Source organism: Pipra filicauda, unplaced genomic scaffold (assembly GCF_003945595.2).
Source record: "Pipra filicauda isolate LSUMZ 115617 unplaced genomic scaffold, ASM394559v2 scaffold35_size7292922_pilon, whole genome shotgun sequence".
NCBI classification, from domain to species: Eukaryota; Metazoa; Chordata; class Aves; order Passeriformes; family Pipridae; genus Pipra; species Pipra filicauda.
Genome location: NW_024104487.1, coordinates 3,343,729 through 3,487,907, shown reverse-complemented (window position 1 = coordinate 3,487,907; position 144,179 = coordinate 3,343,729). Strand labels below are relative to the sequence as shown.

Sequence of the window (144,179 nt, the reverse complement as noted above, 5' to 3'; positions counted from 1 at the left end):
AGTCATAGGAGGAAAAGAGGTCCCAAGGAGGGCTGAGGCTTACATTTGTACCCCAAAAACTTCTCCCATTGCTGCGGCAGGAGACAGAATTTAGGTCCGCCAGCCTGATCCCACTAGAAGATCCTTGCACCCTAATGCATTCCCATGTCTCTGTGCATCAAGGCTTATTACATCTGGGTCTCAGGTGAGCTGCTAGAAGTTTTCTTTATTTGGTTCCAAGACAAGTACCTCACATGGATCCTCATAATCCTTTTAGGGCACAGAAACATATTAGTCATTGATTTGTGAACAGAGCATTGAGCAAAGGGGAGCAAATCTCTCACCCCAGGACATGAAAGCACTCTGCAGTCTTTCTTGGAATTGAGCACTGGTATTGTTATTTAAGTGCCTCATTTTTCAAACCATTTAACTAGAAGGCTATTCTCTAGCTAGGTTGGATGCAGGGAAATACATCAATCCCCAGTACAGGGTGTTAGATACATGAGAAACAGGAAGGGATATGCTGTAAATGCCAACACCACATGATCATATTATGTGTGCTCAAAGCCATGTACTCTGACACACAGCCAGTCAGTCATGTCTACTGGCAGCTAACAACATTCTGGAGGAAATCCTCACCAACTTGAGATGCTGAGTCATGGCACATTTTCTCTAATGGAAAATGCTTCCATCTCCGTTCCTGAACAGAAGGAGTCAGAGCTGCTGCAGATAGTAATCTTCAAAATTATGCTTTCAAGATATTTACATGTGTACAGCCTGGAGCAAAAAAAATCAGTGCTGTGACATGGCAATGATGCACCATTAGCTTCCTCGGAAGAAGTAACAGCTCTGCTGTGCTCACCACAGGTTCACTGGCTGGACACAATCAGATGTGATTCAGGACTGTCTGACTCAGCAGCTGTCAAGACTGCAGGTCATATGCCAGTGCAAAAGTCCTGTCACTCTGCATTCTTACATGGAAATACAGAAGGAATGTGTGTGATCTACATGATAGCTGTAACGCTACACTATTAATCACATGGGTACATAGAGCTCCCAGGATAAGAGTGTGGATATACACATTGTGGTTCAGCAGAAGAATGACTGTTCTCCTTTTTTGGCTTCTCCATTTGTAGTCTTCTGTAATCTGCCATACTTCACTCACCTTATCCCGTAGTAACTGTAAGACCTCAGGCTGCAGAAGAGTGATGCTGTCTGGAAGGGCAGAAGCCCACTTTGCCAGCTGTGTGAACATTTGTGGCACTGATGTTGGATGGATCTTGTCTTGTGGGGACAAGTCCACATCTGATTCCTCTGAGCAAATAGAAAATGCTCACCTTGATCTTCTAGGAGCAGGCATCATTTTGGATGCCTCACTCAAAACTGGGTCATCACATAACTGTCCTATGCAAATTCAGACCTCTGCAACCTATGGAGTTGGGCAACTGGAGGCACCCAAACTCACAAGCCATTTGTTAGATTTTATACTAGTGCCGACTCATTTGCTCCTGCAGTATCTGCATCAAGACAGAAACAAGACATGGGCAGAAGCTCAACCTCTCTCAGACATGTTTCCTAAGCAACCTGCAGAAGACAGTTTTCAGAAGCTTTTACAATTCCAGCAGGCTAGGTTTTATGTGCAGGTACCACTGATGTCTTAATGCCTTCAACTGCTAACAACTTTCCTTGGTATCTCTTAATTTATTTGTTCAATATTAATCTTTAATTTGTACAAATTCTCATCAGTGTCACTACACCGCTGAATCTCTGTAGTCTTTTATTTACCCTGCTTAGATTTCTTTCACACAGAAGATTGGCATAACTCCCAAAAGACACAAAACTAGCAAAGGATTGATTTCCACTGTGACAATTATTTGCCCATTTAAGTTATAAAGCAAGAAAGCCTGGCATGTAGATGACACTGGGTGAGACTGTCTACAGTAAGTGCTTCAGTCTGGAGATTTCATAGTAGAGAAATATACCATCATGTGAATGCAAAACTGTGATAAAAGCAAACAGAATTTATTTTTTGTAACAGTGGGACTTCAATTGCCATATTCTTGCCATCACTGGCTATTCTACCAGCAGTGCAACAACAACTACACAGCTATTTTACCACCCTTATCTCAATTCCTTTTGAATACTATAATACAAGTACTATTTCCTTCTTCCTCCTTTGCAATTATTTCCTCAGATAACATCTTCACTTGAATGTAGGCTCTAAGTAACTCAGTAACTCAAAGACAAAACATCACAGTGATGCTGTAGATAAAGCTAACTACACATTAAAAATGTACAAACCAAATGGTGAGGATGATGTAGTCTTGATTATTGATATCAGAGAACTTGTAACAACCAGATTAAAAATCATCAGAGTCATAAGTTGTCAAATGCAGAATTATTGTCCACTGGAGCATAAACATTAGTTACTACAATGATGACAATATATTTCCAGCGATTTTTGAAGTCTAATTTCATTCAACCATTACAAGCCTTGCAAAAAAATGGCTGGTATTTGGCTGAAATATCAAAAACCAAAATCCCTAAAGCCAAAACCAGAGCTCTGCTGAGCTTTACTACTGCTGCCAAAGCAATGATATCTCATAGTGCAATGGACGCAAGGGAAAAGATGTGGGCACTTCCTGGATGTTCCCATCACCTATTGTGTTCCCAGTTCACCAGTGAATCCCAGGCTGTAAGGCGCAGCTGAGGAATGGGCAATGGTAGAGTTCCTCATCTGCTTTTTGAAGATCAGAAAACTTTCCTCTACCAGTTGCTCCTAGTGGCAGCATGCCAGCAGAGCTGCCAAGCCACGGGCAAAGGCACCCAGCTGCTCAGCAGGAATGCCAGATGGGGAGCAGCCCCAGCCCAGCCAAGCACTGGGACATTGACTGTTTGGCAGGGGGCTGAAGAGGGTAAAGACAAAGGAGCAGGAGCTGATCCTGGCAGGATGCTCCTGACATCAAAACATCTATGACACAAATTGAGGTCATAGTAATAAGACAGTTACTATCTATTTCTGTTTGACTGTCTTATTTTTTAGCAGGGAAAAGCAGGCAATGCATTTTTCTGCTTTAAAAGAAAGACTATAGTCTTCTATTCATCAATAATTAATCCTATTTTTCCCTCTTTATTGGCTGCCAACTGTAAGAAACTACAGTCTCTCGAAGGATGAAGTCAGGATCCACACTAAGAAAGAGGATAACTGTCCTACACAGGACAGTGTTTTTTTTGTTCACCATCTGAAAGCAAACACTGACACATATAATGGCAGTAAATCACACAACTGACATTAGCATACAGTAGTCATCTAATTTGAATAGTGCTGTGAAATAATGCAGCACTATCAGAAACAGAAAGAAATTTCAGTTGTATAGTTCTTGATGCAAACTATACAGATCCTCATCTTCAAAGATAATGTAGAAGGTACACAGTGTAGGCTGTATGTAAGTCCTAGCCCTTGCCTGGCTCCTTAGTCATCATCTCACAATTCCCACAGGGTGACAGTCTCCTTCCAGTATTCACTGAGTCTGGCATGAGGTCCTTCACGGCCTGCAGGTGGATCTCCGCTCCACCATGGACCTCCATGGGCTGCAGGGGCACAGCTGCCTCACCACGGGCTGCAGGGGAATCTCTGCTCCAGTGCCAGGAGTACCTCATCCCCTATCTTCTTCCCTAACCTCTGTGTCTACCAAGTGGTTTCTCTCACATAGTCTCACTCCTCTCTCTGCCTGCAGTTGCACAAGGTTTTCCCATCCCCTCCTTAAATATGTTATCTCAAATGTGCCACCACCATTGCTGATGGGCTCAGCCTTGGCCAGAAGCAGGTCCACCCCAGAACCAACTGGCAGTGACTCTGTTGGATGTGGAAAACACTTCTGGCGTCTTCTCACAGAAGCCATCCCTGTAGTGCCTTCATCCCCCACCCCAAATCGTCACCACATAAACCAAATACACATAAAAAGTGATCATTTCTCAAAGATGCATTCAGACGTACCATGTAAGAGAAAACTGTCTGAAACACTCTCTAGGAGGTGACCAAGGCAGGACTGTACTATGATTTCTATTCCTTCCTGGAACCGGGACTATTAAAACATTATTTGAGAAACCAAAGCAGTGGTATTTTAAGTATACCAGGGAAGCAAGATAAGTCAATGTACCATATAATTTTCTTCAAACCCTAGCTGAAGGGGATAAGCTAAAAGCAACTGTTTGAAATTGTGAAAGAAGACAAAGCAAAACCAGCTAAGCAAGGAAGAACCGCAGGCAACATTGAAAATAGGGCAGAAGTCTTAGTATTTGACAGCATTTAGTTTCAATTAATGTACAGTATTTAATCTCAATTAATGTAGTAATACAAATTATAGGATCTTGGGAATAAAATGTCAAAGAATAAAAGGAGTTCTTGCTGAACAGAGATTTTGTAATAAATACAGTCACATATCTGTAACTTGAGCTTCTGAGTTCTTCCAGTGCTATAAAAAGGTAGTCACTCAATCAGCTTTGGAATTTCAGGTCTGACACATCTGGTTATATCCAATCCCACACAATTCCTCAATTGCTAGGAGCTTAAAAGAGTATTTCAAGATCAACCTGAAGACAACTGTCAGCAACAGCAAGTAATGAAGAAATATTTCAAAATACAGATATTTTGTTAGCAGTAGCAGTTATTTGGATGAGGAAAATACTGCAAGGTCATAGTCACTTAGTTTAGAGTAGTTCATCAATACAGTGTTATCAAATTATCAAAGCAGTGTTTACACTGTGCCTCTATGTGACAGATATGCAGACAGTGTTTCTGTGCAAACTGAGCAGGTAGTAGAAAAACATGAATTTCTAAGTCTCATGGGTGTAGGTATAGGTAACAATTTTCAGAACAGATTACTGAAATAGATTATTAAAGTGCTAATCTTTGTGATTTAAAAAAACATTTTAACAAAATCTGACATCACCATTGTTCTATTTATTAGGGATGTAATCCAGGGAATTAATAGAACAGCATGCTGTGGATCCAGGTCTGGGCTCCCTCATTACAACCTCCTTAGAAATTGGACAAAGGAAAATATTTAATTTGACTAATAAAATGAAACTTTGATATGCTGCATTCAATGCATGTCACAGGAACTTTGGATGGGCAGTTTGGACACTTATGTACACCTTCTGTCTGCCACTGCTCCAAAAATTTACTTTTGTTTTAATCAAATATCTCATGTTCTTAATATCTGGAAATACAGAAATGCTGGAGCTTTATTTCCATGGTACATTCTAGCATCTCTACATTATAACAAGATGAGACGAGAACAGATTCTTGGAGAAAGCTTTTGTAAGTAAAACCAACAATCCTGTTTCAAACTTTTATATGTGATTCAAATGGTAGAAGTAAAGTAGTATTTCTGAACATTTTTTTATCCCCCACTGAAAATAGTTTATTAGTGAGAAAAAAATACTTGATCACAGGTTTAGATCTACGGCTTTGGTTCTATATGATACCCTGGCACAAGACTAACTTTAAATTTGTGAGCAGTCCTCTAAATTAAATTATTCATAACTCTAAATTAGTTATCCCATAAATAATGAGTCCTCTTTATGATTACCAAAGAAATTAAAACAATTGCTGGCAATCAATCCAGTCACTATACAAGTTAGATGTACAGTCTATATCTTTCTTCCACCTTTCCTGCAATTCTAAAAGTTATTCTTAATTTGTGAATAAATTCTAATAGCAATGCATTAAACAGATGTGAAAATGGTGAAAGACAACTGATTATCAAATGCTATCAATTTCCTTTTTCTTTTATTGCCCTAAAATGATATCTTCCCTTAAAAAAAAATCATTCAAACAAAAAAAATTTTACCATAGCTATATTAAGCAGAAATAAAAATCCAAGCATAGAAATTTCTAACTATCTCTGGTTACACTTTGCCACAATAGATGATCTGTGCTCCACAGAGCATGTTCCTCAAAACTCAAGGTTCCATTAAGGTTTTCATTAACCGGGCTATCACAGTAATTTCAAAATTCCCTGTTTCTGAAAGGGGATTATTTTTACACAGAGTTGCATTAGAAATCTTGCATTACAGGTCTTTTATTCTGTGCATTTCAAAAATGCTTCAGGCAGAGGAATATATTTTTCTCATATTCCATATTTTTGTCCTATGCAAAAAAAAAATACAGCCATATGTAAAAACTGACTGTGACTTCAAAATGCTGCATTTAACTGAAAGAACAAGGCTTCAAAGGTCAGTCAGCTACAATATATACTGAAATGGATACAAAACAGTGACACTGTTGGAAAAAGTAATAGAATATTGATCTCCCTACTATTAGTGTATCAAAAAGGTAGAGAAAGTGATAAATTATCACCATCTGTCATTGGAAGGATACTTGGGTCCCAGTAAACAAATGCAGAGTCTTCCTTCTAGATCTCTTCTATTGCTGCTTAGTGCTGATAAAACACTAGTTCTTGGATCAAGCCCCAGGATTGGAGGCAGTACATCAATATACAGAAAGTAGACAAAGAATTTTTAGTCCTAAGGCTAATTCAAGGATTCTTCTTACAGAAATGCTTTGTGATATCCATGCATATGCTCCTGGCTTTTGTATCCTGTGTCTCACTATAAAATTGTAGGAGGAAAGCTAAGATCCATTTCTGACTTTTATATTTATTTATAATTATCTTTATCATCACTGCTTTCTCCATTTTTTTAACTAACTGTAGGCAAGTGTTTATCTATTTAGCTACTAAGCTGACTACCTGATTTTATGAGCCCATAATGCTCTGCCTCACTATCATCACTATTTGTAGGCCAGCTAGGCATGATCCTATGATCCATGCGAATAGACACGTATGCTGCCCCTAACCTGAGTTGCTGGTGGTCAGTGTCGACCACAAGCACATCCCATTCTATTCAATAACTCGTAACTTGCTCTCTCCATAGAGTTGCGGAGCAACTGGGCAACAGTCAGTAAGAGGGAGAAAAGGTGGGAGAAAAAAAAATTACCCGAAAGACCAGCATTTATTATCATTGCTGCTCTTGCCAATGAACTTAATGCACAAATTTAGGTTGCAATAAAACAGAATGCAAATTGAAAAACTAAAACAGTCAGAGAAAGCCACATACGGGAACACGTGCCCCATGATCATTGATTGTTCTTATTTATTCATGAAAATGCTAATCCTTCAGAAGACACACACCTATGCATCACATGGTGCATCAGTTAATGCACCCAAGACTCTACTCCTTCCTTTTAAGGAATAACTAAGCATCTAACAGCATACTCCAACTGTAACACAGTGAAGTCTGCCCACACGTACAATAAGGTGATAAAACAAGGCAACACGCCCCCCAGCAGAACCACAAGAAAAGAAAGACAAGGGGCAAAAAAGCAAGAAAAAAAAAGCAGGAAAAGAAAGGCAAGAAAAAACCCAAGAGATACACCAGATGAGGGCAAATATGCCAAGCTGCACCAGAATAGCAAAGGAAAGGTGATTATGGACTCAGGTCAAGGTGAAAATAAGATAGTGCTGCTTAAGAACAAAGGATAAAGACCCAGTTTGGGCAGATGGGAGAGAGAAGGGTCAGGAAAGTACATAAGGGAAGAAGAGAAAAGTAGGAGCAGGATTTTGTGGCACTGTAGTGTATTGCTACAGTCCCAGCTGCACAGCAAAAATTTCCCTTGTTTTTTTTTTTTGTTTACAGCCTTTGAGACAAGTCGGAATGTTAAAAGCTTGAGATTTTTGTAAAGATTAAGCGTTAAGTCAATAAGTGCCCAGCACTAAGCCCACTAGTATGGTGGTGGGGTGGTCTCCAAGGCCTCTTTCTCTCCTTGCTCAAGTGTGAGACAGTATACAGCACTAAAATGTATGCCAGTGCTTTTCTGTGCTAGATTTGTCAGTACTGCAGTCACTGCGATGCACATTTCCTCTAATCTACAACCAGTATTTATTAGCAATTACTCATGTAAAAACTGGAAAAGGGTAGGTGATGTGTCATGGATTTAATATTGGTCCCACCATGCCTAGAGACTGCAGACCCCTTGCTAGTTTATAAAAGGACTAACAGGTAGAGCCTGAGGTAAGAGCAAATTAGAACAAATAATTTTAGAAGTAAATGTCAAGTTACAAAACCTGTTTGGACTTCTAAACCACAAAGAATTGGAATGTGATCTAAATGTTGCTTTGCTCTAACATATCTTTGCAAATGGAAGATTAGTAATGCAAATCCATGAAATGTGTTGCCTTGTGCCTATTTCTTTTTTCTAAACCAAACATCCAAAAATATTATCATTCTATATTTTCCATTTTATACATAACAAGCCAAATTTTCAAGTGAAATCAAAAGGTCATTTTCAAAAAAATACAGAACAATTACATGGCTAATTTTTGTTCAGTTACCTTGACAGCACCTACATAGCAGGTAATTTTTCTTCCAGATGGGCTATTATGTATCACACAGATACAGAAATGCAACTGATCTTACCCAGATTGTAGTTCTTAGGGATTTGGTGCCTTTCTGATAAGTAGAAACAAAAGGCACAATAAAAACCCATTTCCCTACTCCTTCTTTACTATTGAATTCATGCATGATTTTAACATTTTAAATATTTTCTGAAATCAGGTTTAGCTCTAACAGTTCTTGCAAGACATTAGATTATAATAAGAATTTAATCCAGTAATGTTGAGTTTCTCAGGAACTCTACTGAATTTACTGCCAGGTCTATTGTTCTCATCTATGCACTTCTATGCAGATCTCCCCTTTTTATTTAATTCTCCTTGAAAGAACTTCTGTAGTTTTGCTTGATTCCCATTGATTAGAGTGGTAAAGAATGCTGTGTATCAATCATTGAGCAGTACAGTAACTCCATTAGCCCTGCAGCTGCTGCTGCAGATGCAACATATGCACTCTCACAGCAAGCACAGCTTTCTTAAAAAGCTGTGATGGTGCGTGGCGATGGTATGATTCCTGTTCCCTGCCTGGGGCAGGTAATGATGCTTCAAGATCTAGGTAGCCTCTTTGGTCTCTTGACTTCTCACGAGGCTGCCAATGCCACTGTCTTCATCCTCTCTCAGCACAAGGATTTTACAGGGAGTTTTATGAATCACCTCCTTCTGAGAAATAGCACCTTTCAAGTCATATTTGAAGACATCAGAAGAGTTTTGTTTCTGCCTCAGTTGTTCTCTGTTTGCCCCAGGGACTCTGGAGAAGGCTGCGGAGCCAGCCCTCCATCTTGTGGGTCTGCACCATCTCCAGCCTGCTAGGATAAGGGAAACACAGACTCTCTAGACTGCAAGTGCTTTCTGGGTGCTAATAGCACAGCCTAGATGGAGAGTCCTCTTGTCAAACATATTTACTATTTTTCAGACAAGCAGAATTGGTCTATTTTCTCAGGTGGGTCAGTAAGTCAATTATCCTCCCAAGCAGCTCTTTTACAATTAGTCATTTAAAATAGAAGGGCCAAGATGAGGCAAAGGCTCTCACAGCTTCTGTACCCGACTGTGGAGTCCATGCATGTGTGTCCTTCAAGGGGAGGAGGGCAATGACAGTGTCCCCACTCTGCCTGCCCCACTCCAGTGAAGGTAGGCACTGAAGGACTGGGAGTAAATGCTGGCACAGCCTTTGTCTGGTCTTACGGCAGCTGGCATGGAGCATACTGCAGAAGCAGAAACAAAGCTGGGCTCAAGAATCGGTTCAATTTTGCCCTTCTGGTCGCCCAGAACTCAACTCCAGTTAAATGAAAATGTTTTGCAGAATTTACAGAAATTAAATTCATAAATAATGTCCAACAGTGGATTATCAAAGTGGGTGGCAGACCATAACAAAGATTTGACAAAATCCACTTCTACACTGGTATCACAGGAGCTTAACTAAAAGTATTGGTTCTTGCTACTATATTTTAGAATTACCATAATTTATGGTCCTTGCTTCACAAAGTTGCCACTGTTTCCTGATAGTGAAAGGGAGAAACAATATATATTTTTAAAATGTGTTTTTACTTTTTTATCTAAGAGAACGAAATCTACTCCCAGTCCCTACAGTACCAGCCATTTGGAGGGCTGACAGCTTTCAGGGGCAGAGAAATGCAGAGAAGACAAAACTTAAGAATTAGTAATTGGTATGGATACAACTGGTAAAATATGAGAAAAGTCTAAGTGGCCATCTTACAAAACAGATCAATTCTGCATTTATGCTGCTGACTGCAGAATCATTCCCAATGGTTTTTGACCACTGAGCCCTGGCTGTGGGAAAATGCCCCACCTCTTGCTCTGCAGCCCCAAGTCATCTGGAGCACTGAGTTGCATGGCACTCAAGAGAGAAAGCAGAGACCTGAAAGCAGGGAACTGATTTCTCCTCCTAGATTAAAAAGGAAAAAAAAAAAAAAAAAAGGATTTCTTCATTTGGATGAAAGGCAGACATGTGAGTCAATGCCTGACAGCGTTGTTCTAAAAACCAGGCAGAAGGCTTAAACAGTCACTTTTATGTGTTTTTATGGACTTTGATTTTTTTCCCTGCACTATCAAATTTTTACAGCACCAGGATTTTGCCAACTGTGTGTGATACCAAAGCAGAAAGTTCTGCCAAAGGATTTACTTGAAGGTAGAGGAAGAAAGAAGGCAGTGTTCTTCAATTTTATGTCCAAGATGAGCAGTTTATAATGTCTGCATATTTAATGCACTTTGCATTGTTCTTGCATAATTCCAGCCTTGCTTTGGAAGCAAATACATGACTGATCATCTCAGTTGCGTTCAAAAGGTTCCATTTCTTGACACCAGCTGACATTTTTTTAATTATTTACAGTGAGACATTGAAGCATTCATTACATGTCTCCTCAAAGCTTAACCTTCCAAGGTGAATGTCTAGGTTTCCTGACACTGGAACATCTCATCCAAAGACTGTTTGCAGGAGCCAAACTCACCCTTATGGCCCTTCAAACCAATCGCTGCCGTTTCATCAGCCTGCAGGCTCAGACAATTGAAAATTTGTGAAATCCAAAGAATACATTTTTTTCTTAAGGTAGGAAACTGTCAAGCTCACTGTGAGAACCTCTGAAAGACAAACAGATAGAGGATCTGCTGTGAACATCTTCCTCACTAGATGCAAATCTTCAAAACTGCCATATCAGGGAAGACACAGTTTGGTGCAGCAGACCCAGCTCGGGTCATGCCTGGGTCACTGCATTGATTCGAGACTGTGGATAAGAGCCTTACCTCTCCAAACTATTTTATGCCCTGCAGTGAAATACAAGTATCATACTTGATGCATTGTTTGGAAATGTAATTGATTTTAAAGAGCTCACAGTCTCTTGGATGAAGCCACTAATAGCACGGAAAGCTGTTATCTTCATTCTAAAACTTGCAGAAACAAAATGAATGCTATAAAGAACAAAACTCTACCTAACAATCTAATTAGTGTTTCTTTTTTGTATTTTCCTGTTCAGAAAACCTACATGAAAAAGTATGAATTTATATCATGCTCTGATGAATCAGGTAATGTGTTGAGGGTATACTGGCAGCATAAAGTGCACATTGCCCTATATCAAAACAGAAAAGTGTATGTGTGTGTACATGACTGTTATCTACGGACCTAAACACATGTAAAAGAGAACATGGGTGCAACAAGGTAAATACAACAAGATAAATGCATGTCCAGATTCAGCACAGGTTGGATACTAAACTTTACAAGTGTATGTATGCAAAAAAAAAATATTATTTGTCTTCATCAGTTTCACAAGCTTTGCTCCATATATTCTTCTGGAAGAAAAGCTGAAAGTCTTATGTATAACTTATCAAAATATGCAAACATATAAGGAAAAGAGAAACAGCACTAAAGAACCCCAAGCAATTTGGCCAGTAAAGCATGCTGTGATGTCCTTGACAGCCTTTCAGAGAGCTATGGAACTGGCTTAACTGGTCAGCCATATGCACAAAACTTTAGAAACATTTTCTGCTGTGTAGCATATAATCTGTAGATCAGTTCTTTTCTGATGGAGCACAAGCTGTGACAGTCCCATATTTTATGCCTAGTAAACCACCTGTGTTCCTGTAAATCAATCCATCTGGTATAAATTAGAGTCTCCATGAAGGGAACTATTGGTTCTTGGGGTTTTTTATGCATCACAGAGGAAAATGTAAACATACTCTTTCTCTTTGTTTTTTGGTTTGGTTTTTTTTTCTTAATTTATCACAGAAGGAAACGTAAATATACTCTTTCTCTTTGAAAATGAACATAAAGAAAATATGGCAATGCAGTGAAAGGAAAGGAAAAGCACAGCATTAAAAACATACATGACTATAACATTTTTTCTCTTCTGTCTCACACCAGATACAATGAGAGGTCATTTCACATCCTTATATTATCTCAACAGCACAACTGTATTTTGCATACAAAACCCAAGGGAGAAATTACTAGAGAGAAACTCCAGAGAAATCTATGTCAGTTTACCACATGGCTTTTTTGATCTGCAAAAGGGACTTTCCTCAACATCACACAGTATGAGCCATCAGTTGCAGATTTAATGATCTAAGCCACAGCCATTGCCACTCACAAGATTAGGATTTGGGCTCTGCACATATTACTGTGCAGTCTGAAGGGTGTAGGCAAAGCATCACTCCCATACTAGCTGAGTTAAATAAAGGAGTCTCATGTTTTGGGCAATTCAGTAGAAAAATAAGATTTTCTGACAAATGCAGCTATGCCTTTTTTTTTTCCTTGCAGAATAGATATTGGTAAAGTGCCAAATAATGTTTTCATAATGATGTTAAAGGACAGTTTTAAACCAACTCTTTATCCCACAGGTTTGCTAGGCCTGGAAATAGAAAAAAAAAAAAAAAAAAAGAAAAACCAAACCCAACCCAAACCCAACCATTTTATTTTACTCATAGCTTATGGCCTCAGTCCAGCAGCTCCAGGAGCACCATGTTGATACTGTTGGCTAAGCCTTAGTACTTGAGATATTCTCAGACACTTTACTGATACATACAAACAATAATCCCACAATAATATTGATTTCTAATTCCAATGACAGCATCTCTATTACTAATACAAGCACCAGCATCAGAAAGATGCCGAGCATCTCAAAAAAATAATTCATGCTGACAAAAAATTGCTAGGATTGCCACAGACTGCTAAAGGATATAATTCAGGAGCCTGGAGTTGGCACAAGGGATGGGGACTTTGCTCCCCCAGACTGGCTGCACCAAGAGCTGCCAACACTGCCACAGTGTTTCGCTGAGGAATTAATGACTTTTTCCCATTCAGGCAATGCAATTGACAGATCTCAGGGTCTGTCACCCAAATGGAGAGAATGAAAACCGAACCACACAGAGCAGCCCTCAGACAGGCTGACCTTGATCCAGGGGAGCAAGGCGTGCTGAACACAGTGAAGCTGCAGATTGGGCTCAAGCATTTCACATGCAGCCCTTCATGAAACACATGTGGGGAAAAAGCCCTCTCGTGGGCATGCAGTTTTCTCCATATTGTAAAACATCATCTGTGCCAGAAAACTAACTGTACCCTGAGATGTATCAAAAGAAGGTGATCAGCAGGTCGACGGAGGTGGTTCTGCCTCTCTATTCCACTGTGATGAGAAACCACCCAGAGCATTGCATTCAGTTCTGTGGCCTTCAGCATAAAAGCTTATGGACCTGTTGGAGTGAGTCAAGAGAAGGGCCATGGAGATGATCAGGAGCACATCTCCTGTGAGGACAGGCTGAGAAAGTGGGGATTGCTCAGCCTGGAGGAGAGCAGGCTCTAGGGAGGCATTCGAACAGTCTTCCAGTACCTAAAGGGGGCTACAGAAAAGCTGGAGGGGAACTTTTTACAAGGGCATGCAGTGATTGGACAAGGGGGAATGGCTTCAAACTGAAAGAGAGTAGGTTTAGATTAGATATTAGGAAGAAGTTCTTTACTGTGAGTGTCATGAGACATTGGAAGACACTGTCCGGAGAAGTTTTGATGCCCCATTCTTAGAAATGTTCAAGGTCAGGCTGGCTAGGGCTTTGAGCAACCTGACCTAGTGGAAGGTGTCCCTGCCCATGGTTGGGGGAACAAGAGGATCTTTAAGTTCCCTTCCAACCTAAACCCTTCTATGATTCCATGTAATTATTTCTCTGCAGATTATAAAATCAGGTAGTGTCACTGAGAAGCACAACAGAAGTAAAAAGTGACATTGAAGAATGTCCTTATATCTATGAAAAAATGTCTTTCTGTCCACATGTGTCCCATGGTTTTGATTCCCTTCCCATTGCTTATGGTAATTACAGACACATAACAAGTTCCACAGTGCAAGGCAAGCTGCACTATTAATTCATACCGCTATTGGCTGAGTTTAGTTTGTTTTTTGCAGTTTTTTTGTATCAGTGTCTGACAAACAGTGTTGCAATTGCCAAGGGTTCTGGTGAGAGCAGCACAATTCTTCTGCAATGTCACCCAGTGTGGTCAGGAATGGTTGTAATCTCATAGACAAGCATTTAACTTATGCAGTGCCCTTTAAATCAATGTGCTAGGTACAAACATTAATAATTAATATTGAAAAGCACTATAAAAATATGACAATGCTGCACATTTAATCCAATACAGTTAAATCAAAGCTGAATTTGGTCTGCTGTATTGACTTTTGCAGTTAAAAACAGAAGCACAAATAACCCAGCAAATGAAAGAAAGAAAGAAAACAAATATTTTGCCATGGGGAAAATAAACCAAACAACTGAAAGAATAACTGTATGAAAGGATAGGTTAAAACCCAAAATACAAAACACACATTTCTGTGTACACAAAGCATTTGGAAAGCTTGTGCAGTGCTATGGCAGTATTTCCCTTACAGAATTATGCATGCTGAAGAAGAAAGGCAAAAAACAGCTTGTGGTAAGACGAGTGAATCTCAGCAACAACCATGTTCACTGCAGTGAAGTACACCCAGCTTTTGTTTTAATAAGCTCTCTGAAGCCGGAATTTTCACGAGTGCTTTTAAATTAGCTCTGCACCATCTTTGTTGTATGAGGGCAGGCTGTGTGTGCATCTATTACCCACATAATGAATGTCAGAAAAGCAGAATGCAAATTCAAGCTGTGGCCAATTAAAACTGGACTGGAAGACGTGCCAGGGGACTGCAGAGCAGCCACAGCTCTCTGCTAGTTACTGGCAAACCCATGGTCTGTGCTTTCAACTGTGGACTCATGCACATCCCCACCCCCCAACAAGTGCCAAAGCAAACACACTGTACATTGAGAGTTTTCCCTGCCAGCTTCACCAAGGATTTGGTTTGCCAAGTGCTGCACTTGGAGGGGTTGCAGACCCCAGCACAGCTGAAGTGTGAGATCATTTCTGGACAAGACAGTCCCAGCCTGCAAGTGCTCCCCACTTGCTTGGATGCTCAGTCCTGGGAAAGAAATCCTGGAACAAACCAGTTTGCACTGAGACAAAACCAAATTAAGCAACACAAACCTTATAAAACACTTTACAGTCCATATGATCAGAAATAAACCTTGGGGTGTCTCTATCTTCCTGTACCCTGTAAAACCCTCATCAATCCCCTGCATCACTCATGCTTAATACTTGCAAGCAGGTTCAATTTTGAAATAGTGAATTACTGGGAGGCAGAAAACCTTTCCCCAGTCAAAAAAATCAGATATTCATATTCCTCCACTCTATTATAGTTTACTTGCCTCAAAGTTAATAGCTCCTCCATGTAGGTTACACACAAAAGTTTCCAATGTTCTCTTTCCTTCCCCATCCCCGTGCACCATGCAGTATCTGTAACCTTAAAGAGATAAAATAGTCCAGCTGCTCCAAAATATTCAAAATTAACTCACAAGAGTCACTGTGGTCTTTACATTTACATTACATGCTACAGCTTTTCCCTTAGAGATACTAAAAAGTTCAGAGACATACAAGAGCAGGCTTGCAGAACTGAGCAAGAACAAACATGAACTAGTCATTGAAGACAGTATAGTAAGCAGCAATTTCTTTTAAGACTGGTTTAATTAGAATAAAAGATCTTCTCTGCTCCAGACATAACACTTGATCAAGATGACATGATGCATTTGGATCACTTTAGGTTGGAGGAAAGAACCATTATGGAATAAACATCCCTTTTCCTATGGATTTTTCGTATCAGCATCTCTTCTTTTACATTATATATTGCAGTGGTCCAAGCTGTGTTGCACAGGTGGCTTTTCTGAGGAAGGAAATAGCATTGGACAGACAGTAAGAAGCATCCAGGGGAACCCCAGTACTTAAAATTTCAGGTTTTGTGCCCCTGCTTTACAATTCAATATTTCCCAGGAGAGAGACTAGTGATGCCTTACCCTGTGGCACAGGAGTACTGATGTCTCACAGTCAGTGACAGCTGTGAAAGTAAAATTTGCATCTCTTTCATTAGCAGCAGCCAAGAGGAATTAGGTACAAATGGATAAAGACACCTTTAGCCTTTTAGTGGAGTCTAATATGTCATTGCTGTTTGCCTATATGATCTCCTACCTTTATAAAAGACTATCACAGCCTCACATCTATATATCCAGCTCCAGCAAAAGTTTCTGCACATTTGTAGTGCTGGGTATCGCTCCTCAACAGGTAGTAATAGGAAGTCAAATAAAGAAGTATTGACACCTGGCAACATAAAGAGGCCAGAAGTAGCAGCTGGAGGCTGCTAAGAAGGGATGAGACACTGTCTGGCCCTGCTCTATTCTCACAACTTCTCTACAGTTCAAGGACTCTGCTTCATGGCCTCCAATGTAGTCTCCTGCTGGAACCAGCAGCAGCAGCAGCAGGCCTTAGATAGGAATGGTCTGCTTGGTCTCACCAGGTCCGTCATCAAGGTATGATGCTGTGGCTGGTAGAGGAAGGAGGGTATGAATGGCACAAGGGGCTCATGATTCAGGGATGTTCAATCAGCAGCTGAAGAATGAAGTTAGCACACCACTGTAGAACCAAGGAGAGCATTTTATACATTGGCTGTATGAAAATTGTATCACCATTTTCCCAAACCAAAAGCTGCTTTTATGGCTTGTGCAGCTCCATATTGCCACACAAATAAATGCCTTCATCCTGAGTGTGCTATTTTTGACTGGGATAGAGTTAATTTTCTTCATAGTGGCTAGTATGGGGCTATGTTTTGGTTCTGTGCTGCACACAGGTTGATAATATGCTTTTATTGTTTCTGAGCAATATTAAACCTGCTCAGTAGGCTTTTCTACTTTTCGTGCTGCCACGCTGGCAAGGAAGTTGGTGGTGCATGGGAGTCTGGGAGGAGACACAGCCAGGACAAGAGACCCAAACTGACAAAAGGGATATTCCAGACCATATAGCATCATGCTCAGTGTATAAATTGTAGGGGAGAAGGAGGAAGGGAGGGGGTGACATTTGGAGTGATAGTGTTTGTCTTCCCAAGTAACCGTTAAATATGATGGGCCCTGCACTCCTGGAGATGGCTGAACACCTGCCTGCCCATGAGAAGCAGTGAATTAATTCCTTGCTTTGCTTTGCTTGTGTACATGGCTTTTGCCATGAGCTGTCTTTATCTCAACCCATCGGTTTTCTGCCTTTTACCCTTCCGATTCTCTCCCCAGTCCCACTGGTGGGGAAGTGAGCGAGGAGGCTACATGTGACTTGGTTGCTGGCTGGGGTTAAACCATGATACAGGGCCGACAGGGAGGCCCAGTACCCAGCCTCTTCCAGAGGCCTCCTCCAGTGCCATACCAAGGACCATCAGCCCCTCATTCATTCCACTGCATTTTGGACAAGCTTTCGAGAGCAGGGACACAGGATTGCCACTGCAGACAGGGACGAAGCTTTTCACTGACAAGTTTGCTGTGTTCGGTTATTGTTCCACTGATGCTTTCAAAGATCCGAAGTTACTGTATTTTTGTCCTGTCAAGTGCGATGACCGGCATTAACCTTTTTCATGCAAATCAATCATCTATTTATTTCCCTCTCCATGTGCTGCCTTCAACAACAGATTGATAATGAGGACACAGAGACAGAAAGAAACTGAATGATTAGGTCTTCACCTCAGAGGGTACTGTAATATCTGTCCCAATTTTCTTCCTTTTATCTCTGTTCTTAAGCATTGCCTTTCTCAAGGATAAAGAAAAAGGAAAGGAGAGGCAGGGGAAAAGACTGTCTTCCAGAATTCTGGTCCAGTGCAGACTTTTTATGCTTAGGCTCAGCTGTAGAAATAATTTCTGGTACTCACACACAAAGCTACAGTCAAAGATAATTGCTTGGCCTGGCTACTATATCTTAATGATCTCCCAAGCTATGTGGTACCATGGAACTGTAGTGCCCAGCATCTGTCGGCTGGACATACTTGAGCACACATACTTTGGGGTGTCATATTTTATATAAGCCTTTGTCTTCATAAAAGGGAAAAAAAATTGCCCAACATGGCAACAATGCCTCAGAGATTTTCTGAAGGCAGAAGTGTCAAAGGGCAGAGAGAATGTTAATGAAATTTGTGAGGCAACAAAAGGAATTTTTTATTTTTCTCCAATGATAGCTGAGCTTTTACAGTGGAGCAAGAGAAAAAAAATCAAAATTAATAAAGCATAAGATACAAACATTAAGTCAGAATTATAGTGCTGGAGCAGAATTGTCCGGAGAATGAAATATGCTATAAATTAACCATCTGATTGCTATCAGAGCAGAGCACTGACATGTCACAAAATTTCTCTGTACAGCACTTCTCCTTTCATTTGCAGTTTGCCTAATTCAGCACTTTTAGTATTGGAAAACAGTCTCATTCTCTCATTGTTGATATTTTAATACACAGACTTGCACTCCTCTGGCAAAGGGGTGGGAGCAAAGAAAGCACGTCTATCGCTGCATAATCAGATGTGATGACTTCAACAGGATTGATGGATCGTCCCAATGATCTCTCTTGCTGCTCATGGCTCATGTCTCTAGTAGCATTTATTAATCCCAAGGGCAGGTCATGGTCAGGGAATGACACCTGCGCTAACTGTTCAGGGATGGGACAGTCTGTGCCAGGGTACAGGCGCTGCTGCCTCCCCAGCGTGGGAAATGCAAGATATTGATATTTCTCTCTTGCCACTCATTGCTGGAGTCTCACCATGGACAAACAGAAGCATCTGCATCTCAGAGATTTACTTAAAAATGTAAGGTGAGATCTTATACTTTTTGATACTTTCCTGCTCTTTGGGGGCAAGGAAGATACCTGAAAACTACATTTACACCTCAGTAACACAGAAGAACTGAGAAAAACAAAGCCATGTTTGATGGGAATATATAACACTTTGGCACCTGTGACCAAAACTTTATCATACAAGGAAAAAGGGATGAAGAAGAATATATTAGGGATACTTTCAGTCTGGAAATACGTAAATCATACAGCTAAGTGGTTCACAAATACCACCTTTCTTTAATGTTGTTGACAAGAAGTCCAGTAGTCATCTAAAATTTGTGTTGTTCAGAAATAACTCGCAAAGTAATTTCTGCAAAATATCTTTATTCTCACAAACAACTGTTTGGCATTCAAAATTGTTTTTCTGTGATTCATCTGGCTAATGAGCCCAAATCATTGCTTTGGCTATGGCAAGGTTTGGACTCAGATTGCTGTAGCAAATTCATTCACTAAATAATTTCAAAACCACTGAAGTTTCCCAACATTGTTGCAAACCATTCACATAATCCCTATGTATCTCTGATGCGGAGCCAAACAGTGCTGCTCAAAACCAGCAGTGAGAAGCCACGCCAGATCAGCTAAAAGCCCCTCAGCGTGGCTATGACTGTCCCCCACCTTGGGGACCTCCACTCAATGAAGCGAGTGGGACTGCTGGAGCTGGACAGATGGTGTTGCTAGTGCAACGCCTGAGTGGTTGTGAGTTGCCCTGCTGATTTCCTGAGCAGACACCCCAAAGCTCATCAGACAGTCACAGAATGGGAGGGATAACACACTTCTGCTCCTCGTCACCAAACAGGGAAGTCCCAAGCACATATGCTCAGCTCAGAGGACACTTTGCAGCAACAGAGTGTCTTGAGGCCCCAAGACTGAGAATCAGTGAAACGCTGCTCATATCTACCTGACCCCAGATTATCAGAGGGCCAAATAGAGAGTGTGATCATACACGAGAGACCCCAACCTGCCAATAACACACAGATTCCAATACTTCTGCAGGTGCCTTTGGCAGCAAATTCATTCTCCATGCTTTATATAAGATCATGATGTAATTCCTTGGAAAAAATAACTGAAAACAAGAGATGGGTGATAAGAAAGAACCAAGGAAGGCTGAAAAGAAAGCAGGATAGATTTTCTGCTTCTTAACCCGTATGCTTGTATGAAGAATTACATACTTTTAATTGTGAAACCATTTCTTAAGAATAGTCTAGCCCATGAAACTCACTATGCAGCTTAAGTTTAAAAAGGAGAGTATTTTAATTACAGTGGCCTTCTTTAGAACTGCTTTGAAAGTTACTGGGAAAAGGTATTATCCAGGAGCTACATGTTCCTCCATCATTAAGGTCAGAGCTTTGCAGGATCCAAAACAATAACTGAACTACATTGTGAACTACCATTACAGTAAAACATTTAATTTAAAGAGCCATGAGTTTTGACAATTATATAAGCTTTCATTATTCACAGCACATGCCTATTTCCTATCAAATGGGATTATAAAGAAACTTCTTTTCTGGAAAGGCTAATCTCTGATTGCCCATTTCAGAGCCTTTTCATGTGTGCCTCAAAGATTCTTCAATTATTGCTGAATACCGGATTAGATCCACAACTCATCCACTGTCACAATTTCCAAGATCCTATTACAAACAAGTATAATAAAAAGTATTGCAAAACCAACTTAGATTCTGCTTAAAGGAATTGTTGGGGTTTTTTTACATATTTAACATGCTCACATTAGTAACTATATACCCAGCCAATAAATTCTCTGTCTTTGTCCTAGAAGTTTGTCCACCCCACCATGCAGTTCCTTAACAAGGAGACTATTTTCAAGGCATTAGTCAACACTGAAACATCCATTTCAACTGAAGCTACTTTAGAAGCTTAAGTAGGTAATCAAATGGTAACCCATTTTATTAGCAATGTAGCTTCTACAAGATGCTTGCCTTGGCTATGTGACTGACAGGAGATGTGTGAGAGTATTTACTGTACATCAGTTTCCAGCTACACAGGAATTCGAAAAATGTGCAGTAATAAAAATCCCTCTTTCTTTGATAATTAAAAATTTAATACCAGCAATCCTACTGGTAAAAATGAGTAATGATCAGAGTAGTTCAACAAAAGAGAATGCATTTGTTACCACTCAGATATGCTCAAACTGAATATATGGTCTTCTGTATAAAGCTTTCCTTCATAAACATATCTCAGTGCTTCATTCAATATTTCTACCATACAAAGAATTAACTTGTATCCTTACAGATGTCATATATTTAAAAGACCTTTTAACATCTGAAGAACGTTATTTCTGTACAGGAAAAATTATCATTAAATATTTTTGCTTATGTTTTTTACCACAAGTTAAACATAGCTGCTTTTGAGTTTCACAAAGTAAACCACCCCAAATGTCCATTTTCCATTAATGAAGACATTAATCCAAAACATAAAACTTCTCTTAGTTCTTATTCTTCTTGGCCTGAAGTATTTAGAGCTGAGCTTCTATTGGCAAATGAGTGGTCCCCTGTCTTGGGTGACTGTATCCTATTTCTTTGATTTATTTCTTAGCATGAAAATCTTTACTGACAAGAAATCGATTCTCAGAGAAGAGCTAAATTGCACATGAAAACTGCATATTTGAGATTCTGGCAATTAAGACATTGTACCACTGCTTTCCCACCTGTGATGCTCATAATGGAAGGCTATGCAGAGGAGAAGACTTATATGATGGGTCACTGTAAGTACCAGCGGTTTGTGGATATGGGCACTCAGTCCAAATGACCCAGAGAAAAGGCTGCCAGGCAAGACTGTGAACGCTGCTGCAGCCAGCTGCCTCCAACAGGCTCACAGGCTTTCGGGGACACCTTCCCAGAGGTTGGTGCAAACACTGGCCCAGGGGCAGCAGCCAGAGAGCAGCAGAAAGCTGGAGCCACAGAGGTTCTCTGCATTGCTTCACCATCCTGTTGCACTGCTGGGCTGCAAATACAAATTCAGGGCAGAACAGACAGACTTAAAGTTTGTGCAGAGGTCTCTGGTGAGATTCAGCCAAAGATGGTGCCATGATCACGAGCAGCTAAGGACCTACTTTGTACAGAAATAACATCAATCTAAAAAAACCCCATGACCAAAAATAAACAAAACAAACTAACCAAACAAATAAACAAAAACAAAAACCAAACCTGTATCTGAAAAGTATCTTCCAAATACTTCCTGTCTGTCTAAAATAATCTCCAAGGACTAATTTATATAATTTCACCTTTCAGCATCTCAGGCTAGTTATATGCCATATATTTATCCTGATTTACATACTGTTTGCATTATGCCAGTACAGTCTGGTATGCTAGATGTAGAGAACAGAGTGAGAATGACCTAATGTTAAACATAAGTTCTATTTATGTATTTTCAAGTGATCAAGTTAATCTGTGTGTACATCTCGAGTGTGAGAGTCACTAATCTGCCAGAGCAGTTGAAAACAGTCCCTTAAAAGGAGATATTGTTTCCCAGAAGGTGCAGAGAAGTGATTCTGCACAGATCTATGAAGATAACAATAGCTATCATAAGGCTTTACAGTAACTTCTCAACCACAAGGTACCATGAAAATGGAGCAGATCATAAAAGACATTCCAGCCTAACTTCTAGAAAAGCCTGTGAATGAGTTCTTGCTAAGAAATGTGAAAATGTAGAAGATGATGTCAAAGTAACTCAAGCAGAAAGAGTGAATGATAATGTTATTCATACTCATACTCTTGAAGATAAATTAAGTTTTTTCAAGAGTTACATATAGCTGTACCATATATTTTGTTAATTAAAAATATCCACATATGGCCTGTAATATAGTACACCCTCTTTCAGCAGAGGAGAAAACTGGAGTCTTGGCTCAGGAGTACATAATTGTCTCTATGGGCACAGTTGTCTGAAACTCTGGAAACAAGCAAGCTTTTTTCCTAGCTGTTTACCATTACAGAACTAAAAATAAATAATCCAAGGGTTTTGGGTTTTTTTTTTGTTTTGTTGGTGTTTCTTTGTTTGACACTGGAGTACTGCATTATGAGCTTTCTTATCTGCAAAAAGTGTGCTACAGCCAAACAGCTTGAATCTTGACAATAGATTATCTTTTGCAGATGAGTTTGGTACACAGGATGAAGAAACACTATCCATTTACAGACTAATTGAAAAGTGGGGTGAAATTTACTTCTAGATAATTGTTCCATTTAGATACTAAACCATGCAGCAAAATACACCATAGATAGCAATAATTTGGTCCTAAAGACTATAACAAATTCTGAATCATTTTTATTCATCTGCCAAAACTGTTTCAGAATGTTAAAAAATTCATTTTGTCAAATGTGAACATGCCCGAATACCAAAGCATCCCCTCACAAGACGATTATGCCTACATCATGCTAGTGAAAGGCTAAACATATGTATCAGCTAATATATTTTACTTCTAAATATCTAGTCAACTAGAAAAATCTGACTTCATATGCACTAACACATACAGACAATGCATTCGGTGAAGAAAAAGTTGAAATCCAAAGGCTGCTTCAGCAAACTGCTTTTTCTATAGTCAAGGAACATCTTGGAACATCTTGTAGTCAAGCAGGGAATTGGAAAGTGATTTCACTCTCTTATGTTCAATCTCACACCTGATTGCAGTTTATGAACTGAGTTAGCAATTGAAACAGGCTAATCTTGCTCTATTCTTTCTTATTTTTTGTTTTGCAGAAAAAGATGCTGGCATTTCGATGTCTCAAGCTTGCCAGCAGGCTAGGTAGCATTTGTTTATATCGATAATATTGTTGGCTGAGAAATACAATAGTGTACGCATCTTTTAAGATCCTTGCTCCATTTGTAACCATCAAAGTACCATTTTAAATAGTAATAGGAAAATTACAATGACTGAACTTTCATTTTGAAGACAAGAAAGTATACTTTGTAAGATGTTTTTTGGAACAGATAGCAAGGAGGAATTAAGAATTCACCTTAGAACTGATGACATATAAAATATATGCATTCATCCCACTGCACTCAACATGGGAGGGGTATCTGAACTCTTCTCAATTCCTTTATCACCTGCTGTACTCAGCACCCAGGGCACATGCAGTCTGCATTCAGTTGGTCCACACTAGGAGCACAAAATTCCCTCTCTAAAGTAAAGAGATCAGGCTGTGATCGCTCTCCTTCCCCAAAAAACCACGAGTACCCCTTTTCTGTGGATGGGGAATATGGCCTTTCCTCCGCAAGGCAGACTGCAACCCCACAGACTCCACCAATACTCCCTGAGCTGTGAATTCTTCCCATTTCTCTTCTCCCAGTACACCCTGCTGGGAGGCCTGGGATAGCTGGATATCTGCAAACTGTTGTCTTGGAACATCTCCGTGTCTGTACAGACCTTTATTGCATCAGTTACATTCAGATGGCATGTCCCACTTTCCTCCTAGATCCCGCAGAACAAACACCTTGCTTTGAAATGGAAGATGCTGCGCTAGTTCTACAGTGACAGCAGTTGAAGACACTATACTGGGCAATGACTGGGTTCTAAGAACTGGAACTGGTAGAAAATATTGCCCTGTGTTTACCTGAAAGAGCTCAATAGGCTTTTAATTACAGCTGTAAGCCTGGTTTGTGGGCTTTGGGGTGCTCAGCTGGCACCTCTACTTTTCTGATGAAAGAATCAGTAAAACTGTATCCCCTGCAAACTTTACTTCTTAAGTGTTTTCATAAATTTTGCTTTAAGTGTGATCTTTCCAAATGCATAACTACACTCGTGGTAAAAACCTGTCAGAGGCTTGCAAGACAGCACTTCTCCACACTTCTTCTGGACAGAATGCAAAGCTCTTTCTGAGACAACACTGCTTGTCGCCAGCAGACATAGTTCATTAATTTATGAATTTTATAGACCAGGGGACATTTTCCTATGCAACCCTTATTATGACAGGTTTTTTCCCCCCACCCTTTATGAGATTCCTTCCAGTGGGCCAGCAGTGATGCTCACTGCCATAGCAATCACAGCCACAGTCACTCATCCTTTTTCCCAGACTGAATTTTCAAAACATGTCCCTGAAGGGGATGTCTTTGAATAGCTTAGTCAGAATTGTATTTAGCAACTCACTTTTGACCCTGGAATATGGAGGACTTGAGTCAGCAAGTATACAATAACTATGTTCCTACAGACTTCTTCACTCAAAGAAAAATCATGGACAGTGTGAGGTTTGAGACAGTTGCTTAATCATGGTATTAGAACAACTCCCTGCATTTATCAGCAAACAGTTTGGCAAAGACCACAGCTGATGTAACAGTTGTCTTATTTGCTTTCTCTAAAGCTAAAGTAGAAATTTAGGCCTTCCTTTTCTGCTTTAGGTGCAATGGTATTTTGGAAAAGCTGTTCCTTCCCTGGCAGAAATACAGTATATCAATAGATGGATTTCTTTTCCTCAGAGGTTCCTGTTCACCTAACTGAAAATTGAATTTTTACAGATAAAATATATTTCTGAAGTGAGGGATGGAGGGCCTTTGTTGTTATTCACCACAACTCAGTAATTAGAAGCTTGTAGCTAAATCCAAGTACTACAGCCAAGCACAAGCTGGTTTTGTTGTGTTTTTTTTTGCTGTGGTGCCCCTTGCATTTTGAGCTACGCTACTGCCCAGCACTGCAGTGCATATTCCCACAAAGCACTATCAGCTCCTGAGTCACTGGGAAATTAAAAACAAAGATATGACTCACCAACATGTCAATCATACTGGAAAATTATATAATATGCAACACAGAGTAAACCACAAGTAACTCAAAGCCCAAAGGACAATAAACCTTGAAGAAAATCACTACTTTTCTGATGGAGAACATTCTTCATTAGAATGGTTTCATCCATCACCAGCTGTTACAGCAGTTAAAATAAAACCAGATACAAACACATCAATATCTTAGATGTTTTTTCTTTCCTCTTACATGCACAAGAAACTTAAAAGAGATAACTCTGTTAGTGCTTTATTTTTATAAATAAAGCACAAATTTATTTTACAAATAAAGCTCCTGCCAGCCCAAGATTTCACTCTCTAAAATCTTTATAACATTCAGGCTTCAGTTGAGCTTGGCTTTGGTCAGCCTGTCAGGTACCTTGTGAAATTCCCAAGTTGGAGACTTTAGTTTTTTTCCTGATTTCAAACAGCTTGCACATAACAGAGAGCTTTAACTTTCCCCTTATCTGGTTAACTTAGCAAAGCAGGAGAGACCAAAAACAGAGAGGACTCATGCAGAGTGTGCGGTCTACCCTTTCTCTCGCAGGCTGGGTAAGAAACCTCTGAGCCAATAGTGAGCCTTGGAAGAAGCAAAGTGGAAACATTCACAATTGCGCTGATTCATTTCTGGGGACCCTGAAGAAGCCAAAAGGGTATTCCCAGCAATCAGCTTCTTCCACAGCTTCTTCTTATGAAAAGCAGTACAGACCTCAACCCACACAGCAAAACATGTGAACTTGCTCCCATGCGCTATCTAATTATTCTCAGTGGAGAGAGAACTCAAAATGTCAGCTCCTGCAAGTCCCGTTGACCTATATCAACTAAGAATCTGCCTTCTAAAAGCTCTCAAGAGGATATTAAATGGATTCAAGTGTGACATTCTCTATCACAGCTGCCTGTTCAAGGAGAGCTGTAGTGTAAAGGGTGAACAGGGTAGTTAGTACAAGGTTGCAAACATTAAGTTCTTTAATATCTAAACATTATCTTGTAGGATACGTCTATTTCAGCGATACCCAAGTCAAAAACTGGGCACTCGCTGTGAGACATAGTCACTTCCCACCCAGGTACAGAGCAGTCTGCAACACTGGGCACACAACCCCTGCTTTTGTTTACTTTCTTTTGAGCCATTATATTTTCCTTAGAGTTTTGGGTAATGAACTCAAAGATAAGAGAAACACCCTAGCAAAATAAAGTCAAAAGCATGAGGAAAGCATTTACAGGATTGTTCCTTTATTTTTTTATGAAAGTTTTCAGAATGAGAGTCTCATCTCAGATCTTTTTCATGCTACAGCTTGGTGACACGTAGCTTCCACCAGTCTCCATTTTGTGCTACCAGTGATCATAACCAGATACTCAAACAGACAATAGTTGCTGGAAGCCACAGCTAGTCTCCAGTCCCTGCTACCCAGCTGAGTTTCTTTGGATAACACCTCTTTAGAGTTTGCCAGTCTATCACATTTTGCCTCTGCCCATATGCAGAACAGTCGCGTTCTTTTGGATCATGCTCAGAAGCATTAAAAAAGGACTCTGCTGCTGTTGTTTGCTTACAAAGCATACTCCTTGTCAGAAGCTGGTGCAGGCAACAATATATTTACTACAGCATCTCACACAGTTCCATCTGCCAGACATTGCCAAGAGTTTTTCTGTAGCTTCTCCAAAGGAGAGGTAGCAGGACTGAGCTGTCCCTGCATCTCTCATCTGCCCTGGACAATAGTATTAGGAAAAGGAATAGAAACTTCTCCTCCCTCCCCACGTCTGTAGTAGGCCCTCCTGCCTCAAGCTCAGTAACAGCCAAGTGGCACTCAGCTGCTTCTTGGTGTGCCCACAGCATAACTGTTATTTTACATCCACAGGAGATGGACCTAAGTCAAAAAGTGCAAACCTAAAGCTGAATCTCCCAGAAACCATGGAGCTTACTGGTGTGGGGCTTTCCTCCATGGTGCCACCAAGACCGAAGATGCTCTGCTGCAAGCTTAGGCTACAAAAGTTGACAAGGCCCATCCTGCTTCTGAAATCAGCTAGTTTCTCCTCTTTGACTGGAGAAATGAAGGAAGAACCCCCCAAAAAGGATGCAGTTGTCCAGGGAGTGTATGAGCCTGCAGGGAGTGGCTGCAGGGAGTGTATGAGCCTGGCATTAGTACCGGAAGACAGTGTGAAAGACACCTGCGTACACTGTGAACAGGTAAATGATCTGCTCTGCCTAGTGGCAGAGCTTAAGGAAGAAGTGGAAAGCCTACAGAGTATTACGGAGAGTGAAAGGGAAATAGACCGGTGGAATTAGACCCTTCTGATCCTGAGAGCAACCAGAGATACCTCTCCCCTCTTGCCATCAGGCAGAAGGAGGAGACCTCACATCTGGGGTGGAAGGGAAACGGGTCCCTAACTGAGGAGGTAAAAGAATCCCCTCACAACTCCCATCACCTTCCCAGGTGCCCTTACAGAATAGGTATGAGGACCTGGCTCTAGAAAGTCAGGCAGATTATACTCCAGAAAAAAATCTGTCTGGAGGGTCTCCCAGTTGTGCTCCATCTACCAGATGGATCATGACCTCAGGTATTAGGAAGAAAAGAAGGGTATTTGTAGTAGGTGAGTCCCTTCTGAGGGGAACTAAGGGCCCTATATGCTGACTGGACCCATCCCACAGGGAAGTCTGCTGCCTCCCTGGCCCAGGTAGGGGATATTACCAGGAGATGCCTTCAACTAATTCAGCTCTCTGATTGTTACCCACTGTTGGTTGTCCAGGTTGGCAGTGATGAGGTTGATAAGAGGGGTACCAGGGTAATTAAAAAGAACTTCAAGGCTCTGGGTCAAATCATTAATGGGACAGTAGCACAGGTGGTGCTCTGCTCAATTCCTGCAGCAGCAGGGCTCAATGATGAAAGGCACAGGAAAACCCATATTATCAATAAATGGCTTAAGGCTGGTGTCATCAGTGAAATTTTGGGTTTTTTGGTCATGGGGCAATTTTTATGGCACCAGGCCTGCTAGAGTCAGATGGGCTTCATTTATCTAGTAAGGGCAAAAGGACTCTAGCCTGTGAGTTGGCAGGGCTGATCAAGAGGGCTTTAAAGTGGGTTTGAAGGGGGAAGGGGATGAAACAAGGCTTCCAGAGATGAGCCTAAGGGTGGGAAGCCAGAGTTGGAGGTGAAATCAGCAGCCCAGCTGAAGTGCATGTATACTATTGAATGCAGCATGGGTAACAAACAAGAGGAGCTGGAAGCCATCGTGCAGCAGGAAAGCTATGATGGGGTCGCCATCACAGAAACATGGTGGGATGACTCGCATGACTGGAGTGCTGCCATGGGTGGCTACAAGCTCTTCAGAAGGGACAGGCAAGGTAGGAGAGGTGGAGGGGTGGCTCTATATGTTAGAGAGTTTCTTGCCTCTGTAGAACTTGAGGTTAGTGGCAATGAGTTTGAGTACCTATGTGTAAGAACTGGGAGTAAGGCTAACAAAGCTGACATCCTGGTGGGAGTCTGTTATAGACCACCCAGCCAGGATGAAGATGTGGACGAATTATTCTATAAGCAGCTGGTGGATGTTTCAACATCGTCAGCCCTTGTTCTTGTGGGAGACTTTCACTAGCCAGATGTCTGCTGGGAACTCAACACAGAGGAGAGGAGGCAGTCTAGGAGGTTCTTGGAGTGCATGGAGGATAGATTCTTGTCTCAGTTGTGAGTGAGCCTATCAGGGGTGGGGCCCTGTTAAACCTGCTGTTCACAAACAGAGAAGGGCTGGTGGGAAATGTGGTGGTCAGAGGCCGTCTGGAGTACAGTGACCATGAAATTGTAGAATTTTTAATACTTGGTGAAACAAGGAGGAGCATCAACAAAACCTCTACTCTGGACTTCTGGAGGGCAGACTTTGGCCTATTCAGGAGGATGGTTTGGAGAGTACCTTGGGAAACAGCACTAAAAAGCAAAGGGGTCCAGGAAGGGTGGATATACTTCAAGAAAGAAATCTTGAAAGCACGGGAGCAGGCTGTCCCTGTGTGCTGAAAGATGAGCCAGAGGGGAAGATGACTGGCCTGGCTAGGCAGGTAGCCTTTGCAGGAACTCAGGCTGAAAAAGAAGGTTTATCACTTTTGGAAAAAGGAGCAGGCAACTCAGCAAGTGTTTAAGGATGTTGTTAGGTCATGCAGAAAGAAAATTAGAAAGATGAAAGCACAGTTTGAACTTAATCCAGCCACTTCTGCAAAGGATAATAAAAAGTAGTTTTATAAATACGTTAATAGCAAAAGGAGGGGCAAGGAAAACATCTGTTCTTTATTGGACACAGGGGGAGGAATACAGTTACCAAATATGAGGAAAAGGTTGCAGTAGTTAACACCTTCTTTGCCTCAGTTTTCAACAGTAAGACAGGTCATCCTCACGACAACTGGCCTCCGGAGCTGGTAGACAGGGATGGGGAGTGGAATAGCTCGCCTGTAATCCAGAAGGAAGCAGTTGCTGCTTAGCCACTTGGATCCTCACAAGTCTGTGGGACCAGATGGGATCCATCCAAGGGTTATGAGGGAGCTGGCGGAAGAGGTTGGCAAGCTGCTCTCCATCTTTTATTGCAAGTGCTGGCTCACTGGGAAGGTCTCAGATGACTGGAAGTTCACCAGTGTGATGCCTGTCCAAAAGAAGGGACAGAAGGAGGATCTGGGAAACTACAGGCCTGTCAGCCTCAGTGCCTGGCAAGGTCATGGAGCTGATCATCTTGAGTGCAATCATACGGCACCTATAGGATGGACAGGGAATTAGACACAGCCAGCAGGGATTTAGGAGAGTCAGGTGCTGCCTAACCAACCTGATCTCCACCTGGTGACCTGCCTGGAGAATGAGGAGAAGGCTGTGGATATAGTCTACTTGGACTTTAGCAAAGCCTTTGACACAATTTCCCATGGCATACTCCTGAAAAAACTGCAGCCCAAGGCTTCAACAGGGGCACTCTGTGCTGGGTTAGGAACTGGCTGGAGGGCTGGGCCCAGAGAGTGGTGGTGAACGGTGCTGCATCCAGTTGGCAGCTGCTCACTGATCCCCCAGTTGGGCCGAGTTCTGCTTAATATCTTTATTGATGATCTGGATGAGGAGATTGAATCCACCATTAGCAAATTTGCACATGACACCAAGATGGGGAGGAGTGTCAATCTGCTGGAGGGCAGGAGAGCTCTGCAGAGGGGCCTGGACAGGTGGGATAGATGGGCTGAATCCAATGGCATGAGGTTCAATAAGACCAAGTGCTGGGTCCTGCCCTTTGGCCACAACAACTCCCTGCAGTCCTACAGGCTGGGGACAGAGTGGCTGGAGAGTGACCAGGCAGAAAGGGACCTGGGGATACTGACTGACAGCAGCTGAACATGAGCCAGCAGTGTGCCCAGGTGGCCAAGAAGGCCAATGGCATCCTGGCCTGGATCAGGAACAGTGTGGCCAGCAGGACTAGGGAAGTGATTCTTGCCCTGTAGACAGTGCTGGTGAAGCCACACCTTGACTACTGTGTCCAGTTCTGGGCCCTTCAATTTAGGAAGGACATTGAGGTGCTGGAGTGTGCCCAAAGAATGGCAATGAGGCTGGTGAAGAGATTGGAGCACAAGTCCTATGCGGAGAGGCTGAGGGAGGCGAGGTTGTTTAGCCTGGAGAAGAGGAGGTTCAGGGGAGACCTCATCACTGTCTACAACTCCCTGAAAGGAGGTTGTAGCCAGGTGGGGATTTGGTCTCTTCTCCCAGGCGACAGCAGTAGGATAAGTGGGCACAGCCTTAAGCTGTGTGAGGGGAGGTTAAGGTTAGACATTAGGAAGAAGTTCTTCACAGAAGGAGTGACTGGACATTGGAATGGACTACCCAGTGATGTGATGGAGTCACTGTCCCTGGAGGTGTTTAAGAAAAAACTGGATGTGTCAGTCAGTACCATGGTCTAGTTGACAAGATGGTGTTAGGCTGGACTTGATGATCTCAGAGGTCTTTTCCAGCCTAGTTGATGGCATGATTCTGTGAATTTTTAGAAAGAGAGAGAATGAAGCAACTTCAATCCCCCAGGCAGTAGTGCTAAAGCAGATGGTGAGATCTGCTGTGGAGAAAGATAACTACAAAGATTATAACAGCAAACCACAAGCCCTGACTATTACCAAATAACTACTGAAGTAGAAGGATCCGTCTGAAATCAAGTGATATACTAACTAAGACTGAAATCTATAAAAGCAATGGTTTTTTTGATGCTTCCATTAAAAACCATACACACAGCAACCATCAGAAAAGAAAGGACTTGGCTATGCAGTTTCAGTCGGCTACATTTAAAAGGATTTTTGGTGTCAGGTTCCAACAACCAGTTTAAAAAACTGGAGACCTATTACCTCAACAGCTTGTGGGAAATTAGCCTGGATAACAGCCACTTATGCTAATACATGCACAGTCCCCTTGAGAAATACAGTGTACCCACCCAAAACCACCTGGACACCTGGGTGGGGGAGCAGCAGCAGATGCTTTTCTCCTCAAGACCCAAAGGTTCAGAATATTAACAGTTAAGCTTCACCTGGGCCTCTTTAAAATAAAGAATGAGGGTGATTTTTATGGGAATCGTGCCCTCTGTTGATGCAAGTGAAACACTTCACCGAGATGATACTTCTACCTGAAGCATGGCTGCATCAGTAAGACACGTTCATATTTAGGAAGGGGTTGGTTTCATTTGTTTGGATAGGTTTTTAAAGCTATTTTTCAAATATACCCACAACATCTCCTGACAAGGTTTACACAGAAATGCACTAAGCTAGAGAAGGTTTTACTGGTCACTACCTATGAATTTCCTCTCTGGGATGAGTGTGAGAAGAGCAGGACCATGTGCCCACCTCCCTCTGGTGACTATATCCCTGAGATAAGAACAGCAGTGTCTGAAGCAAACAGTAGCAGACAAGGACATGAGCTGCGATGTTGTGCAAGTTGATCCATTTGCCTAATTTAAGTGTGTAAGTTAAAAAACAGAGTAAGAAGGAAAACAATAACAACAAATTAAGTCAAATTTATAGAATAATTTAAGACTTTCTCTTTTGATCCTTCAGATATTCGTCTTTTCCAAATCATGTTTCTAACAAATATTGTCTCCCAAGAGAAATCAGAGGAGGCAACGAAACTGTACAAAATGTAGTATGTTGTATTTGACATCCAGAATATGCGATATGGCAATACAGAACGCGCATGAATTTTCCTTTAAGAGTGTTTTTTAAGCAAGGCTTAAACAACACTCTAAGCAAGTGTTTTATCTCATTGGTGTGTAAGACTACATCGCATTGGCTGAGGTTAGATGTACCATTAAACCACTGGGGCAGCCCCTCCAAGCACGATTTTTTACCTTCTGCCCTATAAGACTTTTCTAAACAGATCAAGGTGTTATGTTCATTAGGGAGATTTCTAATAGCATTCACCTCAAGCCTTTCTAAAATCTCACTGCCTTGTGCTTTTTTTGAATGCCTTTCTTCTACATACCTTCACACCACTGTATTCTTTTACATGTTTTTCACACTTCCTGTAGCTGTAAGCCACCCTTCCCAGCAATCAACCATAAATGTGTTATTTAATATCCTATGATAAGTGTATTTTCTATTTTTATTTTAAAAAATCATTACAAGCACTGATTTCAGATTTTGGTGCAGTTCTTGGATGCGAATTTCAAACAGATTGGCTGCAGGGTATGTGCACAGACACACATTTGCATAGAGAAAAATCTGAGAAGTTCTGTAAAGACTTGCTATTTCTGTCTCAGGAGTGCATATGTTATCAGAGATCAAGACATAAAACTTGGGAAAAAGCTAGTGTGGTTCAGACTTATAAGCTTAAAGCCAAGGACTGACATCTGCCCAATAACTATATGGGCTGATTCCCTACAGAAAGAGAAAAGTCTCATGAGGATCCACAAAATTTTGTAAATGTCAATTAAATGTTGAAATTTCAGGTGATGCACTTAGCCTGACCCCCTGATTGCATTGTTGCCTCTGCCTAGCAAGGGACACAGCCATCTGTTATGCAGCAGCACTGGCTTCCCCAGGCTTCACCATTTCTCCATAGGTAGGTAATATTTATCGCCTATTGGCCATGTGAAGTGTCCACAAAAGGAGGCTGGCAGGGAAAGCCAACACCTTCACCTTCTTTGTTTCTTACCCACCTCGTCCTGGGGTGGCTAGCATTGCTGCTGCATAGCCTGGAAACAAGTCCTGCTCACCCTGCTCAGGCAAGAAACAACAGGCATGACTAATACGGAGAAAGTTACCAGGGTCAGATCATATTCCTGCAGATTTACCATAGCCTGAAGGGAAAACGAATACTGATTCCTAGCCCTTAGAGACTGCAATACTTACATAGCTATGCTAAAGCACCACATTGGAGAAGAGAAGGCTCTGGGGATACCTTATGGCTTTTCAGTATTTAAAGTAGGCCTGTAAGGAAGATGGGCACAAACTTTTTAGCAGGGGTCTGTTATGACAGGATGAGGCATAATGGTTTTAAACTGAAGGAGGGTTGATTTCGATTAAATATAGGAAATATAAGAAATTTATTACAATGGGGGTGGTAAAACACTGGCATGGGTTGCTCAGAGAGGTGGTAGGTGCTCCATCCATGGAAGTGTTCAAGGTCAGGTTGGATGGGGCTCTGAGCCATCTGCTCTAGTGGAAGGTGTTCCTGCCCATTGCAAGGGGGTTGGAACTACATGGTTTTTAAAGGTCCCTTCCAACCCAAACCATTTTGTGATTTTATGATTACAGATAGAAGTGTACGCTGTGATGAAAGCTTCACTTGCCACAAACAATGAAACGCAAATGCAAAAGGATCCTTAAAGTTCCCCATTGCAATGACACACTGCAATGCCACTGAGAGCCCCATTGGGAAAGGATTATCTCTCTTAAACTAGCTCAAACATCACAGGTGCTTTCAGAGGTGGCACAGAACCACAGAACCACCACAGAGGTAGCAAGGGGATTGCTCATAGAAGACAATAATAGATGCACAATTTCTTGGTTTCTTGCTCAGTTTTTCAAGGTTGTGTATCTTTATTTAAAAACTTATATAATCAAATAATATAGTACTCTTCAATTTTTATTACAGGGCTCACTTTTATTTGTTCAGGATAGATAATTACAATGTATCATGCTATGTTGCGCAACATTAAACATATCTACAGTCACTGTCATCACCTCACAAATATACACACTGTTTTATTTACAAGAGTTTGACATAGGAATAATACAGAAGGAGAGAGTGTGCTACAGAAAGAACAGGCTTCCCTTAAGCCTTTGCCTAAGTTTGATGAAAGAGGCTTTCCCATATTCCGTATTACCTGGCTGATTTCTTTTTAACCCGAAATAGTAAAATAATCTCTGCGAGTCTAAAAATCTCATAGAATAATTCATCATAACCTATCAATTTATCTCATAGATAAATTCATTAGTTTCATAGATTGGAAGAAAGCCCCGGAGGTTTCTAATCCAACAACCTCCTTGAAACAGAGTTGATATCAAAATTAGATGAGGTTTTTCATGGCCTCTCTCAAACAGTTTTTGTGAGGACAGAGACCTCACAGCATCCCTCAACAGCCTGTTTCTGTGTAATGACTGCCATAGTGAGGAACTGTTTCCTAATACCTGCTCAGAATTTTCCTTGGTGTGTCCTTTTACCTTTATATCTTTTACCTTTATATCTCCATGTCCTCTATAACCCTTAGGTACCTAGAAACAGCAATCAGATCCCCACGATTAGATCCCATTTTAGGCTTTTCACCTCCCAGCTGAACTTGGTTTACCTTCCAGGAGTGGCAAATTCGGATGTGTTGTGCCACCTCTGGCCTCTTGCAGAGTGCAGAGCAAGTGAAGTGTTCACGGAGGTGAGAGTAAAGTGCTCACTGAGGTGAGAGGAAACACATTTTATTCTCTTAAACTGGCATTTTCAAGCCTAACTGCTAATTACAGCTGACTATCAGGAAGTTTGTTCTTAAACATCAACTGTTTTTCTCAATAGCCATGATTCCTATTCTGGCTCCACATCAGGAGCAGCAAAACAAGCAGAGCACAAGTCATCATGATCTGTGCTGCTTCCAGCTCAGCCAAACTCAGGAAATAGAGTTTCTCTGGGGACAGGACCACTCCATCAGGCTGCCAGGCCAAGGAGATGTGGTTGTGGATGGAAAAGCAGGAGTCTTCCATGGTCTGCGTTTTTCAGCATCAGTACTGATCTAGTACAATTCTAAACATTCACTGGTCAGATTATGTGACCAATACATCTGTTCTAGAGCAAGCAGCTGTCACAAGTATTGAGGCCATGTTACTGAGAACACACCTGCGCTGGGCAGGGCACGCCTCCAGGATGAAGGACCACCGCCTCCCTAAGATCCTGCTCTATGGTGAACTTGCCACCGGCTGCCGCAAGAGAGGAGCCCCGAAGAGAAGATACAAGGACTCCCTGAAACAACATCTCGGCCTTGGCCATATTGATCAACATAATGGTCTACTCTGACCTCCAATCAGGAGGTCTGGAGACACACCATCTATAACGCTGCTAATGCTTTTGAGAACGCACGCAGGATCACTCTCGAGGGGAAAAGGCAACGCAGAAAGAATCGTGCCTTGCAGAATATACCACCCAAGGAGTCTTTCTGCTGTGCCTTTTGCAACCGGACGTGCCTGTCTCATATTGGCCTTTTTAGCCACCAGTGTGGGTAGAGCCCTTCCCAAATCTTCGTTCACAAAGCCTAGCCATGAGTGAGATGAGTGAGAGTAACTGATCTAGTCCTCCTTTTGTTTGCCTGAGTGGGAAAACACACTGAAGAAAAAAACCTGGGCACTTAATTTATAAGCCTTTTGGAGGAAGGAATACCTTTTTTATACTTTCCATATAGTACCAAGGAAGCTGTCAGATCTTAAAGGGATTTACAAGTAGGTAGTTGTGCTACTAGACACGTAAGAAAACACGACATATATTAAAAACTCCAAAACTTGTCTTGCACTGAGCCACCAGTGGCTCAGCACTACCCTCAAAAGAAATATTGTTGATTTTAACACTGGGTTATGAACACGGGCCTCTTCCCTGTTTAACTTAGAACAGATGAGGCTTCTTTACATCAGCTGTTCATGCTGCTGCCTGTGTTGTAAATGCCAGGGATATCAGATTTCTCTTGCTTTTTTAGATGTTTCCACTGTGATTCCTTAAAATAATAAAAAGTTTAAAAGTTACCTAGCAGTATTACTAGTAGTCATAAATTTTAAAAGGAGATTAAAAAGCTGACTAAATGTCTTTTGGGACAGCTCTGATCCAAAGCCCTTCTGTTTGCATTCTCTGTACTTTTTGCTGACCATGCAAGTGGGCAAGCACATTGAGAATCACTGGGTGCAGGAATCCTCCTCCTCCTGACCCCTGCTTGCATGCTGCTGGCTTCGCACACTCCTGGGAGGTATGAGGAATTGCCACATTCCCCAGTTGCATCTACATCAGGGACTTCCCACCCTCACAGGCCTGAATAATTAGTCATATTTTCCTTTGTCAGGGAAATAATCTCTTAGAATTATGGTAATATACATCTATGCCTTCTTTGACACATGATAGGCATAAGTATCAGCAGACTTTTCAAAATGGGCTTTATTTCACTCTCATCTCCTCTGTAGCTCTTTCTTTTACTTTAGCATCACCTAAAGCACAGAAGAATTTTAATGGTGCCCACCACATGTCAGTGCAGCACAAACAACTCTGTAGGTAACTACAGTGTGCGACCAAGAAGGCCAGTGGTATCCTGGGGTGCATTAGGAAGAGTATTGCCAGGTTGAGGGAGGTAATCCTGCCGCTCTACATAGACGTGGTGATGCCACATCTGGAGGCTTCTCAGGACAAGAGAGACATGGAGCTCCTTGAGCAGGTTCAGCGATGGCTACAAAGGAGATTAAGGGAATGGAGCACCTCACTTATGAGGAAAGTCTGAAAGAATTGGGCCTGTTCAGCCTCAAGAATCATACAATCATAGAATCATAGAATCAGCTGGGTTGGAAGGGACCTCTGATGTCATCAAGTCCAACCCTTGATCCAACACTGCCGTGGTTACTAGACCATGGCACTAAGTGCCACATCCAGTCTCATCTTAAAAACCTCCAGAAGAATCCACCACTTCCCTGGGCAGTCTATTCCAATGCCTGATTACCCTCTCTGTAAAGAATTTCTTCCTAATATCTAACCTAAACCTCCCCTGGCACAGCTTAAGACCATGCCTTCTTGTCTTACTGAGAGCTGCCTGGGAGAAGAGTGACGCCCACCTGGCTACAACCTCCTTTCAGGGAGTTGTAGAGAGTGATGAGGTCTCCCCTGAGCCTCCTCTTCTCCAGGCTGAACAACCCCAGCTCCCTCAGCCTCTCCTCAGAAGACTTGTGCTCCAGTCCCTTCACCAGCCTTGTTGCTCTTCTCTGGACCTGCTCCAGCACCTCAATATCCTTCCTGAACTGAGGGGCCTGGAACTGGGCACTGCCGCGGTCCAAAAAGGGGGAGGGGAATGGGGCCGCGCCACAGCACGGATCCGAGACACAAAGGTGGGGCGCAGGTAGAATGTTTATTTCAGCGCGCACGCGGGGTTTTTATCCAAAGGGAAAGGGCCAGGACATAGGGTGGAGCAGGAGACAGACAGGCGGAGGGACAAACCAGGATTGGACCATGGGCAAAAGGGGGGAGGAGCGCAGGAGGGACCAGGGGAGGAAAGGGGGAGTGGGGGCTGTCTCCTGCCGCAGCTTCTCCAGCCAATCGGCAGAGAAGACAGAGGAGCAGGGAGGTGAGCAGGCAGGGACGTGCCCGGAAGATGCAAATTCGGGGGGAACACACAATGTGTACATGCACAACGACTATAAAGTCCGAATCATAAAGTCTGTTCAATCGCTGTACATATTTTTCCATTTCCGGAATCGTTCCCATTCCGTTTCCTGGTCCTCAACAGGGCACAGTACTCCAGGTGTGGCCTCACCGGTGCTGAGTCCAGGGCAAGAATCACTTCCCTAGTCCTGCTGGCCACACTGTTCCTGATCCAGGCCAGGATGCCATTGGCCTTCTTGGCCACCTGGGCACACTGCTGGTTCATGTTCAGCTTCCTGTCCATCCAAACTCCCAGGTCCTTTTCTGCCTGGCTGCTCTCCAGCCACTCTGTCCCCAGCCTGTAGCGCTGCCTGGGGTTGTTGTGACCAAAGGGCAGGACCTGACACTTGGCCTTGTTGAACCTCATCCCACTGGAATCAGACCATCTCTCCAGTCTGTCCAGGTCACTCTGCAGAGCCCTCGTGCCTTCCAGCTGATCCACACTCCCTCCCAGCTTAGTGTCATCTGCAAATTTGTTAATGGTACGCTCAATCCCTTCATCTAAATCATCGATAAAGATACTAAACAGAACCGAAGAGATGACTGAGAGGGAACCTCATCAATGTATGCAAGTATTTGAAGAGAGGTTGCTCAGAGGATGGAGCCAGGCTCTTTTCAAGTGGACCAAACAATAGGAGAAGAGTCACAGAGCAGAAACTGATGCACAGGAAATTCCACCTGAATATGAGGAAGAACTTCTTTACCGTGCAGATGACCAAGCACTGGAACAGAATATCCAGAGAGGTTGTGGAATCTCTCTGACTGGAAATATTCAAGAACCGTCTTGATGCAATCCTGGTCATGCGCTCTAGGATGACCGTGCTTGAGCAGGGAGGTGGGACCACTTTGGTCACTTTGGACCCTTCCAACCTGACCCATTCTGTGATTTTGTAATTCTGTAACCTTTCAAAAATATTTGCTTTCCTACATCACCATCTACTCATGCTCTGTGGTACAAGCACCCACTCAAGTGACACATAGGTATGTTCACCTGTCAGTATTTTTTCTCAAAGGATGCAGAGATCTTAAGAAAGATCTAAACAAGAATTAGGCCAAATTCTACATACAGGTCACAGAAACCCATAAATTTCTTTTTGGTCACAAATTTCAAAGGTCACTCTGAGATTTGACTTCAGTTTGCATTCAAGATTGGTCTATCACCTAAGTCCTATAACAGCTGAAATTTCTGCTCCTCCAAGTGGCCCTTATTACAGCAATTGGGTCAAACACAGGGACAGATTTCTTGAAAAGGCTGTGAAATATCCACCTATGGAGAGGTCTGGAGCAACCCACAGAGGTGCCCAGAGCAGGGGTTTGACCACAGACTTCTGGTGTTCTGCATTTTGAAGTCTGCTGTAGCTCCAACAACTCCTTTTGGTTCCCCACATTCTGATGAGTCCCAAGCTGTCTTCTGTGGTCTCCTCTGACATGCACTGAAATAAGCACCACTCGTGCTTTGGTGTAATGTTCCTTTGGCATGTGCCCAAGCTCTGCGGTGAAGGCACATCAGCAACATCTGAAGATGGCATCTGGAGATGGCAGGGCTCAGTATCTCTGTTGTCAGCTCTTCAGTCAGCAGGAGGGCTGGTGGGCAGGGGTAAAACAACATGCAGATCTGGGGGGTTTTTGTTTTGTTTTGTTCTTTTTTTAAGTTTGGGAGGGAGTATTTGTTTTTTTAAAAAGTAATGATGTCTTGATGACTGCATTAGGCAGATGCTAGATTTCAAGGAAGAAAAATACCTTCTTCAAGCTGTAACAACCCAGGACCTCAGCTTGGTTCTTGCTTTCGTTGTGGTCAGAGCTCAGCCTGGGACTGAGAGCAGAGAGTTTCCCCATCTCCATGGCTCTCTGTCTTTGCTTCTCCTCCTTTCTCCTTTGTCAAGCTTCAGATGCTCTCATATAGACATTGCTAAATTGTTACAGTTGCCTTAATGGCCTTTTCTTGCTCAACTGTTTCCACCTTTTCCGTTTTCAGACCCTCCATTAATAACCCCCTCCTTCATGACCTTATCGTAGTCCCCATCATCTGAGATACTGCTACAGGCAATGTTTTACTCTACAGAGATCAAAGAGCTCTTCTTTTCAGGTCCACATGCCATTATTTCTCGTTATTCCTATTGGTCTTCATTTCCCACAGCCTCCACTTCCTTTACAATGTTGCCATGACAAGAAGTGCAGATAGCACTTGACATGAAGCTGCGCCCCTCAGTCCTCTTATGGAACTAATGTCTTCTCAAGAGTGATATTCAGGGCGAAAAATATCCCCTTACCATCTCCCTTTGACAACTAAAACTTGTAGAGCAGATGTTTCAGGAATCTACACACAATGATGCTTAGGTCAGAAAACAGTACTTAAGTTCCAGCAGTGTGAAACATGCGTAGCAATTGACTATGACAGGTCTTCATGGCTTGAAGTAACAGGGGCTTATTATGATGCTTGCTTGGTTTTCCTAACTATCAGTCAAGTCCTGGATAAGATGAAAAATCAGATTTCTTTAAAATATCCAGTTCCTTTTCTATGCAGGCTTTAGAGAGCAACCAGCATTAAAATCACTTGCCTTAACTGTGCTTTAAATTAAAAGCACCAAAAAAACCCAACAAGTGACCAACCAACTAAACAAACAAACAAAACCAAACACAAACACACACACGCAAAAAAAGCAAACAAAAAAACCACCTCTCAACAAAACACCAAAATCCAAAACATCACCATTTACAAAGGAAATTTAGTAGCTCCAGAAACGTGTTTTTACTTAATTTAGTGGCAGCAGAAAGACCTGCAATTCCATTTTTTCCTAACGTGTATCAATCACACATTGGTGATTTTATGCTTCTAGCAATTATTCAATTTGCAGGTTTTATTTGAAAAAAGAGTACATTTAGGTAGTCATACTATCAATGAGGCATTCAGAAGTGGCTTGTAAGGGCCAATTATTAGATACGTTTTAAAAAGAAGTGTTAGTTTTCATAGGCCTGCATACTGCTGGTAGCAATCACTTCAGCAACAACCACCTCTAATATGCAAGCTAGGTACTCATAAAATGGCAGTACTGCTTGTTTGGGGATCTTCCAGCAGCAGTGAGCTGCAGTTTCCATATGATTCCACACAAGCTAAACTTAAGGTTCCCTTTGTCTTCTTTGGTTGTCTAACTTCAGAGCCAGAATTTGTCAGACACAGAATGAATTCTAGATTGTTTTATTACCTAAAACCAGTAATGTAGTCCAAGTAAGGTGTGCTGGTTTAAAGGTAAGCCAGCAGGGGAAAATGAACTCAATCCAAAAGAGAGATTATAAGTAAGAATAACAATTTAATAAAATAATACAATAAATACGATTATACAGACAAACAATTGGTTTTAACCCACAAAACCCAAATGTATAACCCAGCATCTTGGGGCATGAACAAAGTGGTGTTCGTTGGGCCCCCTGAGTCCAAAGTAAAGGGAGAGGGGGAAAACCTGTTGGTGAGAGTGCTGTTGCAGTCTGGTCAAAAGTGGTGGTTGCAGTCCAGTCGAGAGTGGTGGTCTGCAGTCTGGTTGAGAGAGGTGATCTGCAGTCTTCCTCTGGATCCCACAAGTGGTTAAAAAAGTCCCAAGACTCCAAGATTATATATCCTCCAGTTCAGGCAGGAATGCCCAGTACCTCCCTCAGGGTGGGGGGTTCCTTAATGGGTGTGAGGACAAGAGCAACTCCTGTCTCGCAGGCCTCTTAACACCTAGTTTATAGCCTGAGGAGTCAGGCTCTATGTGCAGATGGTGTAAATAGTTCATTGATAACAGTGTCTGGGAAATGGCATGGAAGGCTATAGAATACACAGTTTTGGGTTACACCCATACAATGGTGAACTGGTCCCAGCTGTTCTAACTAAGACATAAGGTTCCAGAGCTGCTGAACATGACAGTCCTGTTACATAAAGGGCATGCAAGTGTATCTCAATAGAATCAAAACTTTTAAGATCATCAAGTCTAACTATTAACCCAACACTGCCAAGTCCACCGCTGAACCACGTGCCCGAGTGCCACATCTACATGTCTTTTAAATAACTCCAGGCATAGTGACTCATCCACTTCCTCAGTCACCCTTGATGGGAATGCCATGCATGGGAATGCTTGACAACCCACTCTGTGAAGAAGTTTTTCCTAATGTCCAGTCTAAGCCTTCCCTGGCACAACTTGAGGACATTTCTTCTAGTCGCTTGTTACCTGGGGGAAGAGGCCAATCCGCACCTTGCACCAACCTCCTTTCAGGTGGTTGTAGAGAGCAATAATGTCCCGCCTGAACCTCCTTTTCTCCAGACTAAACAGCCCCAGCTGTTTGTCATGAGATTTGTGTTCCAGATCCTTCACCAGCAAGACCTCTCTGGTCTTGCTCTAGCACCTCAATGTTTCTTGTATTGAGGGGTCCAAAACTGGACACAGTACTCAGGATGTGGCCTTACCAGTGCTGAGTAGAGGGGGATGATCCCTGCCCTGGTCCTGCTGGACACACTACTGTTGATACAAGCCAGGATTCCACTGGTGTCCCTTATCTGGGAATGTATTTTAAAGAGAACATTGGAGACTTAAAGAGGAGTAAGTATTTGGCACAACTAAGTTGTGTTGTTTTTTGGTTTGGTATTTTGGTAGCAATCTGAGCAGAGGTATCTCAGTGAAGAGCTACTGCATTTCACGGTATTGTTTAAGCTAAATGAGAAACGTGAACAGTCTACAAGGGCACTGGTGGGGTGTTGCTTACAAATTCCTTAGCATAACAAGTCCATGTTAGATGGGGCTTTGAGCAACCTGGTCTGGTGGAATGTGTGTGCTTAATTTAATACTTGGCATTTTAGATAAGCCAGGGTTATATCAGCAGGCTACTACTGCCATTCAGTGGGAGTTACTGATATAACACTGGAACAGGATACGGAAAAGGATGTCTACACTGACAAACAGGAAGAGTTCCTGTGAGAGAGGTCCATATCTATTTTGAGATCTTGAAAAAGATTTTAAAAAAACCAAAAATCACTGAAATGTGTGATTAGGTCTGTTGCAAGCTAAAAGAGTCTTACTACCAAGAGGTTTTCTCTCTCTCAAGCTTTCCTTGCCAGAGGGCTGCTCATGGATCCTCATCTATCGCAAGCCATGAGTGCATGGTTCTCATGATACGGCAGCAAGGCCCCACCATAACCAAACAACTTTGTTTAGTCTTTATTTGTCCCAAGAGGATCCCACAGGAAAGTCAAAAACTTTCTGTCAACAACACAAAAGGCTTTCTTTTTCTCTTACCCCAAACAGTGTTGAAGATCAGGCACTATCTATTTCCAAAAGACTACAAATGCCACTTAGAAAATGGTTTATTTTCCAGCATGTAGCAGAAACCCCACCACATGTCACAGGGGTAATAAACAGCTCTTTCAAAATCTATTTGCGAGAAAGAGTTTACAAATCAAAGCTTCAACAAAGCACACAAATTACTGTGCAAGAAGGGTGGGGGAGAGGGTACTTCTGGGTCAGGAAGAGGTACTCCTGCAGTTAATCAATCTGACCCCAAACAATTGTCAAATGTCTGTGACTCTTCCTAGGCTCAGCTTCAGCTGGAGTTAGCGTTAGTGCAGAGCTTTGTGTCAGGGACAAAACTGATCTTACAAGAGCTGTTGTTTTACCAAGACAGTCAAGACAACCGCAGAGGACAAAGGCAAGAAAATGAGAAATGTTTCCTGACGAGCATACGCTATACACCAGTACAGCAAAACACCATAAACTGCAAGTGATGGTACACCATGTTGATGATTAATGCATCTACTCACTTATTCATTTAAGTCCAGCAAGTCCCTGGCCAGGGGTAGCCCTCATTGGTGGGAGTGACAGGGTGGTGAGAGATGGTCCTTGCCTTGCTTTGCCTTGCCTTTCTCTCTTTTATAATGATCTATTATGCTACATGTAGATTAATTCCTGTCAGATTCTCCATGCATGTGACACTGGCAAGATAGGCCTTATCAAAATATGCATTTTTGGCATCAAAATCATCCTAGTTTGAGGTCGATTTATCCTAGTTCCATACTGAAGTTTTCATAGAAACAGCAACTTCCCTTCAACAAGCCACTAACTTTCTTTGAAATCCTGTATGTCAGCAAAAGAATTTCCACACCTTTAAGTACCAGCAAAACAAACACTTAAAAGTTTATGCTGCACACAGAGGCACATGATGAAATTTGTACCTCAGCCTGTGCTAAATGTGAACTTGTGTTAGCCCAAGGAGGTCTAGGGCAGGATGTTAGCAGTGTTATAGCTCTTTCAGCAGCACTTTTAACTGGAGTAGGAATACAAACTGGGAACTAGGCACTGTCCCCTCTTCCCATCCCACTGTCCTGCTCATCAGGCAAAGCCACAGGCAGGCCAAAGGCAGCTTCTGAATGGGTAGTTTCTGCAAATGCCTCATATCTCTCTCCTCCAACTACAAGGAATACTGCTCTGCTCTGCTTTTGCTCCTGTAAAACACATAGCTAGGTGTGCACCTGGAAAAGGCAAAATCCCTAAATCACTTTGGATGGATAATTTTCCCCTGGGAAAGGGAGAAAGACTGACAAACCTTGATCTCACAGGCTAACACGTGCCACTTTGCCTTCATCACTGCAGTGGTATCATGAACATTGCATGGTACTGAGGCCCCCCCTCAGTTAAAAGTCTGAGGCAATGCACTCTTCCAGTAAGTTTGGGAGCCGAAATCCCTGACTTTCAGAGTATAAGAGCTTGCATGCAATTCTGTCTTATATCCACAGGTGTCAGTGAAAGACTGTCACTTCTGAGATTTCTGGGGCAAAAAGTCGATGGCGTTTGATTGAACCACAGAAGTTTAATGTAGCATAACTCCATGGCTGTAGGCTCATCACCTGGAAAGCATGCAGTTTAGAAAAAGAGTTCAAGAGACACGGCTTCCTGGCAAGTTCAGAAAAGATCATTCCTGGAATGAGATAGGTTGAAAAATCATCAGAGCAGTTCACTTCTACACTGGTCTAAGCCTTTCCTTTGTATCATAAAACCCTATCTGTTTTTTAATTCCACAGGCCAGATATCTTCAATTTCCCCATCCCGTGGCTCCTTTCATGTGCTAAATTCCCAGTGTATTTTCCCCTCATTTCCCTGGACTCTGCAGGCCCAAGCTCACCTTCTCTGTCAGCACTGGGTAGCTCTGCCTTATTTGCATTTTTCCACATTAATTACATTGAGCCAGTTAGTACCTTCTGCAGGTACTGCAGGTACTGCAGGTACTGCAGGTGTTAAATCATCCTCCCTTTTCAAAAGAGAGCCACAGATCAAGCAGGAAGACAGCTACATGTCTGCTCTGGTAATTTCACAACACAGCCAAGAGCGATTTTGTCTTCAGCTGAGAGCAGTGCCACTACCAGCTGCTGAGGCTGGCACAGTCTCAGCCAAGCCAAGGCAACTGGGAACTCTTTCCCCTGGTTCTCCTCCTTGGACAGGGGCTCTCAGCAGCAAGTTGAGGGTGAGCTGCTTTGCTCTGGGGCCCCTCCAGACATGCCAGACAGGTGTGCCTGGAAGGGATGACTGGGTGCAGCTCTTTCAGATAACCAGAAGCTAAGACTGCTGTGCCTACAGGACTGTGTACCTTCAGAAGTTTTATCACTGCAGTTCTGGAAAAAGTAAATAAAACACTTGTAAGCATACTCACCCATCCTATGGAAGCTCTCTGTGGTGGGTCTGGCTGAGCCCGAATTTATTTCCCCACAGTAGCTCTGCATTGGTAACTAGAGGAGCGTTGATAACACACCCATGTTTTGGCTACTGCTGAGCACAGCACTGTAACATTCAGTTGAGGGTGAGATCCTGGGAGGTGACACAAGTAGGCCAGCTGACCCAAACTGACCAAGGGGATATTCCGTACCATATGACATCAACCCAGATATAAAAGCTGAGGCAAGGAGCAGGACCGGAGGCACTCACTGTCTCTGACAGCTGCCTGCTGACAACTGTACACGTGCTGGAGCCCTGCGTCTCAGAGAAGTGCCTGACCATCGCTGCTTATGGGAAGTAGAGATTAGCTGCTGGCTTCTGCTTTGTGTGCGTGCACACTGCTTTTGCTTTCTTTTTGCATAAATACAAACTGCCTCATCGCAACCCACGACTTGTGTTGTTTTCTTTTCCCATCCTTACTGTCTCCCCTGTCCGGCTGGGAAGGGGAGGGATAGAGCGGTTGGGTGGGCACCTGGTATTCAGCCAAGGTGAATCCACCACACTCTCACTTCTGTGAGATTTTATTTTCCTTAACTTTCATTGTTCAAGATTTAAAAAGAATGTAGTTCACTAAAATTTGAGAACTAATGACTGTTCATGAATTTTTATGTGAAGTGTAACCCGATGTAGAACTACATTATACATTATCTTTTGAAAATGCCACTTTACTTCCAACTGCTCAAAAATCCTTTTGCTTTGATTGTACCTGGAAAAGCAACAAACCCAACACTACAGCCTGCAAAAACTTACATTTATCTACACTGTTTACTGTCAATTAAGCAGTTTCATGCTTAACAATTTACAAATAATAGTTCTGATTCCTGCAAACCTTTCTAGCTGCCATTCTTTATCATAATCTATAGAGCATCTACACAGTACTGAAGGCAAACGCCTCTGTTTTAAAGGCCACAATTATTCTATTGCATTGCAGAGCTAATTGAGCTCAAATTGAGCTAATTTGAGGTTTGATGATTTATTTTTTTTTTGGACGAAAAAATTTCATTAATGACTCATTAGTTTCAATTGATGACTATCACCAGTCATGTTAGTCTTGCAGACTATTCCTATTGTGTGGTAGGGGATATTTGGTGCTCAGATTTGTGTTAAGACAGTGAAATAAGATCCTTGTAACTTCTCTCTAAGGTTGTTTCTGAGCCCTGCAGCTCTGGTCCTTCATGCTGTTCAAGCTTGCACCTCCAAACAGTGGCCACCTGTGTGCAGGCTTTGAGGTGAGGCATGGATCAAGTGTCTCTGAACCCCTGAGCTGTGCACAGTCCTGTCTCACCACCTGGCTGGCTGAGTCAAGGTTATGCAGCTGTCATATTAATACGTTGTGTTAGTCATACCAGAGTTGCATCCATGGCAGACAGGCAGAAAAATCCTGGGGTGGGAGAAGCGTGCAGGAGAGAGACAGCGAGGCACTATTGCTGAGCTTCTGCCTCTGGAAGGAATAAAAAAAATTTACTAGTGTTTGTGGTGGGCAGGTCGTGTTGAAAAGTACAATTAATACTGTCTCTGCTACAGATTACCCTTGTAGCTGCTGTGTTTTCCTGCATCTCAGCAAGTTGGTTTGAACTAAGTATTGTAGGATTTATATCTAAAATTCTTTTTATTTTTTTTGTTGTTCTAGCAAGCCTTCCTGTACAGCAAATCTTGGAGAGAAAGCAACTCTAGTTTCTGCATGAGCTGGTAAATACTGCACAGCCTTACTTGTTGATAGGATGATAGTGTTGAATTTTATGTTTTACTTATGAGGTTTAATAAAGGTCTTCTGGACTGCACTTAATCACTCAAGGTTTCTTTTGAAGTAAAGAATGAGTTAGGATTTATGGATTTATGTATGTGCAGGAAACAAATAGTAAAGAATCTATCAACTACTGCTTGCTGTCACAATCCACCAGGTTAATATCACCTCAGTGTAGAGAGAGACAGAGAACCATAGAAATTATTTTGTGACAATATGGTGTGATTTATTTTGCATTCATGTTTTGGAAAATTGTTAATACATGTATACCAAATGCATTCTACATATTATATGTGTATACTTTGGGATACAAAAGAAACAGTTCAAGTCACTTTCTGCTGTGCTCAGGTTCTGGTGCTTCTTTTTTTCCAGATATTAGAAGGCAATGATTTTATTGATGTCCATCTGTGGATGTCTGTCAGAAGAGATCACTCACAGTGAGTTTGAACTGAGTTGCCGCCACCAGTACTGATATGCATGCTCAGAGATGAAAATATGGAGGGAAATTTGCTGCAGTAGTGCTGATCAGAGGTTTTTGTCTTAGCAGCCTTCTCTAAATGCAATAATAATTATTACTACCTCCTGGAAATACCCAGATTATCTGGCATATATGTACTAGATGGAGGCTTTTTGTTATTTTTGAAAACAATGGAAGTACATTTCATAGATCTGAAAGCATAATTCTTCATGGTAGTAAAGGGAACAACAAAAATTACTGTTGCTAGCTTGTTCATGGAGATGCTTGTTCATATTAGGCATTCACCAACATGTGAATCTCCCTTTTGCTGAAAACCTCCTCTGGCTATTCACGGTAAGAAAGCCTCATCTTTTGCACTACAGCATAAGTAAACTGTCTCCTACTTGAAATACAACAGAAAGATAAATTATTCAGAAAAAGAGCTGCCTAGTGTGAAGCTCAGGAAAGCTTCAGTAACAGAAGTGATTTAGATTGTTGACACAATTAATTGGAGAACAGGTTCACCTTAAATTTTGCAGGTAAAATACCTCCAAAAAGCCTTTTATGTCTCCTTGCTTTAGAGGCAACATGCTGGGAAGGAAAGAGAAAGATTGACATTATTTCTCTCAGAGACTACATTGTTTTTTTAATTAGAGTATATTATATGTATTTACAAGAGAGAAATCTGTAGTTCAGATTAATCTGTCATATCAGTAGGTGAACTTCATAGGCCTTGTGGAGCCTACATCCTCATTTTATGGAAATCTGTTTATTTAAGGTGTCTTGGGAATATGGGGCAGGGAAGCTAGTCACTGTGGATATGCACTCACTGGTATTTAGTCCCTTTCTATCAAGCCAGATTGATAGCTGTTATTTTTTTTCCATCCTGCTTCTGAAATTAATCAAGAATTTCTTTCTTCTAAGCTTACTCATTTTCAGGCTATTTTGGCTATTTTGAATCCTTTTTTATCTCATGCTTCCATCACAGTAATTTTAATAGTTCTTTTCTTTCTGGCCTTGGTGCTCACTTGTTGATGTGCTTTTAGACAATAACCATATTGCCTCTCAGCTTTCATTTTTGCCAAGTACAACATGTCCAGTACTTTCAGTTCCTCCCTGTACAATGGGCTGTTTTTTCAATTCTTCACTTCATAGTGCTTCTGTCTGCTGCAGGTTCAAAGGATCCTTGACCAGGATAACATAAGCCATGTATAGCATCGTTGCCTTTGAATGTGGATGTTAACACTTCTCCATCCCTAAAGAAGAGATCTTTCTAGTACCAGCCCCATCACCTGTGCTGTTTAAAATCTCCTAAACTTTATACCCTGGAGAATAAAGGTGGCATTTGCTGCCTTTTTCCACTGTGGATATAGAATCCATCAAGGTGGGGTACTAGACCAAGTGGGGTACTAGACCACAAGCATGGTTTCTACCTCCCTTATGAAGCCATCAAGACCAAACTATTCAATCTAACCCTCCCCTGACACAGCTTCATGCCATTCCTTCGCCTTCTGTCACTGGTCACCAGAGAGAAGAGATCAGTACCTGTGCCTCTGCTTTCCCTCATGAGGAAGCTGTAGGCCATGAAGAGATCTCATCATTGGAGAGATCTTGGACCTCCATGATGTTGCAGACCAGGTTGTATTTTAGTACACATACATCAGTCTTTTTGACCAGAAATAGTGTCTACTCTCCCTCTCCATGCCCATGGGATGGCTTAGCCATTGACTTCAAGAGGGACCCCTCCTTTCCTGCAAACCCTTCATAACCACCCTAACAGATGCCTCTTCTGAGTTGGAAAATGCCTGTTAGTCTTCTCTAAGTGAAAGTCTTGTGATCTACAAAGGAGACAGAGTTTGCACATGCATTCTGTGGAGCTTCTGTTCCCATATCATGTGTGTGAGGGGATCTTCAAATCATGACAAGCAATGCCAACACTGTATTCTATATCAGTCTGCAAAGAGAACAGAGATTCTTCCCAGAGGCCTGGAGTTAGTCAGTTTTTGCAATGGGACTGTCAACCTCTGCATGTACCTGTGGGTGGTGAATTTCAGATCCTGTGACTGCAGGAGACATTCCTCCTTGAATCAACAGGGAGCTTTCAGTCTCCTGCATTCCATTTTCCTGTAAAGCAACTACCTATATGTAGATCTCCTTGCTCCTTGCATTAATGAGCAGTGTTGTGCAGGTACTTCTTAACAGTATCAGCAGTCTGGTTTCTGAACTGAGAATTGAAGAGCCCTGGGGCTCTGCTAATGTTTCCAGGTCCACTCACCAGAATGTAGACCTTCATCTCTAACCTCCACCTCTTGGGAGTCTCCTTATTGCTCTGGCCTCTCTTTTTTTTTTTTTTTTTTTTTTTTCTTTTTCTTAAGTATGGCTGACAAATTCTCCCTCAGTCAGGCCTGTTAATTTGTACAGAAGTGTGAAAGTTTTGACAATGCAAGCTTTGTACATGCCACAGGCTGTAGCTCTTTTCCATGTGTTTTCCCAGCCGACCCATATTTGTTCTAACTGCTGCTTATATCACTGTGCTTCCCTCTCCCTTTTTTGAAATTATTTTGCATTTTCTTGTTACATTCCCCTTCCTCATTTTTTTGGCAGACCAAGTATGCTGCAAGTGCAGGAAACCTGCTTCTTTATACACCTGACTTGTGTCAATGATGGACTGTTGAGATTTACTTGGATACTGAATAACCCAGTTAGTTCAAATAAGAGATGGGTAGACCCTTGCCAACAAAATCACATACATGCTCTGCAGTTAAGCAAATACAGATAATTGTAATTTCTGACATCAGATTCACTCTTGAAAATAGTTGTTTAAAAATATTTTAAGGCCTTATAACCTGGGACCATTTGTTAGTTTTGTGTAAAACTCTGTCAAAAGATATTTCTCTAAACTAGAGTAGGACTTTTGCATCTTTCCCACTTAAAATTCTAAAAAGTTACACCTATAACAATTAAGCTATATTAGTATAAAATATTTCACTGTAGAGTTTGGGCAACCTACTGGAATGACGTCAAATAAGAAGAGTTTCTGGAGGTTCAATCTAATTGTGTTACAATATTTAACTATTTGAAAGCAAATAGGAACTCTTGTTTTAATATTAAACCTTCCAGCACAACCAAACAGCTAGCTCTAAACTTTTTGTGCTTTGTTAGAACAAGAACTACCAGCAGCTCCTTCAGAGTTCACTTTTGATCTGTTTTTGACAAAACCAACTAAGTCTTAAAGCCAAGCCAGAATACTTGACTTTGCTCCTGCTGCCCATGGGAAATAGGCATCAGTACCAATAAGATTGTGCTTCAGCACCTTGCTCACTGTAAAACTAAAGATTCAACAAGTGCCCAGGATAGTCCTCACCTTTCCCAGAGAAGGACAGCACTTTTCATAAGGGCAATATCATATATTTGCACACTTATCTGAGTCCTTTTTGGAAGCATCTGTAGAAGGTATATGTCTTGCTTCAACTCCTTGTACATAAAAATATTCTACTTTTAAATCTCATTTTAAAAATCTTAGGACAACCATCCTCTATGGAAATTAAATATATAGGAGGAGCAAAAGGAAAAAAGAAGACTGACACATAAACTTTGAATGGAAAATTATGCTTTTTCACTTTCTTCCTAGGTAAATTTTTTCCCCAGACATTTTACACTGGGGAAAACAGTCATTAAACAATATGATCAGCTAATTACCTATGATAGCACTGTTATCTAACCAGTGATTTTTACTAATTTTTGGTTAGAATTCTGCCAAAATCCTTACATGTGTAGTGGTGGAACTTGAAACTTTCTGTAAGATGAACACTTCAGCTGGCACATCATCTACATTATTGGTGCATGAACAAAAGGGAACTTGTCTCACGTACAGAGGATTGAGGATCCTCGTTCATCAGGGTCAAAGGTATCTGTGTTTGCTAAGCTGTGCTGTAAAATTGCTTCCTACTCAGAAGTTGTATGGATATAACTCTCCTTGAGGCACCACTGTGTGAGGCAAACAGTTGGTAAAGAGTAGAACAGAAATTACCACCTTACATACCCACCCTACTAACTCACATTGCAGTGTTCACCCACGGCTCCAATCCTTATGCTTAGGTAAACAGATACCAAAGCCTTTTTTCTGGTGGACATGGTTTTTGTTAGCTTTTTTTTTTTTTTCATTTTAAAAGCTTTCTATTTCGCCGCACACGAGAAATGATTTTAAGTTTTCCATTTTATTAGTAGTTTTAAAAATATGTTCATGTTTCACCACTCTTGTAAAAATGTGTATGATATCACAAATTTCTTTTTGAGTGGCATAATTCCAAAAACTAATTTGTTGAAGCCTTACATGTTTCAACAGGATACAGGATAAGCAATGACCTTTCCAAGTGAAATGCAAGTTGCCAAACAATCACAATTTTCAAATAATCCAGTGGAACATCCATGAAGTTCATCTTCAATCAGACTTCCTAAGAAGTACTTTTTGTGCGTCTGGACTGCTACCTTTTGACCTTGGTTTGCAGCCAATTCTGCTCAGCAACCTTTCCACCATATTAGCTATTCCCTTTCTGACCTGGTCCTCATTAGAAGCGACTTTCTTCCTGTTTTGTAAGAGGAATAGGAAATCTGCTCATCCAGCCTGATGCAGTCCAATACACTCACTGCCAATAAAACAATCAAGCTGCAAAGTGTTAGAGGAGTTGAAAGAGGCCAAGAACAACATTGCAGGAACTCTGAAGTGATGGAAAATAAGAAAAATAGTGGAACCCCAATAATTAAAGATCATTATGGAGCTATTTCGTCTTATTTTTTTTTCCTTTTCCTTTATATACCTACTGTGTGAGATGTAGTAATTTGGAATCAAATGCTATTTTCAAGGATAACATACCCATAGCCTATTGTCATAGACTTAACTGACCTCTTAGAGAAACCATCAAACTTCTGCAACCTGCAAAAAAAAAGGAAGACCTCCAAAAGGAAAACAAGAGGCAGATATATTTCTTCCCCCAAAAAAGGGGCTTCTATATACCTTCATCTACCGCAGCATCACAAGGACTAACCCCTCATTCTCTGTTACCCCTCCATTCACAGCTCCTGTGCAATGCTGAGCTATCTCTTCTCTGTTCACCTCGCAGTCACACTGCAGGCCTGCTCCCCACAGAGGGGTGGGTTCTGCCTTTGCCATCCTGTGCAGCCAGCAGCTGCTACTGACAGGTCTGACTTGCTCCTCTTTAATTTCTTAGAATTGACAGGGAATTGGATGGGATAGAAAATTAGGTTTTCCTTGGCTAAAGTTTATAATGCAAAGCAGTTCCATTCCCTAAGTGAGGTGTAGCCTACTCACTGGCTTTTGATTCTTCTGAGAGTTTAAATATTTTTTTAGTTTTTGTAACTTCCTCATTAAAGACTTTTTCAAACTATCTCTTTTAAACATTTTCCCCAGTATAGAAAGGGAGTGTATTTAAATTCTTAGATTTTTCCACATAGACAGAATATCATTTCCTGTCCAGGTGTTCCTATAACAATTGACTTAGCCTCTATCACCACAGATATGATGCCATCATGTTCCAGCCATAAATTTGCCACATACAGATCAGTGAGTACAGATCTATATAGAAAAAAAGAAGTAGAAAGTATCAACATACTTGTTTCAGAAATACCATGTGGATTGAGATCTGAAACATCAAAAAACCCAGAAGTAAGAAAAAATATTTTACAAAGTAAAGTATGTTTAACAGATAGGGAAAAAGTAGAAATTATACAGGGAAAAAATATTATTGTAAATTCTGCTGAATCTAGTAGCCTATGGGGAAAAACAAATTGCAGGAAGAGCATTCATCAATTCCTCTGTCACAACTGGGCCACATCTTTAGGCAACCTGAATTTGGTGAAACCAGTGTCTAAAATGACAGTTTTCCATGATCCCCCAGTCCCTGAGAAGCACAAACCTGCACAACTGCTAAGTGGCAGCTCACATTAGTGGGAATCTGCTCCACTTAATGCCTTTTAAGGGAAGTTATCTGTTTGTTGTGCTCATCAGTTGCTTTTTGCAGTTGAATTTTTTGCTGTTTCTGCAGCTTGAACCTTACAACACAGTATAGGGAGGTGTGATCTGCCTGTTCTAATAACCATCAGCCGCAGCTTAAGCAGCTGGGGATAAATCTGTGAGTGGTATTCAGAGCTACCCAGCATAGCTTTGGGGCAGCTTCGTGTCTAGGAAACCTGCTCATAAGAGATGTAATGCCTCTTGCAGCTGCTTCTGGGAGTTCACGGACACCTCTCAGGCCTTCCCTCTGTCCCAGTCTGAGGTGCTGGACTCCTTTATGGACTGCACAGGTCATGCTAGTGCTTCATGTCAGCTTCGTAGGCTCTCTGGCCCTGGGTGTTGGATGGTAACAGCTAGTGCTTAGAGAATTAAATCCTTTGTTGAACCTAGATTGATACCTGTGAGAGACTGATAATCTTTAGTGCTACCTTGACAAGTTAGAGGGAAAAGATATGATACCCCTCTCAGAAAACAGCAGTTATTATCCATGCATGCCCATTTCCCTCCCATGTCAATGTCTGTATGTATGCATGTGTATAGATATGGTTCTGTAAAGTAAGAATACGCAGGTATACCCAGAAACACCAAGGCAGTGGAAAGAATTCAAAGGTTTATTTAGAAGGCCAGAACACGAGGAACTTACAAATACCTCACAGTGCTATTAAGCACCAGGCCTCAGGGAGAAAAGGCAAGTTCTTGCCCTCTCCAGGGCCTTTTTATCCTCTCTGTTTCTCCCCTGCCTTCCTGAGGCTTCTGTACATGTCTGTTAGGGTTATCTCTCTTGGCGTAGCAGAGAGAGAGATTACATAGCTTTCTGCAACCCCCTCTGGACTGCAGAGGGAAAAGAACCCATATAATGCTCTTGAAAAGGCCCCTTGCAGGCTTCCTAACAAAAAGGATTTTCTAGCTTTCCGGTTACAAATTCTTGCAAAAGCACAACTATTCCTACAGTTCTATCATACATACCTCTTGTACTTCCATCTTGGCTCATCCTCAAGGCCTGCTGTAACAGGTCTTTCGGAAAATGAGCCAGCTCACCTCATGGAAAGTTACGTATAGTTAACTGTTGTGACAGCAGCCCACAGCCTGTGTGCCGTGCAGGCACATGGACTAAAACCACACGAAAAATGAACTTGTCACATTTACAGCCAATTTCCAAGCTCTATATGCATCACATGGAGTTGTGCTTTTACCATGGGATGACAAGAATAGAATTCATCTTCTCTGTAGGGAATCCTCATTACAAAAGAACTAAATCACGTTAAAAGTACCAATGCACAACATTCACTTCCATCTGGCTAACAAGGAAACACATTACAGGAGAGATCACTGTGAACCAGGTGGGCTGTAAGCTTCCACACCACAAAGATAAAAAAATTATATTTCATTAGCAAATATGTATGGGCAAGATGCAGACAAACAGACAGAGCAGTTCGTTCTCATCATAAGGATCAGAAAATTAACTTGCATTCAGCAATAGAGAGCATTTTTAGTTCAAATTTCATTATTATTATTCCATAAGAAGTAGCACAGACCACCTGGCACAAAATGCTGAACTCCTTAGACAGACGAAGAGGTTCAGCCCTGTATGTATCAGCACTCTGCTAAAATGTTGAACAACGCAGAGGTTTTACCTGCACAATGTTTCACTGGGTTGTCCTCTCCGTGAAGGGAGAGGACAGTAACTGAGTAATAACAGTAACTGAGTAATAACACACCTGTGCCCATGCCAGGCTCACATGAAGCAGTTCAACTGCTGGAGAAGAATCTGTGCTGCCAGTGTTGCAGTGGTCTGAGCCTCAATTTGCCTTTCCTGGGCAAAAATTGGGATAGCCCAGGAACATATTAAACTTACGTGACTCCAGGCTGGAGTGAGTGCTGCAGCCTTTCTTCCATGTGGTGACAGGGACCAGATCCATCCCGGAAATGCATATTCAGTGTAGGCATCAATGAAACTACTATTTCAGCAAGAAGAGATCTAGAGCCCAAGACTCAAAGGTCTGTTAGCTGTGTCTCGGTGTGATGGGAGGTCAGCAGAGTGTTTTTCATGGCTGATGCAGGTTTTTAAGGGCAGGTGAAACTCTTTCCAAGCAGGCCAGTAGTTTTGCAGTAGCAGCAGGGGTCCTGACCAGAGCTATTATCTGCATCTTGTATCTGTGACAACTGGATTAAGAAAAGCACATTCCTGAAGGGGAATAAGAGTTTATCTCTTTCAGGGACATGCAGGTGAGGAGCACACAGCACTGAGAATCAGGTTGCTGCTGCTATCCAAAATTTTCTACCAACTCCCCTAACTGAACTGCTCTACCTGAAAACCTGTGGCACTGATCTAGAACAAGACATGAGCTCCCAAGGAGAAGCTTTACCAAGCAATTTTCTTTTCTATTCATCCATGATCAGGAAAGACAATGTGTCTCTCAAAATTATTAGCAAATTTTGGGGGGCAGAAGGGAAACAAAGCCATAGAGATAAGCACATAATTAGTACCTGCTTTCCAGCCTGCATCATGTGAAAATGTGAGGAGGAGAAACTTGCCATGGTACAGGCTGCGATCTAGGGTTCAAGACATGTAAGTGGAACATGTATGACAGTTATGTGCATTCAAGGTATCGGGAGATTTGTTGTATTGAAATAGGTCTGTGAATTGCTATTGTGTATAGTGATCCTGACACCAATCTCTGTTGTTCAAATGCCAGAGAATCACAAGAATATTGATGGTCTACGAAGTTATAAGTGAGATCATTTCCTTCTTGTCATAATTCAATAGGGTAAGCATAGTACAGAAATTCACTTGTGAACATAAGCTTCAAGTACACACATCAGAATAAAATAAATAGGTGACTTCTGCTGAAGGAAAATGTGGCTTACACAAAATATGTCCTGTTGGAATTGTCAGAAGGCACTGCAGAGTGGAAAACACCCAATTTACTTTACCTGTTTTATCATATCAGTCACAGATCAACTGGCACTCACTCATAGCCTCACCTGCATATGAAGCAGTGCCATCCTTCCTCAGTGATGTTTAGGTGTCTATAGCCAAGGACTGAGAGAACAGGACTATCACAACTTCGGCAGGGTTTTGCCCTAAAATGAAGACTACCCCAGATCACTCCTTGCCTGAACGCCTTCCTTAGGAAGGGTAGCAGCTGGTCTTGCTGTACTTTCACTTTTATTATGACATAAGACTGACCCACTTTAGAAAAATTCTATCTAATGATAATATTGTTTAATGAGATTTGTTCTCATTGTTGACATTCTGATAGATACTGAAAAGAAACTGTGAGAATGTCATCACAGATCCTTTGAGAACTAAAGATGCAGTAATGATGGTGGGAGCTCAAAAAAATCGTGCCTGATCAGAATGTGTGGCAGCTTGATACCAACTGCTGCTTCCTCATAAGTATTCTGATTTGTTGTAAATGAACATCTGCCACATTTGGATAAACTCGAGGCAGAAAAATAAAGTGCTGGTTGAGCAGATATGCAACATCACATGAGATACCATAAAGTTTCAGTGAGATATAACATGGGATTGTGTACCATTTTGCAGTCACACAGGTACAGCCCAGGACACCAAGTGACAGGAGACCCAGTACTTTGAAGAACCCTGACCAGTCAAAAATCAAAATTGTCTCCTCTAAGTTGATGATATGAAGCTCAGGCATCCTATTGAAAGTGCCTGTGCAGAGTTTTCCTCTCCAGAGCTGCAGGGAAGGTCTACATTAAGAGGAGCTGGAGCTTTCTTCATCTCATCAAACGTGACTTCTGCTTTAAGGATTTGCACACTAGACCCAAGCAGTGTATTAGAAAGTTTTATCGCACTGACTACGGAAGTCCCACAGCTCCCCCAGACTGCAGTAGTAAAATGAAGAGTCCAGAGCAGGTAGGAAGAAACCTTTTTATAGGCAATGGCAGAAAATCTTCGTGATCATTTGTTGCTATCCATATGTAAATCGCCTCACTGAATATCACTCAACAATACCTGCAATGAACTCATTATTTCAGTGAAGATTTGAGACTAAAACTATTTTTCACATTGTTCCCTGTTCTGATTTATTCACTGTGTGCAATGGAGATTTTGCAACAAACCTAGGCAAGGTCTTGTTAATAACTTCATGGCTGAAAATATAATTAGTAATCTTTCAAATAAGGTAGCATCTTTAGACAAGTCAAGTTCTGATTTTGAAGTTTGCTACACCCTGTTGAAAACTAGTGGGTATATGCTCCAATAGGAAATCATTTGGCTAATCCTAAAGACTGTTTTTTGTATTGAAGGTAGCAATATTTAGGCCTCAAATCTGTTGATAGCAAGCATCTCTGAATTTCAAATGTCTAAATTTATTTGGAAAACTGAATATAGCTGTTCCTGCATAAGTTTGAGTATTGACCCTTTTGAAAATCAGTCAACAAAACTTGCTGGAAGAGAGAACAGATAAATGATAAAGGAATCAGAGTACAATTGAACCTGCAGACAAAGAAGATTTCTTATATGCCTTTTTTTCTTTGACATGATGTAATCTTATTTCTTTCATTTTATGTACTAAATTCAGTTACTATAACACATTGCAAGCTAGAAATTATATCCTTTTCCAAAGAACTATTAAAATATCAAGGGAGTTGAATAATGTGGTAAAGGCAGAAGGAGACCAAAATCCAATGAAAGATGAAAATGGATGATTAAGAAAGAAGCATATTTGCTCTTCAAACCTTTAATGAGGAATTATGAACTGCATTTTTGTAGGCTGTTTTTCTTCTAAAGTCAAATAAGCAAAATTTAACAAATGCAGGTCTCATTCATAAACAGCAAAGTGTATAAACCACTGCAAATCATAACATGCAATGAATGAAGCGGTCCAGTATGCACTCTGGAGTTTACAGAAGCAAAGGAATGGTTCAAGAAGTTTCTGCTTCCTTCCTTGAAGTATGTAGAAGGTTACAAATTAATCTCAAAAGAGTTTATAAGTCTCTCAGAGTTAATGAGTATCTTAAAACTGCCTGCTTCTCTTAATTGCCTAAGGCCAGTTGGTCCTGGAGTATATAAAGTACCCATGCATGAAGATGAGAAGTACAGCCAAGAGAGCCAGCAAACAAACAGCAGACAGGAACAAAGTGCTGTGTCTGCTGTGAAAGATGCCAAAAGATGTTTTTACCTTCATTCGTCTTTTTGTGCTCTTACTCAGTTTCTCCACTATTTTTCTGGGAGTCCTTTGCATTTCCACAAATTCCTCCATGTGCAGATGTGGAAATAATGAGCTAGTGTTTTATTGCCTGATAGCTTTGGGGTTCTTTCTCCTTGTTACTGGCATTTTCTGGAGCACTTTCCATGAAGTCTTGAAATACAGGGCCCTTGGCATCGTCATTCGAAATCCCAGTCACCGAGAACTACGTGTCTGCACCATAGACAGGTATGTGCTGCAGTTTGCTGCAGATGATTTGGGAGGGAGGGATGCTATCTATTTTGCAAACATACTGTCAGTCAAAAGGAGCAATAAAAGATTTTTACAAAATTTTACAAAATTTTATATTTACTATAGAAAACTGTAGTCTGAAATTTTATTTGCTAGAGTAAGGAGCAACATGCAAGCAGTAATTCATGCAAGTGATACAGAACGTAAGGTTTACTAGAGGAAAATAAGAAGGTTTCACAGTTTCCAAAGTTTCCAAAGCCACACACGGAGGCAGCAGGTGCAGCTATACCAACTTCATGCAGGAGCATCCCGAGTTCCATCTCAACAGACGATTTCAGACATGCTGCTGTAGGGTAGGTGCTTATATAAGAAGTTATCAACATTGAGGTATTCAGGGAGCTTCAGCTCATTATATGGCTCCTGCTAAAGTTTTCTGGTTTAATTGTCCCCCCTATTTGAGAACCTCATGAAGTTCAACAAGGCCAAATGCAAGATGCTGCACCTGGATTGGGACAAACCCAAGCATAAACACAGGCTGGGCCGAGAATGAATTGAGAGCAGCCCTGGGGAGAAGGACTTGGGCTGTTGGTTGATGAGTAGCTCAGCATGACTTGGCAATGTGCCCTAGCAGCCCAGAAAGCCAATAGAATCCTGGGCTGCATCAAAAGCAGCACGAGCAGCAGGTCAAGGGAAGGCATTCTGACTCTCTACCCTGCCTTTTGGAGTCCCCACCTGGAGCACTGCATCCAGGTCTGGGATCCTCGGCACAGGAAGGACATTGACCTGCTAGAATGGGTCCAGAGGAGGGCCACAAAGATGATCAGGAGGCTGGAACACTTCTCCTATCGAGACAGGCTGAGAGAGCTGGGGTTGTTCAGCCTGGAAAAGGCTCCACTGAGGCTTTATGGCACCTTCCAATACCTGAAGGGAACTTACAGGAAAGGTGGAGAGGGACTTTTCACAAGAGCATGTAGTGACAGGGCAAGGGGAATGGTTTCAAACTGAGAACGGTTATGTTTAGATTAGATACTAGGAAAAAATGGTATACTGTGAGGATGGTGAGTCACTGAAACAGGTTGTCCAGAGTTGTGGATACCCCATCCCTGAAAGTGTTGAAGGCCAGGTTGGATGGGGCTCTGAGCAACCTGGTCTAGTGGAAGGTGTCCCTGCCCATGGCAGGGGGTGTGTAACTAGATGATCTTCAAGTTCCCTTCCAACCCAAAACATTCTGTGATCCTACAATTTTATTTCTTAACAAAGTTGGATGCTTTGAGAGAGAGAGTTTCTTAAACTGGCATGAGGCCTTGCAAAAGCCTTTAACAGGGTCACAGAATACAAATTACTTTTCCTGGACTGTTGTGGAAACTGCACCAGAAACACTGACAATGGGTTCTCTAAAGGCACTATAAAAGCAACATTCAGCAAATTTTGGTTAGATAAGTAGAGTCATACAAAATGCATTTTAACACTGTGGAAAACAATGGTTATTGTAATAGTAAATAACTTTGAACAGTGATTTCAATCTTCTTTCAAATTAAACTTTTCTCAGGCACTTGTTGAAATGTGAGCACGAGTGTTTGTATGTCAGGGGTGGGAATTTTCATGGGGAAGACTTGTCCTTTTAGAATGTTGTGTTTTAATAAAATATTCTGTACAAAGCCACAGGAAAAGATCCCAGCTATGCCTACCTTTTTAATTTAATATATTTCATTGTTCTAAACCTATTTAGGTTTCCATTTACAGTTTAAGCCTCATCTAAACTTCAGAAGTATAACAGACAAAGAACCTAACCAAGCTCTGTGAGATAAATCACATTTCACCATAAAGTGTTTCTTTTCGGACTGCTTATTTTAGGCCTGACTTCTACCCTCCCTCCTATGAGGACTGCACAGATCCTGAAAAACAGACTTCCCCACTGTCAATTGCCTTCACAGTAAAACAGCAAGAAGCCATCAATGTCACTCCGCCTCCATATAGTGAAAGCAGTGCAGAGTTCGTCAGTGAAACACATGAGCAGGAACAGCCACCACCATACGAGTTATGTGTGCGGGAGCTATGGCAGCAGCAAACAGCTGACCACGACTCAAACCCCAGACTGGAGTCAAATTCTCATATATCCATGCAAGAAATCAGTTACCAACAGGATATAGACTTCCAGGGGACCTCAGAAAGAGCAACATCTGTCAGAACATCTGAGATGGGCAGCCAGTAAAATTCTGCATCTGTGAAGCAGGGAAAACTGGAAGAAGACTCGTGTCAGTGATCCCAAGTAGTACACTACTTAAGGTGAAATTGCACAGGAAAAACATTGACCATTTGTCAGTGTGAGTGGAGTTGGAGGTGATATATAAAGATGCTCAGTATCTCAAAGCAGAATAAATCTCCATAGAGATAGAAATGTTCAGGCTTATAGGAGTCACCATCAATGGTAATAGAAGTTTCTTACACTACAAGATAAATGAAGCATCATGCTCTTATTAGTCCTAAATGTCTTGTGCCTTGTAAGGAGTTTCAAAAGAAAGCCTTCATTTGTGGTTTTGAAACATTAGCTGACTTGGGAAACCTATTTACTCAGCTTTTGTTTGAAATTTGTAGATTATTTTTTATAACTGATTATTTTTGTATTGTATGCCTTTCAAGTTATGTGTTTTATTTTGGGGTAAAAATATCTGCTGTTTTACTGTTGATTTCATGAATAAATTTTGTAATTAAAACAAATAAATACCTTGTGTCTGCTTATATAATACAAGAGGTCCATGATTCCAGATAAGGACACAAGAAAATATGCCTCCTAGCTGCCAAAAAGAGAATCCTGGTTATGCTCACAGCTCCTCAGAGGAAACTACCAATTGCAGGAGGAAAAATCATCTCTGACTCCTCTGAGCTACCTCTAAGGGCAGTTGCTTCCACTGCAGCTTACTCAAGACTATGGGAACTGAGAAAGGGACCCTGTAGCCTGTTTCTGACACAAGTTACCTCATAATTACACAACAAATACCAGAAAAAAGGACAGTCTTGGATATATGCCCTTCCTTCCACAAAATCACGAAGGCAAATTTGCATCCAGGCACCATCACCTGTAATTCCAGACGACAAGAAAAATTTCAAGAAGGTTCCTTGAGATTTGAACCTGCAACATTCACTATAGATGAGTTTTCCTCTTTTGGTTGGAAGGGACCTCTAGAGGTCATCTAGTCCAAACCCTGGCAATGAGCTGGATCGCATTGCTCAGAGCCCCATCCAACTTGACTCTAAGATAAACACATGCAGGTATTCTTCCCAAAAATGTCGAGGCAGTGGAAGGATTAAAAAAAAAAAAAAAAAAAAAGAAGAGGTTTATTTTAGATGCAAGGACCACCACTTCTTTTTTTGATTTGCACACATCAGGCCCCAGGGGCAAAGGCAATGTCCCTCCTCCTCCAAGGCTATTTTATCTTTTCTCTCTCCTCCTCTACTTTCTTTCTGGCCCAAAGAGGACTTGTACATGCCTGCAAACATGTTGTCTCTCTGCATACCAGAAAGCAAGGCTGAGAACTTCTCTTGCCACGCAGGGGAGGTTGGGGGGCAGGTGGGGAAGCATTAAAATTCCCTTTGAGAAAGGGTTACCATTTAGGCAGAGTCTTCCTAGCAAAACGAGTTCTAATCTTTTGCTACAAATTCTTCCAGAAATGTATCTATTCCTACACTGACCTCGAATTTGTTCAGGAATGGGCTCCTACCATCTCTCCGGGCAACCTGTTTTTGGTTTTGTTACACACCAGCAAAACAGAAAAGCTATCACACTTTCCAGATGCCCACATACTGTAAAATTACAAGTTAAGAACTATGGCTGTACATGCATTGGAAATGCAAGCCATGGTGGTAACAATAGCTAAGGCCAGGGAACTGACAATTGCATCAGTTTTGTCCTTCAAAGAATTTCATCCTTTATGGGAAAAACATACAAACCTTCCGTTGCTTTAAGCAAAAAGAAAAGCAGAGTAAATTGGGGCGAACAAACTACAGAGAAAGAAAAATCAGTTCAAGGTAAGTTGATGATGAGAAATGTATTAAAACATCCAGAGTCTAAAATAGAGCCCCTGAAAAGAAGCTGATAGAAGATGCCATCAGCATATAAAGATTTTTCAGCGACTGAGAAGCAGCACAGCACAGAGAACAATAAAAGCCAGAAGTACACATTATTTCCAGTTGAAGTGAGGATCTACTATGCCAAGTGATCTTGTTACAGTCTTACCTCTGTATCTTACTACCATATCCATCCCCTGAAATCTCTTGCTTCTCTATTCCAGAGTCCCAGTTCCTGAAGGCAGTGGGCACAAGTTTTGTTGCAATGAGACTGATCAGCCATGAGATATCCCATGGCAAAATGCCTGTCCTGCATGTTCAACTTCTTTTTTTTCCTCCACTGGAAATCAAACTTTTCCACTAGGTAACTACTCCTGCAAGACCAAATGAGTGGGAAATGGCTGAGACTATAGTTCTGAGTCATACTGAGAGCAAGTACTGCAGGAGTAGCCCTTAAGTTTGCTCTTGGACCAGTTTGCTATAGGAAATTCATTCAGATGCTTTCCACATAGTTTATGAACAAACAGGAAGAGCTAACCCTCCCTTCCTTTCTCCCAGTTCCAGGAAAGCCCTGCAGATGTTGTGAGGTCTCAACAGGTCCAGAAATGTGAAACTGAAGAAAACTGCATCTTCCACCTGCAGTATGCCATAAAGTATTTGATACATGAAAGTTACTGAGATAAAAAGAACATTAAAGTTAACACCTAATATTTTGATACAATCTGGTATTTTGATACAATCACTTTGTCTTTTCAGGTAATGAACTATTTGATTATGAACTTAATGAAAAATGGCATGGGCAATGAGCTCAAAAATAGCAGCAAAGGCTTTTAAACAGTTTGCTTTTGATCAAATTTAATAGCATGAAGTCATATTTGCCAAGAATAGCAGCTGGAAATTTTAAGTTAAAAGGAATTTTCTTTGGGCAGGACAGAACCAGTCAAACTAAGGCTTCAGAACAGAACAGATTCTTTCAGTGCATTGACAAATAACTTCCTGACACTGGTGACTGAGGAGCCAATAAGATGCTGCTGTCCTCACACTCACAATACCAAGAAGTGGGTGGGCACGTGAAGGTTTTTGCTGCATTGACCATGAGACAATGGATTCAGAGTTCTTAGAGGAGCAAAAAGGACAAAAGGCAAGACCAAAGCTTGCAGAGCAGACTTTAGCATCTTCAGAGATCTGCTTGGAAGAGTCCCATGGGTTATGGCCCTGGAGAAGAGATAAATCCAGGACAGCTGTTTGATTTTCAAGGATTGCCTCCTTCAAGCTCATGAATGGTTCATTCTGACGTAGAAATCAAACAAAGGCAGCAGGAGGCCTGCATGGATGGACAGGATGCTCCTGACTAAACTCAGATATGAAAAGGAAATGTATGATAAGTGGAAGCAGGGACAACTGAACCAGGAGGACAACATGCATATCAACTGCATGATTGACCCTGTCTATCCAATCATGCGAGGTTGAGATCAGGAAAGCCAAAGCTCACTTGGAGTCGAATGAGGTGAGGAACATGAAGGGTAATGGGAAAAGTTTCTACATGTACATAAGTTGAAAGAGGGCACAGAAAAGGCTGAAGTGCTCAAAGCTTTCTTTGTCTCCATCTTTACTGGTAAAACCAGCCTTCAGGCATTATAGGCCCTCAAGACCAAAGGAAAAATCTGAGACAAGGAAGACTTACCTTGGGTGGAGCAAGAACAGGTCAGGGAGCACATGGAATGCATGCACAGAGCTGAAGAAGCTGAGTCATGCCATTGAAAGGCCACCCTCCATTACCTCTGAAAGATTGTGGGTGACTCGGAGAGACCCCTGCGAGAGGAAATATCACTCGTGTCTGTAAGAGAAGGAGGATCTGGGGAAGTTACATGCTGGCCAGCCTCGCCTTAGTTTCTGGGAGGTGATGGAATAACCAATCCTGGAAATCCTTGTCAAAGCCATGAAGGACAAGAAGGTGATTAGGAGTAATCAGCATGGATTTATGAAGAGCAAGTGATGCTTAACCAACTTGATGACCTTCTACAATGAGATGAGTGGCTTAGTGGATGAGGAGAGAGCAGCGGATAAGGAGAGAGTACTGAATGTTGTTTGCTTCACCTTTAGTAAGGCTTTTGACACCATATCAAAAAACATCTTCAGACTGACAAAATATGATTTAAATAAGTGGACAGTGACATGGATTGAAAAGCAGCTAAACAGCCAGTCCAGAAGGTTGTGATCACTGCCACAAAGTCCATCTGGAGGCCAGTCACCACCAGCACAACCCGGAGGTCAATCCTGGAGCAAATACTGGCATCATGTGGATAACAGGGCAGAGCACATCTTCAGTGGTTTTGTAAGGACTGGAAGGAGCAGCTGACACTCCAGGCAGATGTGCTGCCATTAAGAGGGATCTATGTAGGTTGGAGAAATGGGCCAACAGGAACCTCATGAAGTTCAACAAAGGAAAATGTGATGTCCTGCCCTTGGGGAGGAACAAATCCAAGCACCAGTACATGCTGTAGCCAGTGGGCTAGAAAACAGCTCCACAGAGAAGAACCTGGCAGTCAACTAGCTGATAACACACCAGCAACGCACCTGCATAGCAAAGACAGCCAATGGCATCCTGGGCTGCATCAGGAAAAGCATCACCAGCAGTTGGAGGAAGGTGATCCTTTCCCTCTGCTCAGCAGAGTAAGAGTAAGATACAACTGAAGGGCTGAGTCTGAGCTTGCCAAGTACAAAAGAGACATGGACATACTGGAGCACCTCCAGCAAAAGGCCAGAAAGATGAAGGGAATGGACTACTTGTCATATGACAAGAGACTCAGAGAGTTACAAGTGTTTAGTCTGTGAGACAGAAGGTTCGTAAGGAATCTTATTTCTGTAAATACTTGATAGTAAAGAAAAAAGTGTATGGACCCAGGCTCTTCTCAGTGGTGCCCAATGACAGGACAAGAGGCAATGGGCACAAGCTGAATCGCACAAAATTCCATATGACCACTCACGGAAGTTTTGGGTTTGGTTTTTTTTTTTCACTACAGGAGCGGTCAATTACTTGAACAGTTTGCCCTGAGGTGGTTGTGGAGTCTCAGCCCTCGGATATAATCAAAACCCAACTCGATATGGTCCTGGGCAGCTTCCTCTACATGATCCTGCTGTGAGCTGGGACATGGACTAGGTGATTTTAGTCCTGATGAACTAGGTGGCCCCTTCCAAACTCAAGGATTCTGTGATTCTGTGGTTCAGGTGAGTAGTACTGCCTTACAAATTGTCTCTGAACACAGAGAGAATACGAGGTTTTGGGAAACAGAATTATGTCCAAATAAATATTAGTGCAATCACAGCTGAACAATAAAGGAATCTTGCGATTTCCAGACTTGAGGAAACTGCTTATTCAAAAATAGCACAGAAGGGTGTAGGTCTCTGTCACAGCACCTAGACACTGTGATAAGATGAACAGAATTAATAACAGTTTTCCCTCTACTAGATGTATGGGGAGTTTTTAGGAGCCTTGCATTTTTGTGTAACTTTGTATACGTTGCTTTTTTTCCAAGCATTCATCTTTCATGTTAATAATTAAAAGACCTCAGGAAATGCAGCACACTTTATGAGACTATGGCTACAGTCCTTCCCCACATGCATCAGATATAAAGATATACACTGTACTTCAGCCTTACAAGGTTTTATTCATTTTCTTGCAGAGAAAAGTAATTACCTTTTATCAGTATCACCCATCTTTATAAAAAAAGGGACCTGGAGCCCAAGACAAAGTCAATATCAAGATTTTAAAATATACTCTTTGTTTATCATGACTGCCTTCAGAAAAGCAGACTGTCATCTTCTGCAGCTCTAGTGATAGCTTTCTGATAAAAGCATAGGTGTGATTCTTCACAGTCCTCATCTGTTCCTTGTGAGTCTTTTCCATTGCATCCTGAAAAGACACCTGGCTTCAGAACATCTTACTTTTCAAAGTGCGTTGTTCCCATCCCAGAAAAGCTTGACAAATGGGATATTCCATAGTATAAATAGCTAGCTCACTATATGATCAAAAATTTTTTCATTGTCAGAGAACATGTAGGAGATTTTACAAGTCTTAGTGAGCTCCCTTTCAGAACGTTCTTTCATGCAACCCAGTAATTTGAACTGTCATAATCCAGAGTGTGTGACTATGTGTGATCTACTAATTAGGAGCTTACTATCTTGCACCTAGAGGAGTTTGATCTATAATAAATATAAAATATTAGATAAATCAAGTTTCTTCCAGAAATGTTCTTTGCAAGGTTTCTGTAAAGATGAATACTCTTACACTCAAAAGCAGATGTCCAAACTGTGTGAGAATGCCACTGTCATATAAGAGAAAAATCTTTATAAAAAGAACTAAAGTCTTAAAATCTCATTTGGTTTATGGGAATATGTAATGGTAAGGTAGGATAGTATGTGACAACATTAGTACCTCATTCGTTTAGATTCAATTAAGTAATAATGTAACTGTATTAAAGGCAGTTTTATTAGGATGCTTCAAAGTGCAGTGTGTCTTGTCCACAATTACATATTAAGACAGATATACAGCATTACTCTTTATTGTGTACTAAGTGCCATAGCCTTTTTTTGACAGAAGTGTTGAAAGAAATAAAAACAATTTCCTTTGCTGCAATATTATATAAATTGCACTAAAATTTGACAACCACAATGAATTAAAATACACTGTAAAGAGGCAAGTTGCACAAAGCCACCCTGATGAATGATACAAGCGAACAACAAAGCAAAGCTTTGAAACAAATGACATGCAAAGTGTTTGTGTTCTTCTTCAGGGCACAGTATTGTAGCTAGAACCACAGTATCATTTCACAAGCAGAAAAATGCTGATGTCCATATCCCCAACAGCCTTCTCAGATCTATGCTGAGACGCCTTTTGCACTCCCCAAATTTTTATTCCATGATCCACTGTCACTAAGAATCTAACAGAAACCATGTTCAGCTAGTGAATCAATCAAGTATTTCTATTTAATTTATTAGGTTTTTTTAATCCCCTGTTCACTTATTTCACTTTGTAGTAGTGGAGCATGAGTATTCCAAAGACTTAGAAGACTTCTGTAACTCCCTCATAAAGAATTGCTGAACTTGCAATAATTACCTTTCAAACACAGTAAGAACCAGTATCATCTCCTGACATGAGGAATATTTCAAAAGACAGTCAGATTCCATAGCCAACATAGTGCTGGAAGGATAAAATCAGCTCTATAGCACAAATGCCTCCCTTTGGAGGAAAACAACCAAAGAGTCAAAAAATCTGGAAAATCTAAAGGCACAAGTCACATTGATACGTTTTAAAAGCAGGGGTAAAAAAAATATGGAATAACCCCTTCTTTGGGAGCATGTGTAAATGTGTATACAACACTGCTGTCAGTGTGCATCTGTGAGCAACAGGAAAGGCAGGAGAGGAGGCATAGTTGTCCAGTGACGAAATACATAGTTCAGTATACAGCCCTTATGACGTGCTCATACATGCTCTGTATGCTTTTTATAAACTGACAAGAAGGTGACAATATTCCCAAACAATATTCACCAAATATGTCTTTGCTTTGCAACTCCTCCCCCTCTCTCCATAATTGAAATTTCTCCAACTTTTATCACAGCATTCAAAACCAAGCAGTTGTCATTTTCTGTCACACTGCTGACAACATTTGAAGATTAAGGCCTCTTTGGTTATATTGTTATCAGAAATTAAGATATTGCAGGTAAAACAAAGAAGTCAATATACTATTGCATTTGGAGATCAATGCAAGTGATTATACTCAATGTTATATTGAATTTTAGTTCCCACCCTGCCTTTCTCCCCAAGAAAACTTTTAAAATCATACAAGGCACAAATGGCTAACAAGTCTTAACAAGGTTCAGTCTCTTCCTTGCTGTTTCTCTTTTGGCCCTGGTTTAACAATCTTCTGTGGCTTCAGGTAATGACAGTGGGTCCCTTTCGTCCTGTCCTCTCATGAATCTGAGATATTTTCAGTGCGATTGCTATAAGAGGACTCAGCACAGCCTAAAGAGGGAGAAATACATTGAATTACATTAAGCATAAATATCAAAAGACATCAGACATTTATAAATCCTTCTTTTAACTGTCGAATTATATAATAATAGTAAATAATTTAATAATATGAAAAACTGACACAGCCATAGTGTCTATATAGTTATACTTGGCATAACGAAGTATCATGTTTAGCATGTTTTGTGAAGTGTTACACTGACTATACCTAAGCTATGCAGAAAAGAGAAACCACTAAATACACTGTACTGATAATGTTTCTATGTCACAGGAATTGTGGAGCTCTTGTGAAATCTGCTGTACAAAAAACCTAGAAAAAATTGTACAAAAGTAGAATTGTTTCCATTCTGATAAGTAGAAGCCACACAGATGATATTTTCCTCCCAAACACACTTACTCTGTGAAGCTTAAGGTCAGAAGGTACTGTAACAACTACCCAAATAGAATTCACAGAAGTGTGTTTTGAGTAATACCACATGTTGATAGGATAAATTCCAACAGAAGAGCATGAATTTTCAAGTTTCAGGCTACAGACCTTATTAAATGGCCATACACATGCCCAGATGGGTGAGTGCAAGTAACTATTATGATAGTACCATGTGAAAACCAAGTAAAATACAATTTTTCAAATGGCAATTGAATCTTCTTTCAGTTAATTAAATGATACACAAAGATAGACACAGCTGAGTTTTGCGTGAAAACCTACTTTTCAGAGAATTGTATATTTGGTTACCAAACTAATGAGTTAATTCTCTGACCCTTAGAGATTTCCCCCAGATGCCCCTTTCAAATAAACTAATTCAAACCCCTCAGGTTTGAAAAAGAAATGAAACAAAACAGTAATTCTGGAGAACTTAAATTTACAGATATATTTTTATAACCTTAATATAATCAATACTTTTAATCTCTTTCAGCCACCTAACAGTTTTTGACAGGATGAGGTGTTTGCTTTATTTACACAAGCAGTCAGATGGTTCAGTCAAAAGACTGAAGAGACTAGCTGTGCAAGTATTCATGCAGTAACACCACAAATGCCATTGGTGTCCAGTGAGTTTATGATTAAACTTAGTAATGCACAAGCATGAGTGGTCTGACATGTTATTGTTAAAAAAGCTCCATATTTGTAGATATCTATCTAGTGAATAATTACTGAAGCAGAACACAAGTCTATTAAAGTCAAACATACTTAGAGAAGATTAATATGCAGAACACAAATTCACATCTGTGAGCAAATGCTGCAAAAGTAAATATTAAAATATGCCAATCTATAAGGTCTGGATGACACCAAAGCATATGAACTTCTCTGGCACTCCTCTAAGAAACCTTTTCCTTATGTAATCTAAAACAAAGGGAAATTTTAAAAAGCAACCCTGCTGACCAGTTTCACTAGACTCTGCTTTCTTAGGCAACAAAGGCATTCAACATTAAAATTAAAAAATAAACCAAGCAACACTTTATACAATGCTGGAACAAAACACAAAATCAAATGAGTTTATGTGACATCCATTTACATAAACAATTTAGGTGCTGCACTTTTGCCAAATGATTTCACTTGTTACTAAATGTTCTTCTTGTCACAATCACACTTCTCAACAGAGAAAGTCCTTCTTTAATTCTGTCTTCTCATACTTCAATTTAACTATATTTTCTTCATCCAGAAGATACAAAAAAGTGAAAGTGCATTATATTTGGAATGGCAAGAGCAGGACAGAATAACAAGGAACTAGAACTGCACATGCCTTTTAAAAACTTCTTTACCTCTGCCATGAATAATTTACACTTCAGTTGCAACAGATAAATCCCAGGCAGCAAATCACTTATCATTAATATCACTCTAGAAAGCCTTTTATATCTCAAAGAGATCTTGATTTAAAAATATTTTTCAAATGGTTCTTTCTGCTTAAGAAATTGTAAAACTTTATGATTGATATGCCAGCTCAAAAAATAATTGCAATCACTCAGTATGTTAAATAACACATTTATCTCTTGGCAACTTTTTAGGAGATATGGTATTTTATCCTTTAGACAAAATTAAAGAATTGAAAATTTACAGAACTGATTTAATCAGAATTTTACTTTAGTAACCACACATAGAAGTTATATCTCTAAAAAAATAACTGGTAGCAATGATTACTTGTACCACGAAATAAATCAAGCAAGCAGATATCTAACATCAGGCAAATAAAGATTAAAAGCTTTTTCCTAGGGAATAATCTGTACCAGAGCTGTCAGAGGCATATCATTCCTGCTTGGCTCATGTAGTGTTTTTTCTCTCTGTGATCTTGCAAGAAAATTCCATACAACTCACGCTCTTCTAATTAAGGTCTCACATAAGATTTGTCCCATGATGCATGTGGTTTATCAAGGGTTAGGCAGGGCTGAAATGTACCTGCTTGCAGGTTAAAAGCTCTGCATGTCTCTGGAGTTTGGCTTAAGAAAATAATTTTCTCAGAATAGGTGCATAAATGCCATCTATATGTCAAGAAACACCTTGTGAAAGCCTTCTATGTGTAGCTTTTATGCTAAAACCTGCCAACTTTCATCACAAGTTCATGCAGTTCTGATGCAAAATCAGCTGTCCAGGCTTAGCCTGGAAAGCCCATGAGGCTCTTTAGCTTCTCCCCAAGCCTGCAATTAATTTCAGTCTTATTAGGAAAAGCAATTTTACACAGTCTATGCACAGACATTTTCCATAGATCTTAAATTCACTTTTCACAGTCTCAAAAACAAGTTACCCCATCGGTCTCATCAGTGAACAGAATTCCGCAGACTTTATCTGGGACAAATAAAACAAACAAACACTAAGGGAATGGTAATACTTTCAAATAGGATCTAAATGTTTTAGTGAACATCAGATAACTACAACTCTCTTTTATTGTTCTCAAACTTTTGCTCTGTCTTCTCTTACTGCACCCATCTGCATTTTGCATTCAGCATCGTGTCCACCAGTGCTCTTCTGGGCTCTCTCAGCTTTACATATACACAAGTGAAGGTACACAGTGGAACACTAGGATCAAAGTTATTATATTTGTATGCACGTATATATATTTGTATGTATGTTATTATTCGTAAAACCATTAAACATTAAACAACATACTCCTTGTATCCACATGGAGAAGTAATGTAAGGCCATCTGAATTAGCCAGTCTTAAAAGAGTGTCCTACTGGGGAAAAAGATTCAGCAACAATTGGTTAAACCTTGTATGACTAGACACCTAGGCACCTGAAATACTAATAGTCAAAAAGACACATACAGAAAGTAATTATTTCAGATCAAGCATTCTGACCTTGTGACAGATTTCTAACAGTGCTGGCATAGTACTCCATGTTCCAAAAGAATGCACCTCCCTGGAACAATTGTTAATGGCTCAGAATTAAAGAAAGATAAATAAGTGGGTTAGTACAGAACGAAGTTGTCAAAAAAGGGCTATAGTTTAACTCCTGGTGTTCTGTCATGATAAAAGATGTGCCAAGTCTTTACCATCTGTGCATATTCTCTCTCTAAAAACTGCTATCAAACCTCAAATTCTATGTCTTCAATTGTTTGTCTATCAGTTTTAGTATGAATTAAAGTAGTTCTCTAGTTTATAATGGCAGCCTTGAGAAAAACATACTTGCAGAATGCTTTGAACTCAACAACATCGGTAATTGCTAGGTGGTGTTATCATTGTATAAATCATGATAAGCCTTGACATTTCAGACATGGGCCAGAAATCCTTTTCTCTCCTAACGCTTAAATTAATTCTCAGTTCTTCTCTTTTTATCATTTAAACATTACACGAGAGGTTGCTCAGACAGGCCAGGGTAATGAGGCAGCTAGAACAAGGACACAGGGAAACTGAGAAATAACTCCTTCCTTTCTTACCTCTTCCTGCTTACACATCATTTTCCCCTGCTTCATGTGACCGCTTAAAGCTGTTGTTAGCGCTCTGTAACCTAGGCAACAGAATCACTATCATATGAACTAAATGAAAGAAAAACAAAGGTAGAAGAGAGGGGCAAATCCCCCAAAGCACGTTTTGATGGCCTTATTTATCAGAAGGAGCTTTTCCTTCGGCTTTAATACATTTTAAAAGTCAAACCAATACACTTACAAAGCAACACTAAAGTGATTCGAGAGACATAAATAATGGAATGAAACAACTACAAAGGGAGCTTAGCAGTTCACTGACGTCTGGCACCACAGCTGTACCTCCTGCAGAGCTTCTGCCTTAGGGGCTCAACACACAGCTCAGCTCAAGCTGCTTTGGCCTTGCATTCCAAAAAAACCCAGAAGTCTTCAGAACGGTTTACGCCACAGCAACCTGTCCTAAAAGATCTAAGCAATGCAGATGTTCATCGTGGAACAAACTGAACCTACTTTGTAATATCCACAGCACTGGCGGTGAGGTTTATTACCACGAAGCAGCACACTTTCCACAGGAAAAAAGGAAACTGACCTCTCTGCTCAGAGAGGTCTCCCGGTCAACTCAAATAAAATAATAATAAAGGTTGGAAAGTCAGTTCTGCCTCTAGAATAGAGGAGGCCAGGCATGATGGGTGAAACGGATAGGGAGAAAATGTAAACTGAGTGGTTTACACGGAAACGGAGTGGTTTACATGGAAACATCTATGTTTGCAACAGATTAGTTCTTTTCTAGAATGTCCAAAGAGCTATGAGCAAAGATCAGGTTTAGTGAACTAATTTCTTTGATTCGTGAAATATTTTATAATTACTCCCACATGATCTATTTCCATTGCAGTCTCAGATGATTTAAAATTTGTTCACTGTATAGTGTAGTTCAACTCCAGCCAGCAACTAAGTACCACGCAGCTGCTTGCTCACTCCCCTGCCCCTGGTGAGACTGGCAGAGAATTGGAAAAGACAAAACCCGTGGGTTGAGATAAGCACAGGTTAATAACTGAAATAAACTAAAATATGATAATAATATGAATAATAAAAGGAAAAAGAGAGAGGAATAAAATGCAAAGAAACCCCACAAGCAATGCACAATACAACAGTTCACCACCCACTGACTGTGCTCAGCCTGTCTCTGCGCAGTGATCAGCCCCTCACAGCCAACTCCCTGCAGTTTATATACTGAACGTGGCATCCTGTTGTATGGCATATCCCTTTGGCCAGTTCAAGTCATCTGTCAAAGTTATGCTCCCTCCTGGATTCTTGTGCACTTCCTCACTGGCAGAGCATGGGAAACTGAAAAGTCCTTAACATACTTACTGCACTACTCAGCAACAACTAAAACATCATTGTGTTATCAACATTATTCTCATACCAAATCCAAAACACAGCACTGTACCAGCTACTAAGAAGAAAACTAACCCAGACAAAACTGAAACAACTTTATATGATTTTTCTGGACCATACTGTATGTTTTAATAGCTGACCAGAGCCATGCTAAAAGACTCAATGCTTCAAAAGTAAAGAGAGGTAATAATTCTCTAGTAAACTGAGCTTGTGCTTAAGGTTGTATCAATGTCCTGACAGAACCATATAGACTCCTTTCATTTTATCCCTATTAAGTGATAGTGGACGCGAGGACTTCTGGATTGTTGATTTCAGTTCTCAGCTCTTGGATAAACTCACACCACAATCAACCACTTTATATAATCACTCATATATACAACCATATGTAACACAATATTTTCACATACCAAACAAGGTCCACATGCAAATCAGTTTGTTTTTTCCTCTGCTACTTGCCATTCAAAAATCGTTTCGGAAATTCAGTGTTTGATGATCAAGACGTATTTTTGACCTTTTTTTTTCTTTTTTTTTAATTGGCTTGCCTTTTCCAATTAAAACACAAAGAAACAACTCATGTCCTAAAATCCTGGCTGCTGCTAATCTCATGATTCTGTAGCTCAGAAGCATGTTCTTTACTAGTCTTCGGCAAAAGTAATTCCAACATCTGTGATTCACTGCATCTCATTTAAGGAGTACCCAATATAGATTGCACAAGACTGAGGGAGTTGGCTGATGCAGTTGCAAAGCCACTCTCCATGATATTTGAAAAGTCGTGGCAATCAGGTGAAGTCTCAGGTGACTGGAAAAGGGGAAACGTACCCATCTTTAAAAAGGATAGAAAGGAAGATCCTGGGAACTACCACCCTGTCAACCTCCTCTCTGTGCCTGGGAAGATCACGGAACAGATCCTCCTAGAAGCTATACTAGGGCACATGGAGGACAGCGAGGTGATTCGGGACAGCCAGTAGAGTTTCACAAAAGGTAAGTCATGCCTGACCAACTGAGTGGCCTTCTAGGATGGAGTGACTACAGCAGTGGACAAGGAAAGGGCTACAGATGTCATTTATTTGGACTTCTGTGAAGTTTTTGACATGGCACCCCGCAATATCCTTCTCTCTAAATTGGAGAGAGATGGATTTGATGGGTGGACTGTTAGATGGATGAGAAATTGGTTGGATGGTGGAATCCAGAGGGTAGTGGTCAACAGCTAAGAGTCCCAAAGAATGTCAGTGACAAATGGTGTCCCTAAGGGTCCATACTGGGATGAGTGTTATTAATATCTTCGTTAATGACCACAGACAAGGGGATCGAGTGCACCCTCAGCAAATTTGCAGATGACACCAAGCCAAGGGGTGCAGTTGACACACCTGAAGGATGGGACGCCATCCATAGGAACCTGGACAAGCTCAAGAAGTGGGTCCATGGGAATCCCATGAGGTTTAATAAGACCAAGAGCAAGGTGCTGCACCTGGGTCGGGACAAATCCCGGTATCAATACAGGCTGGGGGATGAACAGATTGAGAGCAGGCCTGTTGAGAAGGTCTTGGGGGTTCTGGTGCATGAGAGGCTGGACATGACCCAGCAATGTGCACTTGCCAACCAGAAAGCAAAATGTACTCTGGGCTCCATCAAAAGCAGCGTGGCCAGCAGGTCAAGGGAGGTGGTTCTGCCCCTGTACTCTGCTCTTGGTGAGACCCTACCTGGAGTACTCTGTAGCTTCGAGGGTGCTAAGCTCAAGAAGGACATGGATCTGTTGGAGTGAGTCCAAAGGAGGACCATCAAGCTGATTAGGGGGATAGAGCACCTTACCTATGAGGAAAAGCTGAGAGAACTGGATTTGCTCAGCCTGGAAAAGAAGAGGCTTCAGGGTTACCTAACTGTGGCCTTCCAGTACCTGAAGGGAGCCTACAAGAAAAATGGAATTCAGCTTGAGGCTGTGGTGGGTCCATCTAGGAGCCAGCTGGAACTGGCTCTTTTTAACAAGGAGACAGCTTCTGGTAACTTCTCACAGAAGCCACCCCTGTAGCTATCAAAACCTTGCCATGTAAATCCAATACAGTAGGAGCTGTAAATGGGGTTGTAGCAGTGTTCTTCCCTAGTCAAAATACATCAATGATCTTGCTAGCTGGGTAAACCTGGATACACAGAAAACCAATAAAATTGCTAAAAAAAGGTCCTTCACTCTGTTAGAGCTTTAACATTATAAGTATTCTATCCAAGAAGTTACTGAGGATGCAAACTGTTACTTAAAAATAAAAGCAAATAAAATTAATAGATCATATCTGCAGGCATGGAGTCTGCAACATTTCTGTAAAATCTGAAGCACTTTTTGTGACTGATAGACAATGTTTAACAGCACAAGAAGAAACTTGCTAAGTTTATGGTGAGATTCTGCTGAAAAGGCAACACCAAACATTTACCTAGGGTTCAAACGCATTTGAAAGCTTTTATGTTTTGGGACATTTGCATTTGCATTCCAGTCATGAACACACGGCTACACGGACAGTGTTTTGATTTACCACAACCAAATGCTTAACCTCTTTTCCATGAAACATCCTTAGTCCTCTCTTGTATATCACAGCATAAAGGTGGTTTCCTGAGAAAAATCTGAGTGTGTGAAACATGATTTTTATTAATTGCTCTAGGCATCTGCTGGACTTTACAGCAACTTGCTTTCAACATTCACTCTTCTTAGGAAAAAATCTGGTTATGATATAATTCTTAGACAACTGCAAGTCTTTCCCTTAAAAGGAATCTCTACATTGTTTAGCATCTGGCATCCATATTTCCTAACTGTAGTCTCACCATGAGGAATCCTTGGGATGCCCTGACTTCCAGACAATCTTCTTGAAAAATGGTCATCTTATTTTTAAAATATTGTTCTAGAACTTGGATTATGACCCTTTAAAAAATAGTGAAAAAAATTCAAACTAGAATGTCTTCTCTTAACAGACCTGGAGTCGTTGCCCAGAATTCATCACCAGGCATTTCAGCCCTTGAGAGTGCTAGATATTAGTGTGCCTTCTTGTTGTGTTAGATATTACACAAACATATATTAAAACTGCTGTTCCTGCCTCAAAGTGAGTACATTTACAAGACTAGGAAAATCATCTACAAACACAGTAAACGAGTCCAAACACTGAGTGTTACTTCTGATTAAAGATGAGAACCCATAGCCACTGCTATTACAGAGGTAATGCATTACTTATTGACGTACTACAATCCTATTTCATTACCTGTGGTTCCTTATTGTGTTGGCTAGGATCCTTTTCATAACTCTCTGCATAGATCCGGAGAGTAGCTCTCACATGACTTGAAGCACTCATTCTGAAGATGAGCCTGGAAGCATCTGAAAAAATAATCCGCAGCCCCTATGAGAGAAGAAGAAACAGCATATATGTAGGGTGGTAGTAACTTTACAAATCACCATTCACTGCTTTAAAATAAAAAGTGAAAGGTAGAGGCATTTGGATGCAATTCCTCTTTCCCTGGAACTTTGGACAATTCATTCATTCCTCTTTTTCCCCATTAAAGACTAGAAATTATGTTGTACATTCCCTCCCACTCTTCATAACAAATACTCTCTTACTGCTGTTTTTATTTTCTTGACCTGATTTGTTCTATGGGCAGAGCGCAAAATCAGTGGCCTGAGAAATAGGTATAATATCTCCAAGGATGAGTGGCCTAAGAAATACAGAATCCCAGGATCAAAAACCAGTTGTCAGCAGTGAATACAAAAGACAGGATCAGCTGCTGTCCCTCAAAGACCATGCACTAATATCTGACTGCAAGAATTTCAATAAGTTTGTAGTATAACTTAGAAAACTTTAGGTGTAATTAATTTCAAGTACACTAATTAATGCACATTAACTGTGTGTATAATAAAAGTGATTGATTAATTTATTAATTAACTGTGAATTTGCTCTTTGCTCCCATCTTCACCTCTTTTTTTCTTTCTTCCTTCCCCATTTTGTACAGCATATATAAACCAGAGTTTATATACCTGGATCCACAGTTTCTCTACAGGGGGGCCATTTCAGGCCAGAGAACCAAATTGCACAGATGAATAGTTATAGTGTTGCAATATTCTACCAGTTCCGCACTAATATGGAGAACTGTAAATGGTACCCTCAGACTAAGTGTCACCTCTGCTTTGCCACTGAACTTTAGTTCCCCTTAGTCCTGCTGTTGTCAAACGCCTAGTGCATAAACTGAGACCCTCGCTACTTTTATTTAAAGGGCAGTAAACCATTAAAAAATGAGAGAAGAGAATTAAAAGAGATGCATTTTGTTCTTCCAGTTTTATCAGCACCTTGAGAAGACACTGATGTTAGAAACCCAGTGCTCCAATATTCTAAAGAATAAGTAAAACCGTTGTTTTCTCAGTTATATGCCAAAACATCTTCAGCACCATATAAAGCATCGATTGGTTGATAACTACAGAATCATAGTATGGTTTAGATTGGAAGGACCTTTAAAGGTCATCCCATCCAATCCCCCTGCAATGATCAGAAGCATCTTCAACAAGATCTGGTTGCTCAGAGTGCCATCCAAACTGATCTTTAATGTTTCTAGGGATGGGGCACCCACCACCAATCTGGGCAACCTATTCCAGTGTTTCACCACCCTCACTAAAAAAAAAAGTCTTCCTTATACCTAGTCTGAGTCTACTTTTTTAGTTTAAAGCCATTACTACTTGTCCTGTTGCAACAGGCTCTGCTAAAAAGATTGTCCCCACGTTTCTTACAAGCCCCCTTTAAGTACTGAAAGGCCACAATAAGGTCTCCCTGGAGCCTTCTGTCTCTTAGTGAATGGGCAACTTGTACCTTTCATCCTTATAATTCAAATTTCACACAAAAGTGCAACTGGTCCCATCCCTGGCTTGCCGGATCCTCAGGAGCAGCATTGTTATGTGCTTGTGTTCGCAAAAGCTAGCACAACAGCACTTAAAATAAAAATAAAAACAGTCTTCAAGAGCAGCAAAATGTTTAATTTAATGTTATGCCTTATTACTGCACTGTGATATTCCTGTGTTTCAACAGACAAAATTAATTAGAAGCTACAATCTTAGTGTACTTTTGCGGCCTATTTTCTTGTTGCTGTATTTGTTTTCTGAATATGTAGTTTATTAACACTGATTAATTAGCATGTAGCCAGCTTTTCATTCACTGAATATAAAGTGCTCTCGCCTACCTACCAGGGAACAAAACTTGGAACAAGTTCCTGCACACATAGCTGGAAAATCCACACGAAGCTTAGGATAGTCTGGAAGAGGCATCTGCATTTAGAGGATGAGCAAACTACCTGAGGAGAATGGTAGCAGTGAACTCTTGTTTCATTGGCATGGATCAACGTCCTCTCCTATTTTATCGTGCTTGGAGAATCCCACTGAGGCTGCAGACACATGGAGCTAGGAATGTGTCCTTGCCAAAAGGCAAACCTGGATGAACTGTACTCTGAATAATCAAGAGCTTCTCCCTGTGACAAAACATGCTTTCTGATTTTATGGTCTCCTTTTCAGAGTCCATCTGAAAACAGGCCAAGTCATGTTTCTCTGTGTTACACAGTGACCTGAATTAGCAATTATATTCCAATATAGATGAAAATTAAGGGAAAAAAAAGTGCAATGAAAATCCACAAGCTGTTTTTTTAAAGTACACAGGTCACAAGTCTGCCATGCCTATAATTTTCCACTGGACTTGGATATGACAATATTCTCATATCTTGTTTCAATAGTAATACACACAGAGAGTAGCTCAGTGGCAGATGGGCTGCTTATGTTTTCTGGATGCAACAATGAATGTAAATTATAAAGACTTTCAGCAGAATGGCATGACAACAGTTTTAATGGCTTGTAATATCATTTGCTAGGGTCTGGTGAGGTCAAGTAATTAAAAAAACAGAGAAACCAGGACAAAAAATATAAATAACATAAAATCAGGACAAATTTTAATATGAGTCATAGCTCATATTCAAGATACTTGAATATACATTTACACTTGGCAAAAGTGCATGGGTACTCTTGAGCACATAATGAGTTTCAAAACACTGAAGGCTCAGTTTGAACTGCAGTTCTTGATAGCTAAGGAATCCAGTGTAGGCAGAGCCCAGAAGGAACTGGTGATTTGGACTAGAAAAGTCAATTGTGCCCACCGAGGGTACAATCTACTAAAGTCCTCTGCATGCTATTGACTACAATAGATATTTTACCTTAATTATGTAAATCCTGTGGTTCACCAAGAACAAGAAAATTCTAACTTTTTTTGTAATACATGCATATAGACAGAAAATAGAAAAAGGAAAGATCTTCTTTTTATATGACATTTTCCACTGTTCTGGAAAGGGAACCCTCCCTATACATGCATTGCTGTCAACAGAGACTTCATCCCATCCTATGTTCACTGTGACGCTACTGTCTCCAATTATGTACAGCAAGTGCAAGCTAAACCAGAGGTGGATTATCTTATCCAGACCAAGCTAATCTTAAGTAGAAAATGCAGTATCTAGCAAAGCAAAGAAAACATCATCCTATAAATAAATGGACAGTCTTCCCAGCTGAACTTTAGAAACAACACTGTTGGAGACAACGTGACAACTGCGAAACCTTGTTACTCCATCACTACAGCCATACCTGTCTTTTGGTCACAGTGCCATCCACAGGATCTACGAACTCAAAGCTGTCTGTTCTTTCCACACTGTAGATATTGTTACCCACAGCAAACTGCTGATGGCTGAATGATTTGTCAGTGATCAAAGCTTCCAGGTCTCTCATTATGAAATATGCTGTTCTGGGTTCCAGCGCTTCATAATCAAACCTTGCATATATATCAAAAAAAGGCAGAACCAAGAAGTAAGTCCTCAGAGCCCCAGAGAAGACAGTTCTGCTTTCACAGAACTCTATACACTCAAAATTAGCAATTTATTGCTCACTTCAAAAATCAGAGGTGGACCAATGAAGTACTGATTGCAAATTAAACCAGTACACAGGTGCAAGTCCTGTGCAATCTGACTATTACATGTGTGCAGCACAGTTCTGCACTGGCCACCTGACTCTGAGTCAACAGAAATAATTTAGAAAATGCATAGTTTCTAAAGTAACATAGAAAACATCACTGATACACAGCTAGCTTTCCATAATTAAGGACACAGTACAGTGCTCAACAGACAAGGGAGATAGAGAAAACTTTTCTACAAGTTTTGAGGAACAGCTACATGCAAAAAACCTTACAAATTTCAAGCTCCTCTGTATTAAGTCTGGATTAAGAGAGGGGCAGAAGCCAAAATGCAAAAGACAGCTAGAATTCACCATTTTGAGACCTTAATAAAAATAAGTAAATGTTTGGATCCTTGGAGGAATTATCCTAAATTGAAAGTAGGCATAGTTTCAGTTTTCACTAAAACATTGTCATATGGAAGCACTGGCAGAAAAAAATGTAGGAGTAAATGTTACTGGGATTGATTCTTTTTCAATGTCATGTAACAAGCTACACCTACATATTTCACAAGTAAATAATTAAAATCTTTCTGCCATTCAATATCAGAAAATTCAATTACTCATATACTAGCAGCAACATATATATGCTGCTCTTTCTTCTGCCACTTACTCATCAGGAAAAACCTGCCTACAGAACAGTGATAATCCATGGCAGATTTTCATTCAGCAAATGCACACCTAAGTGCAGCTGAGCATATCTAAACAAACAATGACTGTAGCAGAATTCTCCTATCATCAACTGCATAAGTTCCTGAGCCTTTTCCTCATTTTTCTCACCTGCAGTAGTAGTGCCGGCCAAATTTTGCCCAGTGATCCCTGACAATCTCCTCCACACTCTGCTTTCGGGCTGCTAGGATTGAAAGCCAAACTAGCACAGCCCACAGTCCATCTTTCTCTCGAAGGTGATCAGACCCTAAAGAGACAGACATAAAGTGCATTATTTGGTATCACTACAAATCAGAAAACAAGGTAAGGAAGCTGGGCAGATGTCTAATTTAACTCTGTATGTCACATAACAGTCATCGATAGTACTAATCTCAGCACCTCTAATATATTCCAGTCAGACAATCAGAAATGAAGTTTAAAATATGATTTATTAATACATGACAAAATTCGTATTTCTCAGGTTAAATAAAAATATGTACAAGTATTTGAAAAGAAACAGTAGTAGTAGGAAAACAATTTTAGCCATGATTCCTGCTCACTGAAGGGTGTTTTCACCTCTGCTACTGTTTTCCAGAATGGGGCTAGATATGCAAACCTAGCCATGAACCAGAACGTTCTGTGTTCAGAGTCATGTTGAACAGCATCTTCTTATCTCTGCAGATGTTCATCTGTCAAGCTGCAGTGAAAGAATTTTCATAATGTTCATGATCTCCTATCAGGACAAAATCCAAGAGCTTGAAAAGATTTTTCTGGCAAAAAAAACCCCAAAGCAAACCAGAGAATGGCACTTTTTCTCCTTTCTACATTTCTCTATACCATCTAAAGATGTTTGGATGCCCAGATCTAAACCCCTTGCTAGGTTTATATTTCAGGAGAAGTTATTCCAACAATGAAGACCAGCAACAATTCTGCAATATCCCATAGGATTTAGCATATAGTCTCAGATCCAATTAAGATCCAAGATCCCTGACATTCAGTAGTAATTCAGAAGACAATTATATAAGCTCATAGACTAATGAAAATTGAAGAGAGATCAAATATGTGGCCACTGCTCTGGCATAATATACTAGATTTGGCTGAAGTTTGTTAGCTGCAACCTTATGGTTTTCTGTCTAGATGCACATTATTGAAATCCTGAGTACAAAGCAAGTGCAATAATTCAGACGTTTTCTCCATTTTTTTTCTCCATTAATTAACTACTGTTTATAGAGGCAACTAGTTGAACTGTCTGTGTCATCAGAAGATACTTAGCAAAATCCTCCAGAGAGGAATCTAAACAGTTTTAGGTTGAAAACCTGTTTTCTGAAGTATCCTCCTTCCTCAAACACAAAAATCCTATTGCAGCAAGACTGCTTTGCAGTGCTGTGGTTTTACATAACAGCCTGCAAGGTCCACACAGTCAGCTGCGTTTTGCTACTGGCAGAGGACATAGTTCCCATAATGTAAATTGATTCCCTGAAGCTGCTAAACCTGTGAAAAACTGTTAACATATTAAAGGTATATAAGGAAAATAACAAGACATGCAGAGAGCCACAGGGTGATTCTTTGGGTTCAGTCTTCCAGTCACTCCTGATGCCTTGAACCTGCAGTCCCACTTTTTAGGAGAGATCAACAACCAGAACAGCAGTCCCTACTCATATGGTTTTGCTAAGAGCTTGTTGTCCTGGGTCTGCCACAGCTCTGACTGGCACTTGCACTTCTTGTGTTACATTCAACCTCAACACCCTGAATCTAACATTATCCACTTAAATAAATGCAAATTTCTATTCAGCATTATATCCAAGTTGTATGGGAATGGTTACTGAACACTTGTAACATGGAGAAAGACTTTCATGAAGATAAATTATGTTTGTGTCTATGTGTTAGGTGTTACAGAAAAGGGCATTTAAGATTTAAGAGCTGAGACAGTAACGTTCCTTTGCATTTGCAAAGTGGCTGTCATGATAGTAAGAGCACCTCCTTTGTGCTACTTTTTATCTGTCTTGAACTGTAATCTGGGAGCTCTCTGGAACAACAGCAGTCTCCTACTGCAACAGCCAGAGTTCAGGGCTGATCCTCGAGAAGCTGCTGTAGGAGGAGCCACAGCTCACTTTGTTCCCTGCTTGTGAGCCCTGCCTGCTGTGAAGGCACGGAGTGCCAAACAATCAGAAGAAAAAGGGCAGTGTTATTTATGAGCTCCCAAAGCTTTGCAAATAGCTTCAGATAAGAATGGAAAACAAATGTCCCTCTACAGGAAGTCAGTCCTTCAGACAGTCAGGTCATAGAATCAAGGAAGGATTGGAAGGGACCTTAAAGGTCATCCCTCACCTTTTCTTCTACCTCCTTGCAGTAACATGCTAGATCAGCTTAAAGATACCTTCTACACGAACACCAGCAGTATGTCCTGTGGATAATAAAGTCAGCTTCCTTATAGGCAAAGCAGACAGCACAGTCACAGTCCTTAGTACCATATCCAAGATAATGGTACAGGCTTCTGCCCCTGCCACCAAAAGAGAAATCTAGAAGAGAACTGTCAATTCCCCCTCAGCATATACATCGTTCTTCTGGTAACAGCAGGAAAAGTCATCAGGTCACCCAAGGGGCTGGGGACACTCAGGGGACTGGGAGCACCGGAGGCTCCCCTAGGCCAGCAGGGCAGGAGTAGCCAGGGCCCATCCTGCTGCTCCAGGAGCAGGGCAGCCAGGTGCACCAGGGCAAACCCCAGCCCTGGGCATCAGGCACATCCCTGGAGATGGGGATAGGGCAAGGCCAGGCCAGGATGTGGGGCCATGGGCAGGCCTGGCTTGGGGAGGGCCTTAGGCAGGCATGGCAGGGCTGTGGGGAGCTGGAGACTGGCCCTGTTGCAGCATTGCTGGAGTTGGGGTTGACAGCCTGGGTGCTGCTCCTGGGCAGTGGAGGAGCCCCAGGGGGCCAGGCAGGACACTGGTAACAGCAAGGTCACCCAGCAAGCTCACCCCACCATGGTTGTTCTTTTCCTTCTTAACCTGCCTGCCTCTCCTTTCAGCCATTCATCCTTAGCACTGAAAAATTCCGTTTCACCTAAAAAGTCATCTCTGTTGCTGGTATCACCAGCCACTTAAACGGCTTAAGTGTCTCAACAGACACCAGCAAGAAGTGGAGACATGGCACTAAGCTTAACCCCTTAGCAACTTGTTCCAAGGTAAATGACCATTTATTCTCCCGTTGTGTAACACTCTGCAGACTGCAGGCCAGCAAATCATACGGTGAAAGGCACAGCAGTCATTCAGCAAAATGGTCTATACATCATGACCACTGAGCAACGGGCTGAGCTGAACACCAAAGAAATGCATTTGGATTTAACAAACACTTTGAATATGTTTCACTGAACCTAAACGTTCCAATGAAACATGGGCAGGAGCATTTCTGGAAGGCTCTCTACTATGAATCTACACTACTGTGTATCTCTGAACTTTGTTCTGACATGGCTTAAGTTCATAAATCTATATGAGGAGGGCTGAAAGTATACACATAATATTCTTCTAATCAATTTAGGAGCTTTGGCATGTGGTCTGTCCTTGCATGTCCTTCAGGAGGACATAAATTGTTGCTTCTCTGGAAAGAGAAAGGATTGGGAGAAAGTGATCCAAAGGCAAAAGTCTGGATGGAAAAGCTGGAAACAACCCAGGTGTTTCAGAATCAAAAGTCACCAATTAAAAATGCTAGCTTGACATGAGCATAGTATGTGTGCCCAGGAAGTGTCTCAGTTCATCAGTCTTAACAGAAGGAAAATTGACAGCTGGGATTTCTCAGCACTAGTTTATTCCCCCTCTTTTATTTCACTACCACATCCATCAACTGTGTTACTGTATGCACATATGCTGTTGTAATCATTGCCCTTCCTTCTTTTAGCAAATTAAAATCTATTACTGCAATGCTATTAGTCAACTCTGATTTTCACCTTTCATACAGTTGTCTGTTCCTCTGTCTCAGTTCAGCTAACACCATTCTGTGCTTTATAGATCCAGTGGATCTGCAGAGGTAGACCTGACCTGCGCGAAGGGAACAAGGAGGTGCCTTGCAACTATGTATTCCTGAAATCCAAACAGTAATATCCCTCCCAACTTGCTGAAGGGTCTCAGTATCAGTATGATTCTCAGTGCTACTTTTAATTGAAACATCCACAGATTTAATGAATTGTGTTTAATGAGCTGAAGTAAAAAGGAAAAACAGAGGAGTCAACCATTCATTTTTCTGATTTAACTATTACATGTAATTTGTCATTGTTCAGGGAAATTATAATACCTGTAATACCTGTTTCAACAATTTATTTTTAAGTTAATCTGTTATTTCTCCATATAACAAAGCAAAAGTTATTTTTTACTGCTGCAACAGTCAATTGCTATGTCCAGACTCAGAGTGAACAACCTGGGAAAAATTCTCAGAGCATGTTACCATTCATAAAGAAGTACTCAGCTTACACAGGCTTAAACAGAAAAAAAGTTTTCAGAGGTAGTAGCTTGAGAAACAAAGTAAGTTCATGCAAATATGTTCATATTATGATTTTTCTGCTCTTTGACAGCTGTTGGCCATATATGCTGGCTTTTACATCTAACTTAGATATCTGAGATATCCAATTCTGATAGGGACAGCAAGCCTTGAGGGCCAGCCATATGCACAAATAAAATGTAATTGCTTTTCCCTAACTTAGTCGTCACTGTCTAGCATATTGCATTTTATAAATGTGACTTTAAAACAAGGAAAATCACAGGAGTACACAAACACACAGTAAATAATGTTGTTTGCACACACTTTGAGTCCTTCAATTTCCAGCAATTTGAAACTTGATATTTTAGGCAAATGAAACTTTAGGAGCATTCTGATCTTTTCTTTTATTCAAGTTAATGAGATTATTTTAGATTTGGGTTACTGTAACAGATACCAAAGAGCTCTTTGGAGGCTTTCATTCATTTTAGCAACAGCACGTAATTATATTCCCCACTAGTTCTTCTTCTGCATAATCTTTCAGGGAAAGGTGGCTGATGTTAATAGAATCTGGAAATTTGGAACGAAGCAAGCAAATTTATAGAAGTTGTAGCAATTACTGAAGTGGCTTAAACTGCAGAGAGATAAATCAGCTCTCCTAATCCTGATTAATAGTTTTCTGATGAAATTGAGAAACTAATTGCTGCTACTCATGCCCCTCTTTGAACTGTATGCTGGGCATTAGTCATAGAACCAGAAAGCTACTAACTTTATCTGACAAGGTCCCCACACTGCTACAAAAATGGAAGAAGTTTTTAAAGCACTGGTTGAGTTCCAAGATCAGCTGCCAGAAAACAAGTTTGGGAAACACAGCTCTATGAGATGTTTTCAAAATCTTTTGTCCTTTTATAGTAGAAAATTTGCTTTTATTTACTTGTCGGAGCAAAGTCCCTTGTGTTATAAAACCAGGGCTCTGCATTACTTGGAAATACCAGCTGAGCTAAATTACCTGGGTACACAAGCAATCGCTTTCCAATGCAGTTTGATGATAGAATGCGGATTTTTTAAAACTCCTTCCTCTTGCCCAGAGCACCAAGTTTCCCACTCTGATCACTATATGGTACATTTATATAAATACTCCATGCTGAAAGCTGAAGAACTGCCAAGTTTCAACTCCCTAAATAGATATGATTGAGCAGAAGCTGTGAAATTGATTCAAATGCCCAATACTGGCAGAAACTTGTGAGGGTCACACAGCTTAGGACATTATTAAAAGATTCGCAATGAGGTAAATATTTGCTGCCAAAAATAGCTCACATTGCTAAAGTATTGGTCATCTACAAAACAGACTATGTTTTACTAATAAACCTGCTGGCATATGAGGACACATTTCAGACAGCTGCATTGAACTGAAAGATGATAAGGAAAATGAGCCAGGGAGAAAAACAAACTTTAGGCATCATAATCGTTGCATAATTGCCTATGTAAGTATCACATAGTCACATAGTCACAGAATGGGTAAGATTGCAAGGGACCACAGTAGGGCATCTGATCCAATCTCCTTGTTCAAGCAGGGTCATCCTAGAGCAAATGGTAGAGGATTGCATCCAGACAGTTCTTGAATGTCTCCAGTGAGGGAGACTCCACAACCTCTTGAGGAACTCTCTTCCTGTCATCTGTGTTTTTTACACAGCAACTACACATGCACTGAAGAATTTAAACCCCATGCTCAAGTTCTCTGGATGCCCATGGGATTGAATCTTGAGGGTCCAGATTTGCCCTTAGATGGAATTGGATTAAATTGGAGGTCAAAAGGCTTTCTGCACTGAAGTGCTGCAGGTACAATAAAGTTCACCTGACAAGAACATACTGCGATGCAGAGACAGTGCTGTAGAACAGCTCTCCATGCTGGCAGCAATACGTTGTTCAAGCACCCTTAGAATTCACAAGAGACAGGGTTTATCAGTAATCTGAGGAATTAACGACAGGATAGGAGCACCAGATTAATACAAGAATACAGAGAGTGCTAGGAATGCAGAGACTGGTCTGAGATCAGGAGACAGGAGCTGCAAATTTGGAAGAGAGGCTATAGTACAAAATGCAATTGTTTTAGGGCCCTGCAGAAAGATACAAGCAAAGGAAAAAGTCAAGGGCAAGAACAGAGAGAAGTTAGGGGAATTTTATTGCCTATCTGGAACAGACAAACCCCAGATGCCCCTCCTTGACCTCCATGAGTGTTTCCCTTCCCAAATTAAACCACTATCGGATACTGAGGATAATAAACTTAGCCAGTACAGATCACAATGTCCTCACTTTTCAGTAGATCAAGATCTCAACCCCCCTGTTTGTTTCACATACCTCTACAGACAAACCTGCATGAAGAAGCAGGATATGCTGCACTCTGTGGGCTAAGGTATCTAGATGTACTTCAGCCTATGGGAACTCACCATCAAAACTCATACAAGTTCCTTCCAGTTAAAACCCACACTTCCCTTTCTTCAGTATGATGTTAACGGTAGGATATTTTTTCAAAATAATTGGGGTGCTAATGAGGTCATACTGGTGCCTCTAAACCCACTGAAGTTTCGCGAAAGTATCTGGTTTTGCAAGAGCAGGAGGAACTTCAAATATTTAGAGGGAAGAGGTACAGAACTGGCCTGGTGAAAAAGCATCAAAAAGCAGTGAGAGTTGAAAACTCCCAGTTCACACCTCTCATGGGCAAATAGAGGCAGAGTTCAACAACACACCACAACAAATAGCAGTATATTCTGACAGGTCAAGATCTTCCTACCCTTCTCTTCAAATAAAAAATCATTCAGTGACCTTGCAGAACACCCTGTAGAGAAAGTATCTATTCAAAAGATACTTCAAGGCAATACAAACCTGTGCCACTCACAGCGATTAGTCAAGGCATCCAGGTTGCTAATCATGGGACATTGGTTACCATTCACAACAAAAAGAAAATTAACATTCATTATTAATTTAAATTCTCTTCCTTCTTACTTACAGACATCTAAAGAAATCTAACATATTTTTGGTTCTTCCATCATAGTCCATTCAGATCTATACAGTAAACGACACATAGAGTGGCATGTCTATGGATTAAAGGTATCCTCATTTTTAAAGAAGTAGTATTCTGCTCTAATTGACCTCAACCAACAAACCGAATACTTGACTTAACTCAATTAGAGAAAAATGTAACAAGTTTCACTGCATGGTAAATAATTTTCTACAAAAAGCTGCAGCCAAAGAATTTCACATTCAAAATAAAGAACTCCATGGAACTCACATCAAAATATAGAATAAACTATTAATCACGTATATGGTTAAGTTATTCTGGTACATGATCCTGTGCCAGAATCCAGCAAAAGAAAAAAAAGACCCATTCTGAAACTTATTCAGTTTTTCTCATAAACTAAAGCCATATTTGTGCAGATTTACAGACTACATATTTTAATTGTCTGCTCTAATGCTTCCTGTCAGCACTATATTTCTGATGACTCAAATTTGTTGTTCATTCTGCATTCTGTTGCTTGACTGGTTCTTGTGACAGATAAGGGAGAAATACCCAGGGAAAACAGAGATGGTAATACGTAACTGAACTTCTTCTAATGATGATTTTATCTGAGGTTTGAGTAATTGTGATGTTTCAAAAAGGGTTGCCTGTAACAGGTTTGTTTAGACACACCATTGGAAATACCAATCCTCATACTTTGTATACCTAATCACATTAGGAAAAACCACGTGGTTTCCATATGGGCAAAATCCCTCCAAATGCTGTTGCAGTCTGTGAAAAGACTATTACAGTGGAACCAGTGAAACCTCTCTGCATTATGTTCAAGTCAGAAGAGAGTGCCAGGCACCTCCAAAAGCTGTCTGCACAGTAATAAGTTTGCCTGTCACTTCTGAACATCTGTCTTCTACATTTTTCACACCTCTGGTGGAGGTGATGGACACCACAGTTGAAAGATGACCCTCAAAATGTGAACAACAGACAGTTCTCCAGCACAAAACAGTTCCAGCACAAAACAGTTACTTCGTTGATTATTTTGGGTTTGACTTGAGGCATCCAGAAAATTAAAAGTTGTCAATAAAAGTCTGTGGCAATTTTAGAGTACGTATTACTTACCAGTGCCAAAACTCTCCTCTCCACAAAGTGAACAACGTCCAGAGTCCATGAGATTGGAGAAGTATCTCCATCCTGCTGGTGTCTCATACACAGGAACCTTCATTACTTTGGCCACTCTGGAATAAAACATCAGAAGATTAAGACAGTGCTTTTCTTACGTATGATATGAGGTCATTTGGAGAATTTTCTAGGTCTCACTACACTTCCTGACAGCTGGGTTATAAGTTAAAAAAAACAAACAAGAACAGATCAACAACACCATTCAAAACTGATCCTTGTCTCAGAACCCAACTTCAATCAGAATCCAGGTACGTTTATACACTAAGTGTAGTATTTTGGAAAATGTAGGATGTTAGCTCAATAGGCTTTACCAGTATCTTTCTCTTCTTACTGAGCAAGAAACAGTTAACTCTAGATACATGGTTTTGTTATACTAATATTTTTAATGAAAGTTAAAGTACCATATTGAAGTACCTTCCTTTACAAAATACAGGTGGTCAAAATCAATATGCTTGAAAGACTTGTACTTCTGTTAATGTGTTCAAAGCCCAAGACAATACAGGGAAGTTTCCATGATACAGAATGCCCTTTAAAAACCTTTCCCGGTCTCAGACTGAATCTGAACAAGAACTGTTCCCTGATTTTCCCTGTCTCCCCTGACACACAAGATGGGCCCTCTCACTATCTGGGTGACATGCCAGTATTTTCAAGGACCAAAATTAACTACCATATAATCTGTATGTGTGTTCTCTTCCCCAGGTTGTTAACTGGTAACTATTCATATTATAAGCTATGATGAAAAAATCCCTTATTGGACTAAAAAACAAGAAAGAAAGAAAACCCACCCAACAACTCTAAAGAATTCACCACCAAAATGGGATTTATGTAGAATGAATATTACCAATCTTCTTGTTTCTAATGATATTTGTTGGTTTTCATTGTGTGCCTAGGATTTTCAGGACCAACTGTTTTATAATACGAAAAATAAGAATTGAGATACAGTGAAGCAATCTGACCAACTAACAAAGACCTTATGACTGCTCCAACATTCATACCTAACAAACATTTCTTGAAGCAAGAAAATTTACATAATTTTAACTGCAGTCAAGCCCAGGCAAAGCAGATCAATCAAAGCTGGATTCAACGCACTTAATACAATCCACCCAGAAGTTACATGTCAAGGTGAAAGCAGTCATCACTCTGATCAACAGAGAGACACCTGTTTTCTGACGGTACAGCACTCTGTCTTAAATTAGGCACATAAAGTAGATGGGATGAACTGTCTAAATATGTCAGCACTAACCCCTTCAAAACCTACCTAAATGACAGAATCACAGAATCATCAAGGTCGTAAGAGACCTCAAAGACCATCTAGATCAAACATCAACCTAGAATGACCATAATCACCCCTAAACCATATCCCAAGTGCCGCTTCCAGAGGCCACTTCAACGTTTCCAGAGATGGTTACTCTACCACCTCCATCAGCAATTTATTCCAATGTCTAACCATTCTTTCAGTGAAAAAAAAATTCCAATATCCAATCTGAACCTTCCCTCACAAAACATAAGGCCATTTCTTCTTGTCCTTTCACTTGAGACATGGAAGAAGAGACCAACCTTTGCCTCACTGCAGCCTCTTTTTAGGTAGTTGTAGAGCAGTAAGGTTCCCTCTCAGCTTCCTTTTCTCCACGTTAAATAACCTCAGGTCCCTCAGCCGCTCCTCATATGCCTTGTGCTCCAGACCCTTCACCAGATCCATTGCCCTTCTCCAGATTTACTCCAGCACCTCCATGTCTTTCTTGTAGTGAGAGGCCCAGAACTGAACACAAGATTCAAGGTGGGGCCTCACCAGTGCTGAGTACAGGGGGACAATCCCTTCCCTGGTCCTGCTGGCCACACTATTGCTGATACAGGCCACGATGACATTGGCCTCCTTGGCCACCTGGGCACACTGCTGGATCATGTACAGCTGCTGTCAACCAGCACCTCCAGGGCCTTTTCCACCAGGCAGCTTTCCAGCCACTCTTTCCCAGCCTGTAGTGCTGCCTGGGGTTGTTGTGACCCAAGTGTAGGACCTGGCACTTCGCTTTATTGAATCTCATGCAATTGTCCTCAGCTCATCGATCCAGCCTGTCCAGACACGTCTACAAACTATTTCTACCCTCCAGCAGTTCAGCACTCCTGCCTGACTTGGTGTCGTCTGTGAACTTACTGAGGGTGCACTCAATCCCCTTATCCAAATCATTGATAAAGATGTTAAAACAGGATCAGCCCCCATCCTGAGTCCTGGGGAACACCATTAGTGACCGGCCACTAACTGGACTTCATCCCATTCACCATGGTAAGTGGTGACATGACAGTTCAGCCCTTATGTACTGTCTCCGAAATCTTTACATTGTTAACCAACACTGATATTAAGTCCCCAAATAAACATTTCTTTTATGTAAGAAATATCCATTGCTATCTATGTTTCCTCCTATTCAGCCTAGGTGTTAATTTTTGTACTTACGTATTACACCTAAAAAGAGTGATTTTTAAATGAGACAGAGTAACCATTGCTGATATTTATTTGAAAAGAGCTGAAGATGTACATGAAGAAAAAAGTATTATCAAAATGGTTAATCCTAAACTGAGCTTTCATATGTCTGGTTTAGAGGTAGAGGTAGGTGCATACCTCCTTGTGTTTATACAGCACTATATATATTATGGACCCTTAGAAATGCTGCTGCATAAGGGAGGTTTCAGAGTGTGCAGCAGAATAGGTTTTTGTCTGGCTCTGTAAAAAAATCAAGAACATAAAAGGATTTAATGTCTGTTTGACAGTAACTGCAGGCTGGAAACAGGACTGTACTGCCAAAAAAATAGAAAACAAACCAGAAAACAATAGCTAACATGCTGGAAGAACAAAACCAGTTCTCTTGAGGTAGTCTAACAATACAGTAGGAATACGTTTGCTTGCAGAAATGTTCCCACATCCCGATACTGTTTTTGGAGAAGGAAATCATTTCCCTTTCACTTTTCTGTATTCCTCTGGTCTGAGGATAAACAGCCTAGAATGAACTTACCTTGATCAGTAAGCACCAAAAACTTCCAGAGGCTGTAACAGTTTTCAAAGATTTCTACACACTAGGCTAGCACTGAAAATACAAATGTTTTTTCTGTTGGCATGTTTCTTTTTTATTGACATTATTGAAATAAAGAATCATCACTGGAAGTCTCAATAAGTGCAGAATGTGACTTTATGCAACCTATGACCACCCAGAAAACATGAGAAGGGTTCCCACAGGAAGATGCAAAAAATTCTCAAAGCTGCAGACTCAGAGAAATAATGTATTGCATCAGATCAAACAAATAATCACACAAAATACAGGAAAACACCCTCAGAGGAAGGAAACTAATATGTGACTGTGAAATTACAAAATCTTCAAAGCCAGGGAAAACAGAGATAAGATGCAGGAAAGGGGAGGGATTTTTTTTTAATGTTCCTACATCTACACCTTTCTAAACAAAAAATGTGACTGGTATTACTTCAGTGGAGAGAAATTAAAAAATACATATAACCTTCATTTACTAAAGCTTTTTTTTTTACTTAACCAATCTGCTTTTTTGTAGACAAAATAACTAAATCAGAGCTTTCAGTCACAAAAGCCAGGTTTTTGTTTAAAGAAGTTCCAGCTGAGACTGGTAGAATCCCTGTGGACCAAAATTTGGAAATTAGTTTCTATGTAACACTGGAAGTTTCCAGCACTATTTAATGCAGCATATGGCTTCATGACAAGCTTTATAGATGTTAGGCAAAAAAATGCTTAGGATGAGGGTTTCAGGAACTTGTAATTCTGCAAGAACAACTGCTGATAAGTCACAGTAAGGATTTTCATCTATAACAAATCACAGATCCATTAATTACATTCTATGATGTTTTTAGCAATGTACCTTCACAGGACAGTTCAAACAAGACTATGTATGTACAGCTTTTCAAGTTTCTCTTCTCTTTCCAGCTTTCACTGGAATCCCTAAATTTGGGGAATCAGAAATGGAAAACCAAGTGGTTAAGAAAAAGAGTTTTGTCTATATAAGATCTCTTGATGAGACAGAATACTACTTCTCTCAGAAAGTTAAATTTTGGAACTAGTACTGCAAAGGGTTTATATCTTGCAGAGGTCTCACTCAACAGCGTAAACTTTGTATTTTCTTATATTCGTATAAGGATATACGTATAAGATACTGATGCAGTAGTGCACCTATAAGGGCAAAACCTCAGGCTCTGAGTTGTTGGGGTGTAGGTACTGGCTGTCAAAAGGCCTGACTTGATAGAGGGAATATAGTTCCAGAGCAACTTAAAATAAAAATGGGTAAAAATATGCCGTATGAATAGGTTCATTTTCCTTGTTTGAAGTAAAGGCGTTCTATTTATGTCTAACCATACAGTTGATATACCTGTGTTTATGTGTTCCATGAGTATGAACTATGTAGAAAGAATACAAATGACCACAGACACTCTGGTTCTTGTCATCTTGGACATTTAATGGGACTGACCTCAAACAGTCCTCTTGATTACCTTCTTTCAGTGCAAGTGCTCACTACATCAGTGAGATTACACAATAAAGATTCTTCAGTCTGTGTGTAGCACTAATTAGCTCTTGCTAGACTAGGAAACAGAGTATTTACACTTGAAACTAAACTGAAAATACCTTAGTTATTCTGACCATATCAGAGCTAAGGGCGTTTATGTTCCCAGTATGCTGAAATACTAATTAAGGAGAAAAAGATAAATCAAAAAACAGTGAACTGTACTTTTTGCAATTACACACATTATTTAAAATTATATTTTCTGAAATTAAAAAAAGCAGGAGTAGATGCTTTTAAATGCGGAGATAAAATGAGTTAAAATAAGAATAAAAATTCTTGTACTGTTATATAGTTAAATTTACCCTCCTACTGTACAGTTTCACTGTCATTTTTATTTTGAAGAGCTAGTCCCACACTACCTGTGCAGACTGCCCTCTTTTCTTTCAAATCTGAGGAGAATGCATACAATGCAACCATGAGAAGCAGTTTCATCCCTAGAAAACAGAATTATTGGAGAGTTTAGTACCAAAACAGAAATGTTAAGCCAATTCTTAAACTCCACAATAAGTCTTACCTAAGCATGAGCTTGCCAGTTTATAATAAAGGTAATAATGAACATTAATTATAACCTTCATAATAAAGATCAGGATTTTTACAAACTTGCTGACAGATTAAAAAAAAAATTAACAGCTAGTTCTAATATTACCACTTCTGCACCAGGTAACTGAACTACTAACTGTACAGCTGCACAGCTGAATATCCCAAGTCTTCTTCCTTATACTTCATAGCCACCTACATGTCACCTAACTAGCAAAACAGAGGGTATAGGACTCTTGATAGTCCACATTATTTTCCTTTGAATTACAGTAAAAATACTAGCCTGCTTAAGCTGTGTAAAAAGATACTTTTCCATTTAAAAAATGTTCTTTTATTTACAAGTGTTAAAGAAATATCCTTGTGATACCTTTCTTTTAGTTTTCAGTAGAGACAAGAGACTATTTTTTTCAGGTGGGCTAATAAAGCAAAGTGGTCCTTGAGAGTATCTCTCAGACACCGTGGCTTTGCACTAGCAAAATATCTCTGAAATCAGCAGAATTATCCTGACTTACATTAACAAAAGTCAGAGGGAAGTTTTCTCCAACCTAATCTATATAATGCCACAAAAACCTCCTGATGAATACAAGTCATTCAAATAAAATAAATGGCCTGTAGCAGGCTGACTTTCTTGTGCCCAGTGAAACTCCAAGACTAGATGCGTCAATCAAACAAAATTATCCTGCCAAAGTTGTGATGCCTATTCATCACAAAGATAAAGGTCACAACACTGGGAGAAGAGCTTTCTTTGACAGGCCTCATGATGCAAATGACTGGTCAGAGCTTTGCATTGCAGGTGAAATGCCAGTGTAAACTGGGATAAACTGTCTAGGGGAAACTGCAGCAATCCATTAATTTTGGAGTCTTAACTTGGAGGAAGAAATAAATAGTAATGCAAAAAAAAAACCACTAGAGAAGCAGCTATTGCATGCCCTTGTCTCCTACTTTACACCACCTGTAAGTATCAGCTGACATGTGGAAGATGCTCCCAGACACCTGGGTGAATAGGCTTCAAAACAAAGACTGGTGTTCTGTGGACACAATTGTTCGCAATCCTACTCCTCTCTGTGATGCCAGCACTAAGGAAGACAAGGTGCTGTAACTTAGAGACCAGCAAGCCTTACTCTGCAGAAGGGTGAGCACTGTCAGGCCCTAATAATAAGGAACTGAAGGAATTTGTGGGACAGACATGAGGGCCACTGAAGGGTAGTGTGTGGTAGCAGCATCCGATAAGAGATCAAACCTCTGTAAAGGTTTCTTTCAGAGTTACTACGGCTATAGAAAAAAAAGGTTTCCCTTTTTTTTCTAAATCTCTCCTTAGCCACTGAAGTAGCCTGTGCTATCTAATCTCCAGCTGATAAAAGCCTCATTTGATTTAAGGTCTGAATATTTTATTTCAAAGACAAGACTACGATTTGACTGAAATTAAGAAAACTTGTTTTGCTTTCCTCTTCTTTTCTTCAGGAAAAGAATTAAAGGTATCACAAGTAAGGATCCACATCTGATTTATCAAGAAAATAATTTCTCTAGCTAAAAATAAGTCTTCACACAGTCTAGCCTTAGCATACAAATCTTTGTATCTGACATTTTACTGCCTGAATTGCTTGAATTTTTTTTCTAACACTCTGGATGCTTCTGAGATTGACACAACTGATTATGTTTGCCTACGTTATTTTTCCATCCCTTTAATAAAAATCTGTTTGGGCTGTTTTCTAACTCTATAATATAGACTTTTCCTTCAGTGTACTTGCAACCAGACCCAAACTTTAACGGGCTCATTCTTTTGGAGTACCCTCTTCAACATTTAGATTTCATTTGCAAAAAAAAAAAAAAATTTTAAAAAAAAATTTAATTTTATTGACACCATATTAATTGCCCTTTTAGTCATCAAGTACCTAGCCCACTCTCACTGCATGACGTCTCCAGTTGTTCTTCTCTGGTCTCTTCTTCCTGATGCTTGAGAGCTCTTTGCCACTTCGTTTTTCAACTTTTGAAGTCTAATTCAGCTCACCTTTGGTCAGTTTCTCTTCATTCTTATTATTTCTCAAGATGCAAGAGTCATGAACTAAATTGTTATAACATCTATTTTCAATCCCATCTGTAAATCTCCCCTTTTTATCTGTGCAACTCCAACAGACTAAGAAATTCACAGCAGTAGCAATGACAGCACCAGCACTGGCACCAAGTATAATGTGAAATGGATGTTCTGCTTCTGGATGTTTTCACTCTGTCTGCACCACCTTCCCTTAAAAGGCTTCAACTGCATATTGTGCAAGGAGCAGAGCTAAAACAGCCACCTCCTTTATATGGTCAAGTATTACAGTGTTACTCCTTCCCAGTCTTTAATTTATTAAGTAAAAAAGCAGTGGAATGCTAAGCCCTTGCACACAACACAGATAACCAGGACACACCACTAAGCTGTCATGTTTGGCAGAGAGACTGTCAGGAGCATAAGGCAGAAAAAAATAGGCAGTAAACAAATGCCTTTACTTTTTGCTTTCTAGTATGCTACATCTCACAAAGAACAATTAAAAATCAATTAAAATCAGAAATCAATTTTTAAAAAAGCATCTGAAGGCAATTTAACTATAAAGGATCAAAAAAATTTAGCTTTTTTTTTGTTTTGCTTCCTTCCAACCCCTGCAATGCTTTAACTAAAGTACTTATGCAGCTGGACTGAAGGTATGCTGAATCAAGCTCTGGCATTCAGGAGTAGTTTCTGTCCTGAAAACTGGTAACTTTAGATGGATTTTTTTGGATGACAATAGTTCTGCGGACAGTTAGGCATTAATAATAATTGCAGAAATCATCATTAGATTCTAATCAGGACTTTGAATTGACTTCCTATCAATGGAGTCACATGGCACTCATGTAATGTAACTGCAGTGCCAACTAACTGTTCCAATATTGTCTCCTGCTGCTCAGTCTCACATTGGCCTTTCTCTATGTTTGAAATCTTTCAACAGGAAAAACTAAAAATTACCCTAGCAGAAAGGCAAAGTTATAGAATCACAGAGTCATAGAATCACAGGATGGGTTGGGTTGGAAGCGACCTTAAAGGTCATCTTGTTCAAGCAGTCCTGCCATAGGCAAGGATGCCACCCACTGGATTGCATTTCTCCAAGCCCCGTCCAACAGCCTTGAACACTTCTAGGAATGGGGCATCCACAACTTCTCTGGGCAACCTGTTTCAGTGCCTCACTACCCTCACGCTAAAGAATCTCCTCCTAATATCTATTCTAAACATCCTGTATTTCAGTTTAAAACCATTCACCCTTGTCCTGTCACTATCTGCCCATGTCAAAAGCTGCTCTCACCCCTTTTATAAGAGCTCTTTAGTACTTGAAGGTTGCAATGAGGTCTCCCCGCAGCCTTTTCTTCTCCAGGCTGAACAACTCCAGGTCTCTCAGCCTAACTTCATAGGAGAGGTGCTTCAGCCTTCTGATCATCTTCATGGCCCTCCTCTGGACCCGTTCCAATGGGTCCACATCTTTCTGGTGCTGACGACCCCAGAGATGGATGCAGTACTTCAGGTGGGATCTCACCAGGGCAGAGTAGAGGGGGAGAATCACCTCCCTTGACCTGCTGGCCACCCATCATTTGATGCAGACCAGGATGTAGTTGGCTTTCTGGGCTGTGAGCACACAGCCTGTGTCCAGCTTTTCATCCAAAAGAACTCACAATTTCTTGTCCACAGGGCTGTTGTCAATGAGTTCTTCTCTCAGTGTGTACTCATGTCTGGGATTGCTCTGACCCAGGTGCAGCACCTTGCACTTGGACTTGTGGAATCTCATGAGGTTCTCATGGGCCCACTTCTCAAGCTTGTCCACACCCCCCTTGATAGTATCTCTTCCTTCTGTTGTGTCAATTGCACCACTCAGCTTCATGTCATCTGCAAACCTTCTGAGGGTGCACTCAACCTCACTGTCAATATCATTGGTAAAGATATTGAAGAGCACTGGTCCCCAGACAGAGCCCTGAGGGACAGCACTCATCACCAGCCCCCACCTGGACATAAAGAGATTGACCACAATTCTTTGGCCGCATCTATCCAGCCAATTCCTTATCCACTGAATAGTCCATCCATCAAATCCATTGCCTTCAGTTTGGAGATAAGATGCCATGTGGGACCATGTCAGAGGCACTGCAAAAACTAGATAAATGACATCTGATGGTCTTCCTTTGTTGGCCTTCCCTTGTCAGCCATTGTAGTCACTCCATCATACAAGGCCATCAGACCAGTCAGGCACAGTCTGTCCTTAGCAAAGCCATGCTGGCTGCCTTGGATTGTTGCCTTGTCTTGCGTGTGCCTTAGCATTGCTTCCATGAGGTTCTGCTCTGTGATCTTCCCAGGCACAGAAGTGAGGTTCATCAGTCTGTAGCTCCCTATGTCTTCCTTTCTCTATTTTTTAAAAACAGGACTGATTCTTCCCTTTTTCCAGTCACCAGGGACTTTGTCTAACCACCATGATCTTTTAAGTATGATGGAGAGTGGCCTGGCAACAACATCAGCCAATTCCCTCCAGACCCTGGGATGCATCTCATCAGATCCCATAATTTTGTGCCTATTTAGCTTCATCAAGTAGTCTCACATTTGCTCTTTGTGACAGTGGCAGAAACTTCACTCCTGCAACCCCCACCTGGAGGTTCAGGAACTTGAGAAACATGGGAAGCCCGACTGCCAGTGAAAACTAAGGTGAAGAACTCACTGACTACCTCAGACTTCTCCATATCTGTTTTCACCAGTTCTCCCTTCTCATTTATCAAGATGGGAACACTCTCCTTGGTCTTTTTTTTCTGACCTATGTTCTTATAGAATCCTTTCCTATTATTCTTCAGATCCTTTGCCAAGTCCCATTCCATCTGTGCCTTAGCTTTCCTGACCCACCCCTACACACCCAAACCATATCTCTGTACTCTTCCCAGGTCACCTGTTCCTGCTCCCACTGGCTGTGCACTTCTTTCTTATTCCCCAGTTTGAGGAGCAGATCCTTGCTCAGCCATGCCAGTTTCTGTCCTGCACTGCTTGATTTCCTAAACACTGGGATGGAGAGCTCCTGTGTGCTAAGAAAAGCGGTCTTAAAGAGTTGCCAGCTCTGGTCTGCTCCTCTGTCCCTAAGGACAATTTCCCAGGGGATCACATCCACAGAACAGCTGGAAGCTTGTTCTTCTAAAATTCAGGGTCCAGACTTTGCTCCTTGCCAGGCCTGTGTTCCTCAGGATCATTAACTCAACCCAGGCATGGTTGCTACAGCCTAGGCTGCTTCCAATCTTAAAGTCTCTAATGAGTTCATATGCACTGGTCCAGGTCCAGTAATGCTTCTCCTTTCATTGGTTTCTCTAATAAATTCCATAAACACAATCTATCTTGCTTGTGTCTTGTAATACAAAGCAACCATACATACATAGTAGAAACAGCTACATGGAACACATCCATGTTCAGCACAATGAACACCATACTCAAGGACTACTGTGAGGAATACCAGCTGCTTGGCTTTAAATCTCTAAACCAACAAATTTAAAACTTAGTACCTCCCTTTGGGTAGTTCAAGTTCATTGGACTTTATCTGTCTCCCTTGGGAGCAGACTTGAAAAGGCTTGCACCATCACAAGGGTGATTAGAACACTCATCAGGGAACTTAGGCTCCCAAACACCCACAGAGAGGCACTGCAATCATATTCCTTGTTGTCACCTGTAGGTCATGGTGTGAACACACAGTGCTGTATTTCATACCAAGTTTTCCTACACAGGCTCTGTAATACCTCAGTCAAATGTTACAAGCACCTTGTGCAACAAATCAAGAAGGCAGCACTTTTAAAAGTACTTGATACATTTACAAAATAATGGAAAACTAATTTGCATCTCAGTCCCAACAGACAACTTTCTGACTCAATCGATCTCAGGGGGTAAAAGTAAATTCATGCCTAATTCCATAGCCAGCTACAGTGCCAGGGGAGCAGTGCAGAACTGAAATGCATTTGTAAGTAGCCCAATAGCTGCAGCACAGTTGTGATTTGCATCTCGGAGAAAGGGCTGCAGAATGCTACTGCCTCCTCCCTGCTCTTCAGGGAGTAAGTGGGCTAAGTAAAAATAGCTAGCATGGCTCCTTGCTGAGTCTGCCTTTGCCTTCAAAACTAATGTGATAATCCTGTCCCCTATGGGCAGGAGGTGCAAAGATACTTTTTATGGGCACTGTACTTTAACCTAGTCTCACTAATTTGCTGTGACCTGCCACTGATGCAGAATTCACTGGTGAACAGGGATGATAAATGCACCTCTAACAAATACACAAAGCAGATGGCATGCAAAGATGGAATTTTTCACCCCATATTTGCAGGTGCTGCAAATAGGTTATTATTGTTATGATCAAGACATGAAATTACTGTCAATTTTAAAACTATCAAGGGCATGCAAGTTACATATGTATTATCACAGTGAGATTGTTACTATTCTCAATTTGTGAGCATGAATCATTAAAGAATCTGTTTTCTGGGGAGTTAAATTACTTTTAAGAAGTCACAAGAACTTTTAAGAAGTTACTTTTTACCAATATACAGCCTTAGTTTTAAGACCTTGAGTACAGCTTTGGCTTATAAGTTCCTCTCTGAAGTCTGGATGATAATAGAGAGCCTAGGCAATGAGATTCCACAGAAGAAAAAAGTTCTCTGAAGAGTTAGATGTTTAATTCAATGTAATTGAAATTTGTACATACAGAAACTAAGAACTATCCTTCTTTTTGCGGAAATACAGCCCCAAAAAAATTCCATCATAAAAAATTGGATTTTAGCATAAGCTCCTTAATTCACACAGGAAACTGGCAAGTAAGTCTATGGCATCTGTTTCTGTTCAGTCAGACTATTATGGTATAGACACTGCTGTCAGCATGAAAGCAGTGTAGGTCAGACTACAAAACACAATTCTTTGCAGTCTCCAGAAAAAAAAAAAAAAAAAAAAAAAAAAAAAACAAACAACCTAAATCCCTTCTGTCAGCTTAAAAAAAAAAATCACAACACAGATTTTACTTTGGAGCAGATCTTGGATCTTCAGAAAGGAATCAGAAGTGGACACAACTACTAGATGATAGATTTTTACACATTAATAATGAAATTTAACTGAATAAATACTGGTTCAGTGGTGCTTGCTACGAGTAGAGCTACTAAGGACCACTATCTTGTTCACCTGTAATAAGTACATTAGCAGGTCAAGAAAAAAAACAATATTCCTGCCTTTGTTTTTAAAAGAAGAGTTAATTTAATCATAATGCAAAACCTTTAATTTAAGATGAAGCATTTGTGTTCTTATCAACGGAACCAGGTCTTATGTGAATTCACATTTAACTGCTAGAAAAGACTCTCAGGTACTTTTTACCAGGAATTAGTTAAGTGTAAAACTCCTTTTCTAAACTATTAATAATTTTACCCTTTTGAACTCCTCACATTGCCAGCACTTATCTTTTCTTTCTCTTCCACTGAATGATACAATTCAGAATGAATCCCCTGTATATAAAGCTAACCCAGACTGCCAACCTCTATGCCTGTATCTGGACTGAGTTTGCTAAGAGCAAACATTTATTTTAAGTGCCATATTTACAACAGTGTTCTTTTCTGTTGTGTGTGAGGGAAAACACAGACCTGACAGGATGGGAATAAACAAGAAAGAAGACCAGAAACAAGTGTGCAGCATTTTTCAGGGGCAGCTCCACAAATTTTGTAGGTAAAATTTTTGTGGGAGAAGAGGACTAGAGCGACAGAAGCTCTGCTGGATACTCACCCACCTTAGGCACCTCTTAAGGTGGAAATGGTGTATGCCACATGGAGCAACTGAGCACGGTTCAGGTATCTGCAACCTCAGGGTGAAGAAGCTACCTGTTAATCTGGTCCCATCAGTATGGCACTGTGCCTCAGCTGGTTTCCTTCAAAGACCAAGTTTGGTGCTTTGCTAGCACAAACACATAGGTGGAGGGACTCTAGACAATATCTCTGCACTGCTCTATATGATACCATGAAGACACATGGGTTTATGCAGGTTTCAATGAAAAACACTGCACTGTGTGAAGCAGCCATAATTCAGGCTTTGCTGAATTAACTGCACTGTATTTTCCTTAAATGGAGCAGTGTTCAGAATGTTCTGAGTTGTGCTCTTCCTAACCCTTTCCCTTCCATGTCTTCTTATATATTTTTGGCCCTGCACCATCATGCCACCCACACTGATATTTATGAAGAGAAGCAACCTCAGAGGTTTGTACTGGGGGATGCTGACTCAGTCACAGCACAACTTCAATTTCTCCTTTACAGGACAACAAGTGCCAAAAAGAGATGAGTACATAACAAAATGGAGAAAAAGAAAAAAAGGCAAAGTAATGGAAAAAATAGTACTTTTGTGCAAAATTTCTTTTTTCTATATTCTCCACCAATTTATTTTTTTAATAAACTTTTATAAAAGGCTTTCATGTTTCCATTCAGATCTCTGGGAGTTCTCATGAGTCCAAAAGTTAACTGTGCTTAATTATGTTGCTGAACTAATACCAAGAGGCACAGGAGAAACACAGACCCCTTGCCCATTATTGTCTCAGGTATGGCAATACTCTTAGACATGCTGAAGCATTACCAAGACTCTCATTCATTCATTCATTCATTAACAACAAACTTTTAATGTGCTGAATGATCCATGTGAAGAATTTAAAAAAAGATATTGCCAGGCTTTCCACAAATCTTTCTAGTGAAACAAAGAACTGACTGATCTGATACAAATAACAAAGTTCTCTGAAAACTATGACATGTGGGACTTGATACATTCTGCATTTGATAGTAGTGCAAGGACAGAAAAGAAAGGGTCTGACAGGTTAGTTCAAGCTGCAGTTAAGTATTATTACAGTAAACTCAACATGACAATCTACCACTACTTCATTTCAGTGAGTTAAAAGAACATAAATTAACTCTCTAATAATGCTGCCTGAGTGATGCCCACCACAAAGACAATTTTTGCAAAGGAGCAAAGAGAGTTCTAAAATGGACAAGGAGCATACAGCTCACAGACTGCTAACAGTGCAAACAAGATTCTCAAACTGGCAAAAACAAGCATGAATCAAGAATCGTAAGCCATTTCAATGATGGGAGAGGGAGAAAAACAAACCATATTTGTGCAGAGATTTGGCAAAAAGAAGCAAAGAGAGCTTGAGTTGTACCTGATTGGGATTTGATTCACTTGAACAAGAGGAAGCAATCTCAGAGAACGATCAGCTCACAGTAGTGTTCCTGAGAACATACGACTTTAGACAACAGTTTCTTGTGTTTCTGAAGAACAATCTACACAGGATTCTAACCAGAGAGTTAGAGATTCTAACTGGGAGGGGTGCAGAATTAGCTCTTGATTCTGAAAGACTCAAGAGCCAAGAGTTGGTGTGCCCAAGGGCTGACAATCAATGCTGATTGTCCCACAAATGAGCTATCCTTGTCCCATCTTCTCTAAGAAATCAATCTGCACTTGGGAAGAAAGATACCAAGAAAAATGTGACACTGGATGATTGCAGAGATAAAACAACCCAGCAGTGAGTGATCAGCCAGTCAGGAGCAGCTGCTAAAGAACTTAATTCTACAATTTACAAATAGATCTACGATTAAGCTAATTTCCTAACACAACTCAGTAGTAAGTGCATAGAGACATTTGCCATAGCTATATTATTGCTCTCTGGCATCACAGAAAGATTCTGCAGGCCAGTCAAACCACCCATAACTACACACATCACACCTGAGATCCACAGTGACAAACAAAATTTTAAAAAAAGAGCAATCTTTTAAGGAAATTTACAGACTATGGCTTAGTCCACACTGTAACATTTTGGCAACCTCATGATGTTGCTTTATGTTGTAATAAATGATACTTGGACAGCAAAACTCACTAGTAAGTTTCATCAACAAGAAAGCCCATACTTCTTGTCATAAACTCAAATGACTGATATGACTGATAAAAGTAATGAAAACATGAAGATTCTCACTGGTCTCCTATCCAAATCAGTCAGAGTAAAAGACTGTTTATGCATTACAGTCATAAGCTATATATATGGGAAACATTTCTTCTTTTTAACATAAATAATGCAACCCCCATTTCATGAAAAGCGCCATCATTGCCTTTGAAATGTACTTTTCCACAAACTCAAACTTACAAATCTGAAAACTTCTAAAGTATTACAGTAACTAACCTTGTTTTCAACTGTTTCTCTTGGTTACAAACATATTGGAAAGCTTTGCATAAAATGCAGTCTGTGTAACTCTTTTATTATGGGGTTGTTTTCCTCAGTGTGTGGGATGTTAACAGGTGTACTCATCATGATGTTCCACACCAAATGCTGTCTCATGTTGCTTTAGTCATCAGTTTGAGATTCAGATCCAAAACGCATAACTTTGCACCCTCTTTTGTAAACGTTTCAAGAGTCAACTCCCAAAGGAAGTATAACCTTCAGGACAGAGTGCCTGTGACTCCCTGCCTTTTGAATATTTCATTGTCCCCTTCACACGAGCTCTTATAGAATGATTAGAAACAGCTGTTGACATATACAGTATCTAGATATGGCTGTGCTAAAAGTAAGGATAAAGCAAGAGACAAAAGCTGCTTTGCTACAGACAACTAGCAAACACACGCATTTCTGTGAGTATATAATGAGTGAGAGATGTGCTTTGGCAGCAACATACCCCGAAAGAATTTTTCAATAATAAAACCAGCTGGCATAGTGCTCAGAGTCTCTGTGAGGTGAAATTAGAATCATAAAATTTCTCTGGTTGGAAGGGACCCATAGGGATCACCAAGTCCAACTCTCTACTCCTTTGCAGGATGACCTAACAATTAATGATATGACTGAGAATCATCCAGATGCTCCTTGAACTCTGGCAGACATGGTGCTGCAACCACTTCCCTGGGGAGCCTGTTCTAGTGACAAATTGCACACATATGTACTGCAGATCAACAGAGTATTTGAGGTTTGATTGTAAAGTTCATAATAGTAATGAAGAAAAGTTCAACCATCTGGCAAGCATGTGGCCATGCTCTCCAGATGTACTGCAGTAATGCCTAAGGTTATTCATGCCCTTCTTTCCCTTCCTGGCTGAGACACAAGAATCTCTTTTCATTATTATTTCAGCATTCATATGCTTATTGAGTAAGTTAACTCCTCCTTGTCAGTAAATTAAAGGACAAGAGTGATGGTGATCAGGTATGGTGACTTCTACCATTTTGTGAACTTTTACCTAACAAAGGTAATTCATGTAAAGATTCCAAGTTTATTTTAGCCTCCAAATTCTGCCATGGCTCGGCAGCAGAAAGATTATGCCTTGTTTTGACAAAGATCCTGTCCACTTTTTTTTATGACTGTAACTAACTGTATTAGACAGTCTGCCCCATTCCCAAGAGAATGACCTGTGACTAGCTCAGCTGTGCAAGCAAAGTCAGGATTTTTTGAATATACATCCAGAAGAACACATATCAATACTATGTTGTAGTATGCTGTAGTAGCCTGACTTATGGCTGGTTTACTGAATAAGGCAAGTAGGGGAACAACTTTCTAAATGCATGGAAGCAACAGAAACAAACAAAAAGACTCAAGCAGATTAAAGCAAGCCAGTCCCTGGAAAGTGAAGCTTACCTACTAACATAAGACACACCTGACCACAAAATGACACAAATTTATTTCAGCAGTGGACTTTGTCCCGTTAAGGATTTGGCAAAAGCTTCGTATTCAGTACAACAATGAAATAACAGAAGGGTCTGTAATGCATGCAAACTGCAGAAAAACAAAAGGAAGTTCAATGCTTGAACAAGGAACAACCAACATTTAAAGCCTTCACATCTTCTCACCCTCGAAAAGGGATACTTTGTGTTCTGGTCTTGAGTTCTTCAGAGTTACTGCTGCATACAGAGCCCATGTGTTTTGCAGCAATAAAAATGGTCTATGAAGGCAAGGAGGAAGCGTTTTTAGGTTCTCCTATTCTATAGAAACTGTGAGGAATGTTTTATTATACCAGAAAAGTGACATAATAATTTACGAGGTGTAATAGAGAAAGGGGTATTCTCCTTACATCCTTCTGCAGATACTTACTGAGGTGAGTCTCAGTAATGTCATAACTAAAGGTGGCAAGACCTGTGGTCTTTTTCAGGAAATGCAATAATCCTATGAACTAAGTACAGGGAAAAGACCCTCCACTAACTCATACAGTTAGTTAGTACATACAGTTCATAATCGTTAGCCTTTTCAGGCATATTACAATGAGGTCAGCTGGTTCACTGTGCCTGTGCTCAGACGAAGATGCAAGCCAGATGTCAATATAATCACCACATGTGTTACAAAACTTTATATTGACAGCAATTCAAATTGCGTTATCAGTACTCTGAATTGTCTGAATAATAGAAAGAATAGCTATAGGTACGTATCAGAAGTTACTGGTTGCTTCCACAGCCTCTCCTTCACCGCTCAAGTCCCTATAATACTACTTCCATCCTCTCATGCAGAGAATGAAGACAATTAGGAAAAAACAGTTCTGTTTCTCCAGATGGGTAATTTCCTAGTTTAAAAGAAAATTAAAATGTAAACAATTTAAGGCAACATGAACGTTTTCTTTAAATCATCTTTCTGTTACATAGTAACTACAAGACTGCAAGGGTGCAGGCAGGCTCAACAGTCTTGGTAGCATTAGGACTTTTCAGCACAGGTCTCTTCATAGGAACACAGTACTATTAATAATTCAGATTGGAAGTGACCATGAGAGGTCTCTGTCCAACCTCCTGACTATAAGACGAAGTTTCTCATGGTTTTATCTAGTTGGACATTGAACAACTTCCCTCTTTCAAGTTTCATTGCCTCTTATCCTTCCACCATGTGCAGCAGTGAAGTGTCTGGCTCCAGCTTCCTGACAGGCACTCTGCAGGCACAGCTGCTGTTGGGTCCCACCAAAGCCATCCATCTCCAGGCTGAACAAACTCCATTCCCCAGCCTCCCCTTTTAGCGCACTCTTCTTTAAGGTCCTCATTTCTGTTGGTGATCCTATGCTGAACTCACTCCAGTTTACTGATGTCTTTCCTGTAGTGGGGATCCCCAAACCAAACACAGTATCTGGGAGTGGTTTCACACATGGTGAGCAGAGAATAATCACTTCCCCCACTCTCTGTACCACATTCTTATTCATCCCAGTGTGCCTCTGGCTCTTCCAGTTCCAGGGCACGCAGCTGGCCCTTGCCTAGCCCACTGTCCACTGGGACCCTAGGCTGTCTCTGCAGAGCTGCTCCTCAGCTCCTCTGCTCCAGCCTGCATCACTGTAAGGCTCTCCCTTTTTAAGGGCAGGATTCATGGTTTGTCCTTGCTGAATTTCACTAGGTCTTTGCCATCCACTCCTGCCAACTGTCCAGGTATCAAAAATAGTGTGGCCAGCAGGACTAGGGTAGTATGATCATCCTTCTGTACTAGGCATTGATGAGGCTGCATCTTGAATCTTGTGTTCAGTTTTGGGCCCCTCATTTCAAAAAGAACACTGAGATGCAGAAATGTGTCCAGAGAAGGGCAACGAAGCTTATAAAGGGTATAGAAAACATGTTGTATGAGGAGCAGCTGAGGGATGTGGGTTTGTTTAGTCTAGAGAATAAGAGGTTCAGGGGGGATCTCATCACTGTCTACAACTACCTGAAAAGAGGCTGTAGTGAGGCAGAGGCTGATCTCTTCTACTGTGCCTGCAGAGAGAGGACAACAGGAAATGGCCTTCAGCTGAGACAGGGGAGATTCAGATTAGATGATGGAAAAAAAAATTCACTCTTAGGGTGGTCAGGCATTGGAATAGGTTGCCCAGGGAAGTGGTGGAGTCACCATCCATGGATGTGTTCAAGGCACATCTGGATCTGGTGATACGGTTTAGTGGTTGAGGGGTTACAGGGGTGGTGCTGGGTGGTGGTTGGAGTGGATGATCTTGTAGGTCTCTTCCAACCTTGATGATTCTATGATTCTGTGACTGGTGGCTCTGCTCTCCAGCACACTAACAGGCACCTCTCCAATTTGGTGTCATCTGTAAACTTGGTTAAAGTATCCTCCACCCCCTCCTTCAGACCACTGATAAAGATGTTAAACAGGACAGGTCACTGAACAGACCCTGCAGTACCCCACTTTTTACCAGTTCATTAACCAATGGCCCTTGAATCTGACAATCAAACCAGACTTTTACCCACCTAGTTGTCCACCCATCCAAATCAGAAAGTCCTGAGCTGAGTACAAGAATGCTGTGGGACACAGTTTCAAAAGCTTTGCTAAAATGGCAGTAAAGGACATCTGCTATCCCAACCTCATCAACAGATTCAACTGTTTTATCATCCAGGTAATCAAGTTTGTTGGATACGATTGATTCCAGCAGCTCCCTAATGATGCCATTTAAATTTGGATTGCCTTGTTTACACTAGTTCTCCTTTTTCTCTCTTGCTAACTGTTCTGTGGATTTTAGAGACTGAAAATTAATAAGTGCTCTGTGTGATTATGAGACTTGGCTGGGAAGGGAAAGGAAAAAAGCAGTTTCACAACTTTGTGATAGTGTTCATAGAAATAGAAAAAATTCAGAAAGAAGAAGAAACTACGATATGCCATAGATATAGACTACTACTACAGAATCACAGAATTGTTGATGTTGGAAATATTTTAGGCCTCTTTCATTTCCCCATAAAAGAAAATAGAAGACAATGTTTCTTCTCCTTCAAAATTAATATAACAATTCAAGTGATTATGATCTAAAGTAAGATCTGTTCTAACAGGACTTTCAAATTTCTTCAGATAATGTTAACTACCCTGGCTCTGTCACAGTCTTACAGAGATCTTCTTCAAAACACATAGAACGTAAAGAACAATCTCCTGTCTTCTTAATTTGTAAAGAAGAAGGGTAAGAAGATTATACTTTAATATAGAGTAGAAGCAGAATTTTAAACACACTGTTTTGAAATTCCGTGCCAGGAAAGTTTTTTTTGAAATCAGAAGGAAGTCTTCTCCCTGAGTATCACCCACTTACAAAAAATCCTTTGATAGGAGATGTTGCTCTCAGGCTGACACCAGCTGTACTGTCCAGCATGGGCAAAACACGTTCAGACACGCTAATCCATGTGGGAGCCTTTCTAGGTTGAAGCGTATATATGCAAGACTGCACAAGCCTTTGAAAGAAAAGGGGCCTTCAAACTTTCTTTAGTACTCACAAAGTCTTCTGTAACTGACTTGCTGCAGGATTCCTTTCAGTGTTTTAATTAAAACACTTTTGGACTTTTTATGAGAACATCTGTAGGAATTCCTGTTCTTTATTCATAGCTGTATACTTTTTGAGATATAAGACAGATGCAGCTCTAAGAAAAGTGTGGACTTTCTATTACCCAACATCTGTCTGTTGCACAGTGCAAGGCCTGCTGGCAAGATTTTGCAAAAAGCTTCTTTTTCTCAGGTAGTTTTTCAGATACAGCACATTAAGCCTGTTTGTTAAAACTGCAAATACACATACTTCTTTCTTAACAGGAGTGAATCAATTTTACAGAATGTAAATCCCACGCTCTCTAACTTCGGTTGAAAAACTGACCTCATTTTCAGCCAAAGCCTAAGTTGGAAACAGAGCACTGAATAGTCTTTAACTCTTGTTTTCTTCTCAAATGAAGAAAGCTTTCAGTACACCTTTCTGGGCTCAGTCCTGCAAGCTTCACATTGCACAACCAATGAAGCTGCTCATTTTAAGCTAAGCAGCTGTAGCAGTCCTCTCCAAGCATAGGCCAGAATGCAACTACCTATGAATAAGAGTAAGAGCTGTATGTTGTGTAAAGTTGCTCTGCAGCCTGCCACTCTCAATAGGGAACAGCTGCCTCCAGGCCCAGAACTGGCCAGTAAATCCCTCTCAGACCTAAAAACTAAGTTGAGTGCCAAGCGAAAGGAAGCAACCCACAGGACTGCCTAATGTCTCTCACCATTCATCCATAAAGGACAACACAGAGTTTCCTACTGATATTTCACAGGACACTAACATGTTTTCTGTCCTTTTCTTCACAAGCAGCCACTGCACACAAGATTAATTCTCTCCTGGAAAATTCAAAAGTATGCAATACACTGAGATATGTTACTTCTCATCTTTCACTGAGAAAGTATTTGAGGGTCTGATTGCTGCTATCCTGAAAAGTATCAAGAATAAACATTTACCCCACATACATAAAAATGTGGCCTGTCACGACTATTGCATGTTTTCATCAGTGCAGGCTAGGATAATGAAAGACTGGGTAGTCAAGCATGTTGTGGGCCTGCAACAGTCAAATAAACCACACTACACTAAAGCATGCCAAATCAAACAGCGAAGAAAACATAAAGACCAAGACAAGTCCTTAAAGATATCCTTTAAAATATCTGCAATGATAAATCACTTCCACTGCTTAGAAAACATTCAGGGATGAAAGGATAACAGCTAGAGTACAAGCACATTGTAAAACTAAGAGGCACAGCTAATCAAAGAACATTCATGCCTTGCAATGACAGTTGTTTTTTCCTCCACAAGTCTTCTCAAACATGTCACATCTGTGTAAATAAAACATTTAGAATATATTTGAAAGTTGATACAGAAAAAACTCCAGAACTTTCTATTATGTTTCAAACGTTAAACTACAGTAAGGTTTTATGCAGCTGTCCTTCTGCAGTATTCCAGAACATAAATTGTCCTTCTGCTCTATCTAATTTAAAAACTGCTTGTATGTGACATGGATTCAGTTTGACAGAGGTGTCTTAAAAAATGCACAGCAAGTCTATTTCAGATAAGAGACAGTGAGACTGAATTATCCTACTGAAGGAAGATAAAAAGAGTGAGGTCACGACTGGCATAACTTGAGCAAATCGCAGTCACGGAGTGAATGCAGTATGAACCATGTACAAAGATGTATTTATAATTTGGAGAAGTAATTTTGTGGGGAAAAGCCCTTACAACTCAACAGTAAAGGACATACAAGTAGAGAACAAGAAATTCACAGTGCCTATCCTGCTTCTGGCACAAACTTCTTCAGATGATCAACAATGTAGGAGAAATGTACATGAAAAGACAGACAAAAAAATCCATGCGGCCTTGTAATATAATAATTCAAGCACATTATCACAAAGGCACAAGTGGAATGTGGTGTGCTGTTCTCTATGGCCAGAGGTATATATATGAAGAAAAGGAGGAGAAACTGGATGGCAAAGAAATGGGAAAAGAGGAACAGGGGAAGAACACAGAAACGTAAAAGATAAGAAGGAGAACAAAGACGGATAAAAATACAAGGAATTGTTTAGCAAAAGAGTAGAAGAAATAAAAGCTGGAAGAAAAAGAGGGAGATAAGGAAGGAAGTGGGGGAAAGGAGCAGGAGAAGGAACAGGAAGAAGAACAGGAAGATTGGGAGAAGTGGTTGGACTCGATCTTTTCCAACCTAAATGTTTCTATGATTTAAGCAAAGTTCCTGGTGTGCTTCAGACAAAATGTTTCTTGCTACAAGGGTCAACCTCCTTGCACCCAAGACAGATTGTTTAGAGCTCATGGCATCTCTGCCCTTCACTGCATCAAGATGTTTCTTTAAACATCTCGGGACACTCATTGTCAAGGCAGGGCCCCTTAAAACCTGTCTCTAGATGACCAGAGAGTGAACAGACAATCAGCAGACAGAACACTGACATATTAAAGCTGCATTAAAAGATGGGCTCCCAGATGTAAAATGGCAGGGTTCTGCACAGTAAACTGCTTAGCTTTACCCTGGTTAAGCGTAATCAGAGCACCTATATGCTGTTGAAACTACCTAGCTGTAGAAACATGGTAGTAGATGATGCTAGTCACAGCAGTATTCTCTCAAAAACTCTTTTCTGCAGTAATCATCTTGACTGCTATTTTCCACACACCCAGCTTCATATTTCCTACAGCAACAATTTTTACTTACCCTTGTGATTCTCATTTTGTAGACTGTTAGCTAACATCTCAGTATTTCATTTCCTTTCATGTTATGCAGACATCAGATAAATCAGAATACAAGGATATGAAACAAGAACAGTTTTTTGAACAGGGTACACAGGTTCACATTCCCCACAAGAAAAAGAACATCGACCTAAGGGTACGTATTGCCAGAGAATTGAAGCCTGGAGACGTGCTGCCACAGTCCTGTTGATGTTGGAGCATATTAAAGCAGATGTTTCCTGTAAAGTGTTATGTTCTCCCTACAGCACATACTAGTATATTCCAGCAGTCACTTTGAGCAAACATATGCAAATGTTAACTATTTTGAGTGAATTATCTTGTAATCCACTGCTCCATTTGTTCATGCTGTATTCCTAAGCAATATTTAGAGTCCTCCGGATTATTGCTTCCTTCTGTTTAATAATGCACTGTGAAAAACTACTACACAACACATCATCATGCACAAAAGTGAAAAAGGATCAGATTTTCTAACTCCTTTCTTTAAATTACTGTGTATGATGTTTTTCTTTAATATAGCTAAGGAAAAGCTCTAGTTCAGTAATTGTGGGCACACAATATGGACACACCATAAGAAGAGGTGGGTTTCATTTGCTCTCTAGCATATATTTCAGGGGAGATGTCCATAATCTCAGAATAGAGTAGCCAAGTAGACAGAATTGATCCAGTTCTCCCACATAAGAGCTACTCTTATTACCAAGGTCCAGAAGCAGGCCAAAAGAGACAGCTGAGTACACTACAGAAAGATTCATTTTGTAAACACAAATCAAATTACACCATTCAGGTAATAGTGGGGCTCTAAAGACCAAAAAACTGCTATCTCAGAGATACCGAGATGATATTATCAAATATAGTATTTCTATCAGAATTCAGCTTTTTCTCACAAAAAGAACATGACGGGATGTTCACATACAAGATACTTTTGGCCACCATTATCTGTTTCTGTATTCTAGTAACATGTGTTGGGAAAAGATTTCCAATTGTTTTAGTTTCCCATAGAGTAGTGACTGTATTATTTAATCGTAGTTAGATGTGCTTAAAGTTAGAATTCCTAGCTTCTTCAGAAAGAGAAATAAGCAAAATATAAGCTTCTTTTAATTTCCTAGGCACTACTTCTGCTATCCTACTGCACCTACTATTATAAATATTGCTGTCATTTTCAATCATCTTTATTTTAACACAGTTTTTCTACTTCTAGTGTTAGAACAAAATACAGAAAATAAGAAATAGCACTCAACAGCACAGCAGAATTTTTTTTAATACTCTGTTTATGAAGTATGCTTTCCCTTCGTTGTTAATCAGATGTTGTTCTTATTCTTGTCCATACTATTACATGATGTAGATAACAGTTGGCCTGAAAGTCCTTTTCCTTTATTTATTTCTTCAAATTCATTAACAAAATAGATTTTTCAAAGTACTTTTAAACAACTATTTCCATGGAACTGAAAGATACAAAACATCCATTAAAGGCCAAATTATGACTAATTCAAGCTGTCATACTTAGGATTAAATGAACTGAGGTAAGTGGGACATGTCTAAGAGAAACCCACAGGTATAGACTAGCATGAATAAGAACAAAACTTACCACTTAGTCTCTGAATATATGAAGATCTGCTATGCATCTAATACCTCAAATGGAATAAATGCTAATTTTAATTAATGCCAGATATGAGAGAAATATTTCAGTATTTAAAGTTTTTGGTTTAGATATTGTATTTGGTCTACATGGCAGGGTTTGTTAATTGGAGGCTGCAGGAGTGGCCTTTATGAGAAGATGCCCTGGCTGCCCCATGCCAGACACAGCCAGTTCCAGCTTCAACAGACCAGCTGGACACAAACGAGCCTAGCAGCCAAGCTGGTGGCCCTTCTCGGAAAACATACTTTAAAAGGGCAAGTGGGGATTGAGGAAGACAGGAGGGAAGGGGAGGAAAAAATGCTCTAGGTGCTGGAGCAGAGATTACCCTGCAGCCCATGGAGAGAGCAATGGTGGAGCAAGTGGATATTTTCTGACAGAAAATGCAGTGAGTAGAGAGCCCACACTGGTCCAATTATTTAATAGTTGCAAAGAAGGCAAAAGCCACGCAGTTTTGGGAAGTTGTGCAAACAGGACAGATTATAGCTAACATCCAATGACAATTCTTAACATTTCACTCAAAACTTTTAGCTTATGTCATTAAAACACTACATGGAAGTTCATTAGGATTTATTTAATGAAGTCCATTTTGAGCAATACCCACAAGGTTTCACGCTCAGATAATTTTTTCACTCACCTTAACAAATTATACTTTCTACTATAACTAGCACTATGTAACACAAGAGTCTTCTAAAGACAAGAGTGAGGTGAGGGATGAGTGTGAAGGACCAGGAATCAGAATGGGGAAAATCTCAGAAGTGGAAAAAGATGTACAGTGATTGAAAGGACTTTGTGATACAGACTTTACAGTTATTATGTATGTTCACATTGTATGCTTCCCCAAAATTTGTATTTCCCAGGCATGTCCTGCAGATTGGCTGGAGAAGCTGCAGAGAGGGGACAGCCTCCATTCGCCCCTTCTCTCCCCAGTTCCTCCCTCTTTTGCCCATGTCCCTATCCTGGTTTGTCCCTCCGCTTGTCTATCTCATGCTCCGCCCTGTGTTCTGGCCCTTTCCCCTCCCGAGCTGATAAAAGACTGGGTGCACGCGTCAATAAAGCATTCTACTTGCATCCCACCTTTGTGCCCCGGACCCGTGCTGTGCCACTGTCCCCCCCCTTTTTGGACCACGGCAGATGAGCACAGAAGACTTACCCTCAGAAGAGCAGGAATACCTTGATGAACACTTAAACAAACCAGACATATAGTAGTCCATGAGGTCTCAGGTGCTGACAGACATTCCTATCTCCAAGGGTGTCATGAAAGAATATCTAGAGAACTACAAACCAGTCTCACATTTATCCCTCGGTGATGAAGCAACCAGTCATTTTCAAGTCAGGGAGGACAAGAAGATCCTCCATGAGAGGTCAGCATGGATTTACGAAGACGAAATTATGACTGACCAACTCAATAGTCTTCTACAATGAGTTAACTGTCTCAGAGAATAAGGAGGGCGCAGTAGATACTGTCTATCTTGACTTTTGCAAGGCTTTTAACTGTCTCTCCCTCAGGCCTCACAGACAAAATGATGAAACATAGAAAGCCTGAGACAATAGAGGTGAACTGAAAAATGTCTGAGTTCCAAGGCTCAAATGGTTGTGGTCAGCAGCATAAAAATTCAGTTGGAGGTCAGTCATTGGGGGTTCCCCCTATGGAACAATACTGTGACCGACAATGTTTAATGTCTTCATTAATGACCTGGACAATAGAGCAGAGTGCACCCTTAGCAAGTTTACAGGTGATACAACACTAGAAGGATTTATACACCAGAAGATTGTGCTAACATTCAGGTGGACCTTAACTGGCTGAAAAAACTGGCAAACAGGAACCTCATGAAAGTCAATACAGGGCAAAGCCACCAAACCCTGCACATGGAGAGGAATAACTCCTGACACCAGCACATACTGGGGGCCAAACAGCAGGACAGTAGAAAACAAACTGAAGTCCTGGTAGACAGGGAATTGACCTTAAGCCAGAAATAAGCCCTTAGGGCAAAGAAAGCCAACAATATCCTAGATAGCATTAGAACTGCACTGCCAACAGGTGTGGAGAATTGGGTCTTCCTCACTACTCACCACTGGTGAGGCAAACTGGGGGTTTGAGTCCAGTTCTGGGCCTACTGGAGCAGTTCTGGAAAAGCGACACAAAGTTGACTAAGGGATTGGACCATATCAGGAGAGACTGAGAAAGATGGCATTTTTCATCTCAAAGAGAGAAAGTTAAGAAAGTTAATCTTGCCAATGTGAGTAAATACCCAATTTGGGGGTTGGGGAGTAACAAAGACAGAGCCAGATTTTTCTAACAGTACCCAGTAACAGAACAAGACGCAATGGATATAAACTGAAATTCAGCAAATTCTGTTTCTACTTATGAGAAAACTTTTCTACTCTGAGATTAGTAAAATACTGGCAAAATTTACCCAGAAAGACTGTGGAGTCTTCATCCTTGGAGATGACTCAAAATCTGTGTGGACATAGCAACACACTCTAGCTGACCCTGCTTTGAACCAAGGAGTTGCACTAGATGATGTCCAGGCATCCCTTCCAGCCTCCACTATTCTGTGATTATTTTATTCTTTTCTGCCAGAATTAATAGTCATAGTACAGTTTTTTAATTATTTTTTTATATTTTCTTTGTAATGTGTGAGCTTGAATCATGAACTTTAGGTAGATATACAAAACAGTTCTGTAATAATTGTCCCTGAAGCATGTAGGACCAGTCCATTAGAAAGGAATAAAAGGGATCAAGAAACAAAATACACAATAGATTTAAAGCACACACTTATAAGCAGTAACCTGAAGCCTACTGTAGGATTAAGCAGTGTTTTCTGAATGTTGTATTCAGAGCACAAAATATTTTCCATGCTGATTTTGTTATACTGGAGGTGAAACATGCAGGTCCCAACACAGAAACAACATGCTGTCCACCATGAAACATAATATTTTGTAAGTGAAAAGTTTTCCCTTCCTATGGCAGAAGTACAGACTGAGGTTTTAGAATTTTAATACTAAACATTATACTGGTGTGATAATTCTTTTTTCTTCACTGTACTGGAAATATTCTTGTCTTTCTAAAAGGTTTTTTCTTTTTCTCACAAGCTGGCTACTTAGTCCATGGGAATGGAATCATGAATGTCTTATGCATACTCTTTTACACCACTGTCCCACTGTAAGATTTCACTGACACTAATGGAACTTTCCCTTACATTTACAGACACATGAAATTGCAATTCACTTCAACCTGAAACCTACATTGAGAATCAACCCCTCTGTTATCATCTCCTTCAAGCAATATAATGGATTTCAGACAATGATATTCTACAATTTTACTGAGAAGTGTATCTTACAGAAAATCATTTTTCCTGAAGTTAATCAGTTTTTTTATAGTGGGATTCAATGGGAATTCTGGAAGACATGATGGTTCAATAATTCATGCAGTGAAACTCCAAGGAAGGTGCCTATGATACTTGTTACTGTGTTCGTATCCACACAGCCAGCCAACACATAGCCCCATCCAGGGATGGATGAGGAGCTGACCAAGAGTTTATGGGTCAGGATTAAAGGGAGGGCATGGACAGGAGACATTATAGTGGGGCTCTTCTACAGATAGGAGCAGCCTCATGTTCACAAGCCCTGGTGCTCATGGAGAGCTTTGATCACCTTGATACCTGTTGAAGAGACTACACAGCAGGGTACAAGCAACCCAGGAGGTTCCTGGAGTGCACTGATGAAAGCTTTCTTCTCCAAGCGATAGAGGAGCCAATGAGGAGAGGTGCTATGCTGGACCTTGTTCTCACCAACAAAGAAGGGCTGATGGGGCATGTGAAGTTCAAGGACAGCTTGGGCTGCTGAGGCCATGAAATTGTGGTGTACAAGATCCTCAGGCCAGTGAGGAGAATGCACAGCAAGCTTACTACTCTGGACCTCAGGAGAGCAGACTTTGGCCTCTTTGAGGATCTGCTTGGTAGAGTACCATGGGATAAAGCCCAGGAGGAAAGAAGGACCCAAGAAATATGGTTGATATTTAAGGATCACCTCCTTCAAGCTCAAGAGCGATACATCCCAATGAAGAAGAGGTCAGGCAAAAATAGCAGGAGGTCTGCGTGGATGAACAAGGAGCTCCTGGACAAACATAAACACAAGAAGGAAGGCTACAGAGGGTGGAAGCAGGGACAAGTAGCCTTGGAGGAATAAGAGGAATTGTCTGAGTAGCCAGGGATAAGGTTAGGAAAGCTAAAGCCCTAACAAAATTAAATCTGGACAGAGATGTCAAGGGCAACAAAAAAAGCTTCTATATATATATCAGTGATAAACAGAAGACTAGGAAAAATGTGGACTCTCTCCAGAAAGAAGTAGAAAACCTGGTTACCCAGGACATGCAGAAGGCTGAGGTACTCAATGACATTTTTGCCTCAGTTTTCACCAGCAAGTGCTCCAGCCACACTGCCTAAGTTGAAGAATGCAAAGGGAGGGACTTGGAGAATGAAGAACTGCCTGTTGTAGGAGAAGATCAGATTCAAGACCACTTAAGGAACCTGAAGGTGTACAAGTCCACAGGACCAAATGAGATGCATCCATGGGTCCTGAGGGAACTGCTGAAAGAAATTGCTAAGCCACTACCTATCATATTTAAGAAATCATGGCAGTCTGGTGAAGTCACTTCCCAATGACTAGAAAAGGGGAAACATAATATCCATTTTCAAAAAAGTAAAAAAGGAAGATCTGGGAAGAAGATCTGTAGAAGAACTACAAGCCAGTGAATCTCACCTTGGTGCCTTGCAAGATCATGAAGCAGATCCTCCTGGAAACTATGCTAAAGCACATGGAAAATAAGGAAGCAATTGGTGATAGGCAGCATGGCTTCACTAAGGGCAAGTTGTGCGTGACAAACTTGGGGGCCTTCTATGACAGGGTTACAGTGTTAGTGGATAAAGGAAGAGCTCTGTCCTGCACAGCATCCTTATCTCTAAATTGGAAAGAAATGGATTTGAGAGATGGACCACTCAGCAGGATAAGGAAATGGCTGGATACTCTCACTCAAAGAGTTATCAATAGATCAATGTCGAAGTGGCAAATGGCGTTCCTTGGGGATTGGTCTTGGAACTGGCACTGCTTAACAGCAACTCCCCCCGCATTCCATCTGGCCATCCCGGTCCAGCTCTAGGACGCTCTGAGCTTCTCAGCTCCTCTCTCTCTCCGGTGCTGCATGTCCAAAACTGCTCTCCAAAATAGGAGTCCATGTCCCTCTTCTCCAAGAGGGATCTCAAGGGAGTTTTGGGGGAGTGTGGTACAGTCTTACCCCCAAGAACTCTGTCTCTTGGCTCTCCTTTCCTCGGCTCTCCTTCCAGGAGTCTCCTCTGTGGTGCTGCATGTTGCTTCTGCTGCTCCTCCAGTTCAGGTCCTTATCTCTGGCTCTCTGCCACCGTTTCTCTGGTCAGTGTCGGCTGCTGCTCTGTGCCCATGGAGAAAACATCTCCCGGCATAACTACAGGCACCTAGCCCAGCTTTATGCTGTTCCAGGTCCCTGCAGCCCCCCAGCTAGGGGCTGGGAGGGGGCCAGAGGCCCCAAGGGGCTCAGAGCCCCTTCCTCGTGGCTCTACAACATGGCCACCTCTCCTACAACCAAAACTACAACTCATCTCTTCCGGTCTGGTTGTGGTATGTTTACATTTCTGCAGGAGCGTCCATTGGGCAGAATTTCAAAACTTCCAGGGGTTTCCACCCCTTGGGGTCTACAACTTCTCTTAGCCTCTGGGGGAAAACAAGATTCAAACCACGACAGTTGGCAACACGATCAGTGGGACTGCGTGCACCCTCAGCAAGTTCGTGATGACACCAATCTGTGTGGTTGTAGTCGGTTGACCCTGGCTGGATGTCAGGTACCCACTAAAGCCACCCTCTCACTCTCCCTCTGCAATTGGACAGAGGAGAGAGAAAAAAACCAGCTAAGGATTCATGAGTTGAGATAACAGCTGGGAGAGGTCACTTACTGATTACCCTCACAGGCAAAACAGACTCAAAGTGGGGATAGTACTTAAATTTATTACTAACAGGATAAGAGCCAAAGAGTGAGAAATAAAAGTCTTCCCCCCATCCCTCCTTCCTTCCATCTTCTCCCTCCTCCCACCCAGCGGTGCAGGGGAAAGGGGAATGGGGGTTTCAGTCAGTTGTTGTTTCTGCCACTGCTCAGAGAGAGGAGCCCTTCCCCTGCTCCCATGGGGTCCCTCCCACAGGAGACAGTCCTTGATGAACTTCTTCAGCGTGAGTCCATCCCTCAGGCAGCAGTTCTTCTCAAACTGCTGTCCCGTGGGTCACTCCTCCATGGGGTGCAGTCCTCCATGGGTGAGCTGTACCAACGTGAGTCCCCCACAGGGGACACAAGTCCTACGCAGGAAAAATCTGCTCCAGCGTGGGCTCCTCTCCACGGGCTGCAGGTCTCCAGCAGGACCCTGCTCCATCTTGGGCCTCCCACGGGTTCACAGCCTCCTTCATGCATCCACCTGCTCCAGCAGGGGCTCCTCCATGGGCTGCAGGTGGGTCTCTGCACCCCGATGTTCCTCCATGGGCTGCAGGGGCACAGCTGCTCCACCCCGATCTGCACCACGGGCTGCAGGGTCTCAGCTCCAGCTCCTGGAGCACCTCCTGCCCCTCCTTCTGCACTGACCTTGGTGTCTACATTGTTATTCCTATGTTCTCACTCTGCTCTTCCCTGGCTGGAATTCTTTCTGTGCAACAACCTTCTGTTCTTAAATATGTTATCACAGAGGCGTTACTATTACTCCTGATTTGCTTGGCCTTGGCCAGCGGCAGGAAGTCCATCCTGGATCCGGCTGGCATTGGTTCCACCGGACAGGGGAAGCTTCTAACAGAAGCCACCCCTCTAGCCCCCCCCCCAACCAAAACCCAGCCACAGAAATACACTACAGTGGTGTGGTCTACATGTTGGAGTGAAGGGATGGCACCCCTAGGAACCTTGACAAACTTGAGAGCTGAGCCCATGCAAACCCCTTGAAGTTCAACAAAGCCAAGGGCAAGGTCCTGCATGAAGGTCACGGTAAACCCAAGAACAAACAGAGGCTGGATGGAGAACTGAATGAGAGCAGCCCTGTGGACAAGGACTTGGGGGTGTTGTTGATGAGACTCTCAACATGACTCAGCAATGTGTGCTTGCAGCCCAGAAAAACAACTGTATCCTGGGCTGCAATACAAGAAGGGTGGCCAGCAGGTCAACCCTCTACACTGCACTTGTAAGACCTCACTGAGCGTCCAGCTCAGGGGTTCTCAGCACAAGAAAGATGTGGCTCTGTTGGAGTAGTTCCTGAGGAGGACCACAAAGATGATCAGAGGGCTGGTCTCTCCTGTGAAGACAAGATGAGAGAGTTGGGGCTGTTCATCCTGAAGAAAAGAAGGCCCGAGAGAGACTTCTAAGTAGCCTTCCAGCAACTAAAGGAGTCTACAAGAGAGCTGGAGAGGAACTTTTATACAAGGGCATGTAGTGACAGGATGACAGGGATCGGCATCAAACTGAAAGAGAGCAGGTTTAGATTAGTTATCTGGAAGAAATTCTTTACTGTGAGGATGGTGAGGCACTGGAACAGGTTGTCGAGAGGAGTTGTAGATGTCCCATCCCTGGAAGTGTTCAAGGCCAGGTTCAATGGGGCTCTGAGCAACCTGGTCTAGTGGTTAGGTGTCCCTGTCTGTGGCAAGGGGTTGGAACTAGATGGTCTACAGTGAACTACATGACAACATGTAACTTTTAAGGCTTCAAGAAAACAAAGACAATCACGAAATGAAATAAAAAAAAAAATCAAGCGTCTTGAATTGAAAACCTCATAACAATAAATATTTGTAAAAACAGCTGGGAAAATATTTACATCCCTCCATCATTATCAATTGCTCAGTTTTATTTAATAATCAGGCTTAGCTCCACAGAACTAAATAAGGCAGTAATCATCACAGGACGATCTCTGCACCAGAAGGTCAAGTAAACATTGTAAAGAACATAATTCAAACAGTCACAGTGTTATTGAAGGGGACTCCAGTCCATGCTTTCTAAAATATTTATCAAACTTCATGACAGGAAGACAGACTAAAATATATAAATGTCATTGTTCCTTCAAGTCTAACAGGAATTAAGATATGATGGTGTTCATATACAAAATGAACTCTATTTATTTTATATCATATTTCAATATAACATTATCTTTGTCACTTAAACAATGAGATTTTTGGATCTCTGAGCTGAATAAACAAAATACATCATACACTGACCTAACAGTACTTGCTTAAACTAGACGATCTACCCACAACTAAGGAACATTTTCCTGAAGACTCTGTCAAGTATTAGAGGATGCTGAAAGCTCTGAATTTAGTAACTTTTAGAAACTTCCTGAAGAGGTAAACTGTAGAGAGAGCAATCAACCTTTTTATACAAGTAACATTTAATTTTAAAATAACTGTTTCCTGATTAGACACATTTAATGGGGGCAGCAGATCACTCTTGTCTTAGTAAAGCTATGCAATCAGATCTACATTGAGACACAATGGATTTAGCGAACGCTTTTTTCACACAGAATATATACAGCAATTGGTATGGTCAGTCTTTGCGAGCGAAGATTTGGGAAAGGTCTTTACCCTTCGAGCCTGCGCAGTGGATTTTTTAGGTGAGACACAGTGTGCGCTGAACTGAGCCCACCCTTTAATCCTGAGGTTCATCTGCCGGGGCCGAGCGAGCTTGGACGGTGGCAGTGAGGTCCTCAGGACGTAGGTTTGTTTAGAGTGACCTTCTCTTAGATGGATGGCCTTACAGGGCTGACGAGCTCCGTCTGCCCGGGGAGTTCCCTGACCGGGAATCGAACCCGGGCCGCAGCGGTGAGAGTGCTGCATTCTAACCACTAGACCACCAAGGGGCCCCCCATATACAGCAACAATATTTAGCTTCATCATCTTATCCTGACATTTACAGAAAATTGAGGCCTGGGTGAGACTTGTTCAAAGTTCAGCTGCTAACATAGGATGCTCATCCAGCAAATCTTTAAAGAGTAGACTGGACTTGTCAGAAATAGCTTTAGATATACTTTTAATCTGTCTTGAAACTGGGAATGGATTTCATGACTGCCTGCAGTCACTTCTGGGACATTTTGTAATCTAACAGATTATATATTTCAACATCTTATAATTAGAGAGGGGGTTTGGTTTTTTTAATACTTGTTGAGTACTGAATTAGTACTTTATCTGTTTTAAACTTCCATGACTTTCATAAGAAGGGCTGACAGATAAACTGTAAAACATTATTTACTAATAAAAAGAGTCAAGTTTTTTGGAAAAGGAATTACCAGTCAAAGACTTGTACATTAGATTTAACCTATTTATTTCTTTTCATGCAAGTTAAGATGGGAAAAATTAGTTTAGATAAAATCAAAATGTCATCAAACTAGTTAAAACCATAAAGCACATAAAGCTGGTGAAAATTAGAAGCTCTTATCAAAAGACTTCACAATGTTAGAATTGCTATGTATTAAAAATAGAGATAACTAAAGTAATGACCAAGGTGATACAAATAAATGTTTCATCTTACTTGTCCAGGGCTGTGCTGGTAGGCATGCTCCTGCCAAATCCTCGGACACCCATCTGACAAAAGTAAGGAATGCAAGACAGATTGGCAGCAATTATAGCCAATGAATCTGATGCGTTCACAAAGAAACCATTTTGGCCAAGAATCATGTAGCGGTCCTGGGGAAGAAAAGAAATTCAAAAAAGAAATTATAATTCTGTGTATTGTGGAGCTGTAATTTCTTTTACTAGATCCAATGCAGGTACAGAAAAAAAGGAACAGCCTTTGGCTTACTCGCATCCCTCTTTGGGCAGAATAATTCACTGGCATCATCCTGGCAGGTTTACAATCTCACTATCACACCATCACTCCCTCCTGCCTTGCAAATCAAAGCTCCAGATCAGCCTCTAGCTCCAGCCGCCTACATGTCACTTCAGTACTTCTGTTCCTGCCAAGGGAATGCTTGTGTAGGAGAATCTTTTTGCCAATGACATACACTATTAGGTGAGCAGGAGGGTGTTTTGTGTTTACTGACAATAGAAAACAGCTTCTGCTCTTCAGAACCTTTTCAACCTTCTCCCACCCTGTCAGGGCAAAAAGTTTCTGTAATACTTTGCTGTTTATAATGTTGATAATATGATATTAAAATTAAAATAAACAGAGATTATGATTCAATGCTTTATTTAGCTAAAAATCCCTTAATTTATGACGCTAACCAAAATGGACTTAACGTTGTTAGGTCTTACTGTGACAAATCCATATTATATATATATGCTGTCTCTTTCTAAATAATTCTGCCTTCAAATCCTGCTTGATTTGCAATCATCTGCAGAGGCAAATTGCAACATATGTGTCTGATTGACGGGTTGCAAATTCTACCATCTGTACCTGAAAGTAATACCACTTTCAGCTTAAATCCATTACTGAAAAGCAAATAAATTATATTACACGTCCCATATCTGACCTTAGACAAAACAACGATAGTGAAACCTCAAGACAGATCAAAATACTTACTCCATCAGCATCAAAAGCTGCTCCAAATCCATACTCTCCACCTTTCATAGCCTCCAGCAAGGCAGTTGCATATGTTAAATTTGGATCAGGAGGCTGTCCACCAAAATCCTCCAGAGGAATACAGTTTATGGCAGAATTTGCAGGAGCTCCCAACTCATCACACAAGATTCTTCTCACATAAGGTCCCATAACTGCAAAAACAGAAGTCTGCCATGCAATCACAAAAGCGTATGCTTGACACTGAAATTTTTCACAGCACCGTGGAGAGCTGATATAAAACATACTTTACATAGCAACTCTATACATCTGCCCGAACAACAAAACCCAAACTCTTATTTCACAGAGAAGTATGTGATTGTTCTTCCAGTAAATAATTAATTTGTTATTCAGTATAAAACACACAGTTCACCTCTACAGGAAGTGAAAAAGTAATCACTGAATGGGGAAAGATGAAATTTTTATGTCTTCATTATTAAGTAAAGAAATTATCATATGCATAAAGGGTTTTTTCTCACCTAGCATGAAAATAAAATGCTATTCTATGTGTCCTGGGATGCAAACAACAGTTTAACACATAATAGCAAGAAAAGTAAACAGCAGGGGAATGTAAATGGGAAATACACCTACCTTAATGTTCCCGTTCACATGAAAATTGCAATAGATTTGGACATCAAAGAATTTTAGTATATTTTAGTTGCTACCATGCAGATAATGAATAAAAGCTTTCTCAAAACTAACTCCAAAATACTTCTCTTCTTTTTTTTTTGTTAAAGATATGGCCGATTAAGACCCTAGTTTGTGCTATTATATACCATAAGTATTGTATGCATTTGGTGACTAATCAGTCACTAACTGAGCACTCTGTGAACAGGTGCCTCAGAGGTGAAAAAATACGAGTGACTGGTCTGTCTCTCATGCCCTCTCTTCCTCCTACCTTATTCTGAGATCTTGCTAACTGGAACAACTGTGACCAAAGGTAAAACCATGTGAGAACCTTGTTTTCAAGAAAATTGAACTCTGTATAACATACCATGATTCAGGTTCTTATCAAAAGTAGACTCCTGACAAATTACTCTTTTTTTATTCCAGTGTTAAAATACCAATGTCTGCGGCATAAAAACACATTCCAGAGGCGCAAATAGAAGACAAATTTCAGAAGACAGCTTTTCAACATACGTATGTGGTCCTCTCTAATGTTCACTACACTGTGGCTAGTAACTCACTTTTGGCTAACGCATCTCATCCAGAAAGTCTTCTGATCACATGCCATCAAGAGAAGGGCAAACCCCAACTACCTTTGATAGATTGCTCCAATGGTTATTGACCGTTACCCATGAATATGTGAGTGACATTTCAATCTGGATTTGCCTGGACTCAACTTCTCTCTCTATTGATTCTTTTTGGTATTTTTGGGAATAGCAGACTGAACAATAATTTTTCTGCAGAAAAAAACCCTGACAACTTACTTTGTTGTACAAAGAAATAGTCTTGTATACACTTAATCTATGTGTACTTTATATTACAGTATGGATATTACTGCACCAAGATGCAAGGTCACAAAGCTTGTAAATAAAGGTCATTACCTTGTAAAAAAGAAACAAACTCAACAAACTCAGTCCTTTAAAATTTTTGTTTGCATCAGTTTGTCTAACCCTAAGCCAGACTATGCATCTCTTTGACCACAGGTAAAAATTTTTAACAGACTTGGACTAAGAGCTCTACGAAGTATTTGGGTAACGTTCTCTCCAGTACTGTACATGACAGCAAGCAGTGCCTTTCTTATTGCTCTCTCTACATTGTTTGAGGACACAATTTGCCCTGTTGCCACAGCTTGGCAAAACTGGGTGTTCACACCTTTTGGATGCAGACTGTAATCCTTGGCCATGGCCTGTGAACTGGGTGTTCACACTGACTGTGAACCCACTATGATATTCTGAAGACTATCACACTGTATTAGAGGCCAAGACTAAAATGCTTTACAAAAGTTTTCTAAGTCTATACAGCTCCCTTTATTGGTTGATTTTTGTAATCCCATTAAAGAATGAAACCTGTTTTGTTTGATGGAATTTGCTTTCCATAAGATGATATTGAACATTCTTACTTACGCTCCTATCCTTCAACTCATTATCTGTAGAAATTTTTACTTACATTTTGATACTATAGCCTAAGACAAATCTATGTCTTCCCAAGTGACACAGTTTATATCTTTTTTAATACTGGTCCCCTTGCTGTCTTCTGTGACATTTTCAACTTGTGCGCAGTACACTGAAATTAGTGAGACAGAGGTCTCAGCCAACTCTGTAAGGGCTTCTGGGTACAATTTATTCCGACTTATCTAGTTTTATAACATTTAGAATTTGCTCTTAGTAGAGCCTCCTTGGTCACTGGATACTGCAACATACTTCATGGCAAGATTACCTCATCCTGCTTCCTTCCAAATGCAGAAAGAGAACTTTAATTGGATACATATGCCTTTGCTTATTTATGAAGTAAGATAAACTCCTTTGCCTAGTAAGCGATCTAACCCATTGTTAAGATTGCCTTTGTTGGTAGTATAAGGTTCAAATCCTTTCTTATTACCCTTAACATTATATAAAAGTCTGACTTTTATATGCTGTACTGTTATTGAGAAACCATTGCCATGTAACATTTTTTATCAGGAAACTATTTCTGTCCTGACAGCCACTTAAGTTCATACCTCCATTCATGGCATCAATCCTTATTTTAATCTGGTTGGGTCCGGTCAGCAAATTTCTGATTGCACTGAAGTCAAAAATACTTCGAAGGAGATTGAGGTAGATTTCCACAGAATCCACAATTTCCACTAGAAAAATTACACAGAAAAAAGTGATTACAGTTCACACATGGGAAAATCTCTCTTCCAGCACAGTTCCACCAGTCATGTAACTCAACTGATGTCAGAGCACACAACCTCTACATAACATGGATTTGCTCTGAAGCCCATAGAGGCAAAGTCAAAGACTCCTGCTGCCTTCAGGGTGGCAACCATTAAGCTGAAAAGATAAACAGTTTTGCCTGCTAAAAAACCACAGAGATAATGTAAGTTGACAGTTCGTATTTCACTGAGAACATTAAAGAGAGTACATTCTATCAAAGTAAACTCTTTATATATCATTCACTAAGCCACTGAAAAACTTTCCAAGCTAAATAGGTTTATTCTATTCTATTCTTCTGATAGCAGTATCTATCTGCATCATTCCATCAAGAAAGATATACAGCCTATTCTTCTAAATTCTGGCACCAGGAATACCTGTGTCCAGTTTGTTGGCAATCTAACATTATACTTTTGCATTGTATACCTCACTGATTTAGAAAAGTAAGGCTCAGATACAACATCTGTTTTTCATTAAGGCCTTGATAACTTGAATTTTAAATTCATAAGCAGAGCACTACTAGTTCTTTTGGATGTAAAACATTAAACTAAAATGTATCAATGAAAATAAGTCCGTCATAAGGAAAGCAGTTACTAAGCAACTGTCAAAAACCATGCTTCTCAGTAATCTTGGAATGAATTATTTTTCCTGATTAAATTAAAAAGCATATGTTATAAAAATGTCTTTTCATCTGGTTAAATAAGTATCTTAAAATATTTTAATTACAAGTTAAATTATTACTTAGAATGTCAGCCAGTTTTGCTCAGAAACACTAACCTTGCCCTAATGTTCTTCTTTCAGGTAACATGAAAATGACACAGACATTTTTTGAGCCTGAGTAAAACACTTAGAATAGATTGTGACAATATGCTTGAAGGAAGAAACAAAAAAAGGCTCTCAAGAATGAAAAACAATCTCTAAAACCTACTTGAAAATTAGTCAGTTCTATGGTATATGTTGAAAGTCTCGAGCTTTCACCAAAATGATACTATTGCATATCTTCTATGCCCTGCTCCTAGCAGTATTTTAGTAGGCTCTAAGCTTTACACACATGAACAAATGTGCATCTGCAGTGGAGCTGCTCGCACACGTCAATACAAAGTGCAGGTAGGATTAAAGTCCAAAAATTATTTTAGCTCCTATCAAACCCAACTCAGTTGCTTCAACACCTCTGTAGGCTTGATTCACAGGAATTAGTTCATACAACAGAAAAAGCAGAAGTTTTAAATACATCAGATAGTACCATAAATTACTTTTTAAATGACTTTCATTCTTTCTGCACTTTCAACCTACATTCAAATCTGTGTAAACTACACTTATTCGTGCACTTATAGGCCAATTACATTGCTTCAGCAGGGTTCCCTGGTAGCTCTACTGTCTCAGGTTGATGTATTATTAGAAGACAAGATTGGGAAATGTTTTTTTAATATAAAAACAAACAGAAAAATTGCAACTATTTGTATGCGCTTTTATACTAATGTGGGGGAGGGTTGTCTCATTTTCATTTAGAAACATACAATTTGGAGAGATTAAAAAGCTTGAAAAAAACAAAATTTAGAATTCTGGTAATTTTTTGATTCCAGAGTCGTGCTGGAGCTGAATTTTCTTTGCTTTTTGTTTGCCTGAACAACCCAAATGTGTTCTTTGCAATAAAATAAAAAAAAAAAAAACAAAACCACCAAACACCAAAAAACCCAAAATAAAATAAAATTTAAAAAAAAAAAAAAAATAAAAAATAAAACAAAACATAACTGAATGGGTTTTTTAATGAAAATCTTTATTTCTCAAATGTAAAGTTTGGGTGGGAAAAAACCTAGCTTTAATTCTAGGGCATCAGGAACGAGTAAAAGTTTTTGAGGCCACGCAGAGTTTTACAGTATTTGAAATATATGAAATAGATATGGAATAGATATGAAATAGATATGAAATTTGAAATATATGTCAGAACCCCTTCCTTTGCTTCTGACTCCTTCAAGGAGATAGCTAAGTTAGATCATTCTGAATCAAGTGTAGGCATAAAAGTATTCACATGCTTAAAATTAAACGTGCTTCAGCACTCCCTTTAGATTTGGAGTCACTGGATGCATAGTGCCACAACTTTTCATAAAGTGTGAGCAAAGAACGAATAAACTTAGATTCTCACAAACTCTTCTGTCAATTAGACTTCCATAAGCAAACCATTCCTAGTCCAAAACAGTTTTTGTTTGGTGTTTAACTACTAGCAAGCATAAGCACATATATTTGGCAAAGACATTTGGCTAAAAGCTGAGGCCTGATGCACTTGAAGTCTGTAGTTCAGATTCCCTATGTGCAAAATGAACGCAACACTTACCTATAGATGCACACAGCATCACACACAAGCAAGAGGAGCTGGAAACCGTGGTTCAATTAGAAAACTATGGCCTAATTGCCATCACAGAAACATGGTGGGACAAGTCACATGACTGGAGCACTGCAACTAAGGGCTACAAGCTTTTTGGAAGAGACAGGCTTAGAAGGAGGGGTGGGGTGTTGCGCTCTGTTAAGGAAGGGAGAGACTGCGAAGAGCTGTCCCTGAGAAACAGCCATGAACAGACTGAGACCCTGGGCTTGAAAATCAAGGTGCAGACCAACAAAGGACAATTCATGGTTGGGGTCTACTACAGGCCACTTGACCAGCAGAGTCTGCTGACAACATCTTTGCTTTATTTAAAAAAAAAAAAACCTACCTCCACTGGCAACCTCAAACTTCACTCCAAACTCTCCTCGAAGTCTCCCTAGCTAGTTGTTAAACTAATTCTAGCAGCTGCTTTGATCTTTCAGATGATATATGACAGAACAATGTCATCTGCCTAGACTTTTTCAAGGCCTTTGACACAGTCCCACACGACCTCTTACCTCCGAACTGGAGACACATGGATTTTATGGATGGACTATTCAGCGGATAAGGAATCAGCTGGTTGACACAATCAGAGAGTTGTGGGTACCGGCTCTATGTCCAGGTGGAGGCCAGTGAGGAGTGGTTTCCCTGAGGGGTCTGTCTTGGGACTGATGCTCTTTAATACCTTTATCAATGACATTGACAGTGAGATCAAGTGCACCCTCAGCAGGTTTGCAGAAGACATAAAACTGGTTGGTGCAACTGACACAACAGAAGGAAGGGGTGCCAAGTAGAGGTACCTGGACAAGTTTGACATGTTGGGTCCATGAGAACCTCCTGAGGTTCAGAAAGTCCAGACACGAATACAGACTGGGAGAACTCACTGAGAGCAGCCGTGCAGAGAAGGACTTGGAGTTCTTGTGGATAAAAAGCTGGGCACAAGCCAGAAATGTGCACTTGCAGCAAAAAAAGCCAGCTATATCCAGGGCTGCATCACAAGACAGATGGCCAGCAGGCCAAGGGAGGTGATTCTCCCCCTCTATGCTTCCCTCCTAAGACCCCACCTGGAGTGCTGTGTCAAGCTCTGGGGTCCTCAGCACCAAACGGACATGGACCTGTTGGAGCAGGTCCAAGGTAAGGCCATGAAGATGATCAAGAGGGCTGGAGCACCTCTCCTATGATGTCAGGCTGAGAGAGAGAGGTAAGATTGGTCAGCCTGGAGAAGAGAAGGCTCTGAGGAGACCCTATAGTAGCCTTCCAGTATCTTAAAGGAGGCTTATACAAAGACTTTCAACACAAGCAAATAGTGGTAGGACAAGATGGAAGGGTTTTAAACTAAAGGAGGAGAAATTTAGATTAGATTTTATGAAGAAATTCTTTACTGTGAGGGCAGTGAGGCACTGCAATAAGTTGCCCAGAGATGTTCTGGATGACCCATTCCCGCCAGTGTGCAAGGTCAGGCTGGATGGAGCTCTGAGTAACCTGCGGAGGATGTGCCTGCCCATGGCAGGGGTGGTCGGAACGAGATGATCTTTAAGGTACCTTCCAATAAAAAACATTTTATGATTCTATACTGACTTTTATTTTAATAACTTTTAGTAAGGCATTTTGAAGAACAAAAGTTTTGTTTTTGTAATTACGCATTATAATTCTGCAGCAATACTAATATTTAGACTCAATGTATTTAGCATGCATAAAAGCAGACATTGCTACCTCGGAAAGGTTTGAATTTGTTCTCCAGATCAAATTCTTGTCTTCCCAGGCGTGATAAATCAACTCTGAGATCAGGACAAATTGCATATTCCTCCAAGGTTTTGCTGATTTGATAGATTTTTTCTGAAACCATATCTGGAGCAGGTCCTAAAAGAGAAAATAATGTGGTGGGTCATTTCTGTTAAATGAAGGTTCCCTATTTTAAAAGTAAGTGCTATAGTAAACATTTTTCAGAATATATTGGAGTTAGTACGGAATAAACACAAAGTACTACAGTAAATAAGGTCTGTTCTTTCACCACAACATAAGCTTAAAATGTTTTTTGCAAAAATAAAACATGGAACTATAGTGCGTTACACACAACATTTTGATTTACGTAAAGTATTTAAATCAATCATTACCCAGGAGCAGGGAGGATGAGGGAAGCAAAAAACACACAGTCATCTTTCTTTGAATTTATTGCTCAAAGACTGCCTTTTTTTTATTCTTCATGGAATCTCAATGTAGTTATTAAAGGAAAGCCTGTCCTTCAGCAGCAGTTTCTGTTGTTTCATAGCACTTTCTGCAAATGCACACTTCTGACGGTCTGCTAGTTTGGTGTTCCACATTATTTCATAGAAAAAATGATTGCTTTTAAATGCCTTAGCAGTTTGACAGTGGTGCTGTATTGCAGTTTTCCTCCAATAGCTTAATGAAATTTATCGTTGTTGGAATTTAAAATACCTTAATTGCTCAACAATTAGCAATCTCAACCTGAAATAATTATGTCATTCAGAAACAGAAAACATATCTTACTTGTGAATTACTTTCACTGCCAAAGCCTGAAAAATGGCTCTGCTTTTAAAGATTTACTGTTAACCAAATAAAAGTTGCAGGTTTGATGCAAAAATTACTAGATGAATTATGCCATATGTAGTGCAAGTCCTTTCTGGCTTCTCTGACTCTGCATAGCTTATACTAAAGCCACGCTTTCACTCTAAAAATTATTTCCTTTAGTCTCTTTTATGTGTTCTCTCTCCTGTGCCAAAGTGCCTTTGAAGACTTTTTCAGTGCTAATTTCCCATTATACGCCGTGTAGCTTTGCCATGTAAATTAGTGTGTTCCATCTCAGATGCAGTGTACCAGATGTTCCAAACCAATACAATAAGTAACAGTCACTTAACTCTTCATTCGGCTTAGAATACTACTTCTTACTCATCTAATTCAAACCCATCCAAAGGGTGAGGACAGATTTCATTAGCTCCAGATCATCCTTGATAGATGGATGTCTTATCTATTGATATTTCCAGCTAAGGAGATCCCACAGTGTCACCCTACGTTTTCTTGTACAGCTACAGAAACAAAACACTTCTGCTTGACCTGGATCAATAGATTGAGAAATAACGTAGAGCAACGATAACCTTCCCTAGGAGCTTGTTGCTGTGTCTAGCCATTCTCTTACTTCAAAAGCCTTACCTAATTATCAGCCCACATTTTCTCAGCTGTAACTTAAACTAATTGCTTTTCTTTATGTCCCCAGTGATTAACATAAATACTTGAACCTTGTGATTTTTGTTTGAGGAGTGTTTCATATATAAAGCTTAATAGACTTTTTGAATTCTCTTTAAAAAGGCAAAGCACACTAAAAAGACTTCCACACCAACTGTTTCTCATTTATCATAGAGATTTTAGGTATATGTGGTGTTTTAAAGTTTATAGAGTGCTAATGCATCTAACAGTTTGGCTCTGGTATGTGTGTGCTGTGACCCTGGCTTTCTCACTGGATGCCCTTATGCAGTCCCTCTAATCTCTCTGGGATTCAAGCCTATTCTGTTTATAAAATCTCATTCATTTAACCCTGGACATTTTTTTTGAAAAAGGGACAAGGGAGAAGCACCCTCTTCTCAAGTTCACCCACTTCCAAAATGGGGAAGGAAAGATTTTAAAAACACTTTCAGATCAGTTTTTTCAGGTAGAAAACACTCTATACGTATGAGGTATACAAGGTGTCAGCAGCTGCCACCATAATGTTTTATGGGTGTACACAGATCTATAATATAAAACATACTGAATGTGTAACATACCTACCTGCATTAGCTTGTCAGTTTTGGAAAACAGGACATTAGCTATATACCCAAATTCCGTTATTCAGGGGTGGAACTGCAGTAGTTAAAATTGTACAACCCTTTCCCTGGGTAAGACCAGTTATTTCCTGGGTAAACATAAGAAGTGCTTTCTTCCATACAAGACAATGAGTTATACTGCTTACAGCATTTCTGAAATTACATGCTTTAAAGTAAATGCCAAGACAAGCAACACAAATATGAGCAGAACAGAGCTCCCTCATAAGTATCTTTATAAAAGTATCTTTATAGGGAACTGTTACAGTGATCTGGGAGACTACATAAAATACTGTAAAAACAGGATAGCAAACCTCTTGTTTATAGAAATCTCACAGCTACTACAAGGACTTCAGTAAGGATTTAATGCTTATTGTACAGATCCATGCAGACAAATACAGCCCTATTACCGAAAAAAAAGAAAAAAGAGACACCTGTGTTCTTGACAGTTTTAACAGAGAAAGTGAAAAACACATAAAGGCAGCTAGTTATCCTTGTCAGCATATTTTCAGCATACTAAGATGCAATGTTGTAGTATGTTGCTAAACCCATACCTCCATTGGCAACTTCAAACTTGACTCCAAATTCTCCTCCAGGTCCTCCAGGACTGTGGCTAGCTGTTAGAATAATTCCACCAGCTGCTTTGATCTTTCGGATGATACACGAAACAGCAGGTGTGGATAAGATACCATTCTGTCCAATAACTAATCTGCCGATCTAGGTGGAAAAAAAAGCCAAAGTACTCTGAATAGTACTACATTTTTTAAAATTAATATATAAACACACACATATGGGCATTTATGTACAGAATACAATTGGTAAAGTCCTAGTATGGAACATGTTCTTTTGCAGAGAAATATACATACATGCGTTAGTTGCATGCTAATCTGGAGCACTGACAAAAAACATTGTATCCTGGCACATTAAACACCAGTGGCCTGTGTACTGACAGTAAAGCAAGAGCACAGTCATGACAGCGATTTGCAAAGCTCCCAAGCATAGCACTGGGCCATGATCCTGCTATCAAACCTTTCCAGGTATCCTAACAAATCAGCAAACCCCCTCAGATCCAATATAGTTTAGGGCTGACTAGGTCGATGCAGTTTTCAGGTCTGGGGCTTTAACCAGCATGAAAGAGAATAGCCTTTCAAAGAGCAGCCTTTCAGTGCAACCACAAGCATCACTACACACTAGGACCGGCAGTCTCTTGCAGTTACACCTCTATTGCCAAGGCACCATTGGATGTCCTGCTCCATAGAAAGCATTGCTCCTCTTTCAGCCATCAGTGACTCCTGGGCTATTCCAAATGAACAGGGTGTGTTTCCCGGGGCACAGCTGAGCAGGGGAAGTTCCCACCACTCTTAAAGTTAAAAAAGACCTTATAGGTGGTGTTATTAAACACTGACTCAACGTGTTTGGTATTATGTGCAGTTCCACTGTAAGGTTCCAATTTCAAAACCTTGCCTTCATCCCCTACACAGATACTACAGCTTCAGCTGAACATAAATAATCTAGAAGCCAACCAGAAATGTATTTACAAAGAAATACAAAAGAGTTCCAATTTCTGGGAAACAGGCAGACATAAAAAAAAAAACAAGAGAAGGGGAGGTTAGTGTCACAGATGAGAACTGATGCAGCTGCATATAGAGCTGAAAAGTGTATCGCTAATGTTCAGGGTTTTTTAATAACATCACTATAAAAAACAACCTCACCCCCCACCACTATTGAGTAGTAGTTTGGGAAGGGGCAGGGAGTGGGTAGAGGGGGCAGAGGGAGAGCCAGAACACTGAATTCTTCCCACTCCCCATCTGAAAACAGACTGGGAGTTTAACTTCAGTTTTTGTTCTCAAGTTTGAAGGAGATTTGATAGCTCTCTGTGGCAAAGCAGCAGTACATGAGGTGCTACTTTTCTCCTTTCCATAAAGAGCTGTGCCCTCACATACAGATGACCTTCCGGTCACTCATGTGAAGCACTTAATTACTCAGAAGTGCAGTTGCAAATAATTTCAGAAAAGCAAAGGATTAATAGATTATTTATTCAGCCTGCTTTTGTGAACTATTTTAGTTTAAAAAAATAGGATTTCTACAAAGAAATTATCAACTTCTAAAGTAAGCACAAGTTACTTTTTGATAGCTCTCACAAAGCACAGGCTATGGTTAGCCATTTCTCTTTCACTGAGAAGTAAAAGATCTGCTTTCAAATTTTAAAAAAATGCACAGAAAATGCATTCTATTCACTGAGATTTCTACCTCAAGATCTGAGGATACAATGATTGATTGTCCACCTGGTTTTCTTTTCACAGTTTTTGCAGCTAATTTTGAAGCCTATGGATTGTTGCTGGAAAACAGGAGAGCTATCAAAATTATAAATACAGTTCACGTAAATCTTCAAGGTTCATTTGACTTGCTCTTACTACTATTAGAAAAATGTTTTGTTTCACTGTCTTTTTTTCTCCCAGGTTGGAACAATTCCAAAGGAGAGGGGAAAAAAAAGTTAAGAAACAAAAAAAAAATATTATGGAAAGAAAAACATGATGAAAATAAATACTGAAAATGTTTGTTTTGAATATTGTCTCTCCCTTTTTTAAACTACGAAGCATGTAGAAAGCTAGAGCAATGACTCAATCTTCCAAACACAGCTGTCAGAAATGGGTGCCAGCTCTTAAAACAGCATTGTGTATGGGTAAGCAAAAGGAATATGACAGTGACAACATTTTACATAATGCTTGAAAACCACAAAACTAAATCTATCTCAAGGCACTCAAGTATAAATGCATTTATACTTGCCTACAGGCTTATAATGAGTACATTTTCTGTACTTCTAAACTAGTGAGTTTAAGTTTTTGCCTTCGTGCACATCAAAACTGTATTTTTAAAAGTTAATACTTAGATTATTCAGAATGCATAAATTACCTAGCACCTACCATATTTCATTTTTCCTGTTCAACTGGAGTTACACAAACTAGTTTACCCATTTTTCTGGATGCCAAATATTTATATAAACATGAGTAATTTGTTTTGCCTTCAGCATTTTTCAGAAGGTTATCATTTCTATACTGCTTAAAAGTATTTATTATACTAATTTCTATACTATAGAAATACTGCAATACTTAGTATTTCAAATTAAGGATTTTGAAGTCAAATTACATGAATGATAAACCGGTATTTTATTTGCAGTGACTACTATAAAGTTTCACCTTATATTAAGGTCTTCAGTGCTTTTACAAAACTCCCTGAGGACACTGCAGAACTTAGAGGTGTAAATGTGCTACCCATCTTCCTCTGCTTTCTTGTTTTGGTGGCAAGAATGCAGAATGTCATCTTCTCTTGGCTCAGAAGCTCTTAATTTTGTCTCTGAACCAAATACTAAATGGACATTTAGTTAATTCTTTAATCAATTTAATTAATATCAGATTTTATAGACTTCTCACAATCTGGGCTAAAACAGTAACCAAATATTATCCACACACTGACTCACAATTAAAGTTTTAGTAACATTGTTCTGAAAAACTTGGACAGTTTCATAGCGTTGAAAGATTATCTTTGGAATTCAAAAACTTGCATGGCTACAAGATCACAGGCATGTAATGTCTCTTCTAATACTTTGTCCCTACGCCACATTATAATTTGTCACTCTACATTTAGTAGCAACAGCAGAAACAAAGATCCTCAGCAAATGGCTACAGCTGAAAGAATAAAATAACAAGTACTTTACAAGAACATTTTTATGCAATATTACCGCTTGCAGCTGTGCATTTTCAGACAATTCAGTTGATTGTCATGGAGTCACTTAATGCTTTTTTTAATTATTTTTTCAAGTAATCTCTCATATGCCTCAGTCAACTATACTCAAAAGAACATGAAGCAAGCAAATTACATCCTGAACAACATGGGGCTGTGTCTTCCTATCATTTACTATAGTACTCTAAAGATGACTGAGCACTACAATCAATGTAGAAGCAAACAAATCAATCACACATGGCCAGGAGAGGAGGCCAAGATTCACATGGAAGGCCATGGAAACTAAAAACAACATGGTATTATATAGAATACAACTGTAAAACTCAACTCTCTGCCATCTCAAACTTCTACAGCATTACTCTGCAATCTCTCTAGCATGTTGTCATGACTTTCCATATTCAGTGGATGATCCTCAGCTTCTGATCTGCCACTGAGACTCACAAATAGCAGCTTCTCATTTAAACCTATCCTAAACTTTGCATCAAAAATGAGACACCCTATACAGCTGGTGGGTCTAATGGAATATTTGCATCTAAGTTGTAGAGGAACTGTATTGCAACTGATGGAGCTTTTTACCTCAGTTCTTCTAGACATTAAGGCTGAAGGATGCTACTACTGGCAGGACACTGGTGAAAAGAGCAACAGAGCCTCAGATGCTGTCCTACCACTACTTTGTAAAACTGCTTGTTGTAACCCAGAATGGTACAGAATGGTCTGGCCTTCTTCACTCTGCCCCACCTCCCATGACATGCAGTCCCTTACCCGAATGTGTTTGCTCCAGCCCCAGCTGTGTGCCCCATTTAAGGGTGACCCTGATTAGCCACCTTCAGCTCTGAACAGAAAGATTTGTGGGCGTATGTGCTGCTTGCAACTGCAGAGCATGGACCAGGCTATAGCTGCTGCCACCAGTGGAAGTCTACACAAGCTATAGCTATGGAGCATGTACCTTCAGCCCCGAGGCGGATGGCATGAGCCAGTGGGATGAGGAGAAGGCAGGCCAAGCACTGCCAGCTGACTGGGAAGGGGACCTCATCTCATTCCTTGTACTGGAGCCTATGCCAATTGTGCTAGGCTGTTAACACAGGGGGAATGTGGGATGAGTCACCGAGTTAGAACAAGAGGAACCTAGCAACTCTAAAGGGCAATACATTTACAGTTGATAATAGAAAGCCATTTTTATTTTTGTACTCAGCAGGCACAACTAACAGTTACACTCAGTATGTGTCTCCCAGGAAGGAGATTTAAGTTCAGTTTCTCAGCAATATGTGGCTATCCCTCTCCTGGAACTCAGGGTGGCTTAAGGTTTTCAATGCAGCTTCAAGGCTTCCACACATTTCATTCAATCCTGCCTACCTCAGTTCACTTCTTTCCCTGTGATAGGACCTACATTCCTTCTAGTGACATTAATACGATCCAAGGGGAGAGATCTTTGCCCTCATGGGTCTTTCCTTCCTCTCTCCCAACTTACATAGCACAGCACTAAACAGTGCCATCAAGGAGGTTTAGATATTTTCCCACCAGGTGTATTTTAACAGCCAAAAAACAAAACACACCAATAGTACTCACTAAATAAATGTGAGGCTTAAGCATTTATAGTGTGCTTGAGAGAAATAGAGGGTGACCAGGGTGAAGATGTTAGAGAGGGAAAGAAACATTAGCAGATGGAAATGGGAAGTCTTTTCAGTATTAGTAGCTCCCCACCAGTTGGCCTACCAAATTTGTCAGGACTGTGCCATTAGTAAAAGTATCATGAATGAATTCAGATATTTGTGGGAACTGTGAGCACAAAAGTTTGGGGATTGGCTTCAGAAAACACTAGTGAGAAACTGTTTCCAAGAAACTTGCAGTAAATTAAGCAAGTGGAATCATTATTATAGCAAGGTGCCAGAAACATGTGAAATGAACTCTCCTGAGGTCAGAAAGATATTCAAGGAAGAAAGAGCAAGATGGGGAGTGTGACAGAAGCAGCAGGAAGGAAGCAGGCTGACAGAAAAAATTAGTCAGGGTTGAGAAGCCCCTGCTGTTCTATACTCTAAATTTCTTTTCTTTTTCAGTACCTCAGTCCTTGTGGTCACCCTGCAGCTGTAACCCACTCTTGTAGCTCCTGCCAGTGTGCAAGGACAGGCAAGGATCTCAGCCTCAGTAGGGCAGTTCTTGCCGCCAGACTCTTGCTTTAATTGTTGCTGCACTTTATCCCACCTGTACTACCCTTGCCACCGTCCTCACTTTAACCAGTGTCCCCTGACAGCCCTTCTCACACCCAGGGCCACATACACCCTGGCATCTGCAGCAACTCCCTGTGTGAATGGCTATTTTGCACAAGGAAGCCACCATGTAACATAAACAGTCTCTCTGAAATCCCCAGTATCACTAAGCATCAGCTCAATGCTATCAGCGTGTTGAGAACATGCTTTAGGAATAATTTTAAAATACTCATTATTTATATCAGACTGGGTAGTCTATATAGCTTGTATGTGACAACAAATCAGCAGGAAAAAATTTGGACACATACAGAGATTCATTTCAAAGTTGAAAGAATGAGCTTTTGAAAAAAATTAAATTCCCTACCAAAAGATCTATAAAACCATATCACTCCTTTTGCTAAATCTAGAGGATCAATTTAGCCACCATAACAAGAGATAGTAGCTTCAGTTCTGCTTTGAAGTGGGAACTTAAAGCCTACATTATCTGGTATTTCCAGCTGTCTGTACATATATATCCACAAACGAATGTGCATGTATCTAACAAAAGACAACAGTCTTCTACTCAAGTTCTTTCCTATTTTCAAAACTGTAGAAGAGAAATCTGTACCCCATGTGGCCACAAAGGCTTCTGCGACTGCAGTTTTCTTACATTTTGTAATTTGTTTGCAAGTGCACAACAGAAAAGAATGATTATTTTCTTAAGATGCAGCCAAAATGCTGAACTCCTCTTCCCTCAATAGTACCATTTTCCTTGAATATTTCTAAAATATCCTGAGCAGCAAATACATTTCTGATACCTTTGTTTCCCACGCGCATATTTTTAAGTCTTGCTACATTTTCTCCTTCAGAGTGAACCCTATGTTTCAACTGCCATTCCTTCCTCATTCTAAAATAAAGCGAAACAGCACGGCACAGCTGGCAGTCTCCTGAGGGTGCCACCATCCCCCCCGTCAAACCCCGACGGAGCCACCACCCATGCCAAAGCCCAGCAGAAGGGACACACGAGCCGGCACGGGCTGGCTCGGGCACCTGACGGGTAGAGCGCCGAAACAGCCGGACGCGAAGTTCCTCCTGGTTTTATTTGTATATTGAGCGCTGTCCGGGTGACGACACTGGAAGCTTCTCCCCATGCTCAGGGGCTGCCCCGCGCCTCCCGCTGCCGGGACCGCTGGTGCGGGCACAGCGCAGGTCCCGCTGCAGGGAGGGGGCGAAGGGGAGGGCGAGGGGGCCGCTTACCCCGTTGGCCGCGGCCATCTGAACGACGATCTCGATGGCCGTCTTGCTGAAGTACCTGCCGTCGCTGCCCACCACCATGGTGCAGCCCTGCCGGTCGCGAAGGTCGACGGAGGAGAGCAGGCTCTGCACGAAGTTGGGCAGGTAGTTGCGCTGGCTCTCGAAGAGCGCCGTGGGCCGCCGCAGCCCCCCGCCGCCCGTCGGCCGCTGGTCCTCGTAGGGCGCTGTCTGCACGGTCAGCACCGGGATGGGGGTCCGCTCCATGGCGGCCGCCGCCCGCCCGGCTGCGGCTCCGCTGGGGAGCGGCAGCCCTCGCGCAGGGTGCCGACCAGGCGGAGGGGAGCCCACAGGCGTCTCCCCGGCGGGGGCGGGCCAGCTCAGCCCTCGGCGGCCCGTGGCGGGAGCCCGGCGCCGCGGGGGAGCCGGGGCGGGCGCGGGGTGCGCACCGCCCCTTCCCCGCCCGCCCCGCCGGGGCCCCCGCCGGCGCCTGGCCGTCAGCGAGGGTGCTCGCGGCTCGACAGCCCGCTGCCATCACCGTGCGGCGGCCCCGGCCAAAAATAACCTTGGAAAGCGAAGCCGAGAGCTGCGTCTCCTGCCAGGGATGTAATTGGAGGCAGCGAGGAGCGGGCGAGCCAGCGCCACACACTTGCTCGGGGGGATCACGGTCTGTCAGCGCTGGGGCCGTCCCCCCGACCCCCGCCGGCCGCCGCCGGGCCGCAGCAGCCGCCTACCTCCGGGCATGGAGAGCAGCCGGCGGCAAAGCTTAGTTCAGTGACATATGTGTTCATTCTGCTTTAATTAAATGCAGAGGTGGTGGCCCTAGTGATTGTGAAGATGCCTGGCGTTTCCCTGTATAAAGGCCGTAACTGTTACAGATGCCCCTAACTGTCAAACATCAGCAGAATTTTGCCATCCAAAGGCTGGTTTCACACTGCACCCACGCAGGACAACCCTGTTGGCTGGAGAGCTGGAAATAATAGTCGTGTAACCTCGATG

General features: G+C 40.9%; 2 protein-coding genes across 2 annotated transcripts; one reads left to right on the top strand and one right to left on the bottom strand.

The window, feature by feature from the left end:
- The first annotated feature begins 59,768 nt into the window (after nucleotides 1-59,768).
- TMEM252 (transmembrane protein 252) lies at nucleotides 59,769-62,669 on the top strand. Its single transcript, XM_027752181.2, has 2 exons — nucleotides 59,769-60,043; nucleotides 61,901-62,669. The coding sequence occupies exons 1-2, from the start codon at nucleotides 59,769-59,771 to the stop codon at nucleotides 62,256-62,258; spliced, it is 633 nt and encodes a 210-aa protein (XP_027607982.1). The 3' UTR covers nucleotides 62,259-62,669.
- Nucleotides 62,670-68,582: 5,913 nt separating this feature from the next.
- On the bottom strand, nucleotides 68,583-143,525 carry PGM5 (phosphoglucomutase 5). Its single transcript, XM_027709736.2, has 11 exons — nucleotides 143,187-143,525; nucleotides 136,560-136,722; nucleotides 133,907-134,053; nucleotides 129,639-129,764; nucleotides 126,941-127,131; nucleotides 125,951-126,105; nucleotides 91,617-91,732; nucleotides 83,156-83,291; nucleotides 82,016-82,199; nucleotides 78,621-78,755; nucleotides 68,583-70,133 (listed from the first exon to the last, which is right to left on the bottom strand). The coding sequence occupies exons 1-11, from the start codon at nucleotides 143,445-143,447 to the stop codon at nucleotides 70,044-70,046; spliced, it is 1,704 nt and encodes a 567-aa protein (XP_027565537.1). The 5' UTR covers nucleotides 143,448-143,525; the 3' UTR covers nucleotides 68,583-70,043.
- Nucleotides 143,526-144,179: the final 654 nt, after the last annotated feature.

Excerpts from the sequence above, each read along its gene's own strand:
- PGM5 (XM_027709736.2), bottom strand. The coding sequence starts at position 143,447 with ATGGAGCGGACCCCCATCCCGGTGCTGACCGTGCAGACAGCGCCCTAC. Across the intron at positions 136,723-143,186 it reads AGATGGCCGCGGCCAACGGG|ATCGGCAGATTAGTTATTGG; the intron begins GTAAGCGGCCCC and ends TTTTCCACCTAG. Across the intron at positions 78,756-82,015 it reads GCACTGTGACCAAAAGACAG|GGGCTGCGGATTATTTTTTC; the intron begins GTATGGCTGTAG and ends CTTCTCTCATAG.
- TMEM252 (XM_027752181.2), top strand. The coding sequence starts at position 59,769 with ATGCCAAAAGATGTTTTTACCTTCATTCGTCTTTTTGTGCTCTTACTC. Across the intron at positions 60,044-61,900 it reads CGTGTCTGCACCATAGACAG|GCCTGACTTCTACCCTCCCT; the intron begins GTATGTGCTGCA and ends TGCTTATTTTAG.